Source organism: Protomyctophum parallelum (assembly GCF_964188405.1).
Source record: "Protomyctophum parallelum genome assembly, chromosome: 20".
Classification (NCBI taxonomy): domain Eukaryota; kingdom Metazoa; phylum Chordata; class Actinopteri; order Myctophiformes; family Myctophidae; genus Protomyctophum; species Protomyctophum parallelum.
Genome location: NC_139718.1, coordinates 5,666,502 through 5,807,463, shown reverse-complemented (window position 1 = coordinate 5,807,463; position 140,962 = coordinate 5,666,502). Strand labels below are relative to the sequence as shown.

Genomic DNA, 140,962 nt, shown 5'->3' with positions numbered 1-140,962 from the left:
GGCCTACTCTTAATCTATATAGAGCGACTTCACAGCAAGCAGGCAAGAACAATAACACATGGTAATACATCAAATACATACAAAATAGTCATCCGGGATAATAAGTAAGTTAACCGTATTTTTGGACGGGAACCCCTGTTGGTGTTTTAACCATTATGTTATACAATTTACAATTTAGGCATTTAGCAGACGCTCTTAATCCAGAGGCGGACTTACATTTAAGCAAGAACAAAAGCATGGGAATACATCACATAAAAACATTTATCATGAAACATGCGTAAGCTAAGAAGGTAACAGTGGAATATCTATATGATGAAACTATACATACACTATACATATAAACTATACATATTCACTACTATGCTATACATATGTACTATGGCGTGCTATGACTATATACAATACAATTATAGTGCTGTCAACATAACATGCTATAAGTCTGTATCAAATGCTATCTAAGCCAACAGAAATGCTATCTAAGGGGTTAGGGTAAGTGCTATGGGCCATGATGGAGTCTGAAAGGTGGGTTTTCAGGCTACGGCGGAAGATTGGGAGTGATGCTGCATATCACATGCATGTTATACTTTAGCTATTGAAAAATAGCAGAACTACAAGCTCGTAGTGCCGCGCTACGAGCTTGTAGGTTGTAGGTCGAGCTTGTAGCTTGTAGTCTGCTATTTTTGAAAAGTGAAAAAGTGATATTCTTTCAGAGCGAACGTTTTTAACTCAAATCTTTGCTTCGGGGTGACGGACGGACGACGGACATGTTTTCAGGTGGGGGTCGGCGGCCAATTTCATATATTTTTGGGGGTCCTTGACATGGAATAGTTTGAGAACCACTGACATATAGAAACATGGGGTTTTTCAGAAAACTGCCATGATTTAGAAGACATTTGTAGAATCGTTCGCAGGTCAAGAACCTATAACATCCATCCAGCAGTAGAATATACGTACAATAAAACTATAGTATAGAATTCTACATACAAAAGGGTGGTATCAAAATATACTCAACGCGCACCAAAATAAAAAGTAAGCATTGTGCAGAATGTACCAAAATGTAGTCCTATTATATTATCATATACTGAAAAACATTCTTATCTACAAGCTTTATAGATTGTCTATATTTTCAAATGGCCAAAATATATACAGTATATGTAGTGTGTAGTGTGCTTTGTGATAATTATCGATATCTACAAAAAAAGCAACTTAAAGTTTTTTCAAATCATTGTAGTGGAGTAAAAGTATAATATTTCCCTCTGTGTTGTATAACCCATTCTGAACGGGTTGCTTTAGCTATTGCTATTGAAAAATAGCAGATCTACAAGCTCATATCGCGCCACCGAGTGGCGCGATACGAGCTTGTAGGTCTGCTATTTTTGAAAAATCGAAGACACTTTTAGAATCTGATCTCAGGTCAGAATGGGTTAATAATGAAACTGTCAGGATGTAATAGACATTTTTAGAATCTGATCTCAGGTCAGAATGGGTTAATATAGTGGAACTCATACTGAAAATCAGGAAAGTCAAAATTCTAGAGTAGTAAAAGTACAATATTTTGGGTTGTACAGTATATGGTGGAACTCATACTGAAAATCAGGGAAAGTTACAGGAAAGTAAAAGTACCAGGAAAATTATAAGCACTTTAAGTAAATGTACTTCTAGCTGAAAAAGAAGCCTTTCCATCTGAAAGCACTTCATTAGGGCCTCCCCCAACCCCCCCCCTGCTCCGCTCTAAGGAGGCATTAAACAGCTGAGGAGGAAAGTTGAGAGGCCCTCGGCGAAATTGCGTTTCGAAAAAAAAAGGAAAAGAAAAAGAAAAAAACCGACGGCGGGGGGCCGGGCCTTGATTTGGGTCCGTTTATGCCTCATCACTGACTAGTGAGGGTCTCGGCTTACATTGTTGTCGGAGAGACGTGGTGTCCCCCCCTGTGTCCCCCCCCCCCCCCGTCCCCAAATTAGCTTTGATGCAGTTTAGGGATATTGCATAAACAAACCAGTTGCGAGTTTTAGGGGGATTACTTTGTCTGAAACAATTCGTCTTGATATCCTCGGCGAGAAAAAAAACCAAACAATAATAACAAGAAGGGACGAAATAGAATACAAGGGAGAAATTCAAGACCGCTTTGAGCTCTGAAGAAGAATGAGCAACATATTATATTTGGCGGAGGAAGAAAAAAAGAAGAAATTTGCTTTTGGGATATGCACTTATAACACTTTTTATGCCCCGGAATGTTAAAAGAATAAAGTAGGCGTTAAGAGTGCCCATGCAGATGTGAGGCAGATTTCACTCCGAAAATCCCCATGGATGAAAAAAAATAAAGGGAATTTATTCTCTGCACAATCAAAAAACATTTATTGCAAGCTTTCGGTCAACACTGACCTTCTTCACCCATTTAGGCCTGACCTCAATTAAAAAAAAAATGTTGTTTTGTTGCAGTTTTTGTTTTGTTGTTTTTTGTTCTGTTGTTGTTGTTGTTTGTTTCTTGTTTATCTAGGAATTGTATTGTTTTGTCTTGTTTTGTTTTTGTCTGGTTGAATTGTTTGTAAAAAAACAAGATGGAAAACGAGATGGTTGATCTCAAGGGCTTGTTCCTAATAAAGAATTTCAGACATATAGCTCATGGGAGTTGTAGTCCTCAGTGAACCACGAGGCACCCAAAAAGACACAAAGTGTCCACTTAGACAGGAGGAAACTCTGAGAAGCCCCGCCTTCCATCCCCCCCCCCTCCCCCCCAAAAAAAACAAAAAACGGGAGGTATAATTTCTCATTACTATAGCTCGCGCTAATAAGTCCGATCTCTCTTTAGAAGCGCTTATATTCCAAAACGAGATGCTCGGATAAGTCAGAAATTAGGACAGGCCATCGTTCTGATCAAAACCATGGAGAGCTCCGTATAGATTCAGAGGTAATAGCTAGTTTTGTCGGACCGTAAACAGGGAAGTGAATTAACACCCTGCGCGCATGATGCGCAAAACATGTCCGGGAGCGCGGTGACAAAAGGCGTGGCAACGGCCGCTGTCAAAATTATTTTAAGCATTTATTTCATATTTACATGTTGATTTCAGCTCTGATATTTGTTTCAGACATGCTCTAGTTAGTATGTGAAGAGTCTGCCTGTGCTATTAACTCATTTTAGATAAAAAAAAAAAAAACAGTTTTTCTCCTCCTGAACAGTTAATTCATAGTCTGGATTTTCGGTGGTGAGGTGACCACCGCTCCGGTGGTGAGCTGACCACCGCTCCGGTGGTGAGGTGACCACCGCTCCGGTGGTGAGGTGACCAACGGAGCTGAAATAACGTTGAGCGGTGGTGAGTAAAAACAGAGAGAAGGGCTGGAGCGGTGGTTTGCTCTTCACCGCGGCTCGTGACGTCATGTTGTAGTTCGGTGGTCACCTCAGTGACGTCATGTTGTAGTTCTGTGGTCACCTCAGTGACGTCATGTTGTAGTTCGGTGGTCACCTCAGTGACGTCATGTTGTAGTTCGGTGGTCACCTCAGTGACGTCATGTTGTAGTTCGGTGGTCACCTCAGTGACGTCATGTTGTAGTTCGGTGGTCACCTCAGTGACGTCATGTTGTAGTTCGGTGGTCACCTCAGTGACGTCATGTTGTAGTTCGGTGGTCACCTCAGTGACGTCATGTTGTAGTCCGGTGGTCACCTCAGTGACGTCATGTTGTAGTCCGGTGGTCACCTCAGTGACGTCATGTTGTAGTTCGGTGGTCACCTCAGTGACGTCATGTTGTAGTTCGGTGGTCACCTCAGTGACGTCATGTTGTAGTTCGGTGGTCACCTCAGTGACGTCATGTTGTAGTTCGGTGGTCACCTCAGTGACGTCATGTTGTAGTTCGGTGGTCACCTCAGTGACGTCATGTTGTAGTTCGGTGGTCACCTCAGTGACGTCATGTTGTAGTTCGGTGGTCACTTCAGTGACGTCATGTTGTAGTTCGGTGGTCACCTCAGTGACGTCATGTTGTAGTTCGGTGGTCACCTCAGTGACGTCATGTTGTAGTTCGGTGGTCACCTCAGTGACGTCATGTTGTAGTTCGGTGGTCACCTCACCACCGAAAATCCAGACTATGTATGAGCCTTTTGTCTTGCCGCCATGACTGTCTCTGTATCAAGAAGAGTCACAAATGTGAAGTCTTTTTTACTTTACATCAAAAAACTAAAATGTTTTGGCACTTTGGCTACCAGTGTGTGCAACATCTCCTCGTCTCTTGAGTTTCCGCACTTTTACTTGTAACAGTATTTCTAAAGTACAGTATTGATTATTTTACTTGTAACAGTATTTCTAAAGTACAGTATTGATTATTTTACTTGTAACAGTATTTATAAAGTACAGTATTGATTATTTTATGTAACCCTGCCTGCAGGCCCCAACGATGCTTTTGGGCAACATTTATATTTTATCTAATTATTTATTTATTTAGAAAACAACGGAGAACACTGACGTCACCACATGTGGAGCGACGCCCCTCTGCTCCGTTATTGGTCAGCGAAGTATACAAGTTGACTCCCACTTCCTATGCCAGATTTTCCAATGGGTTTCTCCGGGCTTTTCTTTTTGAGCCGAATGAGAAGGAAAATAAAAGCCTGTTTAACGAGGCCATTATAATCGTACCAATAGTGGAAGGTTCTTGGAATGTTCTTGGAATGCCCCCAGTGTCGTTCTGGAAGAAGCTGTGCAGAAGGCGTGCTCTGCCAGAGGTTGGTCTCTGTGTCAAACACTCTGAGGTTGTTGTAGTAACGTTTTCCACCAAATACAAACATCTTTGTCCCGATGATGGAGGCAGTGTGAAGTGCTGAATTTCCCCGCAGAGTTCCTCCGGCGTGAATTAAAGACCAGACCATCGTGGTGGTGTCCAGCTTGTAGGTGTCATTAGTGAGCCAACCCATCTGGTTCCCTCCTCCATAGACATACATGTCCTTCCTCAAGACACAGGCTGAGTGGCCCCACCTCTTCTCTGGAACGCTCCCAGAAACCTCAGCATTGAGCCATCTGTGGGTGTCGACGTCAAATCCATAAAGCATGTTGTTGCAAAGCTCTCCATTCATACACCTTCCACCCCATATGTAGACAATATCTCCAATGAGCACAGCCGTGTGGTTTTGGCGACTGCAGGGAACCTCAGGGGGGAGCTCTCCTCCTGTGGTTGTCACTGGGGGCAACGTCGTCCATCTCAGAGACACTGTATCGAAGACGCTCACATTGATATGATATTGTCTAGCATTCAGACGGTAACCTCCAAAGACATACACTTTGTGTCCCACCGCTACAGAACTACCATTCTCATGGATGACTTCTGGGTCTACTCTCAGCTTGACTATAGAGGGAAACATCTGACAGACTGGGAGCTCACTGTTTGAAACCACACCGCTAACACCTTGCTCTGTAAGACAGCGTTACTGAACATGACACCATTTATATATAGGAGGAGAGGACAGTCTGTGATGGCAGTACTATGATGTCATCAGTACTATGATGTCATCAGCAATCATCACAGGCTTGGAGGTTTCTGCCCGGCAGCCACGATCTACCACAATACAGGATGTTATTAAAACTTTTACCGCCATTGCCGAAGCCCTTCGGCAATTGAAGCCTAATTTTGATACTAAGGCTTGCCGCCATTGCCGAAAGCCCTTCGGCAATTGCTTTTTATAGTGCATTCGATCAAGCGACCCATAATGCTACTCATTTTAGCCGGTTAGCTAGCAGTGTTGTTAGCACTGCACTGGATCGTTCATCTTAGATCGTCGTCGCCATAATAACCCATTCTATCCGTTTCTTTCAATCGCCTGTATCTCCTATTCCTTGTCCCAGATGGCATTTTTGGTCAAAACAGCGTTTCTTTGACGGCACAAAGCCGATGCTGTGTAGCTTGCCAGAGCTCCGGTCTGGATTCAGATTGTCAATAAGGAAGGCCCCGCTCCGTGTAGTTTCCAAATTTAGGTCTACGGCGAAATTACCGGAAATGGCAGCTTTTCAAAATAAGAGCTCAAATTAAAAAAAAATGCTGGCGTGAATTAGGTCCTAAGTTTTCAATAAATGCTAGCAGTAAATGTGTTTTAATATAATGTACAATAAAAATCACACTCATGTCTATGAGTGTGGCTATGGGGATTTCAATGCAAATAAAAAATACATGAACCTGTGTACTGGCGCCCTCTACTGAAAGTGACGTCAGACTTCGGTGCTCTATACAGGATGATATTAATATAATATACAATAAAAATCACAACTGTGTTGAAACTTTTAGTACTTTTTTTCTGCTGCACATAAATATGGTGCCTGAGAGTCATACGACCAATCACATGGAAGTAAAAGACCATACGACCAATCACATCAAAGTAAAAGAACATACGACCAATCACATCAAAGTAAAAGAACATACGACCAATCACGTCGAACTAAAATAACAGCAGCTCCAATGAGATGTGTGCCTGTGCTGAGACAGAGCCAATCAGGGTCAGGTGCTGTCTCACATTCCTGGAGTTACGCACGTCATGAAGAACCATTGTACAAATGTGTTTCTGACCGAGGCTAAGTCATTAAATTCGTTTCTTGAATTTTCATTTTTTCACGTTATGTGGAAGCAGGGAATCGTAGCTTCAAATTGACATATTGGTTGTTCAGTTTGACCCACCAGTTTTGGAGATATGGCTTTTAGAGTATAATGTCTTGCAGAGAAACAGCGAGTTTTGAAAACAGCCTTGAAAAACTTCTGTGTTCTCTAACATTACACCTATAGCTACATGTTTAAGCATTTATTTCATATTTACATGTTGATTTCAGCTCTGATATTTTTTCAGACATGCTCTAGTATGTGAAGAGTCTGCCTGTGCTATTAACTAATTTTAGATTTTTTTAAAATTACAGTTTTTCTCCTCTCCTGAACGGTTAGTCTTACTGCAATGACTGTCTCTGTATCAAAAAGAGTCACAAATGTGAAGTCTTTTTTACTTTACTTTTTTACTAATGTTTTGGCAAAATCTCCTCGTCTCTTGGATTTCCGCACAACAGTATTTCTAAAGTACAGTATTGATTATTTTACTTGTAACAGTATTTCTAAAGTACAGTATTGATTATTTCACTTGTAACAGTATTTCTAAAGTACAGTATTGATTATTTTACTTGTAACAGTATTTCTAAAGTACAGTATTGATTATTTTACTTGTAACAGTATTTCTAAAGTACAGTATTGATTATTTTACTTGTAACAGTATTTCTAAAGTACAGTATTGATTATTTTATGTAACCCTGCCTGCAGGCCCCAACGATGCTTTTGGGCAACATTTATATTTTATCTTATTTTTTATTTAGAAAACAACAGAGAACACTGACGTCACCACATGTGGAGCGACGCCCCTCTGCTCCGTTATTGGTCAGCAAAGTATACAAGTTGACTCCCACTTCCTATGCCAGATTTTCCAATGGTTTTCTCCTGGCTTTTCTTTTTGAGCCGAATGAGAAGGAAAATAGAAGCCTGTTTAACGAGGCCATTATAATCGTACCAATAGTCAGTGTTATCGTTGTTCCTCCTTTTCCTCTGAGGTTTTCTAACGAGGCTGTGAGGTCAACCACATTACTGAGGCTTTCTACTTTCTACTCTTTACGCTTTCGCGTCTTGGAAGGTTCTTATTCATCATGGCTGCCAGTTCCCACCTGATGTTGTGTGGGAGTCCGGTCTGCTCCAGTCCGTACTGAATAACCTCCAGCTTGCAAAGCGTCTTGAGACTGGGACTGAGGTCCAAGATGTACAGGTCATACCTGCACCGGCCTCCAAAGATGATGACACGATCTCCCACCATGCAACAGTAGCCGCCAGTCACCCTTAACGCGTCAGTCACATTGAGCTTAACCTGCTTCCAGGAGAATGTCTCTGGACTGAATTTCCACAGACCTTTAGCAATGCGCCAACACCATGTCTCACCACCAAATATGTACAGCTCTCCATTGTAGACAAAGGCTGAATGCCCCCAGTGTCGTTCTGGAAGAAGCTGTTCAGAAGACGTGCTCTGCCAGAGGTTGGTCTCTGTGTCAAACACTCTGATGTTGCTGCTGTGGACCGAAGACCCCCAACGGCCCCCAAATACAAACATCTTTGTCCCGATGATGGAGGCAGTGTGAAGTACTGAATTTCCCCGCAGTGTTCCTCCGGCGTGAATTAAAGTCCAGACCATCGTGGTGGTGTCCAGCTTGTAGAGGTCATTAATGAATACATGCTGGTTCTCTCCTCCATAGACATACATGTCCTTCCTCAAGACACAGGCTGAGTGGCCCCACCTCTTCTCTGGAACGCTCCCAGAAACCTCAGCATTGAGCCATCTGTGGGTGTCGACGTCAAATCCATAAAGCATGTTGTTGCAAAGCTCTCCATTCATACACCTTCCACCCCATATGTAGACAATATCTCCAATGAGCACAGCCGTGTGGTTTCGGCAACTGCAGGGAACCTCAGGGGGGCGCTCTCCTCGTGTGGTTGTCACTGGGAGCAACGTCGTCCATCTCAGAGACACTGTATTGAAGACGATCACATTGATATGATAATGTCTAGCATTCAGACGGAAACCTCCAAAGACATACACTTTGTGTCCCACCGCTACAGAACTACCATTCTCATGGATGACTTCTGGGTCTACTCTCAGCTTGACTATAGAGGGAAACATCTGACAGACTGGGAGCTCACTGTTTGAAACCACACCGTTAACACCTTGCTCTGTAAGACAGACTGGGAGCTCACTGTTTGAAACCACACCGTTAACACCTTGCTCTGTAAGACAGACTGGGAGCTCACTGTTTGAAACCACACCGTTAACACCTTGCTCTGTAAGACAGCGTTACTGAACATGACACCATTTATATATAGGAGGAGAGGACAGTCTGTGATGTCAGTACTATGATGTCATCAGTACTATGATGTCATCAGCAATCATCACAGGCTTGGAGGTTTCTGCCCGGCAGCCACGATCTACCACAACACAGGATGTTATTAAAACTTTTACCGCCATTGCCGAAGCCCTTCGGCAATTGAAGCCTAATTTTGATACTAAGGCTTGCCGCCATTGCCGAAAGCCCTTCGGCAATTGCTTTTTATAGTGCATTCGATCAAGCGACCATTTAGCCAGTTAGCTAGCTGTGTTGTTAGCACAGCACTGGATCGTTCCTCTTAGATCGTCGTCGCCATAATAATGCATTCTATCCGTTTCTTTCAATGGCCTGTATCTCCTATTCCTTGTCCCAGATGGCATTTTTGGTCAAAACAGCGTTTCTTTGACGTCACAGAGCCGACGCTGTGTAGCTTCCCAGAGCTCCGGTCTGGATTCAGATTGTCAATAAGGAAGGCCCCGCTCCGTGTAGTTTCCAAATTTAGGTCTACGGCGAAATTACCGGAAATGGCAGCTTTTCAAAATAAGAGCTCAAATTAAAAAAAAATGCTGGTGTGAATTAGGTCCTAATTTTTCAATAAATGCTAGCAGTAAATGTGTTTTAATATAATGTACAATAAAAATCACACTCATGTCTATGAGTGTGGCTATGGGGATTTCAATGCAAATAAAAAAATACATGAACCTGTGTACTGGCGCCCTCTACTGAAAGTGACGTCAGACTTCGGTGCTCTATACAGGATGATATTAATATAATATACAATAAAAATCACAACTGTGTTGAAACTTTTAGTACTGTTTTTCTGCTGCACATAAATATGGTGCCTGAGAGTCATACGACCAATCACATGGAAGTAAAAGACCATACGACCAATCACGTCAAATTAAAAGAACATACGACCAATCACATTGAACTAAAATAACAGCAGCTCCAATGAGATGTGTGCCTGTGCTGAGACTGAGAGCCAATCAGGGTCAGGAGCTGTCTCACATTCCTGGAGTTACGCACGTCATGAAGAACCATTGCACAAATGTGTTTCTGACCGAGGCTAAGTCATTAAATTAGTTTCTTGAATTTTCATTTTTTCACGTTATGTGGAAGCAGGGAATCGTAGCTTCAAATTGACATATTGGTTGTTCAGTTTGACCCACCAGTTTTGGAGATATGGCTTATAGAGTAATGTCTTTCAGAGAAACAGCGAGTTGAGAAAACAGCCTTGAAAAACTTCTGTGTTCTCTAACATTACACCTATAGCTACATGTTTAAGCATTTATTTCATATTTACATGTTGATTTCAGCTCTGATATTTTTTCAGACATGCTCTAGTATGTGAAGAGTCTGCCTGTGCTATTAACTCATTTTAGATTTTTTTAAAATTACAGTTTTTCTCCTCTCCTGAACAGTTAGTCTTACTGCAATGACTGTCTCTGTATCAAAAAGAGTCACAAATGTGAAGTCTTTTTTACTTTACTTTTTTACTAATGTTTTGGCAAAATCTCCTCGTCTCTTGGATTTCCGCACAACAGTATTTCTAAAGTACAGTATTGATTATTTGACTTGTAACAGTATTTCTAAAGTACAGTATTGATTACTTTACTTTTAACAGTATTTCTAAAGTACAGTATTGATTATTTTACTTGTAACAGTATTTCTAAAGTACAGTATTGATTATTTGACTTGTAACAGTATTTCTAAAGTACATTATTGATTATTTGACTTGTAACAGTATTTCTAAAGTACATTATTGATTATTTTACTTGTAACAGTATTTCTAAAGTACATTATTGATTATTTTACTTGTAACAGTATTTCTAAAGTACAGTATTGATTATTTTACTTGTAACAGTATTTCTAAAGTACAGTATTGATTATTTTACTTGTAACAGTATTTCTAAAGTACAGTATTGATTATTTTATGTAACCCTGCCTGCAGGCCCCAACGATGCTTTTGGGCAACATTTATATTTTATCTAATTATTTATTTATTTAGAAAACAACGGAGAACACTGACGTCACCACATGTGGAGCGACGCCCCTCTGCTCCGTTATTGGTCAGCGAAGTATACAAGTTGACTCCCACTTCCTATGCCAGATTTTCCAATGGGTTTCTCCGGGCTTTTCTTTTTGAGCCGAATGAGAAGGAAAATAAAAGCCTGTTTAACGAGGCCATTATAATCGTACCAATAGTGGAAGGTTCTTGGAAGGTTCTTAGTCTTGGAAGTTTCTTAGTCATCATGGCTGCCAGTTCCCACCTGATGTTGTGTGGGAGTCCGGTCTGCTCCAGTCCGTACTGAATAACCTCCAGCTTGCAAAGCGTCTTGAGACTGGGACTGAGGTCCAAGATGTACAGGTCATACCTGTACCAGCCTGATGCTTCTTCAAAACCTCCAAAGATGATGACACGATCTCCCACCAGGCAACAGTAGCCGCCAGTAACCCTTAACGCGTCAGTCACATTGAGCTTAACCTGCTTCCAGGATAATGTCTCCGGACTGAATTTGCACAGAACATTAGCAATGTCCTCATTGCAGTTCTTACCACCAAATATGTACAGCTCTCCATTGTAGACAAAGGCTGAATGCCCCCAGTGTCGTTCTGGAAGAAGCTGTGCAGAAGGCGTGCTCTGCCAGAGGTTGGTCTCTGTGTCAAACACTCTGAGGTTGTTGTAGTAACGTTTTCCACCAAATACAAACATCTTTGTCCCGATGATGGAGGCAGTGTGAAGTGCTGAATTTCCCCGCAGAGTTCCTCCGGCGTGAATTAAAGACCAGACCATCGTGGTGGTGTCCAGCTTGTAGCTGTCATTAGTGAGCCAACCCATCTGGTTCCCTCCTCCATAGACATACATGTCCTTCCTCAAGACACAGGCTGAGTGGCCCCACCTCTTCTCTGGAACGCTCCCAGAAACCTCAGCATTGAGCCATCTGTGGGTGTCGACGTCAAATCCATAAAGCATGTTGTTGCAAAGCTCTCCATTCATACACCTTCCACCCCATATGTAGACAATATCTCCAATGAGCACAGCCGTGTGGTTTTGGCGACTGCAGGGAACCTCAGGGGGGCGCTCTCCTCGTGTGGTTGTCACTGGGGGCAACGTCGTCCATCTCAGAGACACTGTATCGAAGACGCTCACATTGATATATTGTACAGGTCTAGCATTCAGACGAAAACCTCCAAAGACATACACTTTGTGTCCCACCGCTACAGAACTACCATTCTTATGGATGACTTCTGGGTCTACTCTCAGCTTGACTATAGAGGGAAACATCTGACAGACTGGGAGCTCACTGTTTGAAACCACGCCGTTAACACCTTGCTCTGTAAGACAGCGTTACTGAACATGACACCATTTATATATAGGAGGAGAGGACAGTCTGTGATGGCAGTACTATGATGTCATCAGTACTATGATGTCATCAGCAATCATCACAGGCTTGGAGGTTTCTGCCCGGCAGCCACGATCTACCACAATACAGGATGTTATTAAAACTTTTACCGCCATTGCCGAAGCCCTTCGGCAATTGAAGCCTAATTTTGATACTAAGGCTTGCCGCCATTGCCGAAAGCCCTTTGGCAATTGCTTTTTATAGTGCATTCGATCAAGCGACCCATAATGCTACTCATTTTAGCCGGTTAGCTAGCAGTGTTGTTAGCACTGCACTGGATCGTTCATCTTAGATCGTCGTCGCCATAATAACCCATTCTATCCGTTTCTTTCAATCGCCTGTATCTCCTATTCCTTGTCCCAGATGGCATTTTTGGTCAAAACAGCGTTTCTTTGACGGCACAAAGCCGAGGCTGTGTAGCTTGCCAGAGCTCCGGTCTGGATTCAGATTGTCAATAAGGAAGGCCCCGCTCCGTGTAGTTTCCAAATTTAGGTCTACGGCGAAATTACCGGAAATGGCAGCTTTTCAAAATAAGAGCTCAAATTTAAAAAAAATGCTGGCGTGAATTAGGTCCTAATTTTTCAATAAATGCTAGCAGTAAATGTGTTTTAATATAATGTACAATAAAAATCACACTCATGTCTATGAGTGTGGCTATGGGGATTTCAATGCAAATAAAAAATACATGAACCTGTGTACTGGCGCCCTCTACTGAAAGTGACGTCAGACTTCGGTGCTCTATACAGGATGATATTAATATAATATACAATAAAAATCACAACTGTGTTGAAACTTTTAGTACTGTTTTTCTGCTGCACATAAATATGGTGCCTGAGAGTCATACGACCAATCACATGGAAGTAAAAGACCATACGACCAATCACGTCAAAGTAAAAGAACATACGACCAATCACGTCAAACTAAAATAACAGCTGCTCCAATGAGATGTGTGCCTGTGCTGAGACTGAGAGCCAATCAGGGTCAGGTGCTGTCTCACATTCCTGGAGTTACGCACGTCATGAAGAACCATTGTACAAATGTGTTTCTGACCGAGGCTAAGTCATTAAATTCGTTTCTTAAATTTTCATTTTTTCACGTTATGTGGAAGCAGGGAATCGTAGCTTCAAATTGACATATTGGTTGTCCAGTTTGACCCACCAGTTTTGGAGATATGGCTTATAGAGTAATGTCTTTCAGAGAAACAGCGAGTTGAGAAAACAGCCTTGAAAAACTTCTGTGTTCTCTAACATTACACCTATAGCTACATGTTTAAGCATTTATTTCATATTTACATGTTGATTTCAGCTCTGATATTTTTTCAGACATGCTCTAGTATGTGAAGAGTCTGCCTGTGCTATTAACTAATTTTAGATTTTTAAAAAATAACAGTTTTTCTCCTCTCCTGAACAGTTAGTCTTACTGCAATGACTCTGTATCAAAAAGAGTCACAAATGTGAAGTATTTTTTACTTTACTTTTTTGTCTCCACCAGGCCGAAGGCATGGGGGGAGAGTATGTTTTGCACTCCGTCCGTCCGTGTGTGTGTCCGTCCGTCCGTGTGTGTGTGTGTGTGTCCGTCCGTGTGTGTGTGTCCGTGAGCAGCTAATCTCGGCCACCGTTAACCCGGTCGATGCCACATTTTGCACACACACTCCCTGGATGCCAACGATGAACCTCTGCCCGAAACTTTCCAGAACGGCCTGTTATAGCGCCACCAGGAGGCCGCTTTGTGCAAAACAGGTTTTTGCACAGTACACCTACAGATTTTGTCCAAACACGCAAATTGGTACACAGTCTCTCTAGAGCCATTCAATGAAACGGGTCTTTCAGATTTATCAGACTCCATCCTGATTGGTTAAGATTGGCTTCCAAATTTCACAGGAGTGCTCAGTTTCAAACAAAATGCTGCAAATCATGAACACATCGCGTGATTTCCGTGAAATTGTGCACCCACATTCCCACTAGGCCGAGGACGAAATGCCACATGAACAATTTCAACTCAGCCTCAAGGTGGCGCTATAACTGGCCGAAAAGTGTTTTTACCTCTAACTGCACGTATCTGTGGATAACTTTGTATGCCAACTCCCTAGAGGCCAAGGAAAAACCTTTGCCTGGAATTTTTCACATCTGCTCTTTATAGCGCCACCAGGAGGCCGACATATGTAAAACACATTTTCTATTATTACTCCTTCAGATTTTATCAAAATTTCACGCAAATCGGTACACATGATCTCCATAGTCATGTGATCAAGACAGGTTTGTTTGATTTCTCATATTCCATCCTGATTGGCCACGATTGGCTCCTACAGTTTTCAGGAGTAGCCCGCTTTGTACAAATCGCCACAACTCCTCAACGCAGCGTCCGATTGTGATGAAACTGTGCACGCATATTCCCACTAGGCTGAGGAAGAATCCTGGTGGAGACCTGTGCCCAGAAGGTCACTTTTTCTAGTTACTAATGTTTTGGCAAAATCTCCTCGTCTCTTGGATTTCCGCACAACAGTATTTCTAAAGTACAGTATTGATTATTTGACTTGTAACAGTATTTCTAAAGTACAGTATTGATTATTTTATGTAACCCTGCCTGCAGGCCCCAACGATGCTTTTGGGCAACATTTATATTTTATCTAATTATTTATTTAGAAAACAACGGAGAACACTGACGTCACCACATGTGGAGCGACGCCCCTCTGCTCCGTTATTGGTCAGCAAAGTATACAAGTTGACTCCCACTTCCTATGCCAGATTTTCCAATGGGTTTCTCCTGGCTTTTCTTTTTGAGCCGAATGAGAAGGAAAATAGAAGCCTGTTTAACGAGGCCATTATAATCGTACCAATAGTCAGTGTTATCGTTGTTCCTCGTTTTCCTCTGAGGTTTTCTAATGAGGCTGTGAGGTCAACCACATTACTGAGGCTTTCTACTTTCTACTCTTTACGCTTTCGCGTCTTGGAAGGTTCTTAGTCATCATGGCTGCCAGTTCCCACCTGATGTTGTGTGGGAGTCCGGTCTGCTCCAGTCCGTACTGAATAACCTCCAGCTTGCAAAGCGTCTTGAGACTGGGACTGAGGTCCAAGATGTACAGGTCATACCTGCACCGGCCTCCAAAGATGATGACACGATCTCCCACCATGCAACAGTAGCCGCCAGTCACCCTTAACGCGTCAGTCACATTGAGCTTAACCTGCTTCCAGGAGAATGTCTCTGGACTGAATTTCCACAGAACATTAGCAATACGACTACTCCATTTCTCACCACCAAATATGTACAGCTCTCCATTGTAGACAAAGGCTGAATGCCTCTCGTGTCCTTCTGGAAGGGGCTGTGCAGAAGACGTGCTCTGCCAGAGGTTGGTCTCTGTGTCAAACACTCTGAGGTTGTTGCTGTGGACCGAAGACCCCCAACGGCCCCCAAATACAAACATCTTTATCCCGATGATGGAGGCAGTGTGACCTAACAAGTGTTGACCTATTGAATTGTGAGGCAGAGTTCCTCCAGGGTGAATTAAAGACCAGACCATCGTGGTGGTGTCCAGCTTGTAGAGGTCATTAGTGAATACATGCTGGTTCTCTCCTCCATAGACATACATGTCCTTCCTCAAGACACAGGCTGAGTGGCCCCACCTCTTCTCTGGAACGCTCCCAGAAACCTCAGCATTGAGCCATCTGTGGGTGTCGACGTCAAATCCATGAAGCATGTTGTTGCAAAGCTCTCCATTCATACACCTTCCACCCCATATGTAGACAATATCTCCAATGAGCACAGCCGTGTGGTTTTGGCGACTGCAGGGAACCTCAGGGGGGGGAGCTCTCCTCGTGTGGTTGTCACTGGGGGCAACGTCGTCCATCTCAGAGACACTGTATTGAAGACGCTCACATTGATATGATATTTTACAGGTCTAGCATTCAGACGGTAACCTCCAAAGACGTACACTTTGTGTCCCACCGCTACAGAACTACCATTCTTATGGATGACTTCTGGGTCTACTCTGAGCTTGACTATAGAGGGAAACATCTGACAGACTGGGAGCTCACTGTTTGAAACCACACCGTTAACACCTTGCTCTGTAAGACAGACTGGGAGCTCACTGTTTGAAATCACACCGCTAACACCTTGCTCTGTAAGACAGACTGGGAGCTCACTGTTTGAGACCACACCGCTAACACCTTGCTCTGTAAGACAGACTGGGAGCTCACTGTTCGAAACCACGCCGTTAACACCTTGCTCTGTAAGACAGACTGGGAGCTCACTGTTTGAGACCACACCGCTAACACCTTGCTCTGTAAGACAGACTGGGAGCTCACTGTTTGAGACCACACCGCTAACACCTTGCTCTGTAAGACAGACTGGGAGCTCACTGTTTGAAACCACGCCGCTAACACCTTGCTCTGTAAGACAGACTGGGAGCTCACTGTTTGAAACCACACCGTTAACACCTTGCTCTGTAAGACAGCGTTACTGAACATGACACCATTTATATATAGGAGGAGAGGACAGTCTGTGATGTCAGTACTATGATGTCATCAGTACTATGATGTCATCAGCAATCATCACAGGCTTGGAGGTTTCTGCCCGGCAGCCACGATCTACCACAATACAGGATGTTATTAAAACTTTTACCGCCATTGCCGAAAGCCCTTCGGCAATTGCTTTTTATAGTGCATTCGATCAAGCGACCCATAATGCTACTCATTTTAGCCAGTTAGCTAGCTGTGTTGTTAGCACAACACTGGATCGTTCATCTTAGATCGTCGTCGCCATAATAATCCATTCTATCCGTTTCTTTCAATCGCCTGTGTCTCCTATTCCTTGTCCCAGATGGCATTTTTGGTCAAAACAGCATACTCTTTACGCTTTCGCGTCTTGGAAGGTTCTTCTTAGTCATCATGGCTGCCACTTCCCACCTGATGTTGTGTGGGAGTCCGGACTGCTCCAGTCTGTACTGAATAACTTTCTTCTTCAACACCTCCAAAGATGATGACACGATCTCCCACCATGCAACAGCAGCCGCCAATCCCCCTTAATGCGTCAGTCACATTGAGCTTAACCTGCTTCCAGGAGAATGTCTCTGGACTGAATTTCCACGGAACATTAGCAATGTCCTCATTGCAGTTCTCACCACCAAATATGTACAGCTCTCCATTGTAGACAAAGGCTGAATGCCTCCAGCGTCCTTCTGGAAGAAGCTGTGCAGAAAGCATTCTCCGCCAGAGGTTGGTCTCTGTGTCAAACACTTTGATGTTGTTGTAGGCGTCCTCCAGGAGCCCATATCCACCAAATACAAACATATTTGTCCCGATGATGGAGGTAGTGTGACCTACTGAATTGTGAGGCAGAGCTCCTCTGGGGTTAATTAAAGACCAGGCCATTGTGGTGGTGTCCAGCTTGTAGATTTCATTAGTGAATACATACAGCTGCTTCTCTCCTCCATAGACATACATGTCCTTCCTCAAGACACAGGCTGAGTGGCCCCACCTCTTATCTGGAACGCTCCCAGAAACCTCAGCATTGAACCATCTGTGGGTGTCGACGTCAAATCCATAAAGCATGTTGTTGCAAAGCTCTCCATTCATACACCTTCCACCCCATATGTAGACAATATCTCCAATGAGCACAGCCGTGTGGTTTTGGCGACTGCAGGGAACCTCAGGGGGGAGCTCTCCTCGTGTGGTTGTCACTGGGGGCAACGTCGTCCATCTCAGAGACACTGTATTGAAGACGCTCACATTGATATGATATTGTACAGGTCTAGGATTCAGACGGGAACCTCCAAAGACGTACACTTTGTGTCCCACCGCTACAGAACTACCATTCGATCGGGTTTTATACAATTTAAAAAAGGACCTGAATACCTCCTATACGGGTGTAATTATAAAGACGTCCTGGGCAACACCATACCCTGTAACACCATATCTTCAGATGGGGGTCGGCGGCCAATTACATGACTGTTTGGAAGACATTTTCTTTAGATTTTGACGTTAGGCCTACACTTAAATGGGTTAAGTTGGGCCCTGTTTCTTTCTACTTCTTAGAACCCCAAACACTGAATGACACTGTTGGGTATATGTACATTGTAAATGCATATACACATATAAAGGTGTCTGGGGTTGTCACACAATCACAACTGTATAGGACTCAAACTAAAGCCTCATTCATATACTGTATATTTACATATACTGTACTTGTTTCTCGTGTTCTGTAACAAATTGACCATAATAAAATACAACAACAACCAAACATCTCTGCACTCTGGCAGGCCACTGTCTGCCACCCAGAAGAAGAATGCCACATAATATATAACCTGAGTACCATCTGTCAGAAGGCCTCACGCAAAAAAACCCACTGCAGATCATCTCAATGCTGAAGCTGTGTGTGTGGGGGGGGGAGAGAACGCCTTAACCCATTCTGGGCGGGAACCCCTTTTAGCAGAAAAAATAGCAGATCTACAGGCTCATAGCGCGGCACCGAGTGCCGCGCTATGAACCTGTAGATCTGCTATTTTAGAAGAATCGTGAAAATGTGGCGCAGAACATTCAATATATTATATTCTTTCAGGGAGTACGTTTTTATAACTCAAACATTTGCTGGAAAAACATATTTTCAGATGGGGGGGGGGGGGGGTCCGTGGCCAAATACAGATAATTCTGGGGGTCCTCATGGACAAGAAATATTTTGAGAACTGCTCATGACATTATAGAAACATGGGGTTTTTCAGGGTTTTTAAGGCATCTGTAGAATCTTTTCTCAGGTCAAAATGGGTTAATAATACTGTAATATTATACGTGGGGCTTATTTTTCTTAAAAGAGAGAGAGAGAGAGAGAGAGAGAGAGAGAGAGAGAGAAAAAGCATGTGTCACATTAGGCTCCCTTATCCCATTTAGGCCTGGAAAAAAAGTATTCTATAAATCCTGACAGTTTTCTGAAATAACCTATGTTTCAATAGGCCTATATCACTCAATATTTCATGTCAAGGACCCCAAAAATGATCTGTAATTGGCCTCCGACCCCCATTTGAAAATATGTTGTTCCAGGGGACCCCCCAGAAGCAAAGATTTGAGTTAAAAACGTTCGTTCTGAAAAAATATATTCCAAATTTGAGGCACATTTTCACGATTTTTCAAAAATAGCAGATCTACAAGCTCGTAGCGCGCCACCGAGTGGCTAAAGCATAACATAATGTTTAAAACACCAAAAGGGGTTCCCGCCCAAAATCGGTTATTCCTGCAAAAAGCAATAGAGGGGCTTTTCGCTGCGGCATCTCCGTCTGGCGCGCAAACAGACACGCCACAATCGAAGCCAGGTCGTCCCGCATATCTCTCCTCCCGCTCTGCCCCCAAAATGCACGGTCGTTAAGAGGGAGAACACATGAGACGAGAGAGAGAGAGAGAGAGAGAGAGAGGGCTTGGATATCAGATTATCATCAAGTAGCACCAGATCCTCCCGGTATTTTGTCGGAAGATTTTGGTATTAACCCATTTTGGACTGAGGTCGATTAAACAAAAAAGGCTTCAAATTCCTTACATTTTTCTGAAAAACTATGTCAGTGGTACTCAACCTTTTTCATGTCAAGGACCCCCAGAATTATCTCTATTGGGCCACGGACCCCCCATCTCAAAATATGTTGTTCCAGGGACCCCCCCCCCCCCCCCCCCCCCCCAGAAGCAAATATTTTAGTTTAAAATGTTCGCTCTGAAATAATATATATATTCAAAGTTTTGCACCACATTTTCACGACTTTTCAAAAAATATCAGACCTACAAGCTTACAAGCTTGTATAGATCTGCTATTTTTCAATAGCTAAAGCACGATATAATGCTATAACACCAAAAGGGGTTCCCGCGCAAAATGGGTTAAATCTCCGCTTCAAAGTCGCTAATTACGCCTAAGTCCTGATTTCATGGTCACAGCTGCACCGTATTACCAATCACAACATCTATACATAGACAGCTGTGGGGGTCCCACCCTCCCCTCCCCTCCCCTCCACTCTCTCTCTCTCTCCGAGGCTGGCTGTGGCCAGCGAGGTCTGTGGCTTATCTTTGGCGGTATCGATGTCGCTGAAGCCTTGAGCGCGCGGCGGAGGAAGGAATGCTTCTGGAGGACCGATAACTCCTCGGTCCTCGCCGTATAAGAGAGGAGAAAGGGTTTGCCATATCTCCTCCTCCTCCCATGCTGCAACGAAGTCAAAACAAGCCTGCAGACGTATACTGCGCGCGTAAACGTGGGCCCCTAGCGCTCCACCACCCTTCCATCGATAGGCCGCAGAGGAATGGGCGAGATTCAAACACTCGAGGAGGGCTTAACCGTCTTCCTGCCATTGCCGAAGCCCTTCGGCAATTGAAGCATTAATTTGATATTAACGCTTGCTGCCATTGCCGAAGCCCTTCGGCAATTGCTCTTTTATAGTGCTTATGATTGATCAAGCCAAAATGCTACTCACGTTAGCCGGTTAGCTAGCAGTGTTTTTAGCACTGCACTGGATCGTTCATATTAATTCACCGTCGCCATAAGAATCCATTCTATCCGTTTCTTTCAATCGCCTGTATCTCCTATTCCTTGTCCCAGATGGCATTTTTGGTCAAAACAGCGTTTCTTTGACGGCACGAGCCGACGTTGTGGAGTGCTAAAATGTACCGGCATGATTCGATCATGTAAACAAAGGTTGTCTTGGCAACGTAAAGCTGGCAGGGATAAGCTCACTTCCGGTTGAGGCAAAATGTGGCTTTTCAAAATAAGAGCTCAAATTAAAAAAATGCTGGCATGAATTAGGTCCTAATTTCTCAATAAATGGCAGCAGTAAAAGGGTTAAGTACCTTACGGTAAACTTTTCCTGACTTTTGAGCTCCGAGCGAAAAGTTACACTCTGGCTAATACATGAGCCTATAGTTCAGTGGTTCACGAAAGTGGGGTCCAGGGAACCCTCTTCTCTGTTTCTTGAGGGGGTTCCAAATGGATAACTATACAGGTCTACTAGCCTGGGCCACATGGGGAAAAAAGATCACACCCCTGTGAAGTCAGAAGCTCTTTGTGTTGCCACAAATGTACGTCGTATTTGGCGGAAATTTGACCTAATCTCTCCTTTCATTAAATCGTGTGGGGACAAGATTTACGTCATATTTGGCGGACATTTGACCTAATCTCTCCTTTCATTAAATCGTGTGGGGACAAGATTTACGTCGTATTTGGTGGACATTTGACCTAATCTCTCCTTTCATTAAATCGTGTGGGGACAAGATTTACGTCATATTTGGCGGACATTTGACCTAATTTCTACCTTCATTGTCGATGGCAAATATTGAGACGTGTGGGGACGAAAGCTGTACATAGGAGTGGCTCTGGGGCCCCTCAAAAATAAGCGGACCAAGTATAGAGCCCGGGGGGATGCCAGTCGATGAAATATATAGCCTTAAGGAGGTTAAAGTTTCTTTCTAGAACCACTTTTTGTTGGAACACAATTATTGTTTTCTTCTAATATGGCATCACTCAAGCGCACGCACGCAGGGGCACACACACACACACACACACACACACACACACACAGAGAGAACACACAGATCCTGAGAGCCTCACCACTGATCCCTGTGTCCTGTGGTGCGTGGTGATTCGCAGCGTAAACATGATCCTCCGACGAGCCGGGCCGGGTCTTTGACGTGATCGGAGCCTAATGCAAAGAGACGCGGCGATGGCTGCGGTCCGCTCCGCTCCGGGAACACACGGCCATCATTCAACTAAAAGGGGGTCTGCGTTCTAACCCGTTGAGACCTGCAGAGAGGACCAGAAAATACATCTTTGCTGAAGAAAAAAAAAAAACGATGATTTTGTGTCAGTGGTTCTCAAACCATTTCATGTCAAGGAAAAGTATATACCATACCATACTATACCACCTTTATTTATATAGCACATTTAAAAACAACAATGTTGTACCAAAGTACATAAAAAATAAAACAGAAACAACATGCAGTGTCACATTAAACATTAAAACACCTCATACTGTGCTTGGAAATGCCAAGGAATAAAGATAAGTCTTGATATGTATGTACAGTATTTGGCCCACCGCATCCCCATCTGAAAATATGCCCCCCCAGAAGCTAAGATATGAGTTAAACACGTTCGCTGTGAAAAGAAGATTTGCGCCGCCACATTTTCAGGATTAAAAAAATATATATAGTATATCTTAATAATTACGAGCTTGTAGATCTGCTATTTTTCAACAGCTAAAAGGTTCCAAAGCTAAAGTGACAGAGATGTGGTCCTCGGGTCTAAAAGGGCTAATAGTGCTCGTCTGGTGTGCGGCGGTCGCTGCTAGCGTGCTACAGTATATTCCTGCCTTCCAGAATAACCCCCGGCACAATCAGGCTAATATTTTCGTCTTGAATTACACACAAGATGACTAATACTGGCGGGCTAAACATGATGGAAATAATACCGACTTCGGGGCCAATTCTGAGTGTCTTCTTCTTCTTATTATTTATATATATAACGCGTTCACGATGTATGTTGTGGCTGAGTTTGGATTTGTTCTATTTTTGTGTGTTTATGACACGAGAACATAGCCATACATTGTCCCTTAGATAACATATATTATTTATCTATAAGCAATGACCACTCAGCCATACATTGTCCCTTAGATAACATATATTTATCTATAAACAATAACCACTCAGCCATACATTGTCCCTTAGATAACATATATTTATCTATAAACAACGACCACTCAGCCATACATTGTCCCTCAGATAACATTATATTTATCTATATAAACAATAACCACTCAGCCATACATTGTCCCTTAGATAACATATATTTATCTATAAACAATGACCACTCAGCCATACATTGTCCCTCAGATAACATTATATTTATCTATATAAACAATAACCACTCAGCCATACATTGTCCCTTACATAACATATATTTATCTATATAAACAATGACCACTCAGCCATACATTGTCCCTTAGATAACATATATTTATCTATATAAACAATGACCACCCAGCCATACATTGTCCCTTAGATAACATATATTATTTATCTATAAACAACGACCACTCAGCCATACATTGTCCCTTACATAACATATATTTATCTATAAACAATGACCACTCAGCCATACATTGTCCCTTAGATAACATATATTATTTATCTATAAGCAATGACCACTCAGCCATACATTGTCCCTTACATAACATATATTTATCTATATAAACAATGACCACCCAGCCATACATTGTCCCTTAGATAACATATATTATTTATCTATAAGCAATGACCACTCAGCCATACATTGTCCCTTACATAACATATATTATTTATCTATAAACAATGACCACTCAGCCATACATTGTCCCTTAGATAACATATATTATTTATCTATAAACAATGACCACTCAGCCATACATTGTCCCTTACATAACATATATTATTTATCTATAAGCAATGACCACTCAGCCATACATTGTCCCTTAGATAACATATATTATTTATCTATAAACAATGACCACTCAGCCATACATTGTCCCTTAGATAACATATATTATTTATCTATATAAACAATGACCACTCAGCCATACATTGTCCCTTAGATAACATATATTATTTATCTATAAGCAATGACCACTCAGCCATACATTGTCCCTTACATAACATATATTATTTATCTATAAACAACGACCACTCAGCCATACATTGTCCCTTACATAACATATATTATTTATCTATAAGCAATGACCACTCAGCCATACATTGTCCCTTACATAACATATATTTATCTATAAACAATGACCACTCAGCCATACATTGTCCCTCAGATAACATATATTATTTATCTATAAGCAATGACCACTCAGCCATACATTGTCCCTTACATAACATATATTTATCTATAAACAATGACCACTCAGCCATACATTGTCCCTTAGATAACATATTTATCTATATAAACAATGACCACTCAGCCATACATTGTCCCTCAGATAACATATATTATTTATCTATAAGCAATGACCACTCAGCCATACATTGTCCCTTACATAACATATATTATTTATCTATAAACAATAACCACTCAGCCATACATTGTCCCTTAGAAAACATATATTATTTATCTATAAACAATGACGACTCAGCCATACATTGTCCCTCAGATAACATATATTTATCTATAAACAATGACCACTCAGCCATACATTGTCCCTTAGATAACATATATTTATCTATAAGCAATGACCACTCAGCCATACATTGTCCCTTAGATAACATATATTTATCTATAAGCAATGACGACTCAGCCATACATTGTCCCTTAGATAACATATATTTATCTATAAACAATGACCACTCAGCCATACATTGTCCCTTATAACATATATTTATCTATAAACAATGACCACTCAGCCATACATTGTCCCTTATAACATATATTTATCTATAAACAATGACCACTCAGCCATACATTGTCCCTTATAACATATATTTATCTATAAACAATGACCACTCAGCCATACATTGTCCCTTACATAACATATATTTATCTATAAACAATGACCACTCAGCCATACATTGTCCCTTACATAACATATATTTATCTATATAAACAATGACCACTCAGCCATACATTGTCCCTTAGATAACATATATTTATCTATATAAACAATAACCACTCAGCCATACATTGTCCCTTACATAACATATATTTATCTATATAAACAATAACCACTCAGCCATACATTGTCCCTTACATAACATATATTTATCTACAGTATATAAACAATGACCACTCAGCCATACATTGTCCCTTACACCCAGCTCTTCTATTGAGACATTTAGATCATGTCTGACCAGGACACAGGATCTGTACACTGTAACTTTGTAAAGCTCCCAGACCAGTCAAGGCATCTTTACGACGACATCAAGGCCCGCCTAAACACATTTGTTCGACTAAATCAACCGTAGATTTAGTCGACTAAAATCTTATGATATTAGTCGACTAAAACTATAGACTAAGACTAAAACATTCCAGGTGACTAAAATGTGACTAAAACTAAATTCTAAAAACTATTCAAGAGACTATATAGACTAAAACTAAAATTAGCTGTCAAAAACATCAGGATGACATCGGACGTCTCTGAAGTGTACTGGACAACAGTAGCCTCGTCATCATAGACAATATTTAATTTAAGCAACGACGGTTTGCAGGACGACTCCGCTATAGGCGGAAGTACGGCGGCTATGACGCCATCGCCATAGCTGTCAAAATCGTTAAGCATAAATTATAATAAAACAGCCGTCGGGGACGGGTCCCCATCCATGATTGGTTCCCACGGTGACGCGTCTACGCAGCATGTGTCAGACATAAACACCCCGTCGCGCGTCAGCTAACTTGCCGATATTATTGCTTAATTCGCTGCCTGGACATGATCATGGTCTTTAACCCATTCTGACCTGAGATCAGATTCATACGAGGTTTCCACTGGACACACACTGGTCTGATTAACCCATTCTGACCTGAGATCAGATTCTAAAAATGTCAGTCGTTCTTCGATTTTTCAAAAATAGCAGACCTACAAGCTCGTAGCGCGCCACTCGGTGGCGCGCTATGAGCTTGTAGATCTGCTATTTTTGAATAGCTAAAGCATAACATGATGCTAACACCAAAACGGGTTCCCGATCAAAATGGGTTAATAAACATATGGTTATTATGACATATTAGTGTTAATTCTTTATTCAGAGCATGCCAACACATTACACAGCATGAGAGAGGTGTAAATGTACCGTCTGTATGACAAAGACTTCTGTGACAAAAGAGAGAAGACAAGGAGGAGGGTCCGCTTCAGCTCCGAGCAGATCCTCATGGATCGGCTCGAGGACGCACGCAGGCGCTCGGCAGATAAACATGGAGATAAAAGGTAGACCTCTGGGACATTGGGGGCCTCTCGAGTTGCTACAAAACAAATACAGAAGTATAGTCACCACAGCACAGCACTGGAAGTTAAATACAGAAGTATAGTCACCACAGCGCAGCACTGGAAGTTAAATACAGAAGTATAGTCACCTCAGCGCAGCACTGGAAGTTAAATACAGAAGTATAGTTAAATACAGAAGTATAGTTAAATACAGAAGTATAGTTAAATACAGAAGTATAGTTAAATACAGAAGTATAGTCACCTCAGTGCAGCACTGGAAGTTAAATACAGAAGTATAGTTAAATACAGAAGTATAGTTAAATACAGAAGTATAGTTAAATACAGAAGTATAGTCACCTCAGTGCAGCACTGGAAGTTAAATACAGAAGTATAGTTAAATACAGAAGTATAGTTAAATACAGAAGTATAGTTAAATACAGAAGTATAGTTAAATACAGAAGTATAGTTAAATACAGAAGTATAGTCACCTCAGTGCAGCACTGGAAGTTAAATACAGAAGTATAGTTAAATACAGAAGTATAGTTAAATACAGAAGTATAGTTAAATACAGAAGTATAGTCACCTCAGTGCAGCACTGGAAGTTAAATACAGAAGTATAGTTAAATACAGAAGTATAGTTAAATACAGAAGTATAGTTAAATACAGAAGTATAGTTAAATACAGAAGTATAGTTAAATACAGAAGTATAGTCACTTCAGCGCATTGTGGAAGTTAGTAGGCTATAGTCATTCATTGGAAGTCATAATGGAGAAGTCGCTGTGAAGGAAAATTACCGTTTGAAGCGCACTCGAATCACGAGCCGCTAACGGCCGCTAACCGGACCAGCATGAGGCCGTGCATTATCTGTATAATACGTTTTTTTTTCTTCCCTTTTTCCAATGAAGGCTGACATATTATCACGCATGCACGAACACGCACACACGTGCACACACACACACACACACACACACACACACACACACACACACACACACACACACACACGCAGACACACACACTTTCCTGATGGGGCCAAATATCCCCATCATCCCTCCCCTAATATGATGAAATATTTCTCATTTAGGTTCAAATGAGAGCGACGCAGAGCGACGGGGGCGTAAACAGCACTCATTACCGGCCGTGGCGGTGAGCGAGGGGAGGAGTGAGGGGGGGGGGGGGGGGTGAGCGCGGGGAGCAATTTGCCTGCGTTTGGCGTCGGGGAAATGTAAGCGTAACAGGAGGAGGCCCACCGCCAACGATACGCTTAATTATCGTGGTGTGGCGTGTCTCTCTCTCTCTCGCTCTCCCTCCATCTCCGAGCTGTCGCATACTGTAGCCTCCTCACGCTGTTTCAGACCCCAGACCTCATTTCAATATGAGATTGCATTTGTCTCTCATCACAGGAGAGAGAGAGAGAGAGAGATAGAGAGGGGGGGGGGGGGATAGATAGATAGATAGATAGATAGATAGATAGATAGATAGATAGATAGATAGATAGATAGATAGATAGATAGATAGATAGATAGATAGATAGATAGATAGATGTTTTGATCAACGTTTGACTAGTTATCTCTCCTAATGGTAGCAGCATCAATACAGCACGGAATTGTGTACACAATCATGCACGACAACAAAATATTCTTTCATTTTGGGTCTGGGAGGCTATAAATGTCATCAAACGGTGGTTCTCAAATGCTGAATACATTACCTTTGCTGGACCTTGACATGAAAAGGGTTGATAGGGGTGCATACTTAGGTTAGACTAGTCATTGGTTAGACATGGGTTAAGGTTATAGGTTTAGGTGTGCTGCCCCGTGGGAGGTTAGATTAGTCATTGGTTAGACATGGGTTAAGGTTAGGTTTAGGTGTGCTGCCCCGTGGGAGGTTAGACTAGTCATTGGTTAGACATGGGTTAAGGTTATAGGTTTAGGTGTGCTGCCCCGTGGGAGGTTAGATTAGTCATTGGTTAGACATGGGTTAAGGTTAGGTTTAGGTGTGCTGCCCCGTGGGAGGTTAGATTAGTCATTGGTTAGACATGGGTTAAGGTTATAGGTTTAGGTGTGCTGCCCCGTGGGAGGTTAGATTAGTCATTGGTTAGACATGGGTTAAGGTTAGGTTTAGGTGTGCTGCCCCGTGGGAGGTTATAGGTTTAGGGTGAGGGTTTGAGATAGGTTGTAGTTGTAGGACTAATGACTGGTCTAACCCAAATGAGTCTAAACCAAAAACTGTCTAAACTAAGTACTGTCTAAACTAAGTACTGCACCCGAACACCACTGCTCATTAAATCTACAAGGTTAACTCGTGGCTAAAAGTTCACAAGTATTCGTACTGGAGAAATAAGATAAAATAAAAAAAGAAAGTCTTGTGTGACGTACAGTAGCCTATACAGTGGAAGTAGAAGTGTTGAAAAACAGAAACATTCGGGTACAGTAAAATCACCTGGAAATAATGTACTCAAGTACTTGAGTGGATGTACTTTACATGCAGTACACCACTGGATCTGGAGGTGCGATGGAGGGAGGTGTGTGTCTGTGCGCGCATGCGTGCGTGTGCGTGTGTGTGTGTGTGTGTGCGTGTGTGTGTGTCTGTGCGCGCGTGCGTGCGTGCGTGTGTGTGTGTGTGTGTGTGTGTGCGTGTGAGAGAGAGAGAAACAGACACTAACAAATCAACATGGCGTCAGCTCCATGGCATATTGACATATTACATTGATTATGTCGCTGTAAGCAGCCTCAGTCCCACTCATTGTTTACTAACCCTCTGCAAAGCTTCAATCAGGGAAGGTAATTCTCATCACCGCGTTTTCATCATCCACCCGCTAACGTTGGCGGCATCTCGTCTAAGCTAGCCCGCTGTGAGCGGTAATGGCACGTCGGTTGGAAGACATGGGTACGATAGCGCCGCGAATTACGAATGAATATGTGACAGTGAAGGAAGGGGGTTATAGGCCTATTGTTTAACCGGTAATAGCCCCATCTAGTATCCTCTCTCTTCTGTATACTATACATGCATCTGAATTCAGATTTTAAATATAGCCTTTAACTACTAAATTAATAGATATAAATACAGCCTAGAACCTAGAACCAACAGGTTTACTGCCACCTGCTGGACGCAAAGCCAGCCTCAGACTGCCGATGGCTCCCGAGGCGATAGAGGGATTAGAGGGTGAACACACAGGACGGACATCCTGTTGTGGGGCGTCCATATTAATGCTAAATAAATAACGCCAATGCTAGCGAGCTCTAGAAAGCGCCGATGTTTCCATCTAGACCACCGGATAATCAGCAAAGACCTCCGAACATCACGCGTTTTATCCAGACCACGGAGAGCTCCGTAGATTTCGAGTTATTCAGCTTTTTAGTCAGCCTGTTTAATGGGATGCGGACGGGTGGCGAGGTTGCGCAACCCGGTCTAGGATCGCTAAAGAAGGAAAGGCCAAGCCAAATTAATAATGAAAAAATAAAAATCAGCGACCCGGTTTGATATCAATAATAACGCTTATCAGACGTAGCATACCGCCAGTAGCGGAAGGTAATTAGATTCCTTATGGCAGAGCGTTATGTCACAAGCAGTAAGTCTGTTAAAACTCACTCAGTGCCACAGGACGCCTAATGACGCCTCCCCCTTATCACTGGTACTGTATAGCTATAGCTATACACAGCAGGGCAGTTTAACGTCATGCCCAGGACACACACACACACACACACACACACACACACACATCTGCCTGCCACCCACACATACATAGGCACACGCACACACAGGGGCCTGCACTAATTGCTCAAACACGCACGCACCCCACAACTCATTTACATGTCTCATTGACATGCGCTATATTTGGGTGAATGGCTTTCATTGTGAGGCCAGGAGGGGCTAATCAGTCACTGTGCTGCGTCTGCCACACTAGCTGAGCTGGCCAGCTAAAGCATATCAGTCACTGTGCATATCAGTCACGCAGCGGTGGCCGAACGGTTTGCGGAGCGGTCTTGATATCGGAAGGTCCGGCACGTTAAAAATGACCACTGCTGAAGTGCCCTTGGACAAGGCATTGAACCCCTACCATGAAATGTTCTATGAGCAGGGCCTGGCTGTAAACAAGTTCTTGAGCTAAGTCCAGTTACCCTAGGTAAACATAGTACCTTTCCTTTCCTTTCTGCGTGCGTATAGTGCGTATATAATGACTGCAACACTGGCTGAGCTGGCCAGCTAAAGCCGTTAGCCTGAACGCTCCATTAACGCTGCTGCTAATCCTCTCCACGTTCCTATAAGATGCGCCATGACGCCATCAGTGCTGGAAAGTAACATTTACTTAAAGGACCACTTCACCACTTTTCAGCCTATCTTCATATAATAGGTCCTCACACATCATAAAAAAGGTCTGTGTCTCACAGGAGGGCAGTGGGCAGTTCAGAAACCATCCTCCAGTGACATCATCGATGAGGAATACAAGCTAATAGAAACTGCAGGCTTTCTAGTCCTGAAAAGTTGCAATGCGAACGTGGAAGCCATCGTTCTCAAGGTAATGAAAATCTACACAAGAGAATATTGTTTAAAAAAAATCTGCCTAATGATGATGTCACTGGAGGAAGGTTTCTAAACTTATAAGGTCTTTAAATAAATAAGTTATTTCCTGGGTCATGGCATCGTCATGAAAGGGGGCGGGACTGTGACGCTCTATACAGCATGTAATTATGGACGAAATCTTATCCAACCACAACACAGAGAGAGAGAGAGCGAGAGAGAGAGCTCAGTCACGCAGCATCAACTATAAACTGTGTGTGAAATTGTGATGAGACTTCATGGAACTGGAAAACTATAAAATATTGAAGCTGATTAATGGTATACTCTCTGGCTCCTTAATTGCCTAATTGGCAACCCACCTGAAAATCTATTAAAGAGCCGTAGAGACGCGTTACTCGCAATAATTACTATTATACAACCGGTCGTTTCGAGGAAGCAATCCGATTGGTTGAAACAGCCTCCTAGCCGTGGTTCAAATGAGCACCACTCCACACCTAATCAAAACAAAGAATTCAGCTGCTCTGTTCTCCCAGAGCGCAGCAGACTGGGTGGCTAGGCTAGCTAGTTTCTTGGGACATTTGTGGTCGTAGTGACTACATCTGTCATTAAACAAAATATGTTTTTTCAGCGATTTTCTTAGTTTTAAGGGTAACTGTTGTATAATTGCAATATTACACTCGAGGGGGTGGTTTAACGTCATTAATGCACGCCTGCGATGCTGCAGAGCCAACGCAGAACTTGCTTAATTAGAATATGGTGCTTAAGATTTCTCTTTTATTTCTTCATGAAATGACTGAAAAAAGTAATAATCATTGAATTTAGTTTTTACTTCTACTCCACCACACCACATCTCAGAGGCCACGTTTTGCTTTTTTGGGGAGGAATGTCACACGTTGCTATGGGTCTACTGTACATAGCAACATGTACATTTGTAAATATTTAAATAAACTAAAAAAACTAGAATAATATTTAAATAAACAAAAAAAACTCGTAGAACTGGCGGGTGCCGGACCGGTGGAGGAGATACATTTACAGTACAGAGGAGTTGACCTTCTAGAGATGCATCCAGTACTGCCTGTAACCCCAAGACCGCTATACAATGTACGTACACACACACACACACACACACACACACACACACACACACACACAGCGTGCAGGTTTTGAAGAAGGCCAGACCCGCGCTGAGGGCCATCTGTAAAACTCAGCATTAATAATCCATCACTGACCTGCACTGCTGTAATTGTCATGCAGCAATCCACTGTAGCCAGCTAGCCACACACACACACACACACACACACACACACACACACACACACACACACACACACACACACACACACACACACACACACACACACACACACACACACTTCGTTGCTGCATGTCTGGTTTTATGCTCGCAAGAATGTGCAGTCGTGTGTGTAGGTACCTGTATTATATGCTACAGTAGTGAAGGGGCATTTGTTCCCTCAACTAGGACATTGTTCACAGCTCTCTCTACGATCAGGCATCTTTCTCACGCCGCAGCAGCATTCTGCATGCGTCTATACCTTCTATGGCCCGGTGGCTTCGTGGAATGAACCTCTGTTACACGTAGAAGTAAGACGCACGAACGCGGGAAGCAAAAGCAGCTCGTACATTGCAACAACAATTAGAATAAATGACGTATTCTTTTCTCTTCTGGGGGTCCCCCTGGCACGGCACGATGCATTTTCATAATTATGGGGCTCAGCCAAACATTATGCTGTACATTTTGGAGTCTTTTCGGTGCGAAAACATTTAACCCATTTCAGGCGAGAACCCCTTTTGGTGTTAGCATTACGTTATGCTTTAGCTATTTAAAAATAGCAGATCTACAAGCTCGTAGCGCGCCACGAGTGGCGCGCTACGAGCTTGTAGGTCTGCTATTTTTGAAAAACCGAAGAACGGCTGACATAGAAACATAGCTTTTTCAGAAAACTGTCAGGATGTAGAAGACATTTTTAGAATCTGATCTCAGGTCAGAATGGATTAAGAACTCATGTTGTCTCTTTACTGTGACAACATGTAGTCCAGGAAATAAGTGAGCCCTGCAGTCAGTGTCCATGGCATCAGACAGAGACACTGGGCTCACTGCTAAAATCTAAACGTCATTAACATATTTTGTATTTTTTGCAAAAAGGGTGGAGTGTCCCTTTAAGCAAGGGGCCGCCATAGACGGAGTAGCCCGGGTTTAGGGGTGGAGTTATGGCCTATTATATGTACTAGTCCTTACCCGTTGTGAGATATTTGCCCCCCTTTGTGGCCGTGAAGGGTACTGCGCCCGGGTGCGTTTGTAATTGACTAATAAATAAATTAATAATCATTAATGTGTCAAATTGAAAAAAGGGCTTCGTTACGCCCTCCATATGCATATGGTCAATGCCTGTGTGAAAAGGGAGTGATTGGTGCAGGCAGTAAGGAGCACTGTTTCTGACACACAGACACACACAGACACACACACACACGGACACTCAGACATTCGGTTAATTATAGTATGATGATATATATATATATATATATATGTTTCAAACAGTATATATTATTATAGCCTCTACCTGATCCATACTGTGTCGCTCAGCGAGGTCACGCATGCAAAAATAGCAGAACATCTACAAGCTCACGAGTCACAACGTGTCTCGGCCATTTCCTGCTGTTGGGGCAAAAAAACCCTTTAAAACAAAAACAAAAAAGATGGCAATCATGTCGACGTCGACGTCCTCACAAGTATAGCAACGCAATCAAGCGTGTGTATGTGTGTGTGTGTGTGTGTTGCACACGTGATACCTGTGCGCCGTTCAGTTTCAATTACCGCACGACTCCAGGGGCTCTGTGGGACGGGGGGGGGGTGGGGGGGATGGGAGGGGGGGACGGGGTGGGATGGAGAATAGCAAGATGCCGCGGGGTCGGGAGGGCGGCTTGTGTAAGCGGCGTGTGCGCTGAGTGACGGACAGCTTAGCGCTGGCTGGGGACCGCTCGCCAAGGAGGTCACGCAGCGAGCGGTGTTCAACCCGAGGGTTCCTCCTCCCCCTTCTCCTCCTCCTCCTCCTAAGGGGGGGGGGGGGGGGGAGGAGGGGAGAGAGAGGAAATAGAAGTACTCGAATGTTTTTACCAGTGGTGGAAAAAGTACTCAATCTTAACCCATTCTGACCTGAGATCAGATTCTAAAAAATGTCTTCGATTTTTCAAAAATAGCAGACCTACAAGCTCGTAGCGCGCCACTCGGTGGCGCGCTACGAGCTTGTAGGTCTGCTATTTTTAAATAGCTAAAGCATAACATGATCCTAACACCAAAATTGGTTTCCGCTTAGAATGGGTATAAAAGCACCAATACTGCAATTTAGAACTATACTTCGTTACAATTAAAAGTATACGGAATTGAAAATGCACTTGAGTAAAAGTACAAAAGTATCGGCATCAAAACGTACTTGAAGTACTAAAAGTACTTCAAGTAGTTTTTTCAAATGTAGTTTTTTCAAATGTATACAAATACTTAGAAAATAATCTCAAATGGCCGAAATGTACACCAGGGCTGAAGTGGTTTATGCATGTTTTGTAAAAAATTATAATAACCCAAAACTAGTAACCATTGTTTTCAAATAATTGTAGTGCAGTAAAAGTATACAATACTCACCTCTGAGACGTGGTGGAAGTAAAAAGTACTGGAAATTGGAAAACAGTCAAAATTGGACTTAAATAACCACCATTCTTCTGTGCGTCTCATTCCGGTCTCAGGTCAGAATGACTTAAGTAAATGCACTCAGTTACTTTAACACCCCCCCCCCCCCCCACTGGGAGAGGAGAGGGGAGGGTTGGGTGGGAAACAATACACCCCCCCCCCCCCAACATAGCGTATGTATTCGTCGTCCTCTAAACTTGTTTTGTTTTTACAGCGTGCAGAATAAATGGCTCAAATGACACGGAGCGGGGCCTGCTCATTGTCAACGCAGGCAATAAGTCACTGCACCCCCACCCCCACCCAACACACACACACACACACACACACACACACACACACACACACACACACACACACACACACACACACACACACACACACACACACACACACACACACACACACACACACACACACACACACACACACACACACACACACACACACACACACACACTCTTTTCTTTCCCACACTTTGGCCCCTGAAACAAACGCACCCCTCCCTGCCCTCAGCGGTCGTACCTCAGCAGACGTACCTGCTTTGCTTGTCCTTAGATTTCTGCGTTCCAATGGTACGTCAAAGCAGGGGTGGCGGTGGCTCAGGGGTAGAGTGCCTGGATGGTAACCGTAAGGTTGCCAGTTCGAACCCTGTGGGCTCCCCCAGAGTTACTGTCAAAGTGTCCTTGAGCAAGACACTGAACCCCTAATTGCTCCCGATGTGCTAGTTGGTGCCTTGCATGGTTTCCGCTGCCATCGGTGTATGAATGTGTGTGTGAATGGGTGAATGTAATGCACAATCTATGTAAAGCGCCTTGGATAAAGGCGCTATATAAATGCACCATTTACCATTTACCATATATTTTATTATATTATATATACACTATATTATGACGATACTTGGGTGCCAGAAGGAGAAACCTCTTATCTCATCTTTTTTTACTTTCTTTTTTAAAATATATTAACGCCCTACACACAAGCTCGGAACGAAGCTCTAAATGAGGCGCATTGTGAGCTTGTAGATCGGCTATTTTCAAATAAATAAAATGTATAATAGAGCTGACGTGGTTAGTGTATGTTTGTAATAATCATCCAAATCAAAGTAACTATAGTTTCCAAATAAATGTATTGGAGTAAAAGCGCAACAATTGCCTCTGGGATCTAGTGGAGTAGAAGTATTGAGAATTGGTAATATTCACGTAATGTACAGATACCCTAAAAATTGTCGGTATCGGTAAAGTAAATTTAAATGTGCTTATAGATACTTTACAGCACTGATACAAAGCGTGTAAAGTATGTAGCGTAAGTATGTAAGTGCTTAACTCATTCTGTACGGGAACCCATTTTGGCGTTAGCATCATGTTATGCTTTTTAGCTATTGAAAAATAGCAGATCTACAAGCTCGTAGCGCGCCACTCGGTGGCGCGCTACGAGCTTGTAGGTCTGCTATTTTTGAAAAATCGAAGAACGACTGACATTTTTATAATCTGATCTCAGGTCAGAATGGGTTAATCAGACCAGTGTGTGTCCAGTGGAAACCTCGTATGAATCTGATCTCAGGTCAGAGTGGGTTAAAGTACGTGAGAAAGTGTTTCCGTATAGAAGCTATAATCACAAAGGCATGCAGAGACGTTTTCATTAATTGTACTTTTGTGTTTACATTTTTGGACCTTTTGACGGACACAAATGGAGACCAGCCTTGGCCAGGCAGCGCTTTCCCACGACGCCAGACACAGAGCGCCCAAAACATACGTTGAAGCGTCATAGACATACAAACGACTTCCAAACTAAATCCAGACAGTCCGACACTCTCAGAGTAAAAGCTTTACGTCAGTGGTTTTCAACCCGTGGTCCACGAGGGGGTTCCAGGGGGTCCCCAGCTAAATGATGGAGAGTCTTGAAGATTGTTTTGTATACCGTGATATTTTGTAAAATTGTGGAAATTCAATAAAATACTTAAAAATGGTAACAAAATGGAGCCTTGGATCGTCAACTCTTGAGTGTAAAATGAAACCAAAGTCCATTTGGATTCGTTTTCACACTCTCAAGAGTTACATAATTGTAATATCTGTAATTGCATTACTAAATTACAGAATTAGAAAATGTAAAATAATTGTTGTTTTGACCAACATCAACACAGCATGTTATCTCTCCTAATGGTACCAACATCAACACAGCATGGGACGATAACAAATCGTAATTCTTTTAGTCTTTGGGCCCCCCGAGAGAGAGGCAGACATCTCATCAAATGGTGGTCTGGTCTGTGGCTCAAATGTCCAATAAATAAACGGGACTTGATTTGAAAAAGGTTTGAAAAAGCACTGGCTTACGGGGATCGTAGTGTGTAGCCTACGGGCCCAGAGGGAGCGGAACGCGGCACTCTTTAACAGCATATAAACGGGGATAGTGCATGAACCAAATCCATCTCGTAAAAACAGGGAGAACGCGACTTACCAAAAAAAGCTTTAAGTTGAGAAAAAAAAAGGAAAGAACACAATCGTATGGCTCTCATGTCCATTTGGCTTTGTACTCGGCGTCCAGAACGCATGCACTGAAAGCCTTGTAAGACACTCAGTGCACTCACTATAGAACACCGACGTCTGACGTCAATATCGGTAGAGGGCACAAATCCACGGGTTCATGTACTTTTTATTTGCGTTGTAATCCCCATAGGGGGGATTTTGGACCGCCTCATATAAGAACTGTTTGAAAAATAAACATGTCACCCCGGCCATTTCACTCATATGGATATGAAGAATCAACTGATTGAGAGTAAAGGCTATTGTTAATGCTACTGAATTAGTTACATTTTGACTAGAAACAGACCGTATCATATATGTATGAGTGACTGACTGTTGCAAACGATACAGAGACACCTCCCTGACAATAACGCTGAGACAGCTGGTTTATTTTTTGGACCACAATGCTTATATGAAACGATTTTAAGATGAGCCCATGTTATTCTCCATAGAGACATTACTTCCGTGAACCAGGAGGGGAATGGAGGGGACGAGCGAGTGACGTCAGGACTCCGGCGTCAGTATAGGATAAACCCAGGTGCACTTCACAGACCGTTTAACCTGTGACCCAAAAGGTAAATTAGATATTTGCCCAAATTAGTTAAAGTAGCAGATCTGCAAACTTCTTAAAGGGATTATGATATAAAAATGTTTTTGTATTTTTTCTTACGTTTTCTGGGCTCAATTGCACTTAAAAAAAACTTGAATTTTTAAAAGGGACACTTCACCCTTTTTTGCAAAAACAAATATATGTTAATGACGTTTAGGAGATTTAGAACACTTTCCTGGGGGTCTTTGTGTGCGTAATATGTGGTTTTAGATATTTTAGATTTAGTGAGTTTTAGATAGCAGTGAGTGCAGTGTCTCTGATGTCATGGACACTGGGCTCCTTTCCTTCCTGGACTACAATTCCCATAATGCTTTGGTGAACTGCCCCTCCTTGTGACTAATTATTATCATTAGCTTAGGCTACAAATATTTTCAGATGAGGGTCTGCGGCCAAATACATTAATTTGGGGGGGGTCCCCGACATGACAATGTCAGACCAACAGTGGCGGTTGGATTGCAGCATAGCTCTATGGAGATCTACAAACTCATAAATGCATCGTGCAAGTGATATATAAGCTTATTATAACGCCTGTTCTCTTCAAGTTGGGGTCGCGCGAGACGCCAACATGTTGTCTTTTTGGTTTGCTTTCTGAGTGGAAACTGTAGCAGACAGTCAGACAAAAACGTCATCTGGTCTGCTGCGGCCTTCACGTATATCACATGCTTAATATGGAGAGCTGTGGGTGTCGTTGCGTTGGCCAAACCCGCGTGAGATGTGGGCAAAACATGGCCTGGGCAAAAAGCCTGGGGCTCTGCTGTGCTCACCACAAACTGACACTAATGTACAACGACATTAACCCAGACATTGTTTGAACATGATCTGCAATATGACAGTGATGCTGTAAATCCCACCACACTCAATCAAACCACACATGACTAATGGAGAACGACCAGAGGGACGTAAAGAAAATAACTAACGCTCCGTTGCTGTTGGGAAAGAAACCTCTGATCTTTATATAATCTGCACTCACACAAAAAGTATAGCAAAAACAATTGCCCCTCTGCTGATCTACAAGCGCCAAAGGCTTCGCATGGCGGCACATTTTGAGCTTGTAAATCGGCATTTTTTTTATATATATTTATTTAGATTCTGAAGTTTTCTTTTTTTTACTATACTTAAAACATTCTAGTTTTTACTCCACTTTAACAGCTTTAGTCACGTTGCATATAGTTTATGTCCGGAAGAAACCAGCTAGATGCCTTTTTGAGTTTTTCATATTTTCATGAATTGAACACCCTTTACGTTTGTGTGTTGGTTAAAAATATATTGAACCAATGGAAAGTATTAAAAAGCACTTTTAGGCGAAAACCTCCCAACTCCATTGGATCCTCAAATTATCTGCCTAATCAGCTAACTCCACCCGTTCAGACATCTTTTTCGACATCAACTATTTTTTATCTTTTTATGCATTTGATGTATTACCATGTTTTGTTCTTGTTTTTTGTCTGCTACATGCCTAAATTGTAATTGTAATCTTTTTTTCTTTTCTTAAAGGTATATTCAGTGATTTCACTCAAAAAACCTTAGGTTTCGTTTTTGGCTGTGGGACCCAGCCTTTCGTCCAATCAGGATAGAGTCAAAAACGAAACCTAAGGTTTTTGGACCCCCAGGGGTTAACTGGGGACAGGGAGGAACTCCTTATATGGTCAGCACACTCTATAGTAGGGAGATTTATCACAACAAAACAAACAAATAAGTGATATTTGAATTAAGTGAAATCACTGAATATACCTTTAAGACACTTCCGACAAAAACCTCCTAACTCCACTTGAGCTGGATTTCTGTTCATTTCCTGATAAATGAACATTTGAGAATTTACATTATAGATCGTTTCTTTCAGACAGCAGATATATTTAGATTATTAATACATCATTTATAAATCACATTTAGTTTTTAGAAATAGCTAGATGCACAAGTTGACAAGATCCACAAGCTCTTAGGGTGCTTAACCCATTCTGACCGGGCACCCATTTTGGTGTCAGCATCATGTTATGCTTTAGCCATTTAAAAATAGCAGATCTACAAGCTCATATCGCGCCACCGAGTGGCGCGATATGAGCTTGTAGATCTGCTATTTTTGAAAAAAATCGAAGAGCGACTGACATTTTTAGAATCTGATCTCAGGTCAGAATGGGTTCATCAGACCAGTGTGTGTCCAGTGGAAACCTCGTATGAATCTGATCTCAGGTCAGAATGGGTTAAGTATCAGGTATCCAATAACGATCGTCGGTGCACACGCGCATTAGTGACTTTAGTGCTCAGAATGGGATTAAGTACGTCGTAATAATAAAACCTTAATTCGAGGTGCCGTCCATCCATCTTCAACCGCTTATCCGTAGTCGGGTCGCTGGGGCAACAGCTCCAACCAGCTCCAGTTTTCGCCTCGGTGATGGCTGCGCGCGGGGTGCCCCCCTCTGTGGACTTGTCTATAGCTGGAAGCCTGGAGGAGAGGAGCAGTGACGTGGCCAATCACTGGAGGAGAGGAGCAGTGACTTGGCCAATCACTGGAGGAGAGGAGCAGTGACTTGGCCAATCACTGGAGGAGAGGAGCAGTGACGTGGCCAATCACTGGAGGAGAGGAGCAGTGACGTGGCCAATCACTGGAGGAGAGGAGCAGTGACTTGGCCAATCACTGGAGGAGAGGAGCAGTGACTTGGCCAATCACTGGAGGAGAGGAGCAGTGACTTGACCAATCACTGGAGGAGAGGAGCAGTGACTTGACCAATCACTGGAGGAGAGGAGCAGTGACTTGACCAATCACTGGAGGAGAGGAGCAGTGAGGAGCAGCTGACCCGCCAACTGGAGAGTGTATAGTGGTTGAGGGTTGAAACACACTAAGAAGGTTGGAGACCACCTGGTGACCTCTCTTCAGGTTGGAGACCACCTGACAGTTACAGTACATTTCAAGCACAAACTCAATACAAAGACTGTTAACTGTGAGTAACCCTAACCCTGACCCAATTAAGCATTACACTTGTTTACAACAGGATGCACCATGTTCAATTAATCAAAACATTTAGAGACGTACAAATAGACACTTCTATGTAGTTAAAGAACAGAACAGGAATTCATCATCACCTCTTCCAGGCCAAGGCATCCATTAGCCCATTCTGACCTGAGATCAGATTCATACGAGGTTTCCTCTGGACACACACTGGTCTGATGAACCCATTCTGACCTGAGATCAGATTCTAATAATGTCAGTCGCTCTTCGATTTTTCAAAAAATAGCAGACCTACAAGCTCGTAGCGCGCCACTCGGTGGCGCGATATGAGCTTGTAGATCTGCTATTTTTCAATAGCTAAAGCATAACATGATGCTGACACCAAAATGGGTTCCCGTTCAGAATGGGCTAGACATGGATTATATTCGCATCTTCGATGTATTTACAAACTGAAGAAACTGAAATAAGAGACAATGGATGCTCAAAATGGTGAACAACCATACCATTACTTTATTGTAGATATATTGGGCTACAATTATTACAAAAAAAAAAAAAAAAAAAAAAAAAAAGAAAACAGAAAAAAAACTAAAAACAAAGAAAAACTAAAAACAGAAAAAACAAACCCCCCCCCCCCAAAAAAAAAAAACATTAAAAAGGTACATCTGTGATCCATAAGGTGCAGACCGCAAACCACTGCAGCACGGCAATACAGTATGAGTGGAGGAGTTCAATGTGTTACTGCTTTTCTTCTCTCTTTGTTTTACCCACAACCAAAAAATTAAAATAAAAACAAGTCCCTTAGATGTTTTTGTGTTTGCGCTGCAGGTATTATAGCTGATGGCCAATAGCGAATAGCTCCCCCACACCGATAACGTTACTCCATCCAATCCGTTCACTTCTTCACTTCAGTTCCAAGCTGCTGGTCACGCAGGTTTAATCAATCAATCAACCTCAATCAGTATAACCTCTCGTGTCTAGAGCCAAATTCCAATACCCAGAATCTCGGCTACTCGCTCACTCGCACTCAGTCACTCCAGCAAGGTGGTGTTATGGTGGAATTGGTGACCTGCTGAAATTTTATGTGACAACCGTGTAGACAATCACATAATGTAAATGTGTCCTAATGTCAATTGTTGCAGTTTGTTCATTAGCAGAGTTCAACCTATAACTGTATTTAGGCCATGTATTTAAAGACTTCCATGTAATAGTTGTGTGAACAAGATGGTCACATATTTGGCAGGTCACCAATTTCACCGTCATTTGCCATGCTGGAGTGAGCGAGTGTGAGTGAGCGAGTGGCCGAGATATTGGGTATTGGAATTTGGCTCAAAACGGGCACTTTTCAGGATTCAAATTCAAAAGTAGCAGATGTACAAGCTCAAAAACACGTCGCTTTGTGCCACATTTCCGGTTTGTAGATCTGCTACTTTTGTTGTGAACTTGCTTTTTAGTATATCTTTAGTGTGTGTGTGTGTGTGTGTGCATACACAAACACACACACACACACACACATCACCTTAAAAAAAAAAAGAATATTGTGTAAGTTCATTTTCTTCCCAAATATAAAACAATATATTCATCTGCCACGTCCCGTTGCATTGAAAAAGTAGCCCAGACCAATATTGACTGCATACATTAACCCATTCTGACCTGAGATCAGATTCATATGAGGTTTCCACTGGACACATACTGGTCTGATTAACCCATTCTGACCCGAGATCAGATTCTAAAAAATGTCAGTCGTTCTTCGATTGTTCAAAAAATAGCAGACCTACAAGCTCGTAGCGCTCCACCGAGAGCTTGTAGATCTGCTATTTTTCAATAGCTAAAGCATAACATGATGCTATAACACCAAAATGGGTTCCCGTTCAGAATGGGTTAATGTACTTGACAGGTGTTGACATTTCTTGTTTAGAAAAACATATTTTTTTAGTGGTCTCGTAAAATATATATTTTGAAATATGATTTATTTATGTTCATGAGCTGTATGCCATAATCATCAAGATTATGCACAATTAATTTAGAATATATGAAAGTTTCACTTTTTTAATTATATTTGGGAAGAAAATGAACTTTTACACAATGTAATTTTTGTTTGAAAAGATACTAAACCACTAAAACACACAAACAAAGGAAAATGTAAAACATGGACTCATTTTGAGTCACAGGACCGTTACAGGACTATTCATGCAAAAATAAATAAAGAAATAAATAGCAGATCTTCAAGCTCATGACGCGGTGCAGATACGATACGCCATGGACTTGTAGGTCGGCTACTTCCGGCGGGGGGGGGGGGGGGACGACATCACCATGTGACAACGTATACATCGAGCTCAATTCTTTGGATGCCCACTAGGTGGCAGCATAAGCATACACCTAACCTGTGCCAGCCGTCCGCTGCCTCTCACTCTACGATCCTCCGTTTCATTTCCTGGTTATTCAGTGAGGGGGGGGGCTGTTGTTGTGAGGGCAGTGATCGTTAGCCGTTTAGCTCATAACCCCTTTAGCTCTCGTCAGAAACAGTTACATGTCCGGAGCGATGCGAGACAAATTAAGTCCCAAATGATTCATGAACGTCGGGATAGCGCGACGGCTCACCATGGACAGTCAGCGCTCGACGCTTTAGGGATACAGTGCTTTGAAAATCCTGTTATAATGTAGGCTCAATGAATCCCATAGCTGGTGGGGACAGAGGCTCTCCATAGCAACCGGAGCAATGCTAAAAGGTAATTTGACGGGTCGCCACGTCGGGGCGGCGATACGAACATGTACGTAGATGGCACATGCCGTAGGCCGGAGGTACGATTATAATCGTAGATAGCACAGGAAGATTTAACACACACACACACACCAAGTGGATACATTGTACAGCCCCCCCCCCCCCCCCTTAATTTTTATCAATGTGTGCGTTTTTTAATATAATTGTATAATATACCAGCAACTGAAACAGCAGCAAAGCCTGATAGCCACAACGACGAGCCCTCTTTAACATGTTTAAACGGCATCATCAGGATATGCAGTTTTCTTTATCTCTCTTTTTATTTTAATTCTCCATTTTTCACTCCCTTTCACTCTCTGACATGAGGTAAAGTATGGCGCCCAAGTGCAATGTTCAATTGTGCTACATGTAAAAAAAAAAAAAAAGGAAAAAAAAATAAAGAATACATATTGCCAGTAAGAGTCGGCAAACATTGCGAGACTACCTTCAACGCTCCCAAGACAAAAACAAGATAGAAAAAAGAGGGGAGGGGTGGTGGAAACTAAATCCAATATTGAGGTTGTAGAAATTCCATGCCAAACGTGGCTTAAATGAATATTTGTGAGTATGTCCACATACAAACAAAAGGTGTGTGTGTGTGTGGCACCGTCTGAATTCACTATTTCACATTCTATTTTTGTCGTTTTCTTTTAAATCACGTTGACCCTGGTGTCTCTACTTTAAAAATCATAGGCAACGTTTTCCAAAGTGAGTTGAAAACGTTCTGAAATCTCCCCCCCCCTCCCCTAAAAAAAAGAAAAGAAAAAACAGTCAACATTTTCCAACACCAGAGACAGCAGATTTACAAGCGATGAGACGTGTGGTGGGCTTGTAGCTCAGCTTATTCAGCTTGTTCATATGACAGAGTATGTATAGGGCTTAAGTGGTTGCGTAGCCCCCTGCACTCCCCCCCCCCCCCCCGCCCCCCTATGAAATAAAATAAAATACAAATACACCCCTGCTGCTGCTCCCGCAAGAAAGAACATAAAAAATGTAACGGTTTAGTCAATACAGCACATTAAGTGTATGTCTGGCCGTAGGGTTTAGTGAGGGGGAAGGAAAAGACGCATAACGTAATTTTTTTTAAATAAAAGTGTGTGTGTGTGTGTGTGTGGGGGGGGGGGCTCTACTGTAGGTCGAGCAACACTCCCAATACTCCCGTGTGAGAAAGAGAAAACGTTCACTACTCCGCCCCACAGATTTCACATACTGTACTAGGTACACGCAACGGCGAGCCTCTTCACACGCCTGAGAGATAATGACAGATTGCACTCGGGGTTCGATTGATTTAGTGAACGATCAAAAGACGCAGTAAAATTATTCATCCCGTCGCTAGTAGTTCACATTCCTTTTTTTTTGTTTTTTTGCCCTCCCCAAAAAGCTTGAGAGGGAGAGGGTCGTTTTCAGCCATTCAATTCACGTTATCGCCATTTACACGGCGACTGCCAGAAGTAAATGTGACCAGATTTGACTGAGAGACTGCCATCGCGCAAATTCCAGCTTTTCACAAGAGGAGAAAAACTTTATTTTTTTGTTTTTTTTCTTCAAAATGAGTTAATTGCACAGGCAGACTCTTCACATACTAGAGCATGTCTGAAATAAGGGGCAGAGTTGAAATCGACATGTAAATATGAAATAAATTGCTTAAACATGTAGCTATAGGTGTAATGTTAGAGACCACAGAAGTGAACCTTTCAAGCCTGTTTTCTCAACTCGTTGTTTTCTGCAAGACATTACTCTCTCAGCCATATCTCCAAAACTGGTGGGCCAAACTGAACAACCAATATGTCAATTTGAAAAACTAATTCAAACTAATCCAATGGCAGTCCCCTCAGTCAAATTTAGTCACAAATGTTTATGGCACCCGACATTGGTATTACTGCACTCAACAACGTGGGGCTAGAAGGCAGAACGCTGGCTGCGTCCTGGCAAACCGCATCTGCAGTTTAATAGTATACACTTTGACTATAGGATTATTTTGAAGTCGACAAAAAAGGCACTGGTGACGTTCCACAAATGTTGTTAAAAATATACAATAGAATAAGATACAAGTTACTCTGAGGGAATGTGATCTCAGTGCAAACAACTGTCAGCGGTTTTTGTATAATATCCCATTCTGACCTGAGATCAGATTCATACGAGTTTTCCACTGGACACACACTGGTCTGATGAACCCATTCTGACCTGAGATCAGATTCTAAAAATGTCAGTCGTTCTTCGATTTTTCAAAAAATAGCAGACCTACAAGCTCGTATCGCGCCACTCGGTGGCGCGATATGAGCTTGTAGATCTGCTATTTTTCAATAGCTAAAGCATAACACGATGCTGACACCAAAATGGGTGCCCGGTCAGAATGGGTTATGCAAGCAATATAGACACAATTTTCCTCCCCGTTCTCCCTACGGTAACAGATATCACAGTAAAAACCATTACAGTATGTGTGTCACTGCCCGTTTGTCAAAATCGCAGTCTTTTCCGGGAATAATGTTTTGCTTAAATTAATGGACAGATATATTAATAATACAGAAGCTTGGTAGAGAGCAGAGCTAGTGCCTTTTTTGAGGTAGTAGCACCTAGATTTTTAATTTACAACACGATTTCAACTTGCTGTCACAGAGCGCAATGAAGCACGCGACAAAACGTTTATTTCGACACACTGTGCAGTTTGTGAGAAGAAGATCCCGAATAAATAAATATCATGTTTTCTGTCCCTCTGGGGTCTTTTCTTTTTTTTTGCGAGTGATAGAATTCGAAGCCATTTAATCACCATAAACAAAAAAGAAAAAAAAACGGTTCACAGGTTGAACATAGGCGGGGCTTGGGGAGTGCAATCTGATTACCTCAACAAGCGTTCAAAGAGATCTCTCCACGTCACTCCAGATACATTTGAGGGGAGGGGGGGAAAAGAAGAAATAGCTACCAAACTGGTGGAAAAACGACGATAGCTGAAAATCGACGAGGAAACAATGAATGTGCAGAGCTTAGACAAACTTTCAAACCCCCTCCTCTCTTCAAGCAGAACCCCCAAAGTGAGGGAGGGTGAAGGGACGAGGGAAGACAAAGAAAAGAAAGAAAAGCGACAACACCGCGCTCTCCTCTAAAAAGCAGTTGGTTCTCAAAGTGGGGTCCGGGGGGGGGGGGGGGGGGGGAGCCCTCAGGGTTTCCACGAGGGGGTTCCAAATGGACCCGGGGACCCTTACAGGTCTGTAACTCTTTGAGACAAATAAAGCTAAATTGGACCCCTAACTGGTCCTGTTTAGTTCCATTTTTACACTTCATAAGAGTTAACGGGTCCTTGGAGGAAGACAAAACAAGAAGAGAACCAGCGCGCTACAGCCTCATGGCTGATAGAACAGTAACAACCAAAAAAAAAAAAAAACGGATCTCAAATTAAACAAGTTCAAATAAAGAGGTATTGTAGTTACAGTGCAAAAAAGATGAGAAATTCAAGCTTAATACAAAAAAACAAAACAAAAAAAACATAGCACCAAAACCAAAAAGGGAAAATAAATGCATGCAATTAACTGAGGTATTCAAGTGAAAAGGGGGCATTTTGTTTTGTTTTAATAAAAAAGGGAGAAAAAAAAATATATTTAGGCAAGAAAAGCTAAAATATGTGTCTAAACTGAAGGATGAAAGACAACACAAGGCAGGCATCCTAAATCCCCTTAGATTCCTTATAGTGTCACACCCGCTATAAGCTTTGGTAAGATGAGGACGTGATGACGACGCAGCAGTGTGCTCAAATAAACGACGACGCACCAGTGTGCTCAAATGAATGACGACGCACCAGTGTGCTCAAATAAATGACGACGCACCAGTGTGCTCAAATGAATGACGACGCACCAGTGTGCTCAAATGAATGACGACGCACCAGTGTGCTCAAATGAATGACGACGCACCAGTGTGCTCAAATAAATGACCAGTGTCGTCAGTGTCGACGACGCACCAGTGGGCCTGGTTCCTAAAGACCACTTATCATAATTATTTTCTTTTTTTTTTCTTCTTTTTTTTCATTTCAAAAAAGGTTTCAAAGGTGTCTTAAATATGTTATCCAATTTGTAGAAAACTGCAGCATATTTTGTACAAGAGGTCTTCCTCTTTAGATCTGGCGGTTGTATCAAAATGCGACGATTCGATATCGGTGGAAAGACAGTTTTATAGTGCTCAAGAATGACTCGTCAAATTCAGCCATTCTTGGTTATCAAAGAAAAAAAACTAAACAAAAACTAAACTATCAGAAAACAAAGATATTCACTAATGTCAAACAACTAAAGATCTCTCTCTCTCTCCGTCTTGCTCGCACACTCACACACTCTAGATATATCGATAGATTTTATAAGGTTTATAATGAGCCATCCAGTTGTCATGGTTAATACATAAGCTACAAACAAACATGCGAACCTTAAGTGCGGTTAAAACATTTTCTTTTTTTTTTTGTGTGTTTTTTTTTTTTCCGTTTTCTCTTTTTCATTTTCTTTTAATTACAGTAACCGGGAATGTTGACAATTCCTATCCGACTCGTAGGATATATGAGGGTGGGCCTCAGTCAGCATCTAAGGCGCAGAATATCATCATAAATGTCATTTTACACGTGTGTATATATATATATATATATATATATATATATATATACTTTTGCTACGAATATGATTTTGGTGTCAGTCAGACCACATTATTCTCTCTCTCAAAAACATAAGAAAAGAAACAGACCCTAATGGAATAAGTGCAATAATGATTAAGAATACCACTTTTTTGTTTACCGTAGTTTTTGTTTTCAAGACAGATTTCCGACAGAAGTGCCATGGTTAGTTTTTCTCTCTTTCTCTCTTTCTTCTTCCCGTGCCAGTGGTGTCTGTGAGCCACCGTCGCCTTTCTAAACTGGCACTAGTGCACAGGCTGAGGAGTTTAGCGTTTTTGTTCCTTGAATTCTTTAGGGTTTTTTTTTTTCCGTTTTTCCCCAACTTTAACATTTTGATTTACAACCTTTATTTTATTATTTATTTATTTGAACTATATACAGTCTAACACTAGGATAAGCTTAGAAAGCCTCTCAGAACCGCTCAGAGGTTTGACAAAAAAACAAACAAAAGCAAAACAGTGAAGAATTAACAGACGTACTGTAGCGACCTGACCTCTTTTTTTTTTTCTTTTTTCGTCCTTTTAAAAACATTTTGCAAAAAAACGTTAATAAAGCACTCGTGTGATTACACAAACAAGCAGAGAAGGGAAAAGTAAAGATTGTGTTTGCGCAAAAAAAAAAAAAAGAAAAAAAGAAAGACAGCGTCCATTGAGTGAAATCCGTTATGAGTTATCAGTTCTGCGTCTGGTGTTGGCGTCTCCACAGTGTTCCCAGAATGCCTTGCGTGTCACGGCCGTTCAAAAAGGCATGAAGATACAGGGCTTTAGCATCGCGTTGCGTTTTTCCCTCCCTCTCTCTCTCTCTCTCTTAGCTTCAATAGCTTGGGGCGCTAACGTTTTCAGGGGGGGTTGAGTTTTCCGCTAGCGCGAGAAGAAGCAAGGTTTTGTCGTTTGTGTTTGTTTTGTTTTTTTTCAGTTGTTTTGGACCTGAGGTTGATTGGCTTTGAGGCTGCGCAGGGCGCGCCGCGCCGCCGCAGACTTGGCGATCCGGTAGCTCCGTCCGACGCCCTTGAACTTGCCCTTGCCCACCACCTCCACCGTCACGCGCACCTTGCCGTCGTACGTCCTCTCCGCAGGGCTGTGTGGGGGAGGGGAGGGGGGGAGAGTGTTAACCCATTCTGACCTGAGATCAGATTCTAAAAATGTCTTCTACATTCTGACAGTTTTCTGAAAAAGCCATGTTTCGTGTCAGTCGTTCTTCGATTTTTCAAAAATAGCAGAAATAGCAATAGCAAAAAAATAGCAGTTCATAGCGCGCCACTCGGTGGCGCGCTATGAGCTTGTAGATCTGCTATTTTTCAATAGCTAAAGCATAACATAATGCTAACACCAAAAGGGGTTCCCGACCCAGAATGGGTTAACCCATTTAGACCCGAGAAAGATTCTACAAATGCCTTCCTAGTTTTCATGTAGTTTTCGTCAGTGGGGAAAAAGGTAGTAAATGGACATTTGTCGTCATAGGTCATAGTCATAGTCGACAGGGCGGAAAAAAGTAATTGACTTTGCGTATAAACAAAATGTTTCATCGTACCTTTATGTGCTGTTAAAGCAATTTGAAGTATTTAATCAACCAATCAATCAATGAATCAATAAAGAATGGAAAACAGAGAACCAAGAAGTGATTCTCAACAGTTTAAACAAATATATATATTTCAAGGGAACCCAAGTTTGAATAGACTTAGAGAGAGTACAAATGGAACCCAATGGACCCTTGAAGGTTAGTCAGTCATATATTTTGGTCTACCGTATTTGCACTCATAGTTTTAGAGCGGCTATGGGTCCCGGCGGTTGAGAAAAATAACAGCCTATCGGATGACATGCTCAGGGGGAGTGACAAAAACGTAATAAAATAAAATAAAATAAAATAAATGTATATATATATATTTTTTTTTACCTGAACTTGGCAGTTTCTGGTTCCATCTCCAGCAACTCTCGGACAGGGGAGCGGGGGACGTTCGCAGAGAACTTCTCTGTAAAGGAGGAGAGGAGGGGGAGAGGAGAGGAGGGGGAGGGAGAGGGGGAGAGGGCACGGTAATGAAAAACGAAACCCTGAATAATATATACCTCCATCAACTCTGCAAATTCCTCCCCGTAATATGTCATCATCACGAGGCCGAGTATGAGAGAACGGCGCCCCAATCAACCCGGCGGCCGTTCTCCTCCCGTACCCGACGACGTGAACAGAACCGAGACACAATCAGGGACGGTTAACCAATTCTGACCTGAGATCAGATTCATACGAGTTATCCACTGGACACACACTGGTCTGATCAACCCATTCTGACCCGAGATCAGATTCTAAAAAAAATGTCAGTCGTTCTTCGATTTTTCAAAAATAGCAGACCTACAAGCTCTTAGCGCGCCACTCGGTGGCGCGCTATGAGCTTGTAGGTCTGCTATTTTTCAATAGCTATAAAGCATAACATGATGCTATAACACCAAAATGGGTTCCCGTTCAGAATGGGTTAAACGAAAAAGAAAATTGGTTTCCACTCTTCTTTTTTCTTCTCCTTACCTATAAGTGGCCTCATCATTGGATAATACACTTGCCACACCGTCTCCAGTGACATCCCGCTGTCCATGTAGATTGCGCCGGCCAGAGACTCGAAGATGTCCCCCATGGCTTTGGGGACCTCGATGTCCTCCTCCTTCTCCTCGTCCTCTTCCGAGCGCCGCAGCTGTGTGTGAGAGAGAGAGAGGAGGAAGCCGGAGGAAGGAACGGTTATCGAGTAGTTTATACCATTCTGACCTGAGATCAGATTCATACGAGTGTTTCCACTGCGACACACACTGGTCTGATGATGAACCCATTCTGACCTGAGATCAGATTCTAAAAAAATGTCAGTCGTTCTTCGATTTTCTCAAAAAAATAGCAGACCTACAAGCTCGTAGCGCGCCACTCGGTGGCGCGCTACGAGCTTGTAGATCTGCTATTTTTCAATAGCTAAAGCACGACATGATGCCAACACCAAAACGGGTTCCCGATCAGAATGGGTTATTGAACATAAATGTCAAAAAGCAGTGTGTGTCAGGATATGTGGGGCCGGCGGGTTCAGCGTCTCTCTCTCTCTCTCTCTCTCTCTCTCTTTGAAAACAAGACCTCTTGCATACAAAATGAAAGACACCGTTAAAAAGTAATAAAAAAAACCAACAACATTGCTTCACAGACGGAAACTCACGCTGATCAAACAGATTGAAGATTCTCCCGACTGCTTGTTCACTTAATTATACAGTGTTACAATGCATCTATCTACTATTTTCTCATCAGTTCATTTTAAATTACCTTTTTTTATATAAATTGAATAATCAACAACGCATGTTTGTATATAAAGAAAATGTGTAAATTGATTTACTTTTTTAATGACCGCTTCTTCAATTGTTATACGACCTAATGTTAGGTCTCAGGTCCTCTGACCAGCTTCTCCTGGTGGTGCCTAAATCAAGGCTGAAGCTTAGAGGGAACCAGGCTTTTGCAGTCGCAGCTCCCAAGCTCTGGAATGAGCTGCCTCTGCACATAAGACAGGCCCCCACTCTTCAGGTGTTTAAATCACGCCTCAAAACATATTTTTATTCTTTGGCTTTTCCTAGCATAGTATGAGCTTTTTGATGTTGAAAGTGACAGTGTACTGTATGTTGTTTGTTTTTAAATTAAGTTGTGATTTTTATTATTTTATTGTAAAGCACTTTGGTACAACTTGTTATTTAAATGTGCTATAGAAATAAAGATGGTATGGTATTACATGGTCTGAATAAATACCAACGTTTCAGGGTGATACCACTTCACCAGCACGTTTCCCCCATTCTATCCGCTTGATTGTCTAGACTAAACATGAGAGCGAGAGCGGGCCTCACCTCAGAGTCCATTCCTTGCATCTCGTTCTTCTCCAGCTGGAATTGCACAAAGTCGTCGATGACGTGGAACAGCTCCGGCGACACGGCCTAGAATGCAGAGTTGGATGTTGACAGCAAATCATTTAGATTTAGATAGTTTTTACTAGTCATGGTCTCTTCAATAGCTTTCATTTGGTTTTGGTCACACTTTGGTCACCCGGAACGCTTTAGTTGTCGGTCTGGTTTTAGTCGACTAAATCCACTAACATTTTCAGTCAACTAAAATGTATTTTGGCGGGCCTTGATGCCGCCGTAATGGCTGATTTTACACCTAACATTTTAGTCTAAAATTGTCGATAATATCAAGTCATAATTTTAGATTATGCTTTATTTTCACATTTAGTTTACATTTAGCATTTGCAAATCAACGTTACCTTTTTTTTTTTTTTTAAGATATTTTTTTTGCGGCTTACGCCTTTTATTGATTTTTTTTTTAAGGGACAGATAGTAGGCTGACAGGAAACGGGAGAGAGATGGGGGGATGACATGCGGTAAAGGCCGTGTCGGGTTCGGGAGTCGAACCCGCGGCACACCGCGACTGGATCACCAGTCCGGTGCCCAGACCGTTACGCTACGGCCTGGGCCAAATCAACGTTACCTTGAAGTACTTGTGGTAGTCTGTACTAACAAATCAACGCTACCTTGAAGTACTTGTGGTAGTCTGTACTATCACATCAACACTACCTTGAAGTACTTGTGGTAGTCTGTACTATCACATCAGCGCTACCTTGAAGTACTTGTGGTAGTCTGTACTATCACATCAACGCTACCTTGAAGTACTTGTGGTAGTCTGTACTATCACATCAACGCTACCTTGAAGTACTTGTGGTAGTCTGTACTATCACATCAACGCTACCTTGAAGTACTTGTGGTAGTCTGTACTATCACATCAACGCTACCTTGAAGTACTTGTGGTAGTCTGTACTAACAAATCAACGCTACCTTGAAGTACTTGTGGTAGTCTGTACTAACAAATCAACGCTACCTTGAAGTACTTGTGGTAGTCTGTACTATCACATCAACGCTACCTTGAAGTACTTGTGGTAGTCTGTACTATCACATCAACGCTACCTTGAAGTACTTGTGGTAGTCTGTACTAACAAATCAACGCTACCTTGAAGTACTTGTGGTAGTCTGTACTATCACATCAACGCTACCTTGAAGTACTTGTGGTAGTCTGTACTAACAAATCAACGCTACCTTGAAGTACTTGTGGTAGTCTGTACTAACAAATCAACGCTACCTTGAAGTACTTGTGGTAGTCTGTACTATCACATCAACGCTACCTTGAAGTACTTGTGGTAGTCTGTACTATCACATCAACGCTACCTTGAAGTACTTGTGGTAGTCTGTACTATCACATCAACGCTACCTTGAAGTACTTGTGGTAGTCTGTACTATCACATCAACGCTACCTTGAAGTACTTGTGGTAGTCTGTACTATCACATCAACGCTACCTTGAAGTACTTGTGGTAGTCTGTACTATCAAATCAACGCTACCTTGAAGTACTTGTGGTAGTCTGTACCATCACATCAACGCTACCTTGAAGTACTTGTGGTAGTCTGTACCATCACATCAACACTACCTTGAAGTACTTGTGGTAGTCTGTACTATCAACGCTACCTTGAAGTACTTGTGGTAGTCTGTACTATCACATCAACGCTACCTTGAAGTACTTGTGGTAGTCTGTACTATCACATCAACACTACCTTGAAGTACTTGTGGTAGTCTGTACTATCACATCAACGCTACCTTGAAGTACTTGTGGTAGTCTGTACTATCACATCAACGCTACCTTGAAGTACTTGTGGTAGTCTGTACTATCACATCAACGCTACCTTGAAGTACCTGTGGTAGTCTGTACCATCACATCAACGCTACCTTGAAGTACTTGTGGTAGTCTGTACTATCAACGCTACCTTGAAGTACTTGTGGTAGTCTGTACTATCACATCAACGCTACCTTGAAGTACTTGTGGTAGTCTGTACTATCACATCAACGCTACCTTGAAGTACTTGTGGTAGTCTGTACTATCACATCAACGCTACCTTGAAGTACTTGTGGTAGTCTGTACTATCACATCAACGCTACCTTGAAGTACTTGTGGTAGTCGTATTTGACGGCCAGGGAGGCGAAGATGGTGTTGTTGACCAGCGCTGAGCGCAGGTCCGTGAGCACGCCGGGCGAGTGCTGCCGCGGGTCTTCATAAAGGTGCTTGGTTATGAGGTAGTCGAGGATGGCGTCTCCGAGGAACTCCAGGCGTTGGTAACAATCTGGGGTGAGACGGGAGCAGTGTTTTACTTAAGTGAAAGTACCAATGCTGCAATGTAGAACTTTGTTACAAGTAAAAGTACGGAATTGAAAATGTAAATGCAGCACTTTCACGGAGGTGGACGGACGTTCATGACGCCACGTGCATAAGGCCTGGACCTCAAATTGGATATGAGGTTCACGATACCATTCTTCACGATATTTTCCAGACAATGATTTTCCAGACAATATTTTTTTAATGATTTATCTTCCCCCCCCCCCCCCCCCAAAGCTTTTTTCACAATTTTTATTTAACGACATTGTAAAGATAATTGCCTTCCTTGATGTATTAATGAGCATCAATAACGACCATCACCTGGGCACAGTCACAGACACATATACAGCTCCCCTCTCCAGACCTCTACTCTCAGAGGTCTCATTTCTCTCCAAAATCATGTGAATGTGATGGGATATGATTACAGCTGACATTTCTTATCACACACTAGACCCCACTAGAAAAGAAAATACATAGATATATTTTTTTTTTAATCGATTTTTATTTTTAATAAATCGATACATATCGTCGGGATATAATATTGCGATATACGATATATCGTTACATGCCTAGTAGGAGGCGTACGGTACCTGTGATGGTGTTGTAATGGTAGGAGGCGTACGGTACCTGTGATGGTGTTGTAATGGTAGGAGGCGTACCTGTACCTGTGATGGTGTTGTAATGGTAGGAGGCGTACGGTACCTGTGATGGTGTTGTAATGGTAGGAGGCGTACGGTACCTGTGATGGTGTTGTAATGGTAGGAGGCGTGGGTGAAGGACCAGACCTACCTGTGATGGTGTTGTAATGGTAGGAGGCGTGGGTGAAGGACCAGACCTACCTGTGATGGTGTTGTAATGGTAGGAGGCGTGGGTGAAGGACCAGACCTACCTGTGATGGTGTTGTAATGGTAGGAGGCGTGGGTGAAGGCCTGCAGCAGGTAGGCCTTGTTGCTGAAGGTGTAGCTGATCTTCCTCTCGAAGTTGTCGAAGCCGGAGATGAGGTGGTGGAGGGTGCGCTCGGCGTCCGGGTGGTCCAGCATGCAGCGCGGCGGGATCTTCAGCCAGCCGTAGCGGAGGTCCGCGGGGTCCGCTGTCGCCTGGGGCGCGCTAGCCGGGCTAGCGGTCACCGGTAGCACCTGTGGGAGGGGGGGTGTCAACTGTCAATGCATGGATTAAAGCTAAATAAATGTCGCTGGGCCAAGTCCTAATGTGTGTCCCACACCCCGTGGTTTTGACTCTAAAGACGCGCATACACGTAAATAGCATAATTCGTGTTATCGTTACGTTCTGCAAGTGGATGGGAGGAGAAATCCGGTGGCGTCTATTAATATATATATATATACTAGGGCTGTCAAATGATGTTGTGGAAATGGAAATATAAATGACAGAAAGCGGATATACATTAGTTTTTGAATGTTTTTTTTCTTCTAATGCATTTAGTATAGCCATGATGTGATGTGAGCATTTGTAGGCCTAGCCTACACTTTGAGTTAAATGAACACTGGCTTTTGGCCATGTAGACTGGGGTCCCCCCAGGAGGAAGTCACTAATGTTGCTCTGGAAAGGGAAGTCTGGAACACTCTGGTGGAGCTGTTGCCCCCGCAACCAGACTACGGATAAGCGGTTGACGATGGATGGATGGATGGATGGAGACTGGGGTCCCAGTCCAGAGATGGAAATCATAATGAAATGGCCTAGGCTACTTTCTATCAATTTAATTTGGGGGTCCTTGAAATTAAAATAGCTGAGACTCAATGGGTTAAACTGTAGACTATAGTTCATTCACAAAATACAATAATGTCACATGAGCATTTTTGAAACAGGGCTTGGTTTAGAGAAGCCTATATTTTGCGCTAAAGTAATTGTTGAATAACATAAATGTAGGTTTTAAGGCTAGAATGGCATTGTAGTGGACTGTAGTGAGAGGCGAGATTGTCTCTCCTTCATTGTGGGACTGCAGGACTAGTCTGGAGATAGTTAGTCGTGAATGATCAGCTTCAGTCAGTGTTTTGGTTCGTACATACCTGGGGTGGTGCATTATCTCCGCTGTGCACAGCAGCACAGGGGAACTGTCTTTAATGTATCCATGGTCGTTTTCAGTTGCTTTCCATGTGCGACACAAAAGTACCATGTGTTTGTTTTGGTAATAGCCTACTGCAGGCGCAGCCACGCTGATTCACGTAATCGCATAGGACAAAATGAAACCAGCCGGACCAACGTTAATGGCTTAATGCACGTAGGACCCGCATTTTCAAACTGTCCACAAGTTGCGACGGACCCGACGCCGACGGCACTATAAAACATGTGTGATTCTTGCAGCGCGCTGACAGCTACACACTAGTAGTGTGCGACTGTGCGTGTGTGCATGCGTGCAGAGGAGGGAGGAAAACTGGAGGAGACGACGAGGCGTGCGTGTGTGTGTGTGACTGTGCAGTGTAGTCTAATGGGGCTTTTCTAGGCAGACAAAGTAACACAACAGAGTTACAGAATCAAACCACTTGTCAACCCAACTACAATACACAAGCTATCTCTCTAGTGTTGTTCAATCATGACTGTGTGCTACACAGTGACATGATTTGTTATGCTCTGAACGTTGCTGAGCCGCGCGCACGGGCGTTAATTGCGTTAAATATTTGAACGCAATTAATTAACGCAATTAATTAACGCCTTTAACGCGTTATTTTTGACAGCCTTAATGTATACTCTACGTTACCTTGAGCCCCAGGGAGCAGAGGAACATCTGGGCGGCCCGCTCGCCGCAGCTGGTCAGGTAGCAGCCGAGCAGCGCCTCCACGCAGTCGGCGATGCTCTTGTCGGCGATGCACTGCTCCGTGTGCAGGTCGTAGGAGATGGACTGCTTGCCGCCGGCGCCCTCCGCCCCCCCACAGCTCTCCTCCGACGGGTTCCAGAAGCCCACCACGAAGTCGTCCTCCTCGCCCGCCTTGCTGGGGTCCAGGTAGCACATGGCGTCCCACGAGCTGTAGTCGAACTCCTCGCCCTGCTCAACGATATGGACACAGTGAATGTTTTTTTATTTTTATCCCACGATTTTGTAACCCATTTTTCACCCCTGTGTCAATCATCTAATGTGATCCTGGGCTCTACACACCCTCCACCAACCTAGTCCCCATATATGGGGGACAAGGGGAGAGCAACGGACTTGAACTCATGCTTCCTTCATGCCTGAGTGTCCAAGTTGCTCCTTTACACCTGACAGGGGGGAGTTTCCCTGGTTGGACGTAGCGCGTGGAAGGAACACATTATTCCAACCAGTTCCTTTCCCCTCCATCAGGCTCCCCGGCTGGCCAGGGGGAGGCAGTTTAGTGACCAGGATTACTGCATGTTTTTTGTGAGGGTACCTACCCTAGGGGACACAAGTCTCAGTGTTAAGGTCAAATATTGCCGTATCAAGAATACGATATTACCGTTAAATGTCATACTATATATTTTGGACGGCAAATCGACGATATATCAACGACATATTGATAATATGGATATATATATATTGAGATACCGTTGACCTTTTTGCGACGCTGACATTGCATTGCACATGTTCATACCTTTGCTGTACGTATAAACGGAACATAACCTCAAATTGTACCTTCTTAAACTAAATTGTGTTGTATTTATGGAACATAACCTACTGTGAAGATGTTCACATAACGTTTACCTACCTGTTGCTACTACAGGGACAACATGCTGGCTGCATAGCCTACTGTATGTTACTATTTAATTTGTTGTACTCTTTGAATGATCTTTCTTGCACTCATTACTCTATCCCTTTGTTTGCTGTGCTTGCTGTGGTTTCGTTGTTTGAATGTTATGCTATCTAAATGCTGCTGCATTGTCTGTAAGGAAGCAAAAATATATATAATAATATGTTTTACTCTTATGTACCTGTACACAAGATGTATCAATAAAGTTGTAGTCTTATGTACCTGTGCACAAGATGTATCAATAAAGTTGTACTCTTCTGTACCTGTGCACAAGATGTATCAATAAAGTTGTACTCTTCTGTACCTGTGCACAAGATGTATCAATAAAGTTGTACTCTTCTGTACCTGTGCACAAGATGTATCAATAAAGTTGTACTCTTATGTACCTGTGCACAAGATGGAACAACAATAATTGCGGTCAGGAACGAGACGAAGTAGAGTCCCGCAAGCATCACTGAAGTGGCAATAATCACGTTAAACCCACACCCTCGAGTGTAATATTGCAATTCTACAACAGTTACCCTTAAAACTAAGGAAATCGCTGAAAACAAAGAAAAATATATATATATATATATATTTTTTAATATATTTTTTATCCCACGATTTTGTAACCCATTTTTCACCCCTGTGTCAATCATCTAATGTGATCCTGGGCTCTACACACCCTCCACCAACCTAGTCCCCATATATGGGGGACAAGGGGAGAGCAACGGACTTGAACTCATGCTTCCTTCAAAAAAAAAAAAAAATGTAATGACAGATGTAGTCACTACGACCACAAATGTCCCAAGAAACTAGCTAGCCTATAGCCACCGAGTTTGCTAGCGCTCTGGGAGAACAGAGCAGCTGAATTCTTTGTTTTGATTAGGTGGTGCATGGAGTGGTGCTCATTTGAACCACGACTAGAAGGCCGTTTCAACCAATCAGATTGCTTCCTCGAAACGACCTGTGGTACAATAAAGAACAGCCTTGAACCTCGATAACGGTACGATAACGACACACGGCGCCTTACCCCCGAGGCCGACGAGGTGGCGCCACAGCTGGGGGCGTTGGTCTCCGACGGCGGGTAGTCGCGGGCCGCGGCCGGGTGGTGCTTAGAGTGCTTCTTGGGGGGTTTCCACTCGGAGGGGGATCCTGGGGCTGGGGACGGGACGGGGGAGGGGGAGGCAACAAGCAAGGTTATTATCCTTCATTAGACCCGAGAACATATTCTACAAATGTCTTCTAAATCATGACAGTTTTCTGAACAAACCCTATGTTTCTATGTCAGTGGTGCTCAACCAGTTCTTTTTACCCCTCCATCAGCCTTTCGTTATATTCAATCAAAGAAAAAGCTACATGCCAGGCCATTGACCATCTGCAGACGGTGGCCATGTTTCCATCAGAGTTTGGAAGCACTCGTTTTCAGTAAAGCAACGTCCTGCTGTCTCATGCATTAGTGCTAATTCAAAACAGGTGGTACGCAGGACAGTTGAGTGAGATCTAACGAGCACTTCCAAACTGCAGCACTTAGAAAAAGAATATCCTGCAAGGACACAAAGTAGCTCATAACATGTCTATACAGTGGGTTTTTATGAAACAAACACTTTGAGGATAGAAAGAGAATAATTCAAGCTTTCCGTACAGCTGCAATGTTGGTGAGTTTGACGTTGTTTAATACAATCTTTTCTGTTTGGATGCCTGGTACAGTTCTTTGTGACACAATTTGTCACATTGAAAGTGTATAATGGACATGATGAGATTTGTTGACTCGACGTCAATTCTGAGTTAAATTTGGCGAGGGAAGACTGTCACTTCAGCAAAAGTACTACATTTCTATGGGAATATGGACCTTGCCATTAAAACCCATTCTGAACGGGAACCCATTTTGGTGTCAGCATCATGTTATGCTTTAGCTATTGAAAAATAGCAGATCTACAAGCTCATAGCACGCCACCGAGTGGCGCGCTACGAGCTTGTAGGTCTGCTATTTTTTGAAAAATCGAAGAGCGACTGACATTATTAGAATCTGATCTCAGGTCAGAATGGGTTAATCAGACCAGTGTGTGTCCAGTGGAAACCTCGTATGAATCTGATCTCAGGTCAGAATGGGTTAGCTTATATGGTAAGATGGCCGCGGTCTGCATATGGAGAATGGCAACCACTTTTGCTGTTCAGCATTTTGGTCTTTGGCCGTTTGTAAATGTGCTTTAGAAATAAAAATTCAATTCGGTCGGTCGGTGAGTCAACCCACCTGGGGAGGAGGAGGAGGGGGAGCGGGGGGAGGCGGAGGAGGTGGCGGCGGCGGGTGGCGTGGGCGAGGAGGAGGAGGGGGCGGGCACAGCTGAGGAGGAGGAGGCTCCGCCCCCCAGCGTGATCTTCTTGCCGAAGGCGCCGGAGCCCATCAGCATGTTGTCGATGAACTTGATGTGCTCCTGGTAGTACTCCAGGTCGTCCTCCATGGTCCCCTCCTCCTCCTCCTCGCCCCCCTCCTTGGGCTGCTCCTCCCCTTCCTCCTCCTCCTCCTTCAGCATCAGCTCCTCCTCCTCCTCCTCTTCCTCCTCGTCTTCGTCCTCCTCGTAGGAGTCTCCTCCTCCTCCCGCCGCTGCTCCCCCGTTGGTCTGCTGCTCCTCTTTGACCTGGAAGAGAGAGAGAGAGACCGTCAAGCCCCCGTTTAAACGCAGTTGTTGATTTTGTCGACTGAAAACTAAGACGAACTAAACTAAATGGAAACTAAATTAAAACTAAGCTATGGTGACTAAAACTTAGACTAAAACTATTGACAATTTCGTCAACAAATATATATATATATATATATATATATAAATATTTTTCTAATATCTAAATTAGAACATAATGCTTAAAACACCAAAAGGGGTTCCCGGTGGAAGATTGCCACAGCAAGGACGAACGCCACCCTCTGGTGGCTACGTATCGCCATAACCCCAAAAAGGATGAACATGTTATTTTTCATTTTTGTCCGTCCATCCACCTCCACCCATCCCAATTTCGTCAACCAATACAAACTAGACTAAAATGTTAGGAAGGGACTAGTGGACAAGTTAAGTAATTTTACACTTGTGAGCTTGTAGATCGGCTATTTTCAGCAAGTGAAAAAAAAAAGTCATTACGACGGCATCAAGGACCGCCAAAACACATTTTGTTCGACTAAATCAACTGTAGATTCAGTCGACCAAAATCTTATGACATTTAGTCGACTGAAACTAGACTAACACTAAAACATTCTAGGTGACTAAAATATGACTAAAAACTAAATTAACACATTTCAAGAGAATATGACCAAAACTAAAAACAACACTGCTCCCAGTCCCACACCAACCAACCAACCTCGTCCGAGTCCCACTTGTCGGTGAGGCTCCGGTCCTGGTTGACCACGTAGCCTGGAGGCAGCCAGTTGACGGGCGGGTCGAAGATGGACACCACCATCCTGCTGGGGAGGCCCTTCTTCTTGCCCAGGCGGTAGAGGTTACAGTTGCTCACCTGTGGCACAAACACACACACACACACACAAAGAAAGAATATTAAGTACCCATTCTGTATGCCGGGAACCCCTTTTGGTGTTTCAAGCATTAGGTTATGCTTTGGCTGTTGAAGCTAAAGCACAGAGTGCGGCACCGAGTGCCTCGCTACGAGCTCTGCTATTTTAGAAAAATGGGACATTGCTGTTCCTTGGAGTGGTTTGCACCACTCAAAAACTGTGTACATCGGTGACTATAACTATAATCTACCTGATCGTGAGGCCTACAAAAAAACAAAAACATTTTTATTTTCTTATCAACTAGTCAACTAGTACCAACAAGTCGACCAGTGGATTTACTAGTTGAACAGTCGACTAGCACTAGTAGTCGACTGTATCGCCCTACAGTGGATCTCACCTTCTTGCTGGGCATGTAGGAGAGGTGTCCCTGTAACGCCCTACAGTGGAGCTCACCTTCTTGCTGCACATGTAGGAGAGGTGTCCCTGTAACGCCCTACAGTGGAGCTCACCTTCTTGCTGCACATGTAGGAGAGGCGTCCCTGTAACGCCCTACAGTGGAGCTCACCTTCTTACTGCACATGTAGGAGAGGTGTCCCTGTAACGCTCTACAGTGGAGCTCACCTTCTTACTGCGCATGTAGGAGAGGTGTCCCTGTAACGCCCTACAGTGGAGCTCACCTTCTTACTGCCCATGTAGGAGAGGTGTCCCTGTAACGCCCTACAGTGGAGCTCACCTTCTTGCTGCGCATGTAGGAGAGGTGTCCCTGTAACGCCCTACAGTGGAGCTCACCTTCTTACTGCCCATGTAGGAGAGGCGTCCCTGTAACGCCCTACAGTGGAGCTCACCTTCTTACTGCGCATGTAGGAGAGGCGTCCCTGTAAAGCCCTACAGTGGAGCTCACCTTCTTGCTGCGCATGTAGGAGAGGTGTCCCTGTAACGCCCTACAGTGGAGCTCACCTTCTTGCTGTGCATGTAGGAGAGGTTGTCCCTGTAACGCCCTACAGTGGAGCTCACCTTCTTGCTGCGCATGTAGGAGAGGTTGTCCCTGTAACGCCCTACAGTGGAGCTCACCTTCTTGCTGCGCATGTAGGAGAGGTTGTCCCTGTAACGCCCTACAGTGGAGCTCACCTTCTTGCTGCCCATGTAGGAGAGGTTGTCCCTGTATCGCCCTACAGTGGAGCTCACCTTCTTACTGCGCATTTAGGGGAGGCGTCCCTGTAACGCTCTACAGTGGAGCTCACCTTCTTACTGCACATGTAGGAGAGGCGTCCCTGTAACGCCCTACAGTGGAGCTCACCTTCTTGCTGCGCATGTAGGAGAGGCGTCCCTGTAACGCTCTACAGTGGAGCTCACCTTCTTGCTGTGCATGTAGGAGAGGCGTCCCTGTAACGCCCTACAGTGGAGCTCACCTTCTTGCTGCACATGTAGGAGAGGTTGTCCCTGTAACGCCCTACAGTGGAGCTCACCTTCTTGCTGCACATGTAGGAGAGGTGTCCCTGTAACGCCCTACAGTGGGGCTCACCTTCTTACTGCGCATGTAGGAGAGGTTGTCCCTGTAACGCCCTACAGTGGAGCTCACCTTCTTGCTGCGCATGTAGGAGAGGCGTCCCTGTAACGCCCTACAGTGGGGCTCACCTTCTTGCTGCGCATGTAGGAGAGGTGTCCCTGTATCGCCCTACAGTGGAGCTCACCTTCTTACTGCGCATGTAGGAGAGGCGTCCCTGTAACACCCTACAGTGGAGCTCACCTTCTTACTGCGCATGTAGGAGAGGTGTCCCTGTAACGCCCTACAGTGGAGCTCACCTTCTTGCTGTGCATGTAGGAGAGGCGTCCCTGTAACGCCCTACAGTGGAGCTCACCTTCTTACTGCGCATGTAGGAGAGGTTGTCCCTGTAACGCCCTACAGTGGAGCTCACCTTCTTACTGCGCATGTAGGAGAGGTTGTCCCTGTAACGCCCTACAGTGGAGCTCACCTTCTTGCTGCGCATGTAGGAGAGGTGTCCCTGTAACGCCCTACAGTGGAGCTCACCTTCTTACTGCGCATGTAGGAGAGGTTGTCCCTGTAACGCCCTACAGTGGAGCTCACCTTCTTGCTGCGCATGTAGGAGAGGTGTCCCTGTATCGCCCTACAGTGGAGCTCACCTTCTTACTGCGCATGTAGGAGAGGCGTCCCTGTAACACCCTACAGTGGAGCTCACCTTCTTACTGCGCATGTAGGAGAGGTGTCCCTGTAACGCCCTACAGTGGAGCTCACCTTCTTGCTGTGCATGTAGGAGAGGCGTCCCTGTAACGCCCTACAGTGGAGCTCACCTTCTTGCTGCGCATGTAGGAGAGGTTGTCCCTGTAACGCCCTACAGTGGAGCTCACCTTCTTGCTGCGCATGTAGGAGAGGTGTCCCTGTAACGCCCTACAGTGGAGCTCACCTTCTTACTGCGCATGTAGGAGAGGTGTCCCTGTAACGCCCTACAGTGGAGCTCACCTTCTTACTGCGCATGTAGGAGAGGCGTCCCTGTAACGCCCTACAGTGGAGCTCACCTTCTTGCTGCGCATGTAGGAGAGGTGTCCCTGCTGTAACGCCCTACAGTGGAGCTCACCTTCTTACTGCGCATGTAGGAGAGGTTGTCCCTGTAACACCCTACAGTGGAGCTCACCTTCTTACTGCGCATGTAGGAGAGGTTGTCCCTGTAACACCCTACAGTGGAGCTCACCTTCTTACTGCGCATGTAGGAGAGGTGTCCCTGTAACGCCCTACAGTGGAGCTCACCTTCTTACTGCGCATGTAGGAGAGGTGTCCCTGCTGTAACGCCCTACAGTGGAGCTCACCTTCTTACTGCGCATGTAGGAGAGGCGTCCCTGTAAAGCCCTACAGTGGAGCTCACCTTCTTGCTGCACATGTAGGAGAGGTTGTCCCTGTAACGCCCTACAGTGGAGCTCACCTTCTTACTGCGCATGTAGGAGAGGCGTCCCTGTATCGCCCTACAGTGGAGCTCACCTTCTTGCTGTGCATGTAGGAGAGGCGTCCCTGTAACGCCCTACAGTGGAGCTCACCTTCTTGCTGCGCATGTAGGAGAGGTGTCCCTGTAACGCCCTACAGTGGAGCTCACCTTCTTGCTGCACATGTAGGAGAGGCGTCCCTGTAACGCCCTACAGTGGAGCTCACCTTCTTGCTGCGCATGTAGGAGAGGCGTCCCTGTAACGGCCTACAGTGGAGCTCACCTTCTTGCTGCGCATGTAGGAGAGGCGTCCCTGTAACGCCCTACAGTGGAGCTCACCTTCTTGCTGCGCATGTAGGAGAGGCGTCCCTGTAACGCCCTACAGTGGAGCTCACCTTCTTACTGCGCATGTAGGAGAGGTGTCCCTGTAAGGCCCTACAGTGGAGCTCACCTTCTTGCTGCACATGTAGGAGAGGTGTCCCTGTAACGCCCTACAGTGGAGCTCACCTTCTTGCTGTGCATGTAGGAGAGGTGTCCCTGTAACGCCCTACAGTGGAGCTCACCTTCTTACTGTGCATGTAGGAGAGGCGTCCCTGTAACGCCCTACAGTGGAGCTCACCTTCTTGCTGCGCATGTAGGAGAGGTGTCCCTGTAACGCCCTACAGTGGAGCTCACCTTCTTACTGTGCATGTAGGAGAGGTGTCCCTGTAATGCCCTACAGTGGAGCTCACCTTCTTACTGTGCATGTAGGAGAGGTGTCCCTGTAACGCCCTACAGTGGAGCTCACCTTCTTGCTGCGCATGTAGGAGAGGTGTCCCTGTAACGCCTATACAGTGGAGCTCACCTTCTTGCTGCCCATGTAGGAGAGGTGTCCCTGTAACGCCCTACAGTGGAGCTCACCTTCTTGCTGCGCATGTAGGAGAGGTGTCCCTGTAACGCTCTACAGTGGAGCTCACCTTCTTGCTGCACATGTAGGAGAGGTGTCCCTGTAACACCCTACAGTGGAGCTCACCTTCTTACTGCCCATGTAGGAGAGGTGTCCCTGTAACGCCCTACAGTGGAGCTCACCTTCTTACTGCGCATGTAGGAGAGGTGTCCCTGTAACGCCCTACAGTGGAGCTCACCTTCTTGCTGTGCATGTAGGAGAGGTGTCCCTGTAACACCCTACAGTGGAGCTCACCTTCTTGCTGTGCATGTAGGAGAGGCGTCCCTGTAACGCCCTACAGTGGAGCTCACCTTCTTGCTGCGCATGTAGGAGAGGTGTCCCTGTAACGCCTATACAGTGGAGCTCACCTTCTTGCTGCACATGTAGGAGAGGTGTCCCTGTAACACCCTACAGTGGAGCTCACCTTCTTACTGCGCATGTAGGAGAGGTGTCCCTGTAACGCCCTACAGTGGAGCTCACCTTCTTGCTGCGCATGTAGGAGAGGTGTCCCTGTAACGCCCTACAGTGGAGCTCACCTTCTTGCTGCGCATGTAGGAGAGGTGTCCCTGTAACGCCCTACAGTGGAGCTCACCTTCTTACTGCGCATGTAGGAGAGGCGTCCCTGTAACGCCTATACAGTGGAGCTCACCTTCTTGCTGCACATGTAGGAGAGGTGTCCCTGTAACGCCCTACAGTGGAGCTCACCTTCTTACTGCGCATGTAGGAGAGGTGTCCCTGTAACGCCCTACAGTGGAGCTCACCTTCTTGCTGCACATGTAGGAGAGGCGTCCCTGTATCGCCCTACAGTGGAGCTCACCTTCTTGCTGCGCATGTAGGAGAGGCGTCCCTGTATCGCCCTACAGTGGAGCTCACCTTCTTGCTGCGCATGTAGGAGAGGTGTCCCTGTAACGCCCTACAGTGGAGCTCACCTTCTTGCTGCGCATGTAGGAGAGGCGTCCCTGTATCGCCCTACAGTGGAGCTCACCTTCTTGCTGCGCATGTAGGAGAGGTGTCCCTGTAACGCCCTACAGTGGAGCTCACCTTCTTGCTGCGCATGTAGGAGAGGTGTCCCTGTAACGCCCTACAGTGGAGCTCACCTTCTTGCTGCGCATGTAGGAGAGGCGTCCCTGTATCGCCCTACAGTGGAGCTCACCTTCTTGCTGCGCATGTAGGAGAGGTGTCCCTGTAACGCCCTACAGTGGAGCTCACCTTCTTACTGCGCATGTAGGAGAGGCGTCCCTGTAACGCCCTACAGTGGAGCTCACCTTCTTACTGCGCATGTAGGAGAGGCGTCCCTGTAACGCCCTACAGTGGAGCTCACCTTCTTACTGCGCATGTAGGAGAGGCGTCCCTGTAACGCCCTACAGTGGAGCTCACCTTCTTGCTGCGCATGTAGGAGAGGCGTCCCTGTAACGCTCTACAGTGGAGCTCACCTTCTTACTGCGCATGTAGGAGAGGCGTCCCTGTAACGCCCTACAGTGGAGCTCACCTTCTTGCTGCGCATGTAGGAGAGTCGTCCCTGTAACGCCCTACAGTGGAGCTCACCTTCTTACTGCGCATGTAGGAGAGGCGTCCCTGTAACGCCCTACAGTGGAGCTCACCTTCTTGCTGCGCATGTAGGAGAGGTGTCCCTGTAACGCCCTGCAGTGGAGCTCACCTTCTTACTGCACATGTAGGAGAGGTTGTCCCTGTAACGCCCTACAGTGGAGCTCACCTTCTTGCTGCGCATGTAGGAGAGGTTGTCCCTGTAACGCCCTACAGTGGAGCTCACCTTCTTGCTGCGCATGTAGGAGAGGCGTCCCTGTAACGCCCTACAGTGGAGCTCACCTTCTTGCTGCGCATGTAGGAGAGGTTGTCCCTGTAACGCCCTACAGTGGAGCTCACCTTCTTACTGCACATGTAGGAGAGGTTGTCCCTGTAACGCCCTACAGTGGAGCTCACCTTCTTACTGCGCATGTAGGAGAGGCGTCCCTGTAACGCCCTACAGTGGAGCTCACCTTCTTACTGCGCATGTAGGAGAGGCGTCCCTGTAACGCCCTACAGTGGAGCTCACCTTCTTACTGCGCATGTAGGAGAGGCGTCCCTGTAACGCCCTACAGTGGAGCTCACCTTCTTGCTGCGCATGTAGGAGAGGTGTCCCTGTAACGCCCTACAGTGGAGCTCACCTTCTTGCTGCGCATGTAGGAGAGGTGTCCCTGTAACGCCCTACAGTGGAGCTCACCTTCTTACTGCGCATGTAGGAGAGGCGTCCCTGTAACGCCCTACAGTGGAGCTCACCTTCTTGCTGCGCATGTAGGAGAGGCGTCCCTGTAACGCCCTACAGTGGAGCTCACCTTCTTGCTGCGCATGTAGGAGAGGTGTCCCTGTATCGCCCTACAGTGGAGCTCACCTTCTTGCTGCGCATGTAGGAGAGGCGTCCCTGTAATGCCCTACAGTCAGGGCCGGATCTACCATATGGGCACTTTGGGCACGTGCCCAGGGGCCCTTGGGCACCAGGGGCCCCTGTCTAAAGCAGCAACAACGCGCTAGGATTGGCTGTCACTCTGGGGAGGTGGGGGGGGTAGGCGACCGGAAATAGGCCAATATAACGGCATAAAACTGCCCCAAAACGGCTACAAAACAGCAAAAATGTTGCGTGCGCGTGAAGGGGGGCCCTTCTAGCTTCAGTGCCCAGGGGCCCTCAGAGGTGTTAATCCGGCCCTGCCTACAGTGGAGCTCACCTTCTTGCTGCGCATGTAGGAGAGGCGTCCCTCGTGCGCGTCGGGGTAGGTGCAGAACAGGTAGGTGGTGATGCCGTGCTTGAGGAAGGAGTCGCCCAGCATCTCCAGGCGCTCCAGGTTGAAGCCGTCGCTGGCGTTGGACAGGGTCAGGGCCTGGAGGATCAGACCCGGGTTGGGCCCCAGGCTCTTGGTGGGGGACTCGCCCAGGATTTGCTGTGAAAAGAATATAATATGTGACAAAATTTGACTGAGGGACTGCCATTGAATTTTCAGTTCCATGAAAGCAGGGAATCTATAGCTTCAAATTGACATGTTGGTTGTTCAGTTTGACCCACCAGTTTTGGAGATATGGCTTATAGAGTATAATGTCTTGCAGAGAAACAGCGAGTTGAGAAAACAGGCTTGAAAGGTTCACTTCTGTGGTCTCTAACATTACACCTATAGCTACATGTTTAAGCATTAATTTCATATTTACATATGACCTACAAGCTGGTGAGCTATGAGCTTGTAGATCTGCTATTTTTCAATAGCTAAAGTATAACGTGATGCTTCTTACCGGCGGGGCGGGTAAAGGTAAAGTATAACATGATGCTTCTTACCGGCGGGGCGGGTAAAGGTAAAGTATAACATGATGCTTCTTACCGGCGGGGCGGGTAAAGGTAAAGTATAACATGATGCTTCTTACCGGCGGGGCGGGTAAAGGTGCTGTGTAAAGTATAACATGATGCTTCTTACCGGCGGGGCGGGTAAAGGTGCTGTGTAAAGTATAACATGATGCTTCTTACCGGCGGGGCGGGTAAAGGTGCTGTGTAAAGTATAACATGATGCTTCTTACCGGCGGGGCGGGTAAAGGTGCTGTGTAAAGTATAACATGATGCTTCTTACCGGCGGGGCGGGTAAAGGTGCTGTGTAAAGTATAACATGATGCTTCTTACCGGCGGGGCGGGTAAAGGTGCTGTGCCGTCGTCGTGGGGCGGCACCGTTGTTGGGATGCAGGCTGAGGTAGCTTTATTCACGAGGTCCGATGAGGAGGAGGAGGCCGGAGGAGGAGGAAGAGGAGGAAGAGGAGAGGGCTGCTGCTGCTGCTGCACAGGAACTGAGGTAGTGGTTTGTACTGATTGGGGGGCCTCCGGCGGGAGCCGGGAGGCGCGTTGGTGGTGGTGAAGGTGCTCGTGTTGGTGGCCGACTAGGGCAGTGCCGTTGGTGAGGTTCCTTGTGCGGTCAGTGGCGTCATCATTGTCTACTCCTCCTCCTCCTCCTCTGGGCGCCTCAGGGGCCCCTCCTCCTCCTCCTCCTTCTCTGGGCGTCTCAGGGGCCCCTCCTCCTCCTCCTCCTTCTCTGGGCGTCTCAGGGGCCACTCCTCCTCCTCTGGGCGTCTCAGGGGCCACTCCTCCTCCTCTGGGCGTCTCAGGGGCCACTCCTCCTCCTCCTCCTCCTCCTCCTCCTCTGGGCGTCTCAGGGGCCACTCCTCCTCCTCCTCCTCCTCCTCCTCTGGGCGTCTCAGGGGCCACTCCTCCTCCTCCTCCTCCTTCTCTGGGCGTCTCAGGGGCCCCTCCTCCTCCTCCTCCTCCTCTGGGCGTCTCAGGGGCCACTCCTCCTCCTCCTCCTCCTCCTCCTCTGGGCGTCTCAGGGGCCACTCCTCCTCCTCCTCCTCCTTCTCTGGGCGCCTCAGGGGCCACTCCTCCTCCTCCTCCTCCTCCTCCTCCTCTGGGCGTCTCAGGGGCCACTCCTCCTCCTCCTCCTCCTTCTCTGGGCGTCTCAGGGGCCCCTCCTCCTCCTCCTCCTCCTCTGGGCGTCTCAGGGGCCACTCCTCCTCCTCCTCCTCCTCCTCTGGGCGTCTCAGGGGCCACTCCTCCTCCTCCTCCTCCTCTGGGCGTCTCAGGGGCCACTCCTCCTCCTCTGGGCGTCTCAGGGGCCACTCCTCCTCCTCCTCTGGGCGTCTCAGGGGCCACTCCTCCTCCTCCTTCTCTGGGCGTCTCAGGGGCCACTCCTCCTCCTCCTCTGGGCGTCTCAGGGGCCACTCCTCCTCCTCCTCTGGGCGTCTCAGGGGCCACTCCTCCTCCTCCTCTGGGCGTCTCAGGGGCCACTCCTCCTCCTCCTCTGGGCGTCTCAGGGGCCACTCCTCCTCCTCCTCCTCCTTCTCTGGGCGTCTCAGGGGCCACTCCTCCTCCTCCTCCTCCTCCTTCTCTGGGCGTCTCAGGGGCCACTCCTCCTCCTCCTCCTCCTTCTCTGGGCGTCTCAGGGGCCACTCCTCCTCCTCCTCCTTCTCTGGGCGTCTCAGGGGCCACTCCTCCTCCTCCTCCTCCTTCTCTGGGCGTCTCAGGGGCCACTCCTCCTCCTCCTCCTTCTCTGGGCGTCTCAGGGGCCACTCCTCCTCCTCCTCCTTCTCTGGGCGTCTCAGGGGCCACTCCTCCTCCTCCTCCTCCTTCTCTGGGCGTCTCAGGGGCCACTCCTCCTCCTCCTCCTCCTTCTCTGGGCGTCTCAGGGGCCACTCCTCCTCCTCCTCCTCCTCTGGGCGTCTCAGGGGCCACTCCTCCTCCTCCTCCTCCTCTGGGCGTCTCAGGGGCCACTCCTCCTTCTCTGGGCGTCTCAGGGGCCACTCCTCTTCCTCTGGGCGTCTCAGGGGCCACTCCTCCTCCTCTGGGCGTCTCAGGGGCCACTCCTCCTCCTACTTCGACGGGGGTGGTGGTGGCTAGGGGCCCCTGCTGCTGGGTCTCCTGCTCATGGAATAAAAGCAAAAACAAAAAGATTTTCAATGTAATGAGTCCCTGGGACGCAGGGATGGTCTTTTAGATGTTCAACGATGTTAGGAGTCATATTTTGACATTTTTTACAAAGTGCAGCATTTAACCCCCATTTCATTTGATATGGTTATAATGTGGTTACATTCATGTAGAAAACATAAGAAGAAATTATTATTATGAATAAAAAAAAAAAAGTTAATCCATGCCTGTTGCTCCGGCGGGGGGGCGGGGGCGTGGCCGGGGCTAGGGGGCGGGGCTACAGTTGGCGCTTGGCGTTTACAGTGATCGTCGTCCTCCTCGTATTCGTCGTCTTCCTCGTCGTCCTCCTCGGTGCACGAGGAGATGAAAGTCTTGCTGTCGATGGAGCGCTTCCACCCGAAGTCCAGGTTAGGATACCTGAGGAAAGGAAAGGAAAGGAAAGGAGAGAGGGAGAGAGAAAATCATAAAATGTTTCATTTATTTTCTTTTTTTTTTTGCCTCTCGTTCAAAATATGAATGCTTTGGAGCTTCTAGCGATATAATAGACTCGAGACCACGGTAAGCTAACAAAATATTTCTCCGGTTTTCTTCCGGATTGTTTCCGGAAGAAACAATCCGGCAGAATATTCTTCTCTCGCCTGATATCATTGAGGATGCGCTATAGGACGTGTACAGTACACACGTCCTTTGAACGCGTCGATCGGGTTCCCTAGGACGTGTGGGACACGTCCTAGGGACAGAAAACGGTTGACCGTAATGCCTGAAGTCGGGGGGCAGGTTCTGGGTTAACCGTAATACCTGAAGTCGGGGGGCAGGTTCTGGGTTAACCGCAATACCTGAAGTCGGGGGGCAGGTTCTGGGTTAACCGTAATACCTGAAGTCGGGAGGCAGGTTCTGGGTTAACCGTAATACCTGAAGTCGGGGGGCAGGTTCTGGGTTAACCGTAATACCTGTAGTCGGTGGGCAGGTTCTGGGTTAACCGTAATACCTGAAGTCGGGGGGAGGGTTTTGGGTTAACCGTAATACCTGAAGTCGGTGGGCAGGTTCTGGGTTAACCGTAATACCTGAAGTTGGTGGGCAGGTTCTGGGTTAACCGTAATACCTGAAGTCGGGGGGCAGGTTCTGGGTTAACCGTAATACCTGAAGTCGGTGGGCAGGTTCTGGGTTAACCGTAATACCTGAAGTCGGGGGGGAGGGTTTTGGGTTAACCGTAATACCTGAAGTCGGGGGGCAGGTTCTGTAATACCGTAATACCTGAAGTCGGGGGGCAGGTTCTGGGTTAACCGTAATACCTGAAGTCGGGGGGCAGGTTCTGGGTTAACCGTAATACCTGAAGTCGGGGGGCAGATTCTGTATAACCGTAATACCTGAAGTCGGGGGGCAGGTTCTGTATAACCGTAATACCTGAAGTCGGGGGGCAGGCTCTGTAATACCGTAATACCTGAAGTCGGGGGGCAGGCTCTGTAATACCGTAATACCTGAAGTCGGGGGGCAGGCTCTGTAATACCGCAATACCTGAAGTCGGGGGGCAGGCTCTGTAATACCGTAATACCTGAAGTCGGGGGGCAGGCTCTGTAATACCGTAATACCTGAAGTCGGGGGGCAGGTTCTGTAATACTGTAATACCTGAAGTCGGGGGGCAGGCTCTGTAATACCGCAATACCTGAAGTCGGGGGGCAGGTTCTGCGATCCGACCCCGGCGTCGGTAGCCGTCTGCGCGCGCAGCTCCTCGGCCGTCAGCAGACAGTGCAGCCGGTAGAGGATGCTGGGCAGACACACCGCCTTCCGCCACAGGGAGGCTGGGATGGGGTGGATGGCACACAGCTCCGGCACCAGGATCTAAACAACAACAATAAAACCCTTTAAAGGATGGGTGGATGGCACACAGCTCCGGCACCAGGATCTAAACAACCAATTACAACGTTAGGATGGGGTGGATGGCACACAGCTCCGGCACCAGGATCTAAACAACCAATAACAGGGTTAGGATGGGGTGGATGGCACACAGCTCAGGCACCAGGATCTAAACAACAACAACATTAGCGTGGTTGCGGAGAGGCCTAGGCTAACCTGCTAGCCCCTGGTTAGCAGGTTCAACCTGGCCGCACAAAGAAAACAACATCCAGGTATACTAACCCCTGAACTTAAGCTATATGAAATACTTGCCATTAATATAGTGGTTGCAACTAAATTAATTGATTGCCCCGAGTCCCGTGGTGGGAGTTCTGCTCTGGTTTTGGTTACATATGAAGTAGTTCCGGTCATTTTGTGGGGGGCACAGGGGGCCACGCAGTAAAAGTAAATGAATCCACAAAACTAACGTGATTTGTATTGTTGACCTATTTCTAAAACATTTGTGCAACTTTCGTTCATTTTTACCCCTCTATCACACGGAACTGTTTTTTGTCACTACGCCCAAAAAATTGTTGTAGGTCTGCTTTTGAAAAATCTTGAAAATGTGCCTCAAATCTTTGAATATATATTCTTTCAGAGTTTCAGTTTTTAACTAAAATCTGTGCTTCTGGGGGGGGGGGGGGGGGGGGGGGGGGCCTGGAACAACATATTTTCAGATGGGGGGACGGCGGGCCAATTACATATAATTGTTGGGGTCCTTGACATGAAATATTGAGAACCACTGATATAGAAACATGAGGTTTTTCAGGAAAATAAATACATTTTAAAAATTACATTTTTTTTAAATGTGGACGTCAGGCCTAAATGGGATGAGAGAGGGGTGGCATGGGGGGTTCTTCACAGGAGCATCCATTACCTGTTTGTTCTGCAGGCTTTCCCACTTGGCTTTCCTCTTCTCTGCACTGCTCAGCGGCAACGCTTTGCCCTTCTGGTTCAGGTGGCGAGGAGTTAGCAGGTTCAACCTGGACCGCACAAGGAAAACAGAGGAGTTAGCAGGTTTAACCTGGACCACACAAGGAAACAGAGGAGTTAGCAGGTTTAACCTGGACCGCACAAGGAAAACAGAGGAGTTAGCAGGTTTAACCTGGACCACACAAGGAAACAGAGGAGTTAGCAGGTTTAACCTGGACCACACAAGGAAAACAGAGGAGTTAGCAGGTTCAACCTGGACCGCACAAGGAAAACAGAGGAGTTAGCAGGTTTAACCTGGACCACACAAGGAAACAGAGGAGTTAGCAGGTTTAACCTGGACCACACAAGGAAAACAGAGGAGTTAGCAGGTTTAACCTGGACCGCACAACGAAAACAACATCCAGTTATACTAACCCCTGCCCACAAAAACAAGAAAAAAAAGCGGGGCATTATCCTCCAAGTCAAGCAATTTCCTTCAAATTGCCTAGGCCTCTCCGCAACCACGCTAAAATTACCGTCAGTGGTGGAAAAAGTGTTGTTTTACTTAAGTAAAAGTACCAATACTGCAATTTAGAACTACTTCGTTACAAGTAAAAGTACGGAATTGAAAATGTACTTCAGTAAAAGACAAGTACAAAAGTATCGGCATCAAAATGTACTTGAAAAGTACTGAAAGTAAAAGTTTTCATATTGCAGAATGTCCCAGTTCACAAGTTCAAAATGTGTACAGAAGTCTATTGAAAATAGCAGATCTACAAGCTCACAACATTGTGAGCTTGTAGATCTGCTATTTTCAAATGGCCAAAATGTATAGGGTTGAAGTGGTCAATGTACGTTTTCTAATCTAAATTAAAATCGCCAAAGTGAGCTCTGAATGTAGTGGAGTAGAAGTGAAAGTACTGGAAATTGGAGATACTCAAGTCAAGTACAAATACCTCAAAATTGTACTTAAGTAAAAGCACTTAGTTACTTTCCACCTCTGGTGAATGTGACTCAGAGGTTCTGGTTCCGTAGAGCCGGTCACCGTGACCCGGGTCAGGTCGGCCTTCAATTCAATCAAGTTAATGCATGAAGTGGAATTATACGATTCTCTTCCTTAATGGCTTAGCATCCATCTCATTACCCTTTCCACAGACCGAGGGAACTTTCTTGGGGTAAAAAGAAAAACTGAAAAAAAAAAAAAAACTTTCCAAACTATTGAGAAAGGGCAGAGGCAAGAAACGTCAGGAAGAGAGTGAATAATCCACTTCCTGAAGGAGTCGCTCTTTTAACCTATTAACCCATTCTGAACGGGAATCCATTTTGGTGTTGGCATCATGTCGTGCTTTAGCTATTTAAAAATAGCAGATCTACAAGCTCATAGCGCGCCACCGAGTGGCGCGCTACGAGCTTGTAGGTCTGCTATTTTTGAAGAAAAAAAAAATCGAAGAACGACTGACATTTTTTTAGAATCTGATCTCAGGTCAGAATGGGTTAAATACGACAGTGCCAAAGAAAGGCAGCAGAAATGGTCCATCTACACAGCATCACATTGCATTGTGAACTTGAGTAATCTGCTAAGCATTGCGAGCATGTAATTGGCGTTTTTCACATGAACGGTAATGGGGCGCACACACCAAGACTACATTTCAATAATTTATTCTTACATGTTTGTTGGACAGGAGACAAACGTTTCGGCTATCCAGCCTTCATCAGTGTCTTAAATTACCTTAAAGGGATAGTTCCGATTTTGTTTTAATTTAAGTTGTATGAAAAAGTTACTAATATAGTGGTTGCAACTGTATTAAATTGATTGCCCGAGTCCCGTGGTGGGAGTTCTGCTCTGGTTTCGGTTAATATTAAGTAGTCCCGTTAAGTAGTTGTGGGGGGGCACAGGGGTCCAAGCATTAAAAGTAAATGAATCCACAAAACTAACGTCATTTGTATTGCGCAACTTTCGGTCATTTTTTACCCCTCTGTCCATATCACTACGTCCAAAAAAATAGTTCCATGTGATAGAGGGGTTGGCTAATATTTTAGAATATCTGTTCCTACCCGGAAGGAGGAGTGAAATCAAACATTTACAACACCAAAAGGGGTTCCCGCCACGGCCACCTCACCACCGCTCCGGTGGTGAGGTGACCACCGCTCCGGTGGTGAGGTGACCACCGCTCCGGTGGTGAGGTGACCACCGCTCCGGTGGTGAGGTGACCACCGCTCCAGTATGTATGAGCCTTTAATGACCTGGAGGAGGTGTGGTCCACGTCTAACAGGGGCTGGTTGAGGTTGGACAGGTCCAGGTTGTACTTGGTCTTGTAGTACTCGGCGAACGTCTCGTACTCGGGCGACGGGAAGCGGCTGAGCGGCGTGAGGTCCGTGTAGACGTCCGCCACGTAGAAGCGGTGCGGCTGGTCGAAGTTACGATACCTGGAGAGCGGAGGAGGAGAGGGAGGGAGGGAGAGAGAGAGGGAGGGAGTATTTAACTCAAATCTTTGCTTCTGGGGGAGGGTCCCTGGAACAACATATTTTCAGATGGGGGTCCACTGATATAGAAATCAATGTCAGAAAAAAATGACATTTTAAAAAGATATTTCTTAAATTTCGATGTGAGGCCTAAATGGGTTAAATTCCTGGTAAAGAGCACCCTGGGCAAGACCTAAGCTGAAAAGACTATCATCGGAAGTTGCGGTATTTTAGCGGAAGTATTGCCCAAGGAAATGACGTTGATGCTTTACAAATCAGTTTACATTCTCCCGCGAATGAAACACGTGTTGTGATTGTGAGTGTTGTGATTGAAAATATCGTATCCGGGGGGAAATACAGCCGACGGATTTTCCGGAGGATACGTCCGCCGATAGCTTCTCTGCCTTACGTTGTGACCAGGCTTTTCTTTATGCTTCTCTGCCTTACGTTGTGACCAGGCTTTTCTTTATGCTTCTCTGCCTTACGTTGTGACCAGGCTTTTCTTTTCCTAGATAAGTAAGCCTGGGACCGAGGCTAGGTAAAGGGTGAGTTGTGATCGGTACCTTGGAATGATGACAGCGTCCTGGTAGTCCTCCAGCTTGAAGGTGAAGGGGTTCTGTTTGGTGTACTGCGTGGTGGGAATGCCGATGCGGGCCTCAGACTTCTCAATGTCCTCCATGAACTGGAAGTCCAGGTCCAGTGTGCTGGAATCCCCCACTGACCCGAGAGGACCGAGAAGTATCACAATCAATACAAACTATTGGAACTATTGAAGGATAACAATGAATACACAATGGTACAAACTATTGGAACTATTGAAGGATAACAATGAATACACAATGGTACAAACTATTGGAACTATTGAAGGATAACAATGAATACACAATGGTACAAACTATTGGAACTATTGAAGGATAACAATGAATACACAATGGTACAAACTATTGGAACTATTGAAGGATAACAATGAATACACAATGGTACAAACTATTGGAACTATTGAAGGATAACAATGAATACACAATGGTACAAACTATTGGAACTATTGAAGGATAACAATGAATACACAATGGTACAAACTATTGGAACTATTGAAGGATAACAATGAATACACAATGGTACAAACTATTGGCTAAAGTTGTCCGTTTGCTTCAAGAAGCAATCTTTGAAAAATCGTGAAAATATTTATTTCAGAAAACTGGAGGATTTAGAAGATTTTTTTTTTAATTTTTTTGAGGTCAGGCCTGAATGGGTTAAGTACAGACCTTGACCTTGAGGCCACCACTGATTACAGTGGACTGCTTTATTGTCTTGAATTAACGACACCTGATATATCATGGCGCAAGATCTAATTATAAATGCTAATTTCACTCAGGCGTACTTTTAAGGTCATTCTGGAAGTGCAGGCCTTTTCCCTGTCCTTCTAAAAGACTGTGTGCTACGTTCTTGTTTTGTTATGAACTCTCTAGGGCAACAGAGAACGGAGTAATAATGTACAGTGTCCATGTGATCATGGTCATACTGTACTTTCTCCCCCCAGAATTATAAATGCTGAACAACGAGAATCTCTAGCAGTGACACGTCCCCCCAACCTTTCAGAGAGCTACGTAGCAACCACACAAATAAAACCATGGAAACCTCCCGTTAAAACCATTCTGACCTGAGATCAGATTCATACGAGGTTTCCACTGGACACACACACTGGTCTGATGAACCCATTCTGACCTGAGATCAGATTCTAAAAATGTCAGTCGCTCTTCGATTTTTCAAAAATAGCAGACCTACAAGCTCGTAGCGCGCCACTCGGTGGCGCCCTATGAGCTTGTAGATCTGCTATTTTTCAATAGCTAAAGCATAACATGATGCTGACACCAAAATGGGTTCCCGTTCAGAATATGTTAAGAGTGATTAAGGCAGAATTATACAACAGGTCGTTTCGAGGAGGCAAATGGATTGGTTGAAACAGCCGTGCTTTAAACTACCGTATAGAAATGCCTAATCAAAACATAGAAATCAGCTGCTCTTTTCTCCCAGAGCGCTGCTGACTGGGACCAGGCTAGTGAGTTTCTTGGGAGTAGTGGCTACTATCACTGTCATTAAAATAATTAATAAGTATAATACGTTTTTTGTTAGCGACATCTGCGCTTGCAGCAACGCAGGCGTGCATTAATGACGATCTGCTTGTAGATGACAATCTACAAGCTCAATCGATGACACTCTTAATTAATTTTCTTCAAGGGCCATATTTTGACTACGGTACCAGGCTGGGGGCCGAGTCTGCACGCGCGAGGTCGAGGTCTTGCCCTGAAATTAATGTTCAGGGCAAGACCCCATTTGAAAAGGACCCCCAGTTTGACATGCAGAGGCTACTGACCCCCATTTAATGCCATTTATAGCTGGGACACACCACAAGGGGGCGCTCCGCGGGCCGCAGATCGATTGGCTATTGTCGGTGAGCAAAGCATGCATTCACAGAAGAGGCTTCTATGGAATGGAAATGAGTGAAATCAGTCGTTGCTGTAATCCACGGCAGGTTATATCGTGCGTCGTCGTTCCTTACCGCCGTTGAGAGGTAGAACGCAGTAGGCCGAGTCGGCCTGCGTGGGCTTGAACTCCAGCGCGGGTTTCTCCAGACGCAGGATGTGGGAGAAGACGTACTGGTGGAGGCGCGTGATGAGCTCCAGCTGCCCCGCGCTCAGCGTGAAGCCGCAGCGCTGCAGCTCGATGGAGATGGTGACCTCCCCGGAGCGCGTGTACACCGGGAAGTGGGGGATCTGGGTTTAGGGCAGGAGAAGAAGAGGAAAACAGAGACAGCGTTTGGTTAGATGGTGACCTCCCCGGAGCGCGTGTACCATAGACTGTAAAAAATATGGACAAAGCGTTCCCCGGGTCTAACATGGACGTAAAATGAAGCCTGTTATTCCTGCACTGTAAGTCGCCATCTTTCTAGATCCGTTTGGGCCCAGCTGGCCATTGGCTGGCTCCGTTTGGGCCCAGCTGGCCCATTGGCTGGCCCAGACAACGAGGCAGGACTTCCCCCCTTCTTCTCTGTTGGTTTTTATTTTGACTCGAGTGGGAGGGGACTCCCGATCATAGACTGTAACGGTAGCCACGCCCCTCAGAACATACGCGACTTTATGGTCATTTTTTTAATTAATGGGACCATAATTTTCCAAAAAGAATATTATGACATCAGAAATTAGACTTTAAACTAGTGACTGGAAGCAGAAAGTATTCATGACCATGTTTATTAAGGTAATACAGTCTAGGTGAAGTTGGGCCCAAATACATGGACTTCTATGGGGCTATGGGTTTTTCTGGGTCCAAAGACAGCGCCACAACAGGCCATTATATGAACTACGATTTCCTTAGTGGCTTCACAAAATATCTGTCTGACTGCCCCCCTGGCGTGTACACCGGGAAGTGGGGGATCTGGGTTTAGGGCAGGAGAAGAAGAAGAAGGAAACAGAGACAGCGTTTTGTTAGATGGTGACCTCCCCGGAGCGCGTGTACACAGGGAAGTGGGGGATCTGGGTTCAGGGCAGGGGGGTAAGAAGAAGAAAGAGTGGTCGGCGGCCAATTACATATATATTTTGTGGGGGTCCTTGACATGAAATATTGAGCAGCACCACCGATACAGAAACACAGGGTTTTTTCAGAACACCGTCAGGATTTAGAAGAGATTTGTAGAATCTGATCTCCGGTCTAAACGTGTTAATGCTTTTCAATCATCAAATCAAACAACACCACCAAAAGGATGGCGTCTCACCCATTTTGGGTGGGAACCCCTTTTAGTGTTAGCATCATGTTATGCTTTAGCTATTGAAAAAATAGCAGATCTACAAGCTCGTAGCGCGCCACCGAGTGGCGCGCTACAAGCTTGTAGGTCTGCTATTCTTTGAAAAAATCGAAGAACGACTGACATAGAAACATAGCTTTTTTCAGAAAACTGTCAGGATGTAGAAGAATTTTTTTTTAATCTGATCTCAGGTCAGAATGGGTTATAATCAGACCAGTGTGTGTCCAGTGGAAACCTCGTATGAATCTGATCTCAGGTCAGCGGTATGATACGTACTCGAGGTATGGGTTTGGCGGTCAGGATGCCGAAGCAGCGGCTGGTGTCCTCCGGCGGATACAGCTTCCTGCGGCGGAAGTTGAGCTCGTCGGGCAGCGGCGTGGTCAGCACCATGCCGATCACGTACAGGTAGTAGGACTGCTCCGGGACGGGGTAGCTGTCCCGCAGACACTCCGGTATCTGGACACACACACACACACACACACACACACACACAAACGGGACGGGACACACACACACACACGGGACGGGAAACACACACACACAAACGGGACAGGACACAAGAGGGACCAATGAACTCAGTGTTGTTGTTGTTTAGGCCCGACGTTGAAAAAAACAAAAATAGCAGATCTACAAGCTCGTAGCACGCTACTCGGTGACGCGCTACGAGCTAGCTTGTAGATCTGCTATTTTTCAATAGCTAAATAATGCTTAGTTAAAACACCAGCTCAACTCAGTGTTGTTAGCCCATTTAGGCCTGACGTTGAAATAAAAAAACTTTGCTAAAATAAAAAAAACTTTCACAGCTTTTGAATTTTTGAATTTAGTTTTAGTCATAAGTCTCTTGAATAGTTTTCATTTAGTCACATTTTGGTCACCTGGAATGTTTTGTTTTAGTTTTAAGTCGGCTAAATATCATAAGGTTTTTGTCAGAAACAACCACTTGTGTCCAGCAGGTGTTAATCATTGTGTAGCCTGAGCTAACGTGTTAGGTTTCTGGTCTAGAGGGGGCGGGTCGCGGCTGAGATTTGCGCGCGCCCTGATTGGATCTCATCGATCTGTCCGTCACCCCCGGCCCCTCCTCTCCCCCTAGTGCAGCGCTACGTCACATCATTTGGAGCGACGCCCACCCGGAAGGGTTGACTCCCACTTTTAGACCAGAGCGGCCAATGCGTTCCTCCAGGCTTTACATTTTTGCACCAACAAAAATGAAAGCCTGGTACCGAGGCTAATCATTGTGTTAAAATGAAAGCCTGGTACCGAGGCTAATCATTGTGTTAAAATGAAAGCCTGGTACCGAGGCTAATCATTGTGTTAAAATGAAAGCCTGGTACCGAGGCTAATCATTGTGTTAAAATGAAAGCCTGGTACCGAGGCTAATCATTGTGTTAAAATGAAAGCCTGGGGCCTATTTCACGAAACTTGGATTAGAGATTAAGCCGGGCTTTAACACATATCCTGGCTTAATATATCCTGGATCAGTGCTTAACCGGTTTCATGAAAGCTGGTTGATCTTGCCAGATTAACTTAACCAGTTAACCTGGATATGTTGAGGCTTGATTCGGTTTCATGAAAGTGATGCTACATAAATTACCATGGAAACTAATGCTTTGGACTTAGCCTGCTCCGGAACAGGCTAACAGCCTGGTTTAACCTAATCCTGATGTCTTTACTGTTCATTAAGCAGTCAAACTGATCACAAACCAATGATGTTTTCCAGATTTATTCAATTATTATGGGTTTATGTTGCCTTATTTGTATCGGTCTGCATTAAAGGACTAATTTAAGCACTATATAAAATCAAATAACCAAAATGTATAGGCTGCACAACATCATGACAGCTTGTGAGCTTGTAGATCAGCTGCTTTTGGTGAATGTTCCCCATGAATAGGTTTGCTGTCGTGCAAGTGCACGGTTAAGAAGAATTATTATATTATATTATATTATTATTAAAAAAAATTGTAAAAGTGAAAACCACTAAATATTACCATTACTCATTGTTTTACAACATATTACCATTGTAACGTTTCACCCACTACTAGTCCTACATACTTACACCTAGAAACCCCATTCAAACCTATTTAGGTTCATCCTACGGTGGACATGTGTGCCTGAAAAGGAATCTTTGAAATGTTTCATCGTTTTAGAAATATAGTGCTTTCAAATTTGAGACATTTATAGGCAGATAGTGGCACTTAAAAAAATCACTTTCACCTAGAAACTCCATTCACAGTTTGTAAAATTCAGCTTACTGTGGAGACACATGCTGGAACCTTTTACTTTGAAATGTTTTGTAGTTTCTGAGTTATTTAACTTAAACGCCCAATGCATTCTCAATGGCAATAGCACAAACTTTGGCATGCTACATGAACCCATGACCCGGACCTGTCTGGACAACAACCCCCTTCCCCAAAGGTAGCTCCCTCAGAGGAGGGAGTTATGGCCAAATATCACAATGCGACAATATCATTATGCTTACAATATTAAGAATTCTGTTTTAAGTTAATAGTAGTGGTAAAATGTAAACTATATTTTTGGGGTAGTTAATCATTCAGTCTATCCACTATTGAGAGTATGTTCTCTCTTTAATTACAGCAGCAGTATTTATCTTAGAAGCTTAAGTCCTTGTATCAGTAAGTCTTGAATAGATTAGTAAAGATAATGAGATATACAGAAGGGGGCTGTAATGCAACTATTAAGGATACAAACTGCCATAATACCGCATGAAGAAGAAGGATCAGTAAATCTGTGATCCACATAAGGGGTCTAGAGACAAAAAGCCAGACTGTCTATTAAGCCAGGCTTGCTGATCCCGGCTCGCCAAATCCACCAATTCTGAGCCTCGCTTGGCTTTAGTGGAATGGAATAAACCAGGCTGTAAAGATCAGGATTTAAAAAGCCTGGCTTTGGCCTAAATCCTGGATTAGTTAATCCAAGTTTCGTGAAATAGGCCCCTGGTACCGAGGCTAGTCATTGTGTTAATCGGGTCCTCAAAATGAAAGCCTGGTACCGAGGCTAATCATCGTGTTAAAATGAAGGCCTGGTACCGAGGCTAATCATTGTGTTAAAATGAAGGCCTGGTACCGAGGCTAATCATTGTGTTAAAATGAAAGCCTGGTACCGAGGCTAGTCATTGTGTTAATCGGGTCCTCAAAATGAAAGCCTGGTACCGATCATGTTAATGGGGTCCTCACGGCTTTGGGGTAGCACTGTCTCTAATCATGTTAATGGGGTCCTCACGGCTTTGGGGTAGCACTGTCTCTAATCATGTTAATGGGGTCCTCACGGCTTTGGGGTAGCACTGTCTCTAATCATGTTAATGGGGTCCTCACGGCTTTGGGGTAGCACTGTCTCTAATCATGTTAATGGGGTCCTCACGGCTTTGGGGTAGCACTGTCTCTAATCATGTTAATGGGGTCCTCACGGCTTTGGGGTAGCACTGTCTCTAATCATGTTAATGGGGTCCTCACGGCTTTGGGGTAGCACTGTCTCTAATCATGTTAATGGGGTCCTCACGGCTTTGGGGTAGCACTGTCTCTAATCATGTTAATGGGGTCCTCACGGCTTTAGGGTAGCACTGTCTCTAATCATGTTAATGGGGTCCTCATGGCTTTGGGGTAGCACTGTCTCTAATCATGTTAATGGGGTCCTCAGGGCTTTGGGGTAGCACTGTCTCTAATCATGTTAATGGGGTCCTCACGGCTTTGGGGTAGCACTGTCTCTAATCATGTTAACGTGGTCCTCACGGCTTTGGGGTAGCACTGTCTCTAATCATGTTAATGGGGTCCTCACGGCTTTGGGGTAGCACTGTCTCTAATCATGTTAATGGGGTCCTCACGGCTTTGGGGTAGCACTGTCTCTAATCATGTTAATGGGGTCCTCACGGCTTTGGGGTAGCACTGTCTCTAATCATGTTAATGGGGTCCTCACGGCTTTAGGGTAGCACTGTCTCTAATCATGTTAATGGGGTCCTCACGGCTTTGGGGTAGCACTGTCTCTAATCATGTTAATGGGGTCCTCATGGCTTTGGGGTAGCACTGTCTCTAATCATGTTAATGGGGTCCTCACGGCTTTGGGGTAGCACTGTCTCTAATCATGTTAATGGGGTCCTCACGGCTTTGGGGTAGCACTGTCTCTAATCATGTTAATGGGGTCCTCACGGCTTTGGGGTAGCACTGTCTCTAATCATGTTAATGGGGTCCTCACGGCTTTGGGGTAGCACTGTCTCTAATCATGTTAATGGGGTCCTCACGGCTTTGGGGTAGCACTGTCTCTAATCATGTTAATGGGGTCCTCACGGCTTTGGGGTAGCACTGTCTCTAATCATGTTAACGGGGTCCTCATGGCTTTGGGGTAGCACTGTCTCTAATCATGTTAATGGGGTCCTCACGGCTTTGGGGTAGCACTGTCTCTAATCATGTTAATGGGGTCCTCATGGCTTTGGGGTAGCACTGTCTCTAGTCATGTTAATGGGGTCCTCACGGCTTTGGGGTAGCACTGTCTCTAATCATGTTAATGGGGTCCTCACGGCTTTAGGGTAGCACTGTCTCTAATCATGTTAATGGGGTCCTCACGGCTTTGGGGTAGCACTGTCTCTAATCATGTTAATGGGGTCCTCACGGCTTTGGGGTAGCACTGTCTCTAGTCATGTTAATGAGGTCCTCACAGCTTTGGGGTAGCACTGTCTCTAATCGTGTTAACGGGGTCCTCATGGCTTTGGGGTAGCACTGTCTCTAATCATGTTAATGGGGTCCTCACAGCTTTGGGGTAGCACTGTCTCTAATCATGTTAATGGGGTCCTCACAGCTTTGGGGTAGCACTGTCTCTAATCATGTTAATGGGGTCCTCACGGCTTTGGGGTAGCACTGTCTCTAATCATGTTAATGGGGTCCTCACGGCTTTGGGGTAGCACTGTCTCTAGTCATGTTAATGGGGTCCTCGTGGCTTTGGGGTAGCACTGTCTCTAATCATGTTAATGGGGTCCTCACGGCTTTGGGGTAGCACTGTCTCTAATCATGTTAATGGGGTCCTCACGGCTTTGGGGTAGCACTGTCTCTAATCATGTTAATGGGGTCCTCACGGCTTTGGGGTAGCACTGTCTCTAATCATGTTAATGGGGTCCTCATGGCTTTGGGGTAGCACTGTCTCTAATCATGTTAATGGGGTCCTCACGGCTTTGGGGTAGCACTGTCTCTAATCATGTTAATGGGGTCCTCACGGCTTTAGGGTAGCACTGTCTCTAATCATGTTAATGGGGTCCTCACGGCTTTGGGGTAGCACTGTCTCTAATCATGTTAATGGGGTCCTCACGGCTTTGGGGTAGCACTGTCTCTAATCATGTTAATGGGGTCCTCACGGCTTTAGGGTAGCACTGTCTCTAATCATGTTAATGGGGTCCTCACGGCTTTGGGGTAGCACTGTCTCTAATCATGTTAATGGGGTCCTCACGGCTTTAGGGTAGCACTGTCTCTAATCATGTTAATGGGGTCCTCACAGCTTTGGGGTAGCACTGTCTCTAATCATGTTAATGGGGTCCTCACGGCTTTGGGGTAGCACTGTCTCTAATCATGTTAATGGGGTCCTCACGGCTTTGGGGTAGCACTGTCTCTAGTCATGTTAATGGGGTCCTCGTGGCTTTGGGGTAGCACTGTCTCTAATCATGTTAATGGGGTCCTCACGGCTTTGGGGTAGCACTGTCTCTAATCATGTTAATGGGGTCCTCACGGCTTTGGGGTAGCACTGTCTCTAATCATGTTAATGGGGTCCTCACGGCTTTGGGGTAGCACTGTCTCTAATCATGTTAATGGGGTCCTCATGGCTTTGGGGTAGCACTGTCTCTAATCATGTTAATGAGGTCCTCACGGCTTTGGGGTAGCACTGTCTCTAATCATGTTAATGGGGTCCTCATGGCTTTGGGGTAGCACTGTCTCTAATCATGTTAATGGGGTCCTCATGGCTTTGGGGTAGCACTGTCTCTAGTCATGTTAATGGGGTCCTCACGGCTTTGGGGTAGCACTGTCTCTAGTCATGTTAATGGGGTCCTCACGGCTTTGGGGTAGCACTGTCTCTTAATCATGTTAATGGGGTCCTCACGGCTTTGGGGTAGCACTGTCTCTAATCATGTTAATGGGGTCCTCACGGCTTTGGGGTAGCACTGTCTCTAATCATGTTAATGAGGTCCTCACGGCTTTGGGGTAGCACTGTCTCTAATCATGTTAATGAGGTCCTCACGGCTTTGGGGTAGCACTGTCTCTAATCATGTTAATGAGGTCCTCACGGCTTTGGGGTAGCACTGTCTCTAATCATGTTAACGGGGTCCTCACGGCTTTGGGGTAGCACTGTCTCTAATCATGTTAATGAGGTCCTCATGGCTTTGGGGTAGCACTGTCTCTAATCATGTTAATGAGGTCCTCACGGCTTTGGGGTAGCACTGTCTCTAATCATGTTAATGGGGTCCTCACGGCTTTGGGGTAGCACTGTCTCTAATCATGTTAATGGGGTCCTCACGGCTTTGGGGTAGCACTGTCTCTAATCATGTTAATGGGGTCCTCACGGCTTTGGGGTAGCACTGTCTCTAATCATGTTAACGGGGTCCTCATGGCTTTGGGGTAGCACTGTCTCTAATCATGTTAATGGGGTCCTCACGGCTTTGGGGTAGCACTGTCTCTAATCATGTTAACGGGGTCCTCATGGCTTTGGGGTAGCACTGTCTCTAGTCATGTTAATGGGGTCCTCACGGCTTTGGGGTAGCACTGTCTCTAATCATGTTAACGGGGTCCTCATGGCTTTGGGGTAGCACTGTCTCTAATCATGTTAATGGGGTCCTCACGGCTTTGGGGTAGCACTGTCTCTAATCATGTTAATGGGGTCCTCACGGCTTTGGGGTAGCACTGTCTCTAATCATGTTAACGGGGTCCTCACAGCTTTGGGGTAGCACTGTCTCTAATCATGTTAATGGGGTCCTCACGGCTTTGGGGTAGCACTGTCTCTAATCATGTTAATGGGGTCCTCACGGCTTTGGGGTAGCACTGTCTCTAATCATGTTAACGTGGTCCTCACGGCTTTGGGGTAGCACTGTCTCTAGTCATGTTAATGGGGTCCTCACGGCTTTGGGGTAGCACTGTCTCTAATCATGTTAATGGGGTCCTCACGGCTTTAGGGTAGCACTGTCTCTAATCATGTTAATGAGGTCCTCACGGCTTTAGGGTAGCACTGTCTCTAATCATGTTAATGAGGTCCTCACGGCTTTAGGGTAGCACTGTCTCTAATCATGTTAATGAGGTCCTCACGGCTTTGGGGTAGCACTGTCTCTAATCATGTTAATGAGGTCCTCACGGCTTTGGGGTAGCACTGTCTCTAATCATTGTGTTAATGGGGTCCTCACGGCTTTGGGGTAGCATTGTCTCCTCTTGGTGGAGCCGGGTCGGCCCGGGACGCTGGTCTCCTCCTCGTCGTGGAGGTCCAGCTCCTCCTCGTACTTCACCGTCTCCTTGCCCACGGGCATCAGGTGGTCGTCCAGCTCCCCTGAGGAGGGGGAGGGGGAGGGGGAGAGGAGGAGGAGGAGGAGGGGGCATGGATTAAAGCTAAATAAAAACTCCCCCACGCTGCTGGTACCGTTTCCCAGAGTTTCTACTCTCTTACTAGACACGCTTTGATCTCTCCAGCGGTGTGCTATGGGCTATAGTTCCAAACATTGGAACTATATTGGAACTATAGCCTATTGAGATAGAGAATGAACACTTCCGCATTCCATTGTGTCAACGCTAGTGTCGCTACTGTCTCACTAGATTACTCTGCCGTTTCCTAAACCAGTGGTTCCCAAAGGGGTCCTTGAGGGAGCTCCAGGGGGTCCCCAGCTAAATGATAGTTTGGAACCAAATGGACCCTTATGGGTCTGTAACTCTGAGAGTAACTCTGAACTCTGAACTCTCAGAGTTCAATTAACATTGATTTGACAATATAAATGTGGGGTCCCAGAGATAGAAATGCCATTAAATGGGGGTCTGTTAGACTAATATCTGTAGACGGATCTGTAGTGGATAAAATGTTTTGTTTTCGTATCGCCCAGCCCTCAGAGATGTTTTCGTATCGCCCAGCCCTCAGAGATGATAAAATGTTTTGTTTTCGTATCGCCCAGCCCTCAGAGATGCACGGGATGCCAGATTTTCAAACTGCCCAACTGTCTCTTGACTCTATGCCTCGTTTATGTCGTTAACCCATTCTGACCTGAGATCAGATTCTAAAAATGTCTATTACATCCTGACAGTTTCATTATTAACCCATTCTGACCTGAGTTCAGATTCTAAAAGTGTCTTCGATTTTTCAAAAATAGCAGACCTACAAGCTCATATCGCGCCACTCGGTGGCGCGATATGAGCTTGTAGGTCTGCTATTTTTAAATAGCTAAAGCATAACATGATGCCGACACCAAAATGGGTGCCCGGTCAGAATGGGTTAAAATGCGTTAGTTTCATTGTCTATTTGCCCCTTCTGTAATAACAATACATTTGACTTGAATAGAACTTTTCCAGAGCTCAAGTACTCATGAAAGAAAAGGAAATAAAAAAACATCATTAAAGTGCCAAGCAAAAAAAAAAGAAGCCAATAAAGGACAGTTTTAAGAACCAATAAAAATCCAGGCCAGGTAAACCGCAGTGAAATAAACGACAGGTTAGGCAGAGATTAAAAAAATAAATGAATAAACATTAAACTGATGCCAAACAATAAGGTCATGAATCTGAAGGAGGGAAACGGTCTACCCAGGATTCTTACAATGTAGACCTTTTAGCAGAGTGAGGCTGCAGCTCTGATTGTGATGGGAAGTTCATTCCACAGTTTGGGAGCCAGAGGAGATTTTCTTACCTATTTTATGGAGCTTCTCGCAGCATAGCAGCGCAACTCCTTTCTCTGCAAGTCTGCCACAGGACATGATAGGACCCTGTTAAGACACAGAAAGACATGAATGGACCCTGTTAAGACACAGAAAGACACGATAGGACCCTGTTAACACCTATAACGCCCAGGGATATTTAATCCATTACATTATAGCGCCCAGTCGATTTATAAACACACGGACCACTTTTGCCGACGGCGATCCGTTCTCATATCAATAAAATGCGTTCTCAAACTATGTCATGTCAAGGACCCCGGGAATTATCTGTATTTGCCCGTGGACCCCGGTCTGAAAATATATTGTTCCAGGGACCCCCCCCCCCCCCCCCAGAAGCAAAGATTTGAGTTAAAAACGTTCGCTGTGAAAGAATATATATATATTCAAAGATTTGCAGATCTACAAGCTCATAGTGCGTCATCATGTACTTACCGGTAGTTACTTTCCACCACTGGATGGTACTGCATATGAAAACATTTCGGAGCATTTCTAAAATGTTGTAATTTTCTCCTCTAGGGTGACCAAATGCAGTGATTCATACCTTTTAAAAGGCCTATTAGGTTTCCAAAAAAAGTTTAACAGCTACACATAACATAATAACAACCATAAATATCATTCCAATGGCAGTGTGATGTTCTTTTTCGAACCGTGTACACAAATGGAAGCCTGGTAGGAAAATAGGAACCAAGGTTCAAACTAGAGTTGATCGGACACAGACACTATGATATTATTGTACTAACTTGTAGCTGCACATGGAACACACGACGTCAGCTAAAGTTTTTCGAGGAGTTCCCATGGCTGCTATTATATATATATATATATTATATTATATACTACAGCACAGCACAGAGATGAATAAATACGGTGCCGTACATTGCCTGCCAATTGTCAACAATAGAGGGTATGCGCGTGACATCATCGTACCTGGAAGTTATGCGGGAACGCCCACTGAGTGGCAAAAAACTACTTTCTGGCCTTTTGAGTTTGGAAGTGCTTGTTTTCAATAACCCAACATTTAGCTGCCTCCTGCATTGTGACATTTAGAAACAGGTGGTACGCAGGACAGTAGAGTGATTTCCAACGAGCGCTTCCAAACTCCAACACTCCATGCTACTCCATTCTCAGCCACACCCACAGGTTTGTTTACCTTAACGGGAGCCCTCAGTGGGGAGTTGATGGGCAGGAACAGAGTCGACTGGTAGCGTCCGTCTTTGGTCTCCGACGTCTTACACTTTGGGGCCAGGTGGGTGAACGGGTCGCTGGGCAGGCGGGCACAATACCTGGAAGAGAGCCATGGCAGCAGAGGGGTCAGCACGGGGCACGGAAAGAGAAAATGTAACCGACCCCATTCGATAAGAATACATGTAATATAATACCAAGTTCCCCCAGTTTGACATGCATTAGGCCACAGGCCCACACTGCTGACCGGTCAGTTCTGTGGCCCCTACTGGCAGTGAGCACACTGCTGACCGGTCAGTTCTGTGGCCCCTACTGGCAGAGAGCACACTGCTGACCGGTCAGTTCTGTGGCCCCTACTGGCAGAGAGCACACTGCTGACCGGTCAGTTCTGTGGCCCCTACTGGCAGAGAGCACACTGCTGACCGGTCAGTTCTGTGGCCCCTACTGGCAGAGAGCACACTGCTGACTGGTCAGTTCTGTGGCCCCTACTGGCAGAGAGCACACTGCTGACCGGTCAGTTATGTGGCCCCTACTGGCAGTAAGCACACTGCTGACCGGTCAGTTCTGTGGCCCCTACTGGCAGTGAGCACACTGCTGACCGGTCAGTTCTGTGGCCCCTACTGGCAGAGAGCACACTGCTGACCGGTCAGTTCTGTGGCCCCTACTGGCAGAGAGCACACTGCTGACCGGTCAGTTCTGTGGCCCCTACTGGCAGTAAGCACACTGCTGACCGGTCAGTTATGTGGCCCCTACTGGCAGTGAGCACACTGCTGACCGGTCAGTTCTGTGGCCAGTCAGACAGAGACAGAGACAGAGACAGAGACAGAGACAGACAGACAGAGCCTCTTGCAGAGCACATGCCCTAAAAAACATTGGTTTCATTACAGGCAGACAGTTAATTGGTAATTGGTAGAAACAAAAAGAAAGAAAAACCTGTCATTTTTATGAAGGCATATTAATGCAGACAGTCTGGGCAACGTCTTGGACAACAGCTTAAGGTTTTTATCCCATTGTTTATTCATATTCACAACCTCTAAAACTAAATGTGTTTTTCTCCCAACGCGTCAATGCCTAAAAGACCTGGAAACCATAAAACTCAAATTCCATTTTCTTTTTCTGGAAATAACCGTAATGATGGGAAGACAAAACACACAGGACGAATTAAAAAAAAAAGACGAAAACGTCACCTATATCAGGTACCTACCGGCGCTGCCAGATTTTACGACGCAAATAAGCAACTAGGTCTGTGAAAACAAGACCAAAATAAGTGATTATAGAGGGGTATGCGCATTCATGAAGTGAATGGCAGATTGAGTGGCAAAGTGAGTGACAAAGTGAATTTAATGTGGTTTAACCCATTCTGAACGGGAACCCATTTTGCATCATGTTATGCTTTAGCTATTGAAAAATAGCAGATCTACAAGCTCATAGCGCGCCACCGAGTGGCGCGCTACGAGCTTGTAGGTCTGCTATTTTTTTTTAATCGAAGAACGACTGACATTTTTTTTAGAATCTGATCTCAGGTCAGAATGGGTTAATCAGACCAGTGTGTGTGTCCAGTGGAAACCTCGTATGAATCTGATCTCAGGTCAGAATGGGATAAAGACGACCCCTGACCTGTTGATGTGTCCGATGGCGGTGTTGACGGTGACGCGCGGACCTCCGCCGTCGTCGGAGCGCAGGACGTACGGCGGCAGGATGTTGTCATCGTCCAGAACCTGCTCCACCTCGTAGTCGCCGCCCTCCGCCGACTTGGAGCACTTGTTCCTCAATATCTGGGTTAAAAAAAATAAGAAATTATAAATTAACCCACATTTAGACCTGAGGACGATTCTACAAATGCCTTCTAAAATCCTGACAGTTTTCTGAAAAAAAGATTTCCGTAAACAGGGGAGGAACCATTTTCGATGACTCACTGTTGGCGCAACATCGAGGATTGCGCAACAGGCGCTCCCAGGCTGTGGAGCGATGCGACCCGTTTTCATATCAATAAACTTCGTCTTTTGGATAAAACTTCGTCCTGGGCGCTGGGTGTTACTAACAGAAAGGTGACGGTGAACTTCGTCCTGGGCGATTGGGGTGTTAATAAGAGGTAGTGAAGTCGTGAGCCTCGTTGTAGATCGGCTATTCTCACTAGTTCGGGGCTAAAAAACGAGGTTTCGAGCTCTAAAAAAACCCGGCGTACCTTCTCTATGGCCTTGTAGGTCTTGAGGTCCTCCTGGAAGGCGCGCGTGCGCTCGCTGTCGGCCAGCATGATGTAGTTGGAGACGGGCGCGCGGGCGCGGCCCTTGGACTGCACGTAGGAGCGGTACTCCGTGGGCAGGTCGAAGCGCACCACCAGGTTGCACTTGGGAATGTCCACGCCTTCCTCCACGATGCTGGTGGCGATGAGCAGGTTGGTCTCGTGGGCCCGGAACTTCCTCAGAACCTACACGAGAGGAGAGAGAGAGAAGGCAGATGTTTTGGTTTTTTTGGGGTTGTCTTTTTTTCCAATTTCTTTTTTTTTTTACCCATTGAGACCCGAGAACATACAAAATGTCTTCGACATCCTGATAAGTTTTCCGAAAAACATATCAGTGGTGCTCTGGTGCTCAAACCTTCATGTCAAGAAGCTTCCAGAATCCTACTTTAACCCATTCTGACCTGAGATCAGATTAAAAAAATGTCTGTTTGAAAATGACAGTTTTCTGAAAAAGCTATGTTTCTGTGTCAGTTGTTCTTCGATTTTAAAAAAATAGCAGACCTACAAGCTCTTAGCGCGCCACTCGGTGGTGCGCTATGAGCTTGTAGATCTGCTATTTTTCAATAGCTAAAGCATAGCATAATGCTAACACCAAAAGGGGTTCCTGCCCAAAATGGGATAAATGTGCCACGTCTCCGTCTGTCTGCGTGTGTGTGTGTCTGCGTGTGTGTGTGTGTGCGCGCGTGTACGGTTATAATGCACGTAACTCGAGAACCGTTCGCCCCACCGACTTCACATTCGACTACACGCGTTCCACACCCCCACAGGGAGTGCAGTGCAGTGTATCGGGTCGGTATCGAGACCCATGGTTATCCAGAACCACCACAAAAGGCCTCTGGTCAGGCTCTGCCAGTGGGCCTAATGATTAACCCATTTAGGCCCCACGTCGATATTTAAAAATCCTAAATCCTGACAGATTTCTGAAATACCTCATGTTTCTATGGGGTGCATACTTAGTTTAGACTAGTCATTGGTTAGACATGGGTTAAGGTTATAGGTTTAGGTGTGCTGCCCCGTGGGAGGTTAGGTTTAGGGTGAGGGTTTGAGATAGGTTGTAGATGTAGGACTAATGACTGGTCTAACCCAATGAATAGTCTAAACCAAAAACTGTCTAAACTAAGTACTGCACCCGTTTCTATATCAGTGGTGCTCAATATTTCATGTCAAGGCCTCCAAAAATTATGTAATTGGCCTCCGACCCACCCCCCCCCCCCATCTGAAAATATGTTGTTCCAGGGACCCCGCAGAAGCAAAGGTTTGAGTTAATAACGTTCGCTGTGAAAGAATATGTATTCAAAGATTTGCGCCAAATTTTCACTATTTTTTCAATAGCTAAACTATAACATAATGTTTAACACACACAAAGGGGGTTCCCGCACAAAATGGGTTAAAGCACAGGGCCATACAGTCTAGCCAGCCATGGTACTGTACAGTATATTGCAATATAACATGGCCATGAGTGCATTACTGCTTTTAGAACACGGCTGCCACCCACAATGCTAACCAAAGGAATGTCAGGGTCGCTATAACCAAAACCCTGGAGTGACAGTGGCTTATCCTCAGAGAGAGAGAGAGAGAGACTTACAACTTCAATGCATTCCACCATGACTGTGCCATGAGGGACAGTATTACAAGCCTTAGCCCATTTTGGGTGGGAACCCCTTTTGGTGTCAGCATTATGTTATGCTTTAGCTATTGAAAAATAGCAGATCTACAAGCTCATAGCGCGCCACCGAGTGGCGCACTACGAGCTTGTAGGTCTGCTATTTTTTTTTAATCGAAGAACGACTGACATAGAAACATAGCTTTTTCAGAAAACTGTCAGGATTTAGAAGACATTTTTAGAATCTGATTGCGAACGCAATGAGCACTAACTATGAGACCCTGCAGATCATGTCTGTCTGTGTGTGTGTCTGTCCCGCTGTTACACCACCCGCCCGCCACCAGAGGGCGCAGCTGTATCACACAAAACACACACACGCACGCACGCACTCACACACACACACACACACACACACACACACAACTTAACTTAAAAAAAACGTAACTTAAAAATAAAATCTTAAAAAACACAAAAAAACTTAACTTAAAAAAAAAATCTTAAAAAAACACAAAAAAGAGAACTTTAAAAAGAAAACCTTAAAAAAGTATGTAATTTATTCTAATTGTTTTTATTGCCATTTACGAGCTGCGTTCGCTTCCCGCGTTTGCACGTCTTACTTGTCTCAGGTCAGAATGGGTTAAAGACTGTTGTGTTTTCTTGTGCCCGAACGAACATCTGAGAATTGTTGGGTCGACTTGCTTGTGAGCCAACATCAATAGCCGTTCCTTTCGCGTCTATAAATAGCCCATTCTGACCTGAGATCAGATTCATACGAGGTTTCCACTGGACACACACTGGTCTGATTAACCCATTCTGACCTGAGATCAGATTCTAAAAATGTCAGTCGTTCTTCGATTTTTCAAAAATAGCAGACCTACAAGCTCGTAGCATGCCACTCGGTGGCGCGCTATGAGCTTGTAGATCTGCTATTTTTCAATAGCTAAAGCATAACATGATGCTAACACCACAATGGGTTCTCGTTCAGAATGGGATAGAAGGCACATGTTGCCGCGCTGCTGAGCCACAGGACAAGCCCATATCTTCCCTTGGTTTGACTGCGGATGACATTTTCTTCGACTGATTGGGGCTGGTCGCCGCTTTGAGAGGACTGGAGCCCGTCAAAACGTTGTTTAGGCCCGTCACAAATCACAATTATAATTATGACATATACTGTAAATGCTTGATCGCAATTAGTAGTAGCGCTCGTCACAATTGTTTAGCAGAATTGTTAGAATCGTTCCACTCGTGTGTGTGTGTTTAAATTTGTTTTCTTCATATTTAAAAAAATGTTTTGTTGCTGAAATCGGAAATTGTAGATCTGATATTTCCAATGAAAATAAATAACATTTGGCATTGAGCTTGTAGATCTGCCATTTCCAATGTGATTTTATGTGCTATGGCCATTTTACCAAAGCCTAAAAGCCAAGCAGAAATGCAATATTTATTCTTATGTGTCAATACTGTAAAAAAATAAATAAAAAAATAATCGTCACTAAAAGTTCATGGCCGTCAGTGCCTAGCAGTGTCGTTTTTGGCAGCAATTTTTGATTTTAGTTTAGTCAGTCTTTGGACTGAAACTTCATTTAGTTTTAGTCTAGTGACGCGTTGTGAGCTTGTAGATCAGCTATTTTCAGCACGCAACCAAGTGTAAAATGACTTATACTGGATCTCTAGTCCACTATAGTCCCTTCCTAACATTTCAGTCTAGTTTTTATTTGTTGACGAAAATTGTCAATATTATTTAGTCTTATTTTAGTCATCATAGTTAGTTTTCATTTCGTTTTCCATTTAGTTTTAGTCAGTGAGAAAGGTAGTCGACGAGCATTTTCCGTCTTCGTTTTAGTCGACAAAATCAACACTGATCCGTAGCGATGTTCACTCACTTGTGTATTCACGCAAAAGTGAGTAAAGAAACGAGTGTTTGGGCTGTTAGTGACAAAGACGGAGACGAGCTCCACTCAGAAGGCACGCCTGATGCCAGACAGGCTGGCTTCAATGCAAATATAATTGATTCATAATGTGTACTACGTTGCAAAGGGTACATAGTACATACACAATAGTATACTGTTGTAAATGTCACATGTAAATGCAAAAACCTTTGAGCTTTTAACCCATTCTGACCTGAGATCAGATTCATACAAGGTTTCCACTGGACACACACACTGGTCTGATTATAACCCATTCTGACCTGAGATCAGATTCTAAAAAAAGTGTCAGTCGTTCTTCGATTTTTCAAAAATAGCAGACCTACAAGCTCGTAGCTTGTAGATCTGCTATTTTTCAATAGCTAAAGCATAACATGATGCTAACACCAAAATGGGATCCCGTTCAGAATGGGTTAACCACATGAACTATATACTATTATATACAATCTGCAAGCTCGCAACGCGACACATTGTGAGCTCGCCTTGTAGATCAGCAATTTCTGCCGCAGGTTCATCTATTTTTGGCCGAATACTCGCCTATCATGAGATTAGGTTTCAGGGCAATCCGAAAAACGGCGCCCTCTTTTCCTTGAATTTGACGCCCATGTCAACGGTTTGTCGAGAGAGAGAGACTAGGATTCAGGAAACCTGAGGATCCTCTGGTTTAAAACCCATTCTGGGCATTATGTTATACTTTAGCTATTGAAGAAATAGCAGATCACTTGTAGGTCTAGCTATTGAAGAAATAGCAGATCACTTGAAGGTCTAGCTATTGAAGAAATAGCAGATCACTTGTAGGTCTAGCTATTGAAGAAATAGCATATCACTTGTAGGTCTAGCTATTGAAGAAATAGCAGATCACTTGTAGGTCTAGCTATTGAAGAAATAGCAGATCACTTGTAGGTCTAGCTATTGAAGAAATAGCAGATCACTTGTAGGTCTAGCTATTGAAGAAATAGCAGATCACTTGTAGGTCTAGCTATTGAAGAAATAGCAGATCACTTGTAGGTCTAGCTATTGAAGAAATAGCAGATCACTTGTAGGTCATGCTAATCTTTGAGTACCGGTATATATTCTTTCAGAGCAAATGTTTTTAAGTCAAATCTTTGCTTCTGGAAGGTCCCTGGAAAAGCATATTTTCAGATGGGGGGGGGGGGGGTCGGCGGCCAATTACATATAATTTTTGGGGTCCTTGACAGTTTGAAAACCACTGACATAGAAACACGGTCAGGATTTTAGAAGACATTTTGTAGAATCGTCCTCAGGTCAAAATGGGTTATGGTTATGGCTAATGAGCATCCAATTTGGGGGTCCTTGACATGTTTTGGGAACCACTGGTCCGTACTAGGGCTGCGAATCTTTAGGTGTCCCACGATTCGATTCGATTCCGATTCTTGGGGTGACGATTCGATTCAAAAACGATCTTTTTGATTTTTCCGATTCTCGATTCAAAAAAGATTTTTTTTCGATTCTAAAGCAGTTTTCTTTTTTTTAATTAAAAACAATTAAATAGAATTTTACCATGATCTACTCCAGTCTTCTGGCATGAAAGCAGAGTACATTTAGTAAAAAGCTTGTATAATGGTAAAGGTTTTATCAACTGAATGATTTAAACAAACAAAAGGTTAAATCCAAGAGTAAGAACATGTCTCATTCATTTAGCTTGCACAAATTTGAACCAGTACAAAAGTTACAAAATCTCTTCTCACTCAATACCAGAACAATACATTAGTATTAAAACAGGTGTAAAATAAATACAATTGGCAGGCTTAGCTTAGCTGGTAGTAAATGCACTATGCAGAAACCCAGGCCATAATGCATTGCATGCACAGGTACATTTGTGCAAGAAAAGAATCGGGCGGCATTAGAATCGCGATTCTAACTCGAATCATTTTTTGTTGACAGGCCTAGTCCGTACCAACCTCCTCCTGTTTCCTGAACTCCACCTCCATCTGTTTGTTGCGCGGCTGGTTCTTTCCGATGCTGTGGCCCGTGATGAAGTTACTGCTGATGTAGGCCAGCTCCGGGTCCTGCTTCCCTGCCTCCTTGATTAGGCTGAGGACATGAAAACAATAAAATAAAAAGATTATATGACATGAGAAAGACAAGACAAAAGAGGCAGTGTCGAGTTACATACAAGGCAATGCTATAACGAATGTTCCAATGTCAAAGAAAATGCAACGTGACAGTTGAGTGAAAGTCCAGAGAGAGAGAATTGTCTTGGACGGGTTTGAGGTTGTGTTTTTTGTTCCCCGATCATCCCCAGGTCCAGCCTGTCTCAGTCGGTCGCCAAGGCCGGCCAAGGATCTATCAGCACGGCCACATAAACAACTTGACGTTGCGTCTAACCCATTCTGGACGGGGAACCCCTTTTGGGTGTTTTAAAACATCACGTTTAATATGCTTTAGCTGCTGAAAAATAGCAGATCTACAAGCTCATAGCTTGTAGGTCTGCTATTTTTTGAAAAATCGGCGAAAACGTGGCACAAATCTTTGAATATATATTCTTTGAGAGCGAACGTTTTTAACTCAAATCCTGGAACAACATATTTTCAGATGGGGGGGGTCTGCGGCCGATTACATATATTTGTTGTTCATTATATAGATATTCCACTGTTACTTTCTTAGCTTACGCATGTTTCATGATAAATGCTTTTATGTGATGTATTCCCATGCTTTTTTGTTCTTGCTTAATGTAAGTCGCTCTGGATTAAGAGCGTCTGCTAAATGCCTAAATTGTAAATTGTAAATTGTTGGGGGTTTTTGGGGGTCCTTGACAGAAAACGGTCAGGATTTAGAAGACATGTGTAGACATTTTGTCCTGGGGTCTAAATGGGTTAACATGGCCAGACACACAGACACAGTGGATTGGCAGGATGGAAGACAGCTACGAGATTAAATGACATGCCTGAGGATATAGGGCTATTTTGCTACTACTTAGTACATACATGGAATCGCACTGACGGAGTAATGGGGCCACTTGCGATAAACATAACAACCGTGTTAAATTAATACCCTGAAAAATGTCAAAATCTACAATATTAAGTTCAGCTTTTGTTATGCCACATACAATTTAGGCATTTAGCAGACGCTCTTAATCCAGAGCGACTTACATTAAGCAAGAACAAAAAAGCATGGGAATACATCACATAAAAACATTTATCAAGAAACATGCGTAAGCTAAGAACGTAACAGTGGAATATCTATATAATGAAGCTATACATATAAACTATACATCTATACTACTATGCTATACACATGTACTATGACGTGCTATGACTACATACAATGCAATTATAGTGCTGTCTACATAACATGCTATAAGTCTGTATCAAATGCTATCTAAGTTTACATAATATGGTGTCTGCAGCGCCCACAACCACGGAGGTTGTGGGTTTGTTTGCGATATTTGTCACTGCATGTATAGCCTGGGGTCCACCTATGCTTTCTATGGCATAGGCAGCTCCCGGCAGGATCCGCCGGGAGAAACTAGATGCAGCTGCGCGACATGAGACTAATTAATTAGAGCGACAGAGAGAGAGAGAGAGAGGAGTGTGTGTGCGCGTGTGTGTGTGTGTGTGTGTGTGTGTGTGTGTGTGTGTGTGTGTGTGTGTGTGTGTTCATGTGTGTGTCAATTTAACAAAGGTGCAGACGATCCGAAAGAGTGATCGACGTTTGCGCTATACTCTCTGCCGAATTGAAGTGGACTCGGACCCAGTGTTGTTTTTGGCAGCAAATTTCTATTTTAGTTTTAGTCGTTGTCTCTTGAATAGTTTTCACTTAGTTTTAGTCACATTTTAGTCACCTGGAATGTTCTAGTGTTTAAGTCTAGTTTTAGTCGACTAAATGTCATACGATTTTAGTCGACTAAATCTACAGTGGATTTAGTCGACTAAAATGTGTTTTGACAGGCCTTGATTGTCGTTGTAATGACATATTTTACACTTTTTACACTACACTTTTTATTTAGTTTTTGTCAGTGAAAAAAGGTAGTCGACGAAATTTTTTTGTCTTAGTTTTAGTCGACGAAAACAACACTGGGGACCCAGACTTTGGAAATAAAAACGTCTGGGTTTCCGAGGCTACTCCGAGCGTTGGGACGGGAGGAGGATCACAGGACGAATGTTCTCACCGCTCCCCACTGGCAGGTGAGCCAGTAGGATACAAAAAAAAAACAGTGTTTTTGGCAGCTTTTAGTCGACTAAATCTACAGGTGATTTAGTCGACAAAAATGTGTTTTGGCGGGCCTTGATGCCGTCATAGTGGGTGAGTTTACACTTGCTGAAAATAGCAGATCTACAAGCTCACAGTAGAGCAGCTATTCTCAGCATGAAACCAAGTGTAAAATGACTTGTCTTTTGTTTATTACTAGATCTCTTGTCCACTAGTCCACCTTCGTGACATTTTAGTTTTCATGTGTTGACGAGATTGTCACTATATTTAGTCTTATTTTTTTAGTCATCGTAGCTTGGTTTTCATGTAGTTTCCATTTAGTTTTTCCTCAGTGAAAAAAAAGGTAGTCGACGGACATTTTTCGGTCTTAGTTTTAGTCGACGAAAACACTGGGGAGGAATCAACTGGCATTGACGACTAAATTGGGGAGGAAAGGAGGCAACAACCTAAACTGACTGAGGCATTTCCAAGTCCGAGTGGGAACGGTTCCCACAGTGTGGCAATGACGCCATCTGCAGGGCACGAGTGGTTATTGGATGGTCTGCTGAGGCCGATTTGGCTGCTCAAACAAGCCACAGGACAGGCGCTGTGGCATGACAGGGCTTTGATTGATTGATTGAAAGTATGTATTAACAGTTTGCAGAATTACAGTACATTTCAAGCACAACTCAAATACAAAAACTGTAAACTTGTGAGTGGACGACCCAATGCCCCCCCCCCCCCCCCCCCAAGAAGCAAGGATTTGAGTTGAAAACGTATATTCGTGCCACATTTACACGATTTTGTAAAAATAGCAGACCTATACAAGCTTGTAGCCAGTGGTGGCAACTGTCGTGACAGAAATAAGCTAAGCAGAGCCTACAAAAACCAAACCAGGCAAAGCAACTGTTAATGAATCCACGTTATAGGCTGGAAATATGCAGGCTTGGCAACCAGTAGCAGAAAATGATCTCCAGTGTGTGCTACCCGGTCGGAACTATGGCAAGCTAATATATATTTTTGAGTATGGGCTATAGCCCCTACCGTACGGCATACTATAGCACGCCGTTTTTCATCATTTTTGAGGATTTGAAAAAAATTCAAAATTTCAAAAACATGGGTTATAGCCCATCGTTTTTTGAATTTTTGAATTGTTTTTCATCATTTTTGAGTATGGGCTATAGCCCATATCGTACGGCATACTATAGCACGCCGTTTTTCATCATTTTTGAGGATTTGAAAAAAAAATAAAAATAAAAAAAACATGGGTTATAGCCCATCGTTTTTTGAATTTTTAAATATTGTTTTATCCTCGTTTTTCATCATTTTTGAACATGGGCTATAGCCCATATCATACAGCATACTATAGCACGCCGTTTTTCATCATCTTTGAGGATTTGAAAAAAAAAATCTAAAATTAAAAAAACATGGGTTATAGCCCATCGTTTTTTTAATTTTTTAATTTTTTTTTAACCTCGTTTTTCATCGTTTTTTACCATGGGCTATATAGCCCATATCATACAGCATACTATAGCACGCCGTTTTTCATCATTTTTGAGGATTTGAAAAAAAATCAAAAATTCTAAAAACGATGGCCTAATATATGGTAAAAAACACCAAAAAAGGCGTTCCCGCCACAAAATGTGTTAAAAAACAGGGTTACCGGTTGAGGACGACGGCCGTGTAGCGGCGCTCCACGAAGATGATGCCGCACAGGATGTTGGTGAACGGCGAGGGGAAGTTGGCCTCTCCGCCGCCAGCGCCCCCGGCGCCCCCCCTCTCCTTGGCCCCCTCCGCCCCCCCTCCACCCCCGCCGCCGCCCCCCTCCTCGTCTTCGTCTTCGTCCTCGGAGTCGCTCCAGGAGACGTAGTTGTCCTGGTTGCGGTTGTTGTACCACTCCACGCTCTCAAACTGCTGCCGCTCGAACGGCTTGTACTCGTGGAGGATCTCCAGCAGCCGTAGCACCTGGGGGGGGGGGGGGACAGAAAGTCGTCGATTAAAGGTTTTATGACATTCATTTTCATTTATTTTTATTTTAGGTTTTATGACCTCAATTACACCCAAAAAACCTGAACTTTGAACATTCAGTGGATTTTCTGTGGTCTGAAGTTTTCTTTGGGGTTTTTTGGGCCTTTTGAGCTACAATGAAAACAGGCAACACAGTGAAACAGTGACATCTGCTGGCAAATCCCATTGACATATATGGGATTTGCAGGCTCTTACATCACTTACTGCCGGCAAATCAGAGCACCTGTTTGAGCCAGAAAACCCCAGATCACAGAAAGTCTACTGAATGTTAAAAGTTCATGTTTTTTGGGTGCAATTGAGATTAAAAACCTAAAAGAAACAAGAATTCCAAAACCTTTTTTTTAATGTCACAATCCCTTTAACCCATAGAGTATATATGAATAGAGACGGCACCCAGAGGAAACCCAGAGGCCAAATGGACATAGTGGCCGAATGAATGTATTGCAGCGCTGGGCCCCAAACACACCTGCACCCTGGGTGCGTTTTTAATTCACTAGTAAATGAATTATAAATGTATAATTTGTTAAATTGGAAAAAAGGGCTTCGTTAAGACCTCCATATTCTTATGGTCAATGCCTGTGTGACAAGTGGGAGTGATTGGTGCAGGCAGTGAGGAGCTACGGCAGTCACAGTGACACACAGACAGACATTCAGACATTGTCAGAATTATAGTATGATGATGATGATGATGATGATGATGATGATTTAGACCTGAAAAACGATTCTAAAAAGGTCAGAAAAAAACATTTCTATGTTCTATGTCAGTACTGAACTGTACTGTACTGTACTGTACTGTAAGCGTACCTTTGGCGTGACGAAGCGCAGGTCGAGGGAGGCGGGGCTGAAGTGCTCCTCACAGAGCGCGTGGACCTTGCGTAGCGCCGTGTCGGTGAGCAGCAGGAACTTGCGGTGTAGCTCCTCCTGTTCATGTTTAACGTACTTCTGCAGCTCGCGGACCATGATGCCCGCCGCCTTGTCGGCGCACCACGGACCCAGAACCTGCAGCACCGCCCGGCAGTCGCCCAGGACCTGTGAGGGGGAGGAGGGTTAGGCATGACGTCAAGATTTTAAATTAAAAATGCCTTTTTAAAATGTATTTTTTTCTGGAAAAACCTCATGTTTCTATATCAGTGGTTCTCAATATTCTATGTCAAGGTACCCAAAAAATGATATGTAATATACCCCCCCCCCCCCCCCCATCTGAAAATATGTTGTTCCAGGGACCCCTTCCCCCCAGAAGCAAAGATTTGAGTTAAAACTTAAACTCTGAAAGAATTATATATATATATATATATATATATATATATATATATATATATATATATATATATATATATATATATATATATATATATTCAAATTTATTTGAGGCACATTTTCATGATTTTTCATACTCGGTATAGTATTGATTTCAGATGTTAGGATTCAAAACCCGCTTTAATTACGTCATGACTACGGTAGTATTAAATGACAAGTACTTAATGACTAGTATCTTTTTGTGTCCAATGTAGTTATGATAACGGTTCATAAAAGTTAACATAACTAACTTATAATTAACATAACTCTAACCTGTTTGGATATGAAGGTGGGGGGTGGGGGTCTCTAACCTGTTTGGATATGAAGGTGGGGTCTCTAACCTGTTTGGATATGAAGGTGGGGGTCTCTAACCTGTTTGGATATGAAGGTGGGGGGTGGGGGTCTCTAACCTGTTTGGATATGAAGGTGGGGTCTCTAACCTGTTTGGATATGAAGGTGGGGGTCTCTAACCTGTTTGGATATGAAGGTGGGGTCTCTAACCTGTTTGGATATGAAGGTGGGGGTCTCTAACCTGTTTGGATATGAAGGTAGGGTCCCGGTCCTCCCGGGCGGCGGACAGGTTGCAGTCGTTGAGGAAGTGGATGGCCTCGTCCAGCTCGGCCAGAAGGTGCTTGGAGAGGCCGCTCTTGTCGGCGTAGACGCCACAGTCCAACACCACCTCTCTGGGCTGAGAGGCGTACCTGCAAGATGACATTAAACACTTCTTTTTAGAATACCCCTCAACAATGTTCCCCCTAAAAGGTGCGCCCGTGCGCACGCTCACACATGGCCAAATGCTCTCGTGCACATCTGAATACTGTCGCGCACAGACCTAAGGCACAGCCGCTGCTATATAAAAAAAAGTGTCCCCTCCAGTCGGATCGAAGTGTGGATAAAAGCACGGCTGTGCAACGAGAGGGGGACGTACGTTAGCTTCGCGTTAGCTAACGTGGTTATCACTACAGCACAACAAGCCTCCAGTCCGGTGTACTTGTGAATGAAACATGTGGAAGCTAACATTAATCTCTAGGGTCTAGCTTCATATGGAACCTCTATGTAATTCTCCAATCTGTTAATACATATTTCAATCAATCAATCCCTCTGCTATGTAGAGCTACATACCCCATAGCTGGAGTAGTAGGGGCCATAAGGGGCTGCTGACATTCGACAATCTGAGAAATTAGGAGTTCAAAGACACACCAACAAACTCGTCTTAGTGTGTGTGTGTGTGTGTGTGTGTGTGTGTGTGTGTGTGTGTGTGTGTGTGTGTGTGTGTGTGTGTCAATAAAGTTTATACGTTTTCTCATGCCCCCCATGTAATGCACAATTGAGCATTCATATATCAGTCGTTCTCAACATGTGGGTCCCCACATGATTTGGGGGTGGGGGGAGGACCCCAGATGACAGTGAAGGACTTTTAAGACTTTTATAAAAAAAAAGGCTCTAAAAGAAAAATACCTTCATCAAAAGTAATCAGCAAACCATACTGGTCAAAAATTTGCCAGATTATTAAATAATAAAGAAAGAGGCAACAATTGTGAAAATACCCGACCTACAAGTTCACAACAAGCTTGTAGATCTGCTATTTTCACAATATTTGTAATATCTGTTGCTTGTCTGGGTGGAGGGTCCCCAGTTCAAATATGATTACTTTGAGGGGGTCACAGCATGAAAAAGTTGAGAACCACTGATATGTAGACTAACTGAATATTCCTAACATTGCTAACCTACCACCTTGATATAAAATAAAAATGTTGTAACTTGTAGTGCGTAACTTCATGTAACTATTCATTGATTCACTCGTATACCAAAATCCATTTGGAAAAAAGAAAAAAATCACACCTGTGTGAAGTGAGGGACGCTCACTTCACATTATCTAACGTTTGGATAGTTGGTGTCGAGGTGACGTATGATTGCTCAGTAGTTGCTGATGTTTGCTCAGGAGGTTTGAGTGTTTGCTCAGACCGAAAGAAAATTAGAGGGAACATTGCCCCTCACGGAAAAGCGCTATTCAGTATTTTAGCCGTGACGTGAGCGCCCCCTCCTGAGATACTTCCGGGTCCTACTTTTGTGTCGCTTTTGTGTCCCCATGGAGTTATACTGTGACGCTCCGTCGGACTAAATCTGAGACGAAAACCACGACGAAAGTCTCATTTTACCGCTTTCCTCGCAACAACAAAGCTGCGCTGCTCTCCAAAATCTGACTGTGACAGGCCGTCTGCCCCACATGGAATACTATCGCCATTTTATTTTATTGTGTCAACTAAATCCTCATAATGCAAACTAGATTCAACATACTCAAGCCTGCACACATTCTAAATATACCCCAGAAATATTTTACCGATCAAATGGACTGTTGCCACCTTCAATAATAATGATAATAATAGTCTTTATTGTCTCCACATCATATATTTTTGTTGTCATGGACACTTGTACAAAACATTAATAATTCCACTCGAGTTGGAAGCATTAAGACCCATTTTAACCCTCAATGGCTTCCTTTCTGAAAAATAACGTCACTGTAAAAAGATTCACGCGTTTAGATATTCTATTTACAATGAGATGCGGACGGGAGCTGGTGCCACTTGGACCCGGACGTAACGTAGCACTACAAAATGACGTCGGACTTAAATACTGAATTGTGGATCCCACCACAGCTCTAGGAAAAACCTACAAGCTCGTAGCGCGGCACTCGGTGGCGCGCTACGAGCTTTTAGATCTGCTATTTTTCAATAGCTAAAGTATAACATAATGCCAATGGGCTAAAGGTCCGGTGTGTGGCGGGCCTACCGGTCCAGAACCACCAGGTCAGTATAACATAATGTGGACCTACCGGTCCAGAACCACCAGGTCAGTATAACATAATGGACCTACCGGTCCAGAACCACCAGGTCAGTATAACATAATGTGGACCTACCGGTCCAGAACCACCAGGTCAGTATAACATAATGGACCTACCGGTCCAGAACCACCAGGTCAGTATAACACAATGGACCTACCGGTCCAGAACCACCAGGTCAGTATAACATAATGCGGGCCTACCGGTCCAGAACCACCAGGTCAGTATAACATAATGACCTACCGGTCCAGAACCACCAGGTCAGTATAACATAATGACCTACCGGTCCAGAACCACCAGGTCAGTATAACATAATGGGCCTACCGGTCCAGAACCACCAGGTCAGTATAACATAATGGACCTACCGGTCCAGAACCACCAGGTCAGTATAACATAATGGACCTACCGGTCCAGAACCACCAGGTCAGTATAACATAATGGACCTACCGGTCCAGAACCACCAGGTCAGTATAACATAATGGACCTACCGGTCCAGAACCACCAGGTCAGTATAACACAATGGACCTACCGGTCCAGAACCACCAGGTCAGTATAACATAATGGACCTACCGGTCCAGAACCACCAGGTCAGTATAACATAATGGACCTACCGGTCCAGAACCACCAGGTCAGTATAACACAATGGACCTACCGGTCCAGAACCACCAGGTCAGTATAACATAATGGACCTACCGGTCCAGAACCACCAGGTCAGTATAACACAATGGACCTACCGGTCCAGAACCACCAGGTCAGTATAACATAATGGACCTACCGGTCCAGAACCACCAGGTCAGTATAACATAATGGACCTACCGGTCCAGAACCACCAGGTCAGTATAACATAATGGACCTACCGGTCCAGAACCACCAGGTCAGTATAACATAATGGACCTACCGGTCCAGAACCACCAGGTCAGTATAACACAATGGACCTACCGGTCCAGAACCACCAGGTCAGTATAACATAATGGACCTACCGGTCCAGAACCACCAGGTCAGTATAACATAATGCAGGCCTACCGGTCCAGAACCACCAGGTCAGTATAACATAATGGACCTACCGGTCCAGAACCACCAGGTCAGTATAACATAATGGACCTACCGGTCCAGAACCACCAGGTCAGTATAACATAATGGACCTACCGGTCCAGAACCACCAGGTCAGTATAACATAATGGACCTACCGGTCCAGAACCACCAGGTCAGTATAACATAATGGACCTACCGGTCCAGAACCACCAGGTCAGTATAACACAATGGACCTACCGGTCCAGAACCACCAGGTCAGTATAACATAATGGACCTACCGGTCCAGAACCACCAGGTCAGTATAACATAATGGACCTACCGGTCCAGAACCACCAGGTCAGTATAACATAATGGACCTACCGGTCCAGAACCACCAGGTCAGTATAACATAATGGACCTACCGGTCCAGAACCACCAGGTCAGTATAACATAATGGGTTAAAGGCCTACCGGTCCAGAACCACCAGGTCAGTGTAACATAAAGCGGGCCTACCGGTCCAGAACCACCAGGTCCGTGGCCGTCTCTGCGTTGCTCCTCAGGATGCGCTCCAGGTTCAGGATCTTCTGCTCCAGCTCCGACGGGTCGCACTTCCCGTTCAGGATGGAGGCGGTGAGGCCCAGGATACGAGGAGGGCTCTGGGAGGAGCCCTCACACAGCTGGGGGGAGGGGGGGGGGGGGGGGGGAGAAGGGGAGGGGGACACAGAGGTTGTTAGGTGGGTGTGAGATGGAGGGTGACTGATTTAAGCATTCACACCTGGCAGTGTTGTTTCTGTCGACTAAAACTAAGACGAAAAATGTTCGTCGACTACCTTTTTCCACTGAAGAAAACTAAATGGAAACTAAATGAAAACTAAGCTGTGATGACTAAAACTAAGACTAAATATACTGACAATTTCGTCGACAAATAAAAACTAGAATAAAATGTTAGTAAGGGACTAGTGGACAAGAGATCCACTATAAGTCATTTTACTCTTGGTTGCATGCTGAAAATAGCTGATCTACAAGCTCACAACGCGTCGCAACGCGTTTTCAGCAAGTGTAAAAACACTCATTACGACGGCATCAAGGCCCACCAAAACACATTTTAGATTTAGTCGACTAAAATCGTATGACATTTAGTCGACTAAAACTAGACTAACACTAAGACATTTCCAGGTGACTAAAATGTGACTAAAACTAAATGAAGTTTCAGTCGAAAGACTATGACTAAACTAAAATCGAAATTTGCTGCCAAAAACAACACTGGGTGGGTGTGAGATGGAGGGTGACTGATTTAAGCAGTCACACCTGGCCTGAGTCAAACTAGAACTGGACTCAGAGCTGGGTGTGGCTGCGCACCTGTTCAAGGCACAACAGGTTAAATCAGTCATCTCCACAAACACTCAGGAGAGATAGCCTCTGTCCGGACAGTGGAGGGATCGCCTCTCCTGTGTAAGGTCATATTATGGTGTATAATTCCCTGCACATGAAGGAATAAAAAGACAAACTCAAGGAAGCTGCCCTGTGTTGTGTCCTTCCTTGCCCTGGGTAGTGACTACTCTGTCACAGTGAGGTTATTAACCGATTAGCCGGCTTTGGTGGAAATATACCGTCATTTATAATCCAAATGTTGTCTGCTTTCGGCAGAATTCTCTGTCAGTTAACACAATCATTCCCGGGATTCCTTCAAAATAGGAGCTCTGGGGTGCCGGAAATACATGGCTGCTTTTACTCTGAATATGTACCCCCATTTAATGCCATTTCTATCTTTGGGACCCCAATTCATATTGTAAAATCAATGTTGGACCCATTAGGGTCCTTTTGGTTCCATTTGTACACTCTCAGAGTTACATACCCATAAGGGTCCATTTGTACACTCTCAGAGTTACATACCCATAAGGGTCCATTTGTACACTCTCAGAGTTACAGACCCATAAGGGTCCATTTGTACACTCTCAGAGTTACAGACCCATAAGGGCCCATTTGTACACTCTCAGAGTTACATACCCATAAGGGTCCATTTGTACACTCTCAGAGTTACAGACCCATAAGGGTCCATTTGTACACTCTCAGAGTTACATAACCATAAGGGTCCATTTGTACACTCTCAGAGTTACATACCCATAAGGGTCCATTTGTACACTCAGAGTTACATACCCATTAGGGTCCATTTGTACACTCTCAGAGTTACAGACCCATAAGGGTCCATTTGTACACTCTCAGAGTTACAGACCCATAAGGGTCCATTTGTACACTCTCAGAGTTACATACCCATAAGGGTCCATGTGTACACTCTCAGAGTTACAGACCCATTAGGGTCCATTTGTACACTCTCAGAGTTACAGACCCATAAGGGTCCATGTGTACACTCTCAGAGTTACATACCCATAAGGGTCCATGTGTACACTCTCAGAGTTACATACCCATAAGGGTCCATGTGTACACTCTCAGAGTTACATACCCATAAGCAGGGCTGCACATAAGTGGTGCGCCACAGCGCATGCGTCGTCAAAATTCAAAATGCGCTGTCAATCAAGCGTCGGGAAGCGCTTCTGCGTACCAACAGCTGGGGCCGCCCAGAATGATTATTATGGCCAGATTACACACTAGTACATTCTGTGGCGAGAGCGTTTCCCACCGACTGCCACTCAAAGTGGCTACTGGCCAATCACAGCACGTCTTGCGAGAGTGCACTGGCCAATTGTGGCCAATCACAGCGCATTCTTACTCCAACGAGGGAGGTTCCAAACCATGAATGCTGCTGGATTTTTCTACGGAGAAAGTTACCTGACACATTATTCTTACAGTATTACAGCCAAACTCTCGTCAAAATGTCCAAGAAGCAAGCGCCATTAAGTAACTATTTTGGTGTTCCAGCACCACCACCTCCAGAGAGACGCCAAACGGAACCACCACCTGAACCGCACAGAAAACGTGTGTTTGTGGAAAAGTGGTTGGATGATGTCGGCTGGCTCCAAACTAATGCTGAGCGCAGCGATATGTGGTGCAAACTATGCCGTGAGCATCGATAAGAACTGCACCTTTTATACAGGGATAAATAATTTCAGTCACCCAGCTTTTGATAAGCACGAACAATAGTGGAGTGGGAGGAGTGCAAAGCATTGCGGACTGGCACTGCTGCTGCACAACATGAAGCTTATCAACATGACAACAGCGTGTCCCGACATACTTTTATCATAAAGTCGGGTAGTGTACATTATTTATTTTGCACCGAGGAGCCATGTGTGTCTGACTGTGTTGACTGTGTACATCGCCTCGGCTAAAAACAAAAGGGAAGCCTGACGTATGCTTCGCCGTACGACGTGTCTTATGTTAAACAAATAGCTGATCTGCAAGCTCACAACGTGTCACCTCCGCAACACGTTGTGAGCTAGTAGATCGGCAATTTAAATAAAATAATTAAAAAAGTATCTAAATATTGCTTTGATGCTCATATTATCCGTAGGAAGCATTAAGAAGTTTGTATTAGAATATGCATATAGAGCTGGAATACACATGGACCTATAGCTGCAATTTGCAACTCTAGATTATTTTTTAATAATGGGATGAATCTAGAGTTTCAATACTATCCATTGACTCCCCAGTCCCCACTTATCCAATAAATATTGTTTTGCTATAAGTTATTCATGCTTCCCTCTTTTATCCATCCTGCGAGACGGGTCGCCGCATTTTAGGAGCACCAAGTAACTCCTCCAGGTGCTCCTCTGAGTACTAGACCAAAAAAGTTGTGTGCAGCCCTGCCCATAAGGGTCCATGTGTACACTCTCAGAGTTACATACCCATAAGGGTCCATGTGTACACTCTCAGAGTTACAGACCCATAAGGGCCCATTTGTACACTCTCAGAGTTACATACCCATAAGGGTCCATTTGTACACTCTCAGAGTTACAGACCCATAAGGGCCCATTTGTACACTCTCAGAGTTACATACCCATAAGGGTCCATTTGTACACTCTCAGAGTTACATACCCATAAGGGTCCATTTGTACACTCTCAGAGTTACATACCCATTAGGGTCCATTTGTACACTCTCAGAGTTACAGACCCATAAGGGTCCATTTGTACACTCTCAGAGTTACATACCCATTAGGGTCCATTTGTACACTCTCAGAGTTACAGACCCATAAGGGGTCCATTTGTATACACTCTCAGAGTTACATACCCATAAGGGTCCATTTGTACACTCTCAGAGTTACAGACCCATAAGGGTCTATTTGTACACTCTCAGAGTTACATACCCATAAGGGTCCATTTGTACACTCTCAGAGTTACAGACCCATAAGGGTCCATTTGTACACTCTCAGAGTTACATACCCATAAGGGTCCATTTGTACACTCTCAGAGTTACAGACCCATAAGGGTCCATTTGTACACTCTCAGAGTTACATACCCATTAGGGTCCATTTGTACACTCTCAGAGTTACATACCCATAAGGGTCCATTTGTACACTCTCAGAGTTACATACCCATAAGGGTCCATTTGTACACTCTCAGAGTTACATACCCATAAGGGTCCATTTGTACACTCTCAGAGTTACAGACCCATAAGGGTCCATTTGTACACTCTCAGAGTTACAGACCCATAAGGGTCCATTTGTACACTCTCAGAGTTACATACCCATTAGGGTCCATTTGTACACTCTCATAGTTACAGACCCCATGAGGACCCCCTGGAACTCCCTGAAGGAACCATAGGGGATCCCCGGACCCCACTTTGGGAACCACTGAAGTAAACAACTACTACATTGGATCCATAGGAACACAGGTTATTTTTTTCCCCCTCCATTTCCTGAAGCGTTTTGTCCGCGCAGACTTTATGCGGACCAAAGGGGGGAAAAAAGGGAACACCCGCACTCAACAAAATAAGTTTAAATGCTTAGCAGCAGCAGTCAAACAAACAAACGCGTTTGTTTTCGGCCCCTCTGGCCTTCGTCAGGCGTGTGTTTGTGTTTGTGAGAACGGATGTTCCATTAAATCACAGAGGGCTGCGGTGGGGCCGAGTATCAAGGATATATCATCACGTGTCGTGAAAACACAATAAACAACGCAATCAGACGTGAGCGGCCTTCTGATGCAGCTCATGTTTGGACTCAGGAACACTGGGTGTGTTTGACGAGTATGAGGTATAAAGTACAGCAGCCATGTGTTCCTAAAATAGAATGATTGGGTATTGGCCGTAAGACTGACGTTATGTATCTTTCAGGACCTTTCACTGCTTTGTCTCACTGAGAAAACTGTTGCGCCTTTCTTCGTCCTTTTTTTCTCTTCAAACTTAACTACGGTAGCGGTGGTCTCAAAAACATAAGGAAAACTTTGACTGGAAAAGACTCGCTCACCGTTACTCAATTACTCAATGGCTCTGCTCTCAGCCACCGCGGTAGATATTTTGACATTCCGTTTTTTTTATATATTTTTTATGTTGCCACTACTGTTGGAGCAGCCATAAACTACACAGGTTCATCCCGATGTGCTGGGGCATCTTTTTAATGTTAGTGTAAAGTAAAAAGCAGGTAAAAGAGTAACATTTCAGGCAGACTAAAATCAGTCACTTTTCCATTCACTGTAGTAGAAGCTTGGTGCGGGGAAACCGCAGATGTGTCGTCTCGGCCTATACAGGAAATACGTAGGCTGCGACCATGAGACCCGTTACGGAATCCGTCAATAGGTTTGGTCAGTGGGAAAAAAAGGTAGTCGACGAACATTTTTCGTCTCAGGTTTTGGTCGACGAAAACAACACCGAGTGACACGAACCTTATCACGGGGGGGGGGGGGGGGGGGGGGGGACTCACCTTCATGATGTCCTGGTATGGGTGGTCCGTGATGGCCAGGTGACACTCGTCGAACACCACCAGGTTGATTTGAGACAGTGGGAGGAATCCTTTGGTCAGAACCAGCTGGAATATGTGGCACGTCATTACCAGCACCTGGCAGGGAGTAATGTTGAGTAATGTCAAATGGTCAGCACTCCGAAGTCCGGAGCAAATATTGTTACTTTCACTCCACTGTACAATTATGTGACAACTTTAGTTACTTTGTGGATTTTGTTTATCATTATTATTATTATTACTACAAAAGATACATTAATGAAAACCCATGCTACTGCTGCTGATGAATTCATGTACTAAACCCAGGAGAAATTGAATACTGGACTACTCGCCCCGGTGCTTGCCCGTTTTTCCTCCCGGAATTTTCCCCAGTGAGGGGGATAACTTTGTAATATCCTATTGGCTGTTTGTATTCTTTTTGGAAAAATATAAAAAGATACTCCTGTGGAAAGGCTATATTATTTGACTTATATTGAACCTATAAACAATTTAGTATTATTTAGTATATGTAAGGTTTTGCCCCCTCAAATGGTACCTCGTCAGATAATCCCCACATATCCTACAACAACTTCTGTGAACAGTCTTCACTGTAGTAGCTTTTCATAAATTATATTTGTACTTAGGCTGTTCTGCTGTCATGAAAGTTTATAGTTAGAGAAATTCAAAGTCCAGCCGTCTGCTGTCCAGCCTCTCCCACCCCTCACTGGGGGAAATTCTGGGAGGAAAACAGAAACGGGGCGAGTAGTCTTGTTACCGGAGAAATTGCCCTGATGGTGTGAGTCTAACCCATTTTGGGCGGGAACCCCCTTTTGGTGTTATAAGCATTATGTTATGCTTTAGCTATTGAAAAATAGCAGATCTACAAGCTCATAGCAGGTCTGCTATTTTTTTTAAATCGTAAAAATGTAGTGCAGATCTTTGAATATATATTCTTTCACAGTGAAGGTTTTAACTCAAATCTTTGCATCTTGGGGGGGGGGGTCCCTGGAACAACATAATTTCAGGTGGCCGGGGGGGGGGGTCCTTGACATGAATATGTTTGCGAATGACTGACAGAAAAACTGTCAGAAAACTCAGGATTTAGAAGACATTTTGTAGAATGGTCCTCGGGTCTAAATGGGCTAATGTAGGCCCCTATGATGAGGCCTCCTCCTCCTCCTCCTCCGCACCTGATTTTGGGTCATCTCTCGGGTCCACTGCTGCCGCGTCCAGGCCGAGGTCTCCTCCACGCTGGTGTACTCGCCCACCTGGAGGTCCGAGTGGGTCCGGACTGTAGCCGCTTGCTGGACCACGGACTGAACTGCAAAGGCAGGGATACCATTATTACACGCAAAAAGACAAAATACTAGTCCGTCCTGGAATAGTTTCTCCCAGATCTAGGCCTCACTCACACGTGAAGCCCATCACACACAGGGTGCGCAGCGGCGCGGCACAGGCGTGGCCGCGCGGCGACGCCTGGAAAATAGAACTGGTTCTATCGGCGCGTCAGGCGAGGCGTCAGCGAGGCGTCGGACAGTGTGGGAGGCCCTTGAGACACACGCAAGAAGACACACTTGTGTCCTGTGTCTTCTGTGTGTCATGGCTGCCTGGATGCTTTTCCAATGGGAGTCACATGGTTTCATGACACAGCCTTGTTGCATGGCTGTCTTTCTACCTTTGTTTATATTGTGTTTCGTTTCCAAGATGGACGTTTTTACATAATAGATAGTTATCCCATTCTGAACGGGAACCCATTTTGGTGTCGGCATCATGTTATGCTTTAGCTATTGAAAAATAGCAGATCTACAAGCTCATATCGCGCCACCGAGTGGCGCGATACGAGCTTGTAGGTCTGCTATTTTTTGAAAAATCGAAGAACGACTGACATTTTTAGAATCTGATCTCAGGTCAGAATGGGTTAATCAGACCAGCGTGTGTCCAGTGGAAACCTCGTGTGAATCTGATCTCAGGTCAGAATGGGTTAAACAACTAGTCAACCAGTAAACTAGGCAACTAGTAAAAATGACTAGAAGTGAATTCCCTATATCAAACTGAGGGTCCTTGAAATTAAAAAGGCTAAACACCACAAATGAGTGGAGAAAAACATTAAACAGGGTGTATCATTTTTTTATATTGGTAGACAAGTACAGTAGTAACAACAGGGATGCTTTCTTTATTATCAGGTCCTTGTTTCTCTTACCTGTATTCACCAGAAACACCGTCCTCTTTCCATTTTCTCTGAAGTCTCCCCGGATTTGGTGCGAGAGTTCTTTTGTTAAGAGTACTGCAATAAACGTCTTCCCTGAGCCAGTATTCAAGCAGACAATAGTGTTGTGTTCCAGAGCTGCTTCAAGAAGTTCAACCTGTATCGGGTTGGAAATTAGAAGATAAAAAGGTTTAAAATGGATTAAGCAAGAACAAAAAGCATGGCATACATCACATATATAAAAAGTAACAGTGGAGTATTGGGCCACTTGAAATATCTCGTGTTCAGTTGACCTATCCAAAAGTATAACCATAGGGCACAAGAAAATATATGTTTTTCCACACTTGCTGGCTAAAATAGTCTCGTCCACAAATGATGTGTCGGCGTACTGCGTGTGAATTGTCAACATAAAAGGCAGTATTTTCAACAAAGTGGTGTACGGCTACCCGTCCCACCCCCCAATATAAATTGACTGCTACAATAACCTTAATAATAGAGACAATACACCATAAATCAATATGGAAGGTGTATGCATGTACTATGTGTACTATGTAAACTCTTCATTTCCACTTTCCAGCCATTCATTTGCAAAATAATTTGGGGACCCCCCCGAAATAATTTGGAAAATGAAATGAAAACAAATGGAAATGAAGTGGTTTCTTGAGGTGAACTATTAACCCATTCTGACCGGGCACCCATTTTGGTGTTGGCATCATGTTATGCTTTAGCTATTTAAAAATAGCAGATCTACAAGCTCATATCGCGCCACCGAGTGGCGCGATACGAGCTTGTAGGTCTGCTATTTTTGAAAAATCGAAGAGCGACTGACATTTTTAGAATCTGATCTCAGGTCAGAATGGGTTAATCAGACCAGTGTGTGTCCGGCGGAAACCTCGTATGAATCTGATCTCAGGTCAGAATGGGTTAACACGTGTAAAAGGTTATTTTTGTCCCTAGTTATGGTCAGGTCTTCTGCGGTCCAACGCCTCAGCCCAGATAATTGGGACCGAATAATTACACCAGCTTAAGATGTTTCACATGTCTGGGTAAAGAACAGAAACAAAGACCAGGCTTGCGGGCGTGCGGGCGGGCGGGCGGCCCCTTCCTTGCCTGATATTTCCTAGGTGTGTAGATGTTGTCATGGATGGCCTCCTGTTGCCATGGCAACCCGAAGAAAGGCCCCATGGGGGAGGACGCGGGGGTGACCAGCTGCAGGCCCGCCATGCTTCACACACACACACACACACACACACACACACACACACACACACACACACACACACACACACACACACAGAGAGAGAGAGGGGGGGGTGGAGGTAGGGGGTAGGGTGGGGGGGCTGGGCTCCTCCAAGTCGTCCACTTATCTCATTTCATCCTTCTTTTTCCTCCTGTTAAAAGTTCACTGGGGAGAGAGAGAGAGAGAGACACACACCCAAGTACAGGTTAGACTTAAGGCCTATTCATAGTCTGGTTTTTCGGTGGTGAGGTGACCACCGCTCCGGTGGTGAGGTGACCACCGCTCCGGTGGTGAGGTGACCACCGCTCCGGTGGTGAGGTGACCACCGCTCCGGTGGTGAGGTGACCACCGCTCCGGTGGTGAGGTGACCACCGCTCCGGTGGTGAGGTGACCACCGCTCCGGTGATGAGGTGACCACCGCTCCGGTGATGAGGTGACCACGGCTCCGGTGGTGAGGTGACCACCGCTCCGGTGGTGAGGTGACCACCGCTCCGGTGGTGATCTGACCACCGGAGCTGAAATAACGTTGAGCGGTGGTGAGTAAAAACAGAGAGAAGGGCTGGAGCGGTGGCGGTGGTTTGCTCTTCACCGCGGCTCAGTGACGTCATGTTGTAGTTCGGTGGTCACCTCACCACCGAAAATCCAGACTATGTATGAGCCTTTAGGGTATATGATACTGTCGGGAGAGGATGATATCGTTACGTCACGTTGTATTATTGTTTTGTAGTCGACAGGCAGGAACAACAGGCGGCAACTTTATTGAGGGGAAAAGGAAGGTTCCTTTTTTTTCTCAATAAAAGCTACAGGATATACGAGAGCTTTTATTGAGGATAAAAGGAAGGAACCTTCCTTCCTTTTCCCCTCAATAAAGTTGTCGCCTGTTGTTCCTGCCTGTCGACTACAAAACAATGACTACAACATGACGTAAAACGATATCATCCGCTCCCGACAGGATCATACAGACTTTTGAAACAGAGACCAGGCTTTCCTCCGAGGTGGTGGAAACTAAAGCCTGGTGAGGCCAGGTTAAGTTAGACTCATATCGGTGCGTGTCGCCGGGCAGAAAAAAACCCTCTTATTTCTATATTTGAGTGGTGAAACACTCCCTTACGGAGCTATGCGTGTGGCTGGCTGGCTGGCTGGGTGCGTCTGAGCACGAAAACAGCACGGTTGTTGTTTTTTAACCTTTTGAGTTTGTTTCTGTTTGTTTTTTTATCGTAAATGAACAGCCCTAGTTTATCATACCACTGCACAACACGAAAGTGCCAAAAAGCAGCAAATCTGCAGTTTTGATTTCGTCGACTAAAACTAAGACGAAAAATGGTCGTCGACTACCTTTTTTTCCACTGACGAAAACTACATGGAAACTAAATGAAAACTAAGCCACGATGGCTAAAATTAAGACTAAATATACTGACAATTTCGTCAACAAATAAAAACTACCAGACTAAAATGTTAGGAAGGGACTATAGTGGACAAGAGATCCAGTATGAGTTGTAAAGGAATCTGTGGGACATATGCTCAAAAGACAAATCATAATAATGAATAATGAGGCAACACAATAATTCAAAGTTATCGAGGATATAAGGATTTTACTCGAGTAAGAAGACAGACTTACACGAACCTGTTCATGTATGGAAACCCCAGTCTGGCTCCCAGAGTGACAAGAAACGACAGCTTATATAGCTTGCTCCCACACAGACAACCCCCCAACATAGAGCCTCAAGGCATTCACCAAATGGAACAGTGACGTCATAAAACAAGCAGCACAGGGAACAGCACCAAACTGTAACTTGGAGTATTATTAAATGTTTATCTCTAAATTTTTACAATTGTGACCAGTGCCAGTGGTTTAATATACAAGGGGGCCATGGTCATTTTTCAGTTATTTACATATTATAAAACTGCACACTGTAACCTTTCATATGATGTATTGCTCATTGAAATTGGGGGGAAAATGAAGAAGATATGACCATTTGAAACTTGTTGAACTGGAAACCAGAAGTACAGAATTTGCCCTTCTAATATTTCAGCAGTGATCTGTGACTTTAGGGGGCGCTGTTTCCCCTTCATTCCTCCATTATTCAACCAGCAGTGTTGCCATGTCTGCTTATTATAATTAGTTGGCCTTGTTTCTAAAGAAAAATAATAACATTCTTTAACATTCCAACTGTGTTAATGTGGCTAAAAACGAAAACCAAAAAAAAAAAAAAAAAGAATTGTATTTTCATCTATAACTGTATATCAACTGTGCCGACTTGTGGTTGAAATCACTGGCCTGGGACACAATTAGTTGCATACTGAAAATAGCATCCGATCTACAAGCTTGTAGATCGGATTTACCCCCCCTGGGGTTTAAGAGGCGGGACTGCGACGCTCTATATGGTGGCATTTTAGGCCTGGGGTGTACAGTAGCATAACACAGTCCCTGGGGTGTACATTAACATAACACAGTCCCTGGGGTGTACAGTAACATAACACAGTCCCTGGGGTGTACAGTAACATAACACAGTCCCTGGGGTGTACAGTAAAGTACGGTAACATGACCTGAGCAGGCAGGTTTCCACACATGGGCGTGTCGCAGCGACTGAAACGCACCGTCAACTGAGGTGTGATGCAAAACAATACGCCTTTTCAGTCTCTCTGTGTGGCGTGTAATGTGAACCGCACTGTTGTTTTTGGCAGCACATTTCCATTTCAGTTTTAGTCCATATAGTCTCTTGAATAGTTTTCATTTAGTTATTCTACTCACATTCTAGTCACCCGGAATGTTTTAGTGTTAGTCTAGTTTTAGTGGAAAAAGGAAAGGAAAGGTACTATGTTTACCCAGGGTAACTGGACTAAGCTCAATAACTTGTTTACAGCCAGGCCCTGCTCATAGAACATTTCATGGTAGGGGGTTCAATGCCTTGCTCAAGGGCACTTCAGCGGTGGTAATTTTAATGTGCCGGTCCGGGGATACGAACTAGCGACCTTCAAGATATCAAGACCGCTCCGCAAACCGTTCGGCCACCGCTGCTCCCAATGTTCTAAATATACAGTTGATTTAGTGGACTAAAATGTATTTTGGCCGGACCTTGATGCCGTCGTAATGACTGATTTTTTTTGTTCACTTGCTGAAAATAGCTTATCTAGAAGCCCACAACGATTGTGAGCTTGTATATCAGCTATTTTCAGCATGCAACCAAGTGTAAATTGACTTATACTGGATCTCTTGTCCACTAGTCCCTTCCTAACATTTTTTTTTTTTTTTTTTTTGACGAAATTGTCAGTATATATTTAGTCTTAGTTTTAGTCATCATAGGTTAGTTTTCATTTAGTTTGTGAAAAAAGGTAGCCGACGAAAAAATTTCGTCTTAGTTTTAGTCGACGAAATCAACACTGCTGTGTGGCGTGTGTAATGTGAAACGTTTTGGTGTTAGCACTATGCTATGCTTTAGCTATTGAAAAATAGCAGATCTACAAGCTCATAGCTTGTAGGTCTGCAATTTTTGAAAAATCGAAGAGCGACTGACATAGAAGACATTTTTAGAATCTGATCTCAGGTCAGAATGAAAACTGTCAGGATGTAGAAGACATTTTTAGAATCTGATCTCAGGTCAGAATGGGTTACGGTATACTCACAGGTAGGGCCAGAGGTACCGGGCAGGCAAATAGCACTTAATCTGGGCTTCATGATAGATTAATTATCCCTCGATCAACTCCTGACGAGGTGCCCCGCCTGCATCTCCCTCCCGCTCGGCTCGCAGCTTGACCTGACCTGGCAACGCACAGAATGGGAACAATGAGCCTGACCTGACCTGGCAACGCACAGAATGGGGACAATGAGCATAAAAACATAACATCTCATGGGCTGTATTTTGCGTGTCTTAAGTACCAGGTCTTATTCCCTAACTTGAGTAAACTATAAGACCTGGAGGCGTGATCAATGCCATTTGGCTATTCTGAGTGTCCAAAGAGCATTGATCACGCCTCCAGGTCTTTAGTTTACTCAAGTTAGGGAATAAGACCTGGTACTTAAGACACGCAAAATACAGCCCCATGACTCCAAAGTTTGAATGAAGCCGTTCCAAGTGTTTTAGCTGCTGTTACACATACAGTACAGCCAAACCAGTTGGGAGAATAATTCACAGATTCATTTCATTCATTCATTTATAGTCGAAAAGGAAAGGAAAGGTACTATGTTTACCCAGGGTAACTGGACTAAGCTCAAGAACTTGTTTACAGCCAGGCCCTGCTCATAGAACATTTCATGGTAGAGGTTCAATGTCTTGTCCAATAAGGGCACTTCAGCGGTGGTCATTTTAACGTGCCGGTCCCGGGGATACGAACTAGCGACCTTCCGATATCAAGACCGCTCGGCAAACTGTTCGGCCACCGCTGCCTCGAGACAATTTCTGAGATCATTCACATTTGTGGAAGACGCTTCTAAGCGTGTATTCTGTTGCTAGTTTGACCACCACAAATACTGAAGAATTACAGATCTACAAAGCTCACAACTGAAGACATTCCGGCTACTATGGAATCCAAATGACCTAAACTTGGACTATATGAATGGGCCTTGACAAATGTATTCATCTACTAATTTACTTGATGAGACTATAATGGCCCTGAAGATAAGCACAGGTGATTCCACTGAATTTGCACAATCTCAGAGGAACTTCCCCGGCCTTCCCACTGGCCTCCGTTTCACATTCACGATAAAAATCAGGACTCCGTAATCCCTTTATTTACCAAACAAGTGCAGCAGGATGTGTGGATGGAAGTCTGACGGGCCGAGAGAGAAACGTTCAAGGTGAAGATGATGTCAGGGTGGAAACACAACAACACGTGCAATGATTTAACCCATTTAGACCTTGAGGACGATTCTACAAAATGTCTTCTAAATCCTGACAGTTTTCTTGAAAAATCCCAATGTTTCTATGTCAGTCGTTCTCACACGTTTTCATGTCAAGGACCCCCAAAAATATATGTAATATAGGCCGCCGACCCCCATCTGAAAATATGTTGTTCCAGGAACCCCCCCCCCACAGAAGCAAAAATGTGAGCAAAAAACGTTCGCTCTGAAAGAATATAAATATATATTCAAAGATTTGCACTACATTTTCCCCTTTTTTTTCAAAAATAGCAGACCTACAAGCTCATAGCGCGGCACTCTGTGCCGCGCTATGAGCTTGTAGATCTGCTATTTTCCAATAGCTAGAGTATTAAAACACCAAAAGGGGTTCCCGTCCAGAATGGCTTAAACTCTGATAACATCCTCCCCAGTTTGGCAGGTCCAAGGAGAAAACAACATGGCCACTCTCCAGCTAACCAGCTACATCTTGAATAATCGTCTCTGTCGAGGTGGAAACCTCATTCATACGTCCGAAAACTGGTACTTTTTCAGGATTCAAATTCAGAAGTAGCAATAGTAACAGATGGACGGGCTCAAAACGTGTCACTTCGCGGCGAGTTTCGAGCTTGCGGAACTGCTACTATTGCTGCTTTAGTAAGATCAAGTGAAGGCGTTAATTTCAGAGAAATCACCGGACAAGATCAATAATATTTTTATTGGAACAGAATGTTAGAAGAAACCAATCTTACCTCTCTGTGCAGAAGGGCAGTAATGGTGGGACTTGGAACTGGGGTTGCTCCGCTCTGTGAGAAGACAAACAGAATAGATGGCTGAGAAGGCTGACTTTTGACCACTCTTTTGACTCTGTTTTGACACGTTTTCAAGGCTATTTTTTGAAAAGGCTTCAATAACATTTATTAGATTTACACTTGGCTTCATGGCTTATAAATTCAACGTTCTCAAATAGAAACTTTAATCAAACCCAGAGGGTGTTTTTTTCTTTCTTTTTTTATGAAGTTTTTGTCGAAACATCACTGTATTATCATACTAGCCTGGCTAATAAGCCAGACCGAATCAGCCGTTGGCAAAAGAACTTGCCTACGACAGTGTGATTTGAGTCTGGGTTATTAGCCAGGCTATTATCATACATCATCTCATTCTGGCCAAATCACAATTTGTGTCCTCACTGTTGTCTTCAATGTTTAGTGTTGAAGACACCAGCTCAGTGGCCTTGTGGTTAGAGTGTCCGCCCTGAAACTGGGAGGCCTGGGTTCGATATTCAAAGACTGTAAAAATGGGACCCAATGCCTCCCTGCTTGGCACTCAGCATCAAAAGGGTTGGATTAAATATCATAAGATTTTAGTCGACTAAATCTACAGTTGATTTAGTCGACTAAAATATATTTTGGCAGGCCCCAACAGTAATGATTTTTTTTACACTTGCTGAAAACAGCCGATCTACAAGCTCACAACGCGTTGCGGCTTGTAGATCAGCTATTTTCAACCAAGTGTAAAATGACTTATACTGGATCTCTTGTCCACTATAGTCCCTTCCTAAAAATATTAGTTTTTATTTGTTGACGAAATTGTCAGTATATTTAGTCTTGGTCTTAGTCACCGTAGCTTAGTTTTCATTTAGCTTCCATTTAGTTTCCGTCAGTAGGAAAAAGGTAGCAACATTTCATGGCTCACGGCATTGAAGCTCTAAAATGCGCTGGACTTCAACACAATCCCAACTGGACAGTAGGACAAAGACGTTTTAATGAAAAACAGTGGATTAAGAACCTCAACACGGATTTTCCTGGAGGCTTAAACATGCCTAAAATCAGATCTTGAACACAACAAAACTTAAACTCAGGATTAAACTGGAGAAATCTAAAAATGATCGGATCAGACTTCCTTCGGATACATGGCGAATGCATTTATTCCTTGCACTGTGCCTACACATGTTGTGACCAGGTCGCAACATGTGTAGGCACAGTGCACTGAAGTTTTTTAATTCCCCCCCCAGGACCCCCCCCACCACCACCCTGGACCCCCCCCCCCCCTCCCCCTCGAGGACCCACTCTGAGGATCACTGATTCAGAGGTAACTATCCAACACATAAACCTGCAGACAGCGACGGGCGACCTTTCAACACTTCCCCCCTCCCCCCCCCCCCCCCCCCCCCTCTCTCTCTCCTCGCCCGGCCGACCGACCACCGCTGTGTGCCGCACAGCTGCAACCAATCCACCGGGGGGGGGCCAGGCCAGTCCAGTCAGCGCTGCAGCTCAGCAGACAGACACAAGCCTTCATTTTTAATGGTGCGCCGCTCACACAACATTTGCTGCTGGTTAACCCATTCTGACCCGAGATCAGATTCTAAAAAAAATGTCTGTTTGAAAATGTCAAGTTTTCTGAAAAAGCTATGTTTCTATGTCCCTCGTTCTTCGGTTTTTTTCAAAAAATAGCAGACCTACAAGCTCGTAGCGCGCCACTCGGTGGCGCGCTATGAGCTTGTAGATCTGCTATTTTTCAATAGCTATAAAGCATAACATGCTATAACACCAAAAGGGGGTCCCGCCCAAAATGGGTTAAAACTGCCGACCTCCCCCCCCCATCTCCTACATCCAGGCACTAAATCAGAATCTAACCTGATTATTCAGCGGGGCTGACTGCGTCTCGTCCCCCCTGAGAGTGAAGACTATAAAGAGGCGCTGATGGGAGTCCTCTTAAATATTCTATGCCAAGGACCTGTTCCATAAAACAGGGCAGTAATTCACAGAAACACCTCCATGCCCCGCATTGGGTGTTGGTTGGTTTGCCTACTGGAAGAATACGTCACGTCTTTGACACTATATAGCGCCATTTATTGAACCCATTTTGACCTGGGAAACTATTCTATAAAATGTCTTCTAAATCCTGACACTTTTCTGAAAAAGCTTTATGTTTCTATGTCAGGCGTTTCTTCGATTTTTTCAAAAATAGCAGACCTACAAGCTCGTAGAAGAATATGAGCTTGTAGATCTGCTATTTTTCAATAGCTAAAATTATAACATAATGTTTAGAACACCAAAAAGGGTTTACTTCCCACCAGGGCCGGATTAACACCTCTGAGGGCCCCTGGGCACTGAAGCTAGAAGTCCCCCCTTCACGCGCACGCAACATTTTTGCTGTTTTGTAGCCGTTTTGGGGCAGTTTTATGTCGTTATATTGGCCTATTTCCGGTCGCCTAGCCACAATTGCACTTTTCAGCTGCCCTTCTCACCAACATTAAAACACTAATCTTTTTAGACACCATTTATTTCATTCGGATTAGCAGGGAAATTATCTGTGGAACTAAAATAATAAAAGTTTTTTTTTTTTTTTTGAGGGGCCCCTGGTGCCCAAGGGCCCCTGGGCACGTGCCCAAAGTGCCCATATGGTAGATCCGGCCCTGCTTCCCACCCATTTGTTAAGACTAAGAGTCAAACTACGGTGGTGGGCCCAGATAAACGCTGCCTCTGGTTCGTCTTTGAAATGAACTACCACCAGCCCCTTCCACATTTCCAGGCCGTCTTATGTCATCTTTATATTTCCATGACATAGCGCCGATGTTGCACGTCGTGCTGTGTCCAGCCCCAGCTTCTGGACGCCTGGGAGTGGGAATGCTGTCCCGAGGCTGGAGGTGAATCACTACTGCATTATTACTAGGAAATGTCCTCGTTTTTGGGTCAAGATTATGATGGACAGGACCGCCACAAAGCCAAGATCAGGGCGTTCATTTACTGACATCCAGGGACGGCTTGGAATGATCTGGCTGTGTGGCAATACATCGGTCAAAACAATGTGCATGTGCTGAATTGATATATGTTCTTGTTATAAAGCAGTGGTTCCCTCAGGGTGTCCTAGACAGCCGTTTGGACCGAAAATCAACCGGTAATTCCCAGTAGGTTACCGATCTTATCCAGCCCGATTGGCTTGTCTGGAGCGTATACTGGCTGCAATTGGCGTTGATGACACGTTAACTGATCTTATCGGTCCAGTCAGGTCTACTGAGCCTACTGAAAACGACAAGCCTCCTCATACCCTCCCCTAAACTTAACCGCAAGCATGTCGCAGCGCGGTCCTAATATTAACGCATGTTCGCCAACCTTAATCCTGTCGTTTTTTGTTTTTCCAGTCGGCAGAGCCTGCCCATACTCGTCGAAAACAATCGTACTGATCCTAAGTGATCACTGCGGTCTTGTCTGTTGATAACAGTCGAATCGGGTGACGTGGAAATGTTTGAGATCATGCTCGCAATAAAATCCCAAACTCACTCTTAGTTAGGCTGTGGGCATGTTTATTTCAGCTTGAGCCAAGATGATAGAAAGAGAGGCCAACAATACAGATAAAAATAAATAAAACCATTCAGCTGTTTGGAAACACAGTCTGACAAGGAACAACAAATATTGAGCAAGATTTATGACACTGTGGTCGGTGTCTGTCTGCACCACGAGGCAATACGACCTGACCGCTGCGTTTGATTCAACGGAAATGCAATACCAAGTGGTCTACTTACTACGGCGAAACCAAAACAACAACAATGCAGCTTCAAGGAAATCTACACGGTATTGCGTTTGTTTGCCTTTTAGTATAATAAATGCATTGTGTTTACAAAGTACCTTTTTAACCAATCTTTGGATCTCAAATTGACCAAAGTCATCGTGATTATTATGATTCTTGCCATAATCAAGGCGCCCAATACAAGACCCCCCTTGTATTGGGGGAGCTGGTGAACTTGCAATTAACCAGTTTTGGACCGAGGTCGATTTAAAAAAAGGCTTCTAAATACTAAGATTTTTCTGAAAAACCCAGTCAGTGGTGCTCAACCATTTTCATGTCAAGGACCCCCAGAATTATCTCTATTGGGCCACGGACCCCCATGTCAAAATATGTAGTTCCAGGGAGGGACCCCCCCAGAAGCAAATATTTTCGTTAAAAATGTTCGCTCTGAAATGTATATTCAATGATTTGCACCACATTTTCGCGTCTTTTCAAAAATAGCAGACCTACAAGCTCGTATGAGCTTGTAGATCTGCTATTCTTCAATAGCTAAATTATAACATAATGTTTAAAAAACACCAAAAGGGGTTCCCCGCCCAGCAGCGCCTGAATCGATCGGCGATTAAATCCCGTCAAAACCGTGACTTCAACACCGGCACGGGGGAAAACCTGGAACTCAACCTTTTCAACCGCCTCTACCAAACTCTGACTCACGAGTATAAAAGATTAGCTGGGTCCTTGAACCCGCGCCAAATCAGGGGGAATATATAAACCAGGCCAAGCACACTTTGACAGTAACATAAACAAGAGAAAGCCCAAGGAGAAGCCTGCCAGAGAAGCTACACGCAGCCACGCTGCAGATCCTCGCAAGCAAAGTCAAAACAAACACATTACGGCACGGACACGAGTCAAGAGCATCGATACTTCCAGGAGGAGAGACCAATCTGTCTTTTTGCAAGAGCAAAACCGCTGTCAAACATTAATCTTCTCCTGTATAGCGCCATTAGTGCATTTATACGGCTCTCGTGCCTTGTCGTGTGTTCCTGGGTCGAGTTCCAACAAAGCTTTCGTTAAGGGAGTTATTGAACGATTACTACAGCATTACAATTAAGCACACCGACTTGTTTTGCCTTTTACACAATTCAAGCAGCGGGGTGCCACAGTGGCGAACCAGATTAACACAGTAGTAGCACGGTTTGAAACGTGCGACTGACAGCATTACCTCAAAACAACACTAGCTTGAGGCTAGGGACCCTTGACAGGGGTTTCGAAATAGAGCCTTTTATCCATCCATCTTCAACCGCTTATCGGTAGTCGGGTCGCGGGGGCAACAGCTCCACCAGAGAGCTCCAGACTTCCCTCTCCAGAGCAACATTTAGTGACTTCCTCCTGGGGAGGATCCCGAGACGTCCCAAGGCCAGTGAGTCGATGTAATCCCTCCATCTGCGCCTTGGTCTGCCCCGGGGTCTCCTCCCAGTGGGACGTGCCTCGAGGACCTCCCTATAGGGAGACGCCCGAGAGGCATCCTAACCAGATGCCCGAACCACCTAAGCTGGCTCCTTTCCAGGCGAAGGAGCAGCGGTTCTACTCTGAGTCTCTCTCGTGTGACTGTACTTCTCACGCTATCTCTAAGGGTGATGCCAGCCACCCGTCAGAGAAAACTAATTTCGGCCGATTGTATTCGTGACCTTATTCTTTCGGTCATGAGCCACACTTCATGACCATAGGTGAGAGTAGGAACACTTCATGACCATAGCTGAGAGTAGGAACACTTCATGACCATATAGGTGAGAGTAGGAACACTTCATGACCATAGGTGAGAGTAGGAACACTTCATGACCATAGGTGAGAGTAGGAACACTTCATGACCATAGCTGAGAGTAGGAACACTTCATGACCATATAGGTGAGAGTAGGAACACTTCATGACCATAGGTGAGAGTAGGAACACTTCATGACCATATAGGTGAGAGTAGGAACACTTCATGACCATATAGGTGAGAGTAGGAACACTTCATGACCATAGGTGAGAGTAGGAACACTTCATGACCATATAGGTGAGAGTAGGAACACTTCATGACCATATGTGAGAGTAGGAACACTTCATGACCATAGGTGAGAGTAGGAACACTTCATGACCATAGGTGAGAGTAGGAACGAAGATTGCTCGGTAGACAGAGAGCTTTGCCTTCTGGCTGAACTATTTTTTTCGTCACAACAGTGAGCGGTACAGCGACTGTAATAACGCCCCTGCCACTCAGATTCTCCTTCTCCGACCGTCCTCCCCTCACTTGTGAACAAGACCCCGAGATACTTGACCCATTCTGACCTGAGATCAGATTCATATGAGGTTTCCACTGGACACACACTGGTCTGATTAACCCAGTCTGACCTGAGATCAGATTCTAAAAATGTCAGTCGTTCATTGATTTTTCAAAAATAGCAGACCTACAAGCTCGTAGCGCGCCACTCGGTGGCGCGCTATGAGCTTGTAGATCTGCTATTTTTCAGATCTAAAGCATGACATGATGCTAACACCAAAATGGGTTACCCTTCACCAGTGGTAGAGGAATATAACTCTCTCTTTTAGAGGATATTTTCTTTTAGAGAATATAACTCTTGTATAACTCTTTCCTTTTAGAGGAATATAACTCAGTGTGTACAAATTATAACTGAATGGACCTGACACGATATCTACGATATATATGAGTCATATGGATCATTGAAATAAAAAATAAATAAAAACGTTAAGAGAATCAATGACAAAGAATATGGTAACAGAAGGATCTGCACTAAATCACATTGTAGGGATCAAATAATTAAGTTGTATAATATGGTTTCCATGCATCTCGTGGAATAATTGACAAATGTATAGCAAATGTCCAGCAATTTTCATATTCACACAGCAAATACCGGTAAGTTAAATCACATATTGCAACTTATTAATGCGCTATTACTAGAAATATGGCACTGGAGAGACCACGGTGAGTTAATCAGCAACACCAAAACACAATATGACCCAAATGTGGACGATGAGATATATAACACAAAATAACTCATTTATTTTAAATAGATAGGGCTTTTGATAGCTATTTGACAAAGAGAAATGGCTTAGGGAATTCAATGGGCCCTTCTTCTGTCAGACTGTCTGTCAACCCAGCTAAATCTAAAATATACTCAAAATTGTACTACAAACACAAAGGTCAGGTGATCATACAAAAAAGATATATAGCCTATATAAACATTGCTACAATAAACACACAACAGCATGCAAACGGACTTGAGCAAAGCACCGTTCGTTTCCACATGGAATGGAACCTCTATTTGGTGTGACAAGTGTGCAGTCTGTGGACTGAACCAAACAGTCCCTCATGCGGTGCTGCGCCGACATCGGGCATCTATCCAATTCTGTGACTTCAGGGGGGGGGGGGGGGGGTCGCTCACTCGGTAACAAGAAGACTCACCCCGGTGCGTGCCCGTTTTTCCTCCCGGAATTTTCCCCAGTGAGGGGGATAACTTTGTAATGTGCTATTGGCTGTTTGTATTCTTTTTGGAAAAATATAAAAAGATACTCATGTGGAAAGGCTATATTATATTACTTATATTGACCCTATAAACAATTTAGTATTATGTAGTATTATGTAAGGTTTTGCCCCCTCAAATGGTACCTCGTCAGATAATCCCCACATATCCTACAACAACTTCTGTGAACAGACTTCACTGTAGTAGCTTTTCATAAATTATATTTGTACTTAGGCTGTTCTGCTGTCATGAAAGTTTATAGTTAGAGAAATTCAAAGTCCAGCCGTCTGCTGGCCAGCCTCTCCCACCCCTCACTGGGGAAAATTCTGGGAGGAAAACAGAAACGGGGTGAGTCTTGTATTCGCTCACTCGACTCACGTCTTATTATATTTGTATTGCTTTGAATGAGAAAAGCCCGTGCATTTGTTAATTCACTCACTCACTCACTTTGCTGACACCCGTTCAGAATGGGGGCTAAAACAGCGCCCTCTGCGTGGTGGTGGAGTCGCAGAATTCGATAGGTCGCCGACTTCGGTGCAACAACGGCGTCGTTAACATGAAGACAGATGCTAAAGCTAGTAGTAGCCCGACCAGGCTAACTAGCATGGGGGGTTAATATCATGATGATGGGCTAATGGGGCTAACGGCATGCTAACCAACCTGCTGCTATATTCACTCCCTCGAACCAAACACTGTGTTATTATCAACGTCTCTCACACACACACAGTGCAGAAAGCAGCATGCTGCACAGTTAGCACGCTCTGCTACCAGCTAGCCTCTATGTATACATACACACACACACACATAAGGCCGACGGGTCGCACACACACACTTGTCTGAACAGCCCGTTTCTCACCAGAAAGTGGTATAATGTGTGTTTATTCGGGGCTGTTAATGGTTCCTCCTGACCGGTCCTGACGCCCCCCGCCGTCGCCGCTCTTGCCCGTTCCCTCCAGCCGCCGTGCGGTGCCGATTAGCAGGCTGTGTTGCTCGTCCATCCACCGCTATGGCTGGCTGGGACCACCGCTTCCTCCTTGTTGCACCTGGGCCTCAGTGGTTGCCACGTCCTGTGTCACGGTGTGTGTGTGTGTGTGTGTGAGAGAGAGAGAAACAAGCACATTGGGTCAATGAAAAATAAATAAACATTTGAATGATCCAATATTGCTTTATTTCTCATTTGTTTGTCCAACTGCAAGTATTGTTTATTGTTTATTGTTTTGTATGTATGCTATGTAAGTTTATAAAAGAAACAAGTGAATAATAATTATTATTAGTAACATCATCATCATTGTAACAATTGTCACTAAGTTGTAGAAATAGTGATTTTTGACCAGCTTTTTTGATCAGATTTATTTTTAGATTTTTTCTTTCAACATGGTTGTGTTTAATCCTTTCATTAGAAATGCAGCAATGTAGAAAACGGATTTCTCTATTTATTTTTTATTTTTCCTTCAATTGTATCATGACAACCCCTTTTCCTTGTATGTAATAATGTTGGATAAACCATGACCGAGACAAATAAACTATCTATCTATCTATCTATCTATTTATAAGGATCCCCATTAGCTTTTGCCTTGACAAAAGCTAGTCTTCCTGGACACAGACAAACAAACAAAGGCAATACTTACAATTGTTTACAAACACTAACTCAAAATAAAACAGTAAAAATAAAATAAGAAATAGGAGAAATAAATAAACATAGGAGAAATAAATAAACACTTTCACTTTCAACAAATTATACATTTGAATTATTATTTTTTCCCCAGGGTTACTACAGGATGGTTTACATAAGGTGTTCTTTTAACTTGATTTTAAAGATGAATTCTGTATTTGTATATTGGTTATACACTTTGTTAGTGCATTCCAACCTATTACTGCTCTATAGATAATACAAGATTATTTGATCTTGGTTTAAGTGCCAACAAAACACCCGAACTGGCTTGTCTAGTCATATGGTCATATAAGTACCCCCCCCCCCCCCTCCCCCATAAGAAAAGAAAAAAAGAAATGATGTGTCTCCTAGTTTAAAAAGACAGCATGTGTATAGACTCATACAAGAGTAATAAAAATATCAAGTGCAAAACAATACTCTTAATTACATAAATCATAAAAAAAAAAACTACAGGAATTCATATAATAAAAAAGCATAGCCATAAAAAACACAGTAATAAAAACGGAGACTGGGAGAGGCATGTAGGTCAACTCTCTTCAGCTGACGAAGGGGGTAGAGATGGTGAAGCATGGTGGAAAGAGCAACCGGTTTGGTCTGTAAGCGAACTGGTATGGGTCCAGGTAATGAAAGCTGTATCGAGGCTAGGGTCCAGGTAGGCGCTGATGAGGCCTGCTTTCATGTGTTCCATGACTATAGCCTCTCGAAGCATCTCTGGGGTATAAAGGGCCACAGGGCGGTAGTCGTTAACTAAAAATGTCTTCTACATCCTGACAGTTTTCTGAAAAAGCTATGTTTCTATGTCAGTCGTTCTTCGACTTTTCAAAAAATAGCAGACCTACAAGCTCATAGCGCGCCACTCGGTGGCGCGCTATGAGCTTGTAGATCTGCTATTTTTCAATAGCTAAAGTATAACATAATGCTAACACCAAAAGGGGTTCCTGCCCAAAATGGGTTTTAATGCAGGCTGGGCACATGTATGATGGTGGCGCTCTTCCAACAGGCAGGTACTCTGGCTTGACTGAGAGAGATGTTGAAAATGTCAGTGAACACAACATATTTTAGCTGCTCTGCACATGAGGGTTAATAATGCTGGAAAATGCCCTCTTAACCTCAGTGCTGGATAGCTGGGGTCAGTGGCGCGCACAGACATTTAGAGGGGCAGGTGCTCAAGTGAAAAAAAGGGTACCTTGTGCAGTGCGTAGAACCGGCCGGTTGCCTTAATAGTGTGAGATTTATAGATTTAAATAAATAACATATTAGAAGCTTCTTTGTATCAAGAATTGATCAATGCCACCATGGACCACATACTGTACACTGCTTTTTTGACTTGACAGCTACTTTCAAAATGACCAGCTCAACGAGATCTACTCACTGAAAACATTATAATATCATTGCTTAAAATGGCTTTGGAATAGCGCAGCGCTGGCATTACATTTAAGACAAATTTTCATCTTACACAAACATAACATTCCCATTGACAATGAATGGAGAAGTTACATCAAATAGTGTCTGAGCAAATCAGTATTTTTGTCCTACACAAAGCAAATAGACATGGTGCGTCATGATGTAACTTAACTTTTTCATAGAAGTCTAGCCTATATATTTGTAGGCCTACATCTTAAATGTTCTGCTGAATTGAAAATGGAGGACCCTGATGCAAACAAGTCTTAGTGCTTTTCATGGTTTCGCCTCAAAATAACAGTTCTTTTTTTTTTGTATTGACTTGTGCTTTCGTTTGAAATGTACCCATTCTAATACATACTGTGGAATAAAATGTTCAATCAATCCATCAATCAATCAATCAAAGCTTATAATAAGCAGACATGGCAACACTGCTGGGCCTCCGCTTACGCAAAATATAACGGCTGCGAACACTGCGTAGCTGCGTGCGTTAGATGCGCTCACGGCGTAAGGCTATAGCTGCTGCATGACGGGGTCTGGTAACACGTGGGTCTGATGTGTGTGCACTGTTGTGTGCAGTGGTGCACTAGCGGTGCACTGGTATAAGTAACTAACTACATTTACCCTACTGTACTTAATGTTGAGGTATTTCTACTTTGATTATTAGTATTATCAATTTTCAAAATGGTAGGCTAGCTACTTTATATCAGCTACAAATTAATTTGAAAACTTTACTCATGCCTCATTAAAAATAACTCAGTAGATATTTAAAAATATATATATTTGAATAAATGTGACAATTCTGGAATGTTGTGGTCTCTCACACACACACACACACACGCACACGCACACACACACACCCTTGACATGAAAAGGTTTGAAACTAGACTTCATAATATCTCCCTCCATAGCACATGTTGGCCTCTAGGTGGCAGCAGCTCCACACCACCCAGATTTTAACATCAGATTACTGCCTATATGAGCCATTAGATTAGAATGTGTTACTTTGTATGCATTATCAAAACCCCTGTAGCAGTGTTGATTTCGTCGACTAAAACTATGACGAAAAATGTTCTTCGACTATTTTCACTGAGGACAACTAAATGGAAACTGAATTAAATCTAAGCTATGGATGACTTAAACTAAGACTAAATATATTGACAATTTCATCAATATCAACAAATACAAACTAGACTAAAATGTTAAGAAGGGACTAGTGGACAAGAGATCCAGTAGAAGTCATTTTGCATTTGGTTGCATGCTGAAAATAGCAGATATACAAGCTCACAACGTGTTGCAGCGCGGCGTTGTGAGCTTGTAGATCTTGCTATTTTCAGCAAGACTAAATTAACTGTAGATTTAGTCGACTAAAATATTATGATATTTAGTCGACTAAAACTATTAACACCAAAATAGGCCAGGCGACTAAACTGTGAGTAAAACTAAATGACAACTATTCAAAAGACTATGACCTGTTGTAGCGCCACCATGAGGCTGATTTGAAAACTGTCAAGTGGCATTTCTTCCTCAGCATAGTGGGAATAGGCATGCAGGTGCAGGTACCTTGGATATCCGTGGATATGCACGGCTTGGGATACACTGCCATGTCTTCCTTCTCAGAATGCATTTCTTTCATGTGGATTCCAAGGCCAAGGGATTCGATTTCCCAAAAGTTGCAACTGATCTGACAGCGCCTGTTCCTCTCCAACGCTGTTGTGCATCACTTCAATGTCCACAACTTCAGTTATATTTAGCGTGGTGACTTCTCTTTAGTCGCACTTGCACCAGCCATCCAGCCACCGTCGGGGCGTCGATGGCTCAGGGGTAGAGTGCCTGGATGGTAACCGTAAGGTTGCCAGTTCGAACCCGGGCTCCCCCAGAGTTACTGTCGAAGTGTCCTTGAGCAAGACACTGAACCCCTAATTGCTCCCGATGTGCTAGTTGGTGCCTTGCATGGTTTCCGCTGCCATCGGTGTATGAATGTGTGTGTGTGTGAATGGGTGAATGTAATGCACAATCTCTGTAAAGCGCCTTGGATAAAGGCGCTATATAAATGCACCATTTACCATTTATCCAAATACACTTTCCACTTTCCAGTGCAACTATAGTCCTTCATTCAGTCTCTCCATTTGTCCTGTGACCATTTTCCAATATTGGTCTCCGCCAATTAGGACTCCTAATTCCACTGCATCCATCCCTATGATGGGTATACATCTGCTATGGGGGATGTCAAACTCAAACACACAGTGGGCCAAAATAAAGAAATTGGTACAAGTCGAGGGCCGGACTGTGTTTCAACACACGGGACATTTTTGGGGAGAGGGGTAGCTGAAAGTTGACCACAAAGTGATATACTTTCACTGCTGATCAATAGTGAAGAGAAGACGCATGCTTGCGCTTGCGGGCCCTCGATACACGTGTGACAATGCACTCGCAGTGCATTGTGGGACTTGTAGTATTATGGTGGTCCGTGCAGTATACCAGAGGGCCAGTTCTAATACTAATTAAATACCATCCCGCGGGCCAAAGATAATTCATTCACGGGCCTGATTTGGCCCCCGGGCCTTGAGTTTGACATATATGTGCTATGGGCATTCCTTTTGCTTCCAAGTCCCTCCTTATCTTTCTTTCCGTTTGGCGCTTTAATCATAGAAGAGCTCAACTTGGGTGTTTCCATTAATAGGACATCAATGCTTTGATTTGACAGACAGACAGACAGACAGACAGACAGACAGACAGACACGCACAAACACACACACGCGTCCTTGACATGAAAAGGTTTGAAACTAGACTTCATATATCTCCCTCCATAGCACATGTTGGCCTCTAGGTGGCAGCAGCACCACACCACCCAGATTTTAACATCAGATTACTGCCTATATGAGCCATTAGATTAGAATGTGTTTGTATGCATTATCAAAACCCCTGTAGCAGTGTTGATTTCGTCGACTAAAACTATGACGAAAAATGTTCTTAGACTATTTTCACTGAGGACAACTAAATGGAAACTAAATGAAATCTAAGCTATTTCGTAGGCCCGCCTGCCCCCAGAGTAATGTAGTAGGAGAGTGGTGACAAGCTTTTGATCTGCCGGACTATTGGGACAGTTCCAATGTTTGGAACTATAGCCCATACTATAGCACCCCGCTTTGTCTCAATGGGATAGTTCCAATGTTTGGAACTATAGCCCATACTATAGCACCCGCTTTGTCTCAATGGGACAGTTCCAATGTTTGGAACTATAGCCCATACTATAGCACCCCGCTTTGTCTCAATGGGATAGTTCCAATGTTTGGAACTATAGCCCATAGAACCCCGCTTTGTGTCAATGGGATAGTTCCAATGTTTGGAACTATAGCCCATAGCACCCCGCTTTGTCTCAATGGGATAGTTCCAATGTTTGGAACTATAGCCCATACTATAGCACCCCGCTTTGTCTCAATGGGATAGTTCCAATGTTTGGAACTATAGCCCATAGCACCCCGCTTTGTCTCAATGGGATAGTTCCAATGTTTGGAACTATAGCCCATACTATAGCACCCCGCTTTGTCTCAATGGGATAGTTCCAATGTTTGGAACTATAGCCCATAGAACCCCGCTTTGTCTCAATGGGATAGTTCCAATGTTTGGAACTATAGCCCATAGAACCCCGCTTTGTCTCAATGGGATAGTTCCAATGTTTGGAACTATAGCCCATAGAACCCCGCTTTGTCTCAATGGGATAGTTCCAATGTTTGGAACTATAGCCCATAGAACCCCGCTTTGCGGCGAGATCAAAGCTTGTCACCACTCCCTTACTAGATTACTCTGGGGGCAGGCGGGCCTACGCTCCTGTATTTTAACATCAGTTATTATGGTGGTATACTTAAGAGAACCAGATATTTTCTGAGGTGGTACTCGATATAAAAAAGGTTGAGAACCACTGAATTATATACTATTCAATAACTCGTCTAAACTGGTTTACAAGCTGTGCAAAAAGTCAAACAAATTAATCCTCACAGATCCAACAGTGCGGTCAGGTTTTAAATGGTCTACATCGCACAAGAAATAAACCACAATTAAGTGACAAAATAGGTCAGAACATGTGTTTATTTAGTGCACTCGACCTGGTGCTTCTCAAACAATGGGTATGAACAGAGACTCCGACCGGGGGGCCTGTCGTATATCATCGTCTGTCCAGGGTGGAGACCTTGTTATGTCCACAGCTGTTAACTCTTCAGAATTCAAATAAAAAATAGCAAAAGCAGCAGATCTACAAGTATAGGCCGTTCAATTTATGATAAAAAACACGAAAAGTGAGAATATGGAGTTAAGAGGTTTCTGCCCGACAGCAACGATAATGTTTACTATTGTTATGTATCAGACTTTCAAAGTCAAATGGGGTAATTGTGTCTCGAAGGCTCTCTCTCTCTCTCTCTCTCTCACACTAAAATTGGGCTCTCATTATGCTAATGAGTTGCACTCTAATCTGTTTCGTTCTTAATTCCATATGCGTGACTTCCGGTGCACCAGTGTTGTTTCTGGCAGCAAAATTAGATTTTTGTTTTAGTCATTAGTCTATTGAATAGTTTTCATTTAGTTTCAGTCACATTTTAGTCACCTGGAACGTTTTAGTGTTTAGTCTAGTTTTAGTCGACTAAATGTCATAAGATTTTAGTCGACTCTACAGTGGATTTAGTCGACTAAAAGGTATTTTGGCGGGGCCTTGATGCCGTCGTAATGACTGATTTTACACAACAATTGTAAAATAACTTATACTGGATCTCTTGTCCAGCAGTCTAGTTTTTAGCTGTTGACGGAAATGTCAATACATTTAGTCTTAGTTTTTATTTAGTCATCGTAGCTTACTTTTCATTTATGTTCCATTTAGTTTGTCAGTGAAAAAAAGGTAGTCGACGGACATTTTTCGTCATAATTTCAGTCGAGGGAAACAACACTGCAGTGCACCGGTCTATAGGCCTATAGTTTAGCTTAGTTTAGTGGAAGGACACAGTTGTCTTGGGACAACACTATGGTAAACATGGAGTTGACTGACTGGCAGTTCGGTGTGTGGGAGAGGGGAGAGGCAGGGGAGAGGGAGGGGAGAGGGATGGGAGAGGGAGGGGAGAGGGAGGGGAGAGGGAGAGGGAGGGGAGAGGGGAGTCGGTTGTGCTCATTTGGACGGAGGTGTCATCGACGGACCTATGGGCTGTAAACAGGGATGGTTGAGAACAAATAAAAAGTACAAAAAATAACAATCATAATAGTGCTCCATTTTGATGACGTTTCAAAATAATTTGATTAGACATTTCATTGTAAAGCATTCTCGGACAAGCTCAAGCTCAGCTAAATCACTGTATATATATATATATATATTTATATTTATAAACATTTATCACATGTAATCAGAAAAGGTTTTAGAAATCCATTCATATGTCTTATAATAACGCATTAAAATATTACAAAGTATCCATTTTGCCACAACTATATTACAATATAGGGCTGGTGTGACCATTACTACAATAGTTACTACACTGTTAAAGAAAAAACACGGGTACCATATCAATGTGGGGTTGCGGTAAGCTGTGCACTCTGAATGAATTTGAAACACTCTTGTCTCTTTGGCAGTTCAATTATACAAACTATTAGTTAACCAACGTATTAACTGCAGCCTACCGTATGCTATTGCATGAGGAATAGTTGCAACTTCAGAATAACGCCCCAATAGCATTATGTTAACTATTAACAAATGCTTAACTAATTAAGCCACTAGTAATCAGCAGGAATGGCTGACACCTGTCCATTATCCAACCGCCTCACTTATATGCTCCAAAAAGAACAGATCTGCAAGCTATCAACAGGTTGCATTGCATCGCCGCGCGTTGATAGCTTGTAGATCTGTTGTTTTGAGCAGGCGACGCCCACGGGGGATGGGGTATTTAGATGGCTCTCCAAAGCCCAGCAGTCTCAGTCTAACACAGTGCTCTGCAGATCTCTAGCGTGTTCACGTCAAGGGAAAGGACCCCCAGAGCCAAATGAACCCGCAGTGGCCCCTGTCAGACCCCTTCGGCTCCCCAGGCTGGAGCGCCTGACAAGGGGCTCCCCAGGCTCCCCAGGCTGGAAGGCCTAAACGACACAAACGCCCTAAAGATTATTGTCTCAGGGGCCCTCGTGTCTCAGGGGCCCTCGTGTCTCAGGGGCCCTCGTGTCTCAGGGGCCCTCGTGTCTCAGGGGCCCTCGTGTCTCAGGGGCCCTCGTGCACGTTTCAGCTGTCCCTGATCGACTCCCAAAATTATGTATTATTATTATGACTCACTGCCATTTATTTTAATAGCCAAGTATAGAATAGATGCCTCTGAATTTTTTTCAAATCCTCAAAAATGATGAAAAACGGCGTGCTATAGTATGCCGTACGGTAGGGGCTATAGCCCATGTTAAAAAATGATGAAAAACGAGGTTAATTTATTTTTCAAAATTTCAAAAAGCGATGGGCTATAACCCATGTTTTTTTAAATTTTTTTCAAATCCTCAAAAATGATGAAAAGCGGCGTGCTATAGTATGCCGTATGGTAGGGGCTATAGCCCATGTTAAAAAATGATGAAAAACTAGGTTAATCTTTTTTTCAAAATTTCAAAAAGCGATGGGCTATAACCCATGTTTAAAAAAAAAAAATTCAAATCCTCAAAAATGATGAAAAACGGCGTGCTATAATATGCCGTATGGTAGGGGCTATAGCCCATGTTCAAAAATGCTGAAAAACGAGGTTACATTTTTTTTTCAAAATTTCAAAAAACGATGGGCTATAACCCATGTTTTTTGAAAATTTGAATTTTTTTCAAATCCTCAAAAATGATGAAAAACGGCGTGCTATAGTATGCCGTATGGTAGGGGCTATAGCCCATGTTCAAAAATGATGAAAAACGAGGTTAATGTTTTTTCAAAAATTCAAAAAACGATGGGCTATAACCCATGTTTTTGAAATTTTTTATTTTTTTCAAATCCTCAAAAATGATGAAAAACGGCGTGCTATAGTATGCCGTACGGTAGGGGCTATAGCCCATGTTAAAAAATGATGAAAAACGAGGTTAATTTATTTTTCAAAATTTCAAAAAGCGATGGGCTATAACCCATGTTTTTTTTAATTTTTTTCAAATCCTCAAAAATGATGAAAAGCGGCGTGCTATAGTATGCCGTATGGTAGGGGCTATAGCCCATGTTAAAAAATGATGAAAAACTAGGTTAATTTTTTTTTCAAAATTTCAAAAAGCGATGGGCTATAACCCATGTTTAAAAAAAAAAAAATTCAAATCCTCAAAAATGATGAAAAACGGCGTGCTATAATATGCCGTATGGTAGGGGCTATAGCCCATGTTCAAAAATGCTGAAAAACGAGGTTACATTTTTTTTTCAAAATTTCAAAAAACGATGGGCTATAACCCATGTTTTTTGAAAATTTGAATTTTTTTCAAATCCTCAAAAATGATGAAAAACGGCGTGCTATAGTATGCCGTATGGTAGGGGCTATAGCCCATGTTCAAAAATGATGAAAAACGAGGTTAATGTTTTTTCAAAAATTCAAAAAACGATGGGCTATAACCCATGTTTTTGAAATTTTTTATTTTTTTCAAATCCTCAAAAATGATGAAAAACGGCGTGCTATAGTATGCCGTACGGTAGGGGCTATAGCCCATGTTAAAAAATGATGAAAAACGAGGTTAATTTATTTTTCAAAATTTCAAAAAGCGATGGGCTATAACCCATGTTTTTTTTGTTTTTTTTTCAAATCCTCAAAAATGATGAAAAGCGGCGTGCTATAGTATGCCGTATGGTAGGGGCTATAGCCCATGTTAAAAAATGATGAAAAACTAGGTTAATTTTTTTTTCAAAATTTCAAAAAGCGATGGGCTATAACCCATGTTTAAAAAAAAAAAAAATTCAAATCCTCAAAAATGATGAAAAACGGCGTGCTATAATATGCCGTATGGTAGGGGCTATAGCCCATGTTCAAAAATGCTGAAAAACGAGGTTACATTTTTTTTTCAAAATTTCAAAAAACGATGGGCTATAACCCATGTTTTTTGAAAATTTGAATTTTTTTCAAATCCTCAAAAATGATGAAAAACGGCGTGCTATAGTATGCCGTATGGTAGGGGCTATAGCCCATGTTCAAAAATGATGAAAAACGAGGTTAATGTTTTTTCAAAAATTCAAAAAACGATGGGCTATAACCCATGTTTTTGAAATTTTTTATTTTTTTCAAATCCTCAAAAATGATGAAAAACGGCGTGCTATAGTATGCCGTACGGTAGGGGCTATAGCCCATGTTCAAAAATGATGAAAAACGAGGTTAAACAAAAATTCAAAAATTCAAAAAACGATGGGCTATAACCCATGTTTTTTGAAATTTTGATATTTTTTAAAATCCTCAAAAATGATGAAAAACGGCGTGCTATAGTATGCCGTACGGTAGGGGCTATAGCCCATGTTAAAAAATGATGAAAAACGAGGTAATTTTTTTTCTCCAAAAATTCAAAAACGATTTTGAAATGCGTGCTACAGTATGCCGTATGATATGGACTATTAGACGAGCGTCAAAAAATTGGTTAAAAAACGTCGAAAAATAGACGTCTAAAACCCATGTTTTTTGAAATTTTGAATTTTTTTCAAATCCTCAAAAATGATGAAAAACGGCGTGCTATAGTATGCCGTACGGTAGGGGCTATAGCCCATGTTCAAAAATGATGAAAAACGAGGTAATTTTTTTTTTCAAAATTTCAAAAAACGATGGGCTATAACCCATGTTTTTTGAAATTTTGAAATTTTTTCAAATCCTCAAAAATGATGAAAAACGGCGTGCTATAGTATGCCGTACGGTAGGGGCTATAGCCCATGTTCAAAAATGATGAAAAACTAGGTAATTTTTTTTTCCAAAAATTCAAAAACGATGGGCTATAACCCATGTTTTTTGAAAATTTGAATTTTTTTTCAAATCCTCA

General features: G+C 44.3%; 1 protein-coding gene across 1 annotated transcript; it reads right to left on the bottom strand.

Moving 5' to 3' along the window:
• Window positions 1–46,710: 46,710 nt before the first annotated feature.
• On the bottom strand, window positions 46,711–116,072 carry dicer1 (dicer 1, ribonuclease type III). The gene is made up of 34 exons (XM_083792846.1): window positions 115,920–116,072; window positions 114,804–114,966; window positions 113,794–113,924; window positions 112,589–112,723; window positions 107,292–107,455; window positions 103,461–103,629; window positions 102,437–102,661; window positions 101,268–101,569; window positions 97,375–97,507; window positions 91,868–92,110; window positions 91,300–91,457; window positions 89,651–89,783; window positions 88,476–88,551; window positions 86,998–87,137; window positions 79,893–80,072; window positions 78,378–78,591; window positions 76,381–76,534; window positions 75,599–75,781; window positions 73,320–73,425; window positions 72,213–72,388; window positions 70,777–70,966; window positions 68,762–70,543; window positions 67,827–68,039; window positions 61,098–61,250; window positions 60,296–60,388; window positions 60,004–60,253; window positions 58,783–58,910; window positions 56,768–57,052; window positions 54,944–55,190; window positions 53,841–54,022; window positions 51,709–51,795; window positions 50,372–50,534; window positions 49,751–49,826; window positions 46,711–48,934 (listed from the first exon to the last, which is right to left on the bottom strand). The coding sequence occupies exons 1-34, from the start codon at window positions 116,031–116,033 to the stop codon at window positions 48,769–48,771; spliced, it is 7,314 nt and encodes a 2,437-aa protein (XP_083648972.1). The 5' UTR covers window positions 116,034–116,072; the 3' UTR covers window positions 46,711–48,768.
• Window positions 116,073–140,962: the final 24,890 nt, after the last annotated feature.

What these genes read in the sequence shown, in the direction of transcription:
- dicer1 (XM_083792846.1), bottom strand. Translation starts at nt 116,033, where the DNA reads ATGGCGGGCCTGCAGCTGGTCACCCCCGCGTCCTCCCCCATGGGGCCT. An exon ending in ACGGCCGTCGTCCTCAACCG is followed by an intron (nt 97,508 to 101,267) that starts GTAACCCTGTTT and finishes TCATGTCCTCAG; the next exon opens with CCTAATCAAGGAGGCAGGGA. An exon ending in TCTGCTCCCTGGGGCTCAAG is followed by an intron (nt 55,191 to 56,767) that starts GTAACGTAGAGT and finishes CCCCTCCCACAG; the next exon opens with GTGCTACCGGTGACCGCTAG.